Here is a 122,049-nt window from a genome sequence, read left to right as displayed (position 1 = left end):
ACCGTTTCAGGTTAAGAACGGACCTCCAGAACGAATTCATTTCTTAACCCAAGGTACCACTGTACTTGGTGAGGCCCATTATTTTAATACTTTACCTTCAGAACAGTAACTTGGAAATAGGCCTTTGTGTAACTTGCGACTAGAAATTGTTACATTTTGTGCCATTTTGTTACAGTTGAAGGTACAAGACTTTAGACTATCCTTTTAGCTACAATTTTGGTTCAGTGTCCTGTGTTCAACTATAGGTCAGTGATAAACATCAAGAGCACAGCAGCTTCAATGCTCAACATGTGTTGGTGGTCCTACTCAACATTTTATGAAGAAATATGTGAAATCTTGTCTTAGGGATGAATAATAATAATAATAATAATAATAATAATAATAATAATAATAATAATAATAATAATTTATTATTTACCGTATTTTTCGCACTATAGGACGCACTTTTTCCCCTCCAAAAATGAAGGGGAAATGTGTGTGCGTCCTATGGTGCGAATGCAGGCTTTTGCTGAAGCCTGGAGAGCGAGAGGGGTCCGTGCGCACTGACCCCTCTCGCTCTCCAGGCTTCAGGAAGCTATCCCAAGTCTTGCAAGCCTGGCGGGATGTCCCGCGGGCTCGCAAGGCTTGCGGGCAGCAGCCTGCACCCAAAAGCTGGGGACAGCGGGGAGGTGCAGAGCCGCCACCCCGCTATTCCCCGACCTGATCTGGAGGCTGGCGGGGGGAGAAGCAAGCCTGCTTCTCCCCCCCCCCCAGCCCCACAAGCTCGGGGGATAGGGGGATGGCGAAGCGCCGCCATCCCGCTATTCCCCGACCTGATCTGGAGGCTGGCGGGGGGAGAAGCAAGCCTGCTTCTCTCCCCCCCCCCCACCATCCCCACAACCTCCAGATCAGGTCGGGGAATAGCGGGATGGCAGCGCTCCGCCATCCCGCTATTCCACGACCTGATCTGGAGGCTGGGGGTGGGAGAAGCAAGCCTGCTTCTCCCCCCCACCATTCCCACAACCTCCAGATCAGGTCGGGGAATCGCGGGATGGCAGCGCTCCGCCATCCCGCTATTCCACGACCTGATCTGGAGGCTGGGGGTGGGAGAAGCAAGCCTGCTTCTCGCCCCCACCATCCCCACAACCTCCAGATCAGGTCGGGGAATCGCGGGATGGCAGCGCTCCGCCATCCCGCTATTCCACGACCTGATCTGGAGGCTGGGGGTGGGAGAAGCAAGCCTGCTTCTCCCCCCCACCATCCCCACAACCTCCAGATCAGGTCGGGGAATCGCGGGATGGCAGCGCTCTGCCATCCCGCAATTCCACGACCTGATCTGGAGGCTGGGGGTGGGAGAAGCAAGCCTGCTTCTCCCCCCCACCAGCCCCACAACCTCCAGATCAGGTCGGGGAATCGCGGGATGGCAGCGCTCCGCCATCCCGCGATTCCGCGACCTGATCTGGAGGCTGGGGGTGGGAGAAGCAAGCCTGCTTCTCCCCCCCACCATCCCCACAACCTCCAGATCAGGTCGGGGAATCGCGGGATAGCAGCGCTCCGCCATCCCGCTATTCCGCGACCTGATCTGGAGGCTGGGGGTGGGAGAAGCAAGCCTGCTTCTCCCCCCCACCAGCCCCACAACCTCCAGGCTTCAGGAGAGCCCCACCGCCAGCCCCACAAGCTCGGGGGACAGCGGGAGAGGCGCAGCGCGCCCTTCCCGCTGTCCCCCAACTTGGTTAGAAGGCTGGCGGGGGGAGAAGCCTGCTCCTCCCCGTCGCCAGCCCCGCAAACTCGGGGGACAGCGGGAGAGGCGCAGCGCGCCATTCCCGCTGTCCCCCGACTTGGTTTGGAGGCTGGCGGAAGGCTTCCTCCTCCCCCAGCCCCGCAAGCTCCCAGAGCGATGCCAAAGCTGCGCGCAGCTTCGGCATGGCTCTGAGTCCCGTTCTGGGGGAGGGGGGAAGCTCGGGCTTCCCCGCCCCAGCCCCGCGCCTGGCGGGGGGGGGGATAAATTTTTTCCCCTTTATTTCCCCCCCCCCAAATCTAGGTGCGTCCTATGGACCGGTGCGTCCAATAGTCCGAAAAATACGGTATACCCTGCCCATCTGGCTGGGCTTCCAAAAGAATATTAAAATACTATAATACATCAAACATTAAAAGCTTCCCGAAACAGGGCTGCCTTCAGATGTCTTCTAAAAGCCTGGTAGTTGTTGTTCTCTTTGACATCTGGTGGGAGGGCGTTCCACAGGGAAGGCGCCACTACCGAGAAGGCCCTCTGCCTGGTTCCCTGTAACTTGGCTTCTCGCAGTGAGGGAACTGCCAGAAGGCCCTCGGTGCTGGACCTCAGTGTCCGGGTAGAACGATGGGGGGGGGGGGAGACGCTCCTTCAGATATACTGGACCAAGGCCGTTTAGGGCTTTAAAGGTCAGCACCAACACTTTGAATTGTGTTCGGAAAGGATCAAAAGCACAGTAGCAGCACCATCACAACTTAATGGGAGTAATGGGGATTAAGACGGAAGTACTGTTTTGGGGGGACAGGAGGCGGGCAGGTGTGGAGGATTCCCTGGTCTGAATGGGGTAACTCTGCCCCTGAAGGACCAGGTGCGCAGCCTGGGAGTCATTTTGGACTTACAGCTGTCCATGGAGGCACAGGTCAAATCTGTGTCCAGGGCAGCTGTTTACCAGCTCCATCTGGTACGCAGGCTGAGACCCTATCTGCCTGCAGACTGTCTTGCCAGAGTGGTGCATGCTCTGGTTATCTCCCGCTTGGACTGCTGCAGTGCGCTCTACGTGGGGCTACCTTTGAAGGTGACCCGGAAACTACAACTAATCCAGAATGCGGCAGCTAGACTGGTGACTGGGGGCGGCTGCCGAGACCATATAACACCGGTCTTGAAAGACCTACATTGGCTCCCAGTACGTTTCCGAGCACAATTCAAAGTGTTGGTGCTGACCTTTAAAGCCCTAAACGGCCTCGGTCCAGTATACCTGAAGGAGCGTCTCCACCCCCATCGTTCTGCCCGGACGCTGAGGTCCAGCGCCGAGGGCCTTCTGGTGGTTCCCTCATTGCGAGAAGCAAAGCTACAGGGAACCAGGCAGAGGGCCTTCTCGATAGTGGCGCCCGCCCTGTGGAACGCCCTTCCAGCAGATGTCAAAGCGATAAACAACTACCTGACATTCAGAAGACATCTTAAGGCAGCCCTGTTCAGGGAAGTTTTTAACGTGTGATATTTTAGTGTATTTTTGGTTTCTATGGAAGCCGCCCAGAGTGGCTGGGGAGGCCCAGCCAGATGGGCGGGGTATAAATAATAATAATAATAATAATAATAATAATAATAATAATAATAGCTTTATTGTCATAAATTATTATTATTATTATTATTATTATTATTATTATTATTATTATTATTATTATTATTATAAAAGCAAAGTATTAGCATACTTCATATGTCAACCCCCTGAGCAGTTTCTTTCCAAACTGAATGATTTGAGTCTCTTCCACTGCAGCTACTAAGAATTTCTAACCCTTGTGTACTTACTGTTAGTTCTCCTTTGTCTTTTTCCTCGGCTCTGGAAAGGTGCCCGCTATTCTGCAATAAAAGTACAAATTGAGCGGTACAGAAGTGCAGAGTTGAAAATAAGAGCTTTAAGAGCTCTTCCCTCAGGACATCAAAAAATACTTTTATGAGTAGTCTTTAGGGAAAGGCCACACACTAAATGGATATGGAAATTAAATTTCCATTATATCCTAAAAGTGAAGGCTGACTATAGTGCTCTCATCGCTGAGTGAAAATGAGTATCATGGTGACAAGATCTTTATCTGGGCTTCAAAGGAATCTCTTTGCGAATGCCATTATGGAACTGAATAGGCAATTATGAGGGGAGGGGAATGTTCCAAACAGTGCTTTTTAAAATGGGTACTAATTTGTGAATAAAGTGATAACCCATCTCGCCAAATATGACAGCAAGTAGTATCTTTGTTAAAATAGCAGGGTCATGTGCTGAATTTGAAGTTGGTTGCATTTGGTATCCAAGTAGCTCTCCTTGAAAGCGGTTGCTAGGGCCAGGTGCGTTCCACAGTAATGTGGTTGGACCATGAAAGCACAGAAGGGGTGTCTGGCACTCTTGGAATCAGTCCTTTAACAAAACCAAACAAAAACTTGAAAGGTGTGGTCAGGACCTGATGAATCAGAAGGAAGGAGGGATGAACAGGCTGTCCATTCATTGCTCAAGAGAGTGTAGCCAGTGGGCAAATGCAAAAAGGGCACAATTTGTTTAAATGAGTTGAGATGTATGTTCTTAAGGCATGTGGTACACACAGACCCAATCTTCCATTTTGACTTGATTCCGTAAATTGACTTTGTTCCCATTCCCAGTTGATTGAGCAAGGTAGGGGTTGATTCACATCCTTTACTGCATGGGCGTAACCAGGATTTGGGGGGGGCAGAACCAACATGATTGGTTAGTTAGTTAAGTACAGTGGTACCTCGGGTTACATACGCTTCAGGTTACAGACTCCGCTAACCTAGAAATAGTGCTTCAGGTTAAGAACTTTGCTTCAGGATGAGAACAGAAATCGTGCTCCGGCGGCGCGGCGGCCCCATTAGCTAAAGTAGTGCTTCAGGTTAAGAACAGTTTCAGGTTAAGAACGGACCTCCTGAACGAATTAAGCATTTAACCCGAGGTACTACTGTACAGACGTACCTCAGAAGTTGAACAGAATCCGTTCCGGAAGTCCATTCGTCTTCTGAAAAGTTCAGAAACCAAGGCACAGCTTCCAATTGCGCAGGCGTGCCGGAAACAATAGCGGAAGCCGTGTTGGACATTCGGCTTCCAAAAAAAGTTCGGAAACCGGAACACTCACTTCCCGTTTCCAATTGTTTGGGAGCCGAAATGTTCGACTTCCAAGGCGTTCGGGAGCCGAGCTATGACTATTACTATTGTTTATTTGACTGCATCTTTTATGGATTTCGTTCTTCCTGCTGACACAATGTGAGAGTGCCAGTCAAGATGTCAAAATGAAAACAAACATGAAAGGAACATAGATTGAAATAGGCTTTTAACATATTTTCATTAAACACCGTGGTCCGCATTTCTATGATGTGCTAAAACCATAGTTTAGTGCTACAGGAATGGACCTGGTTGAGCCTCTGGCTTGTACACTCCTTTTTCCAGTGTAGTGGGCAGGAGGAAATCAGGAGGCCAGAATGATAATAATTTACCAAAAGGTTTAATCGCAACATACTCGGTCCCTGCTCCTGCCAACCTAGCAGTCTGAAAGCACGTCAAAGTGCAAGTAGATAAATAGGTACCGATCTGGCAGGAAGATAAACAGCATTTCCATGTGCTGCTCTGGTTCGCCAGAAGCAGCTTAGTCATGCTGGCCACATGAACCAGAAGCTGTATGCCGGCTCCCTTGGCCAATAAAGAGAGATGAGTGCCGCAACCCCAGAGTCGGTCACAACTGGACCTAATGGTCAGGGGTCCCTTTACCTTTTTATAGAATATTACTGTGCAAATTAATATGGAGCTGTTATGTGAATAGCAGTATTTTTTTTTCATTCCCACCATTTCTGACTTTGAAATATTTTTGGTTACCACTTGTACATACATTGATAATACATTCCCCACTATTACATAGCTCTCCCCTCTTTAATAATCAGTATCAATAACTCAATTTCAGGAGCCTGAAAATGACTTTTTAATGGAAAAGCCAGATCTGCCTGTACTTCAAATATTTGAACTATTCTTGCTTCTTCATATATGTATTTAATTTATTAGGTTTGACCTGAATGAATAAATCTTGTTCGGGAGACGGCCTAGCAAGCAAACAACCCAGCGGTTAGTAAATGCTGTTCTTGGATTCTCCCCTATTCTCTATTTACTCTCTGTCCAAGCCAAGATTTTAAAACCCAGCGATTATTAATATGTGTGGTTCAGAAAGGCAGAACATGCAGGGCTTAGCCAAACGAGGGTTCTGCCAAAGCTAGTTGTTCAAGAAAAGAGAATATTCTTCTGATTTTAGTTTTAAATAAAGATGATTCTGACTTGGAAAGGCTGTTTTGCAATAAATTTGAAACAGAAATGTGCAGCTATTCATTTAAAAAGAAAAAATCAAATGAAACAGGACAGATGGGGAAATTGGCTAGAAATCTTGAGTTGTTGAAGTTCGGGTCAGTTTTCCTTGGCGTTCCTTCGACTGGAATGAGGTGTTCATTCAGCAAAATAGTTAAGCTCGCCACTGCTCAACAACAACATAACCAACTCTTCCTTTGCTGCCATCAGCTGACTTCCCCCCACCCCATGCCTTTCCCCAACGTTTTTTGTCATACCCTTCTCCCTAAAGTCATATTTGCTAGATCATGGCCTGTGTTGTTATCCTCAACCCTATCTGGCGACTGAATTGCTGTTGCTCCACATATGCCATTGCAAGGTAAAAGTAAAGGGACCCCTGACCATTAGGTCCAGTCGTGGCCGACTCTGGGGTTGCGGTGCTCATCTCGCTTTATTGGCTGAGGGAGCCGGTGTACAGCTTCCAGGTCATGTGGCCAGCAGGACTAAGCCGCTTCTGGCGAACCAGAGCAGCACACGGAAACACCGTCTACCTTCCCACCGGAGCAGTACCTACTTATCTACTTGCACTTTGAGGTGCTTTCGAACTGCTAGGTTGGCAGGAGCAGGGACCGAGCAACGGGAGCTCACCCCGTTGCGGGAATTTGAACTGCCGACCTTCTGATCGGCAAGTCCTAGGTTTAACCCACAGCACCACCCGCCTCCCTATATGTCATTGTAGTAGCATGCAAAACAGTGCTCACAGCTGTGTGTTCTGACCATGTGATACAAGCACTGAAACTAAGGATTCAGTTCACCTTCTTCTTCTTCTTCTTCTTCTTCTTCTTCTTCTTCTTCTTCTTCTTCTTCTTCTTCTAAAAGTTAATTTTATATGTGCACTAGAAAGGAAGATAAGAAGCAAACCATACACCACTGCCCCCAAGTGGGAGCCGGCGTACAGCTTCCGGGTCATGTGGCCAGCATGACTAAGCTGCTTCTGGCGAACCAAAGCAGCGCACAGAAACGGCGTTTACCTTCCTGACGGAGCGGTACCTATTTATCTACTTGCACTTTGACGTGCAAGTCCTGCTAGGTTGGCAGGAGCAGGGACCGAGCAACGGGAGCTCACCCCGTCGCAAGGATTCGAACCGCTGACCTTCTGATCGGCAAGCCCTAGGCTCTGTGGTTTAACCCACAGCACCACCCGTGTCCCTTTCCTCAAAACATACAAACAATTATCTCATGCAACAAAATAACTAATTCTTTGGGGGGGTGCACATATGAGATTTGTATTTTGTTGTTGTACACCACCCTGATATGTTATCATGTGACTGTATAGAAATATTTTTATCAATTAACCCCCCCCCTTTATAAAAATAGATTCCTTTAAAACTGAAGAAAGACAGGGAAGAAATGGAAGAAATAAATATTGGCTTGATGTAATATATATTTAAGTGGCTTTTAGCAATGGTTTTCGATGCATTACACAAATACAATTAAAGTCATTTACCAAAATCATTAGAAGCCAACACTAAAAATTGCAGTATTTTTATCTGTTCTCTGCCATTATGCAAAATAAGCCCAGGAAAAGATACTGCATATTTTATAAGCTCTGGTTTTGAAAAAGAAATAATTTGCATTTAAATTATTTAAAAGTAGTCTATTTTGAAAATAAATGGGTGGGTTTTGTTTCACTGATAAGCCAGAAAAAAAATTTCCCCCATCTTTTCAGTAGTGCAAGATCACAAGAATGATGAGGATTTTAAAAGGAAGAAAGTATGGATAATTGTATATTCTCCCCAAAGGGGAAATCAGGACTTTCAACAGGAAAATAACAGGGCAGGTGCAAGATGGAAGTGGTTTACCTCTTGATCTACAGTCAGTTGTTAAGCTATTGGCGCAAGAACCAAACATGACTTCTGCATAAATCAACGGAAGTGGTGATTATTCTTTGTAGCCCAAGCTACGAAAGGGTGAAAGCTGCAACTCTAAGCTGACCAAGCTGCAAGCTTCATTGTACACAGTGGGACTGACTTCTGGGTAAATGAGCCCAGGATTGTGTGGCCTGAAGCTCTTCTGCCCTGTGCCAGTCTTGTCCTTTCAAAAATCTCTATGAATAACTGCTGAACGACATGCATTGAGGATTCCCCGGATGGATAAGCCAATAGTCTTCCATCCTGCTTGAGGAATTGCTTTAGATCACTGTACTGGCTTAGGTTCTGAAAGGATCGATGAGCTATGGGTATTTAGCCAAGGTAGCGCCATTCTGAGGTTTCCATACAGGACGAAACATTTCATTTTCCTTTCCAGGCACAAATGCATTGTTTTATTTGTTTAGGCCATTTCTACACCATATCTCTCAGCAGTGTACATAAAATTAGAACAGCAGCAAATATCACAAAAATGGACAATAAATCCATTAATACAAATTACTAATAAATGTATACATATAGTATTTCCTTCTCCGTCTAACATACGTCCCACAAAAAAAAAACTTATCCAGAGGTTTTTCTTCTCTGCAGCAGAGTTTGAGGACTGAAAGGGAAAGAAAAGGAAAATTTGGTTCTATTAGCCCGTGTGTCTTGCACTAGCAGAATGGGAGTATTGGTTGCAGCCCATTACTTGGAAGTTTGTCCCAATGAAACTCATGCTTCCAAGTTATATATTTCAGTTTGCAATGCAAGGCAATGAATAATAATAAAAAAATGAGTAGGGTCACAGGCAATGGGGGAGAAAATTCAGACAAATAGTTGCTGTGCATGAAGACACGGTAATAGTTTCTTTAGCTTTGCTGTGCTTGAAAATTCAACTGGAATGAGACATTTGCCTTTTGCGAATGATGATTTTATGTCTGTATCAGCATGGGGAAGATAGCCTTCCTGCTAATGTGTTTGACACCTCTGCTTTATATAATTTCTAAAGAGCTGAAGTATCTATTAGCTACTGCATGCTTATATTCCAGCTTGACCTCAATGTGTCAAAACACAAACAATACCATTTCATGGTTTATAAAAGCAGTTTGTTATTTGTCCCTTACACACCAGGCTAGCTACAACTGATAGCATACTCCATTTGCCAGTATTTAAGCCATTGGTGTGATGCTATTACCAGGAAATGTTCAATCTCTTTTAATCGCTCTAATTCCTTTGTTATGATTGTGATTATATAGGAAATAAACATTGGACCTTTGAGAAAGCTGGTCTCCTCACAGCTTTATTTCATACTGCCTTCAGTTCTGGGACATTATAGTGCAGAACAAGGCCATTCTGTTGCTGGCGGTGAATAGGTGATGCAGTTTATAGATGGCAAATTTGGGAAAACTTTTGTCCAAAGTTCACTGCTCCTGGGTAATCATACAGAGAAGACAGGTGACAATGGCTGCTACTGCTTGGGGGTGAGTGGTAGGCTCTCGCATAGCCATTAAGCCTACAGTGTTGCCACCATAGGGAGTCGTTCAAGGACCAATGGCCTCTGCATGAGACTCTTAAATCTCAGGGTTGTGGGTTCAAGCCCCACGTTGAGCAAAAGATTCCTGCATTGCAGGAGGTTGGAACAGACGACCCGTGTGGTCCACTTCCAACTCTACAATTCTGTTATTTCAGGTAACAGAACCAACCATTTCCTAGAATGCCTTTTGTTTTGCCACTGCCTCCTTCATCCCATCAACTTCACATTTGTTTCATTTGGGGGTTTTTGTTGTCGTTGTTGTTAGTATCAGTTTGATTACTGTAGACCTGTGCTTGGTTTAATACACCAGCAGTAGCCGTGAGCAGAGTCAGAAGACAGTGAGCTATGGTCCCTTGCCCCAACTTTGCTTGTTCCTCATGGCAAAGCCATGGGCAACATGCAGACGTCAAGCTCTGATGGGTTATTGTGGCAGCGACACAGGACCGAGTGTGAGAAGAATGGAAAATAAAGAGTTGCGATTGGGTGCTTATTCACTATGTGAATAGGTGCCACCATCCATATACTCCTCCATTCTGTATGCCTTTGTCAGTTCTCCACTCTCTTAAAAATACTCCACGTGGGCTATTGGAGATTCACCTGCAACGCTCCCACTGCTCACTTCTTACTGATTGTGCTGATATTGCTGCACCAGTGATAGGTAAGTACTGGTGGCACTGCCAGTTCAGCAGCACGGGTTTCTTCTGGTGGTGTATCTTTGTCTTCTTATTCCTATCCAGTGTGCGTAACGCGGATTAGTATCACTGAACCAGCCCCGCTGTTTGTTGTTGTTCTGTGGTTTTAAAGTGTGAACTCATAAGAGGGATTTGGAGCGGGTTAGAAATAATTTGTTTTTTTAAAAAAATGAAATGAAAATAGAATCCGAGGCAATTCCCTCTGCACCCTCCAGGACCACTTCTTACGGGTGTCTTGGAGATTCACCAGAGCAGCTTTTCGGGTGGAACAATCGGCTATGGGGTGGAGAAGCAATTGGCAAAGCTCTCCTGCTTCTCTTCAGCCAGCATATGGAAGTGTCTCACTCCAAACAAACTACAAGCTGTAATGTGGTTTGTGCTTATTGCTTGTGGTTTGTCTGGGAATGCAAAAACACGAATCCAGATTCAGGTGATATAGTAAGGCAAACTATGTCTCAGCTCAGTGCAGTAGGAAAAGTGGCCATAATCTGTCCAGAAGCCCACATTTCCTCACACTTACTAAACTAAGTTTTGGCTTAGTTTTGGCTTAGCAAACCAGACTTAATATGCCACTTTTAAACCTGAAAGCTTTTTTTTCTGCAGTTTTGGTTTGAAAGTTGGAGGAAGCATGGAGGAACTCAGGTTCATGATCTGCGATTGCCCATTTACCGGTATATATATGATGGATTTGTCAGCACTGTGGTCACTGTTGCCTTTAATCTCACAGCAGATTGTGGGCACCATTTAAATTCAGAACCCTCTCCCTATTTGATTTTGTGACACGTGGCTCTGTATGTCTACGACGTACAAGGTGACAGCACCTCACACAGGGGATGACAGCTGACCTCTCCAACATGTCTCACCATATCTGGAATTCTGGGGCTATAACGATAAATCGCCTCATCAATACAAAGGAATGCCTAAATACTAGTAACGGAATATTAATGTTGCCTTGCTGAAACTATGCTGGGGTTTTTTATTTATTTATAGAGTATGCAGTTTGCTAATGCATTGCAGTCATTGGCGACTGTTTGATATTTCTTTATCTCTGCTCTCACAAAATAACCACGTGTCACAAAATCAAGTAGATGTCACCTAGCAACAGGAAGTGCAGTGCAGGAGCCAAGAAAAGTTCCAGGCTGGGCAGAAAGAAACAGCAAGCGGGGCATCAAGGAGGAGGCATGCATGCGTAAACTGGGTGTCTTAAGAGAACAAAGGCCTCGCAATCCAACAACACCGATGAAAACAACACTGTGGTGAGTATAGCAGGAAACTTTTAACAAGTGATGGGTGAGCTTTCCCAGGCTTGCTTAAAATTAGGACTTGGTTTAGACCGAGCCCAAATTAGCTCATTTTAAGAGCAAGTCCATTTGGAACTCTCTTAAGCCACCCCCTTCTCATCCTCCCCATAAACCTATGCTACTGACCGTGAAAAATGAAGGTTAGCGGTAGCAACATCGACTAAGACCTAGGACAGGTATGAGAAACCTGTCGCCCTCCAGATATTGTTGGATTCCAACCATCAGCCCCAAGCCAATGTTTCTGGGGTGATAGAATTTGTAATCCAACAGCATTGGGAGAGCTGCAGGTTCCCCCATCCCTTACCCTAGAATGTTGGAGGAACAGTGGATTGGACACCAGGATCCATGAGAATTATTATTTCCCAGGGCTTATTGCCCCTTTGTAAGGTCTTGGTGCTCAAATGCTGCTGAAGTGATGGAAGAAAGCCACAGCTGCAGCCTATTCCATTCTTGCTGCCTTCACCAGGTACCTTTCAGCAGGAAAGAAAGGGAGTTGGCTCTGGCAGCAGGGATGGAACAGATCACAGCTAAGCAATTTGGCCTTTGGGCTAAAAAAATGTCCCGCATGGCACGTGTAATGCCCCAATTAAAGTTATACTAGACCTGCAGCAGAACTACACACATTTGGCATACAAGATTGCAGTTAATGCTTTGGGGTAATGTCAGATACAATCTTCACTGACTATAGAGAGAGCTTGATAATCTGTTCAAATCCTTAAAAAGCAAGGAACCCTCTGTGGTGTGGCCAGCAAACCTGTATTATTTAAACCTGCACCACCTTATTCTACTCCCTCCCTCCAGATTTTTACACTATAATTTCAATAGTTCATAATTGTGGATATCATTCTACAGATAATTTCTGAGTACAGCAGTTCCATGCCACCAATAGAATGCATCACTTCTCAGGTGTTTGACATCATGTTTTACCCTTTTATTTCCAACCTACCTTACTCCAAAGGTCACCTGGGCATTACACTCTTCTTCACTTAAATTTCATTATTTCTAATGCTTACTGGCAATGTATTACCGGTAATCTATGTAAGAACCCTATATATGGTTTATATGTTTTAATTGTACACCTAAATATGTCAAAGTGTACTTACCTTCCAAGTATTTTCATCATGCAGCTTTCTACATAGGACCATCAGGTCAGTTGCTGTGCAAACAAATAGATGGACACATGTCTAGTATCAGAAATGGCAACATTAAGAAACCAAAGGAAGATAATTTTGATCTCCCGGGATATTCCACTGTTCTCCAACTAAGTGATTTCAAAGGGGACTGCAGCATGAAATTGCTGAACTGGAACTCATCAGGAAATACTGAATATATCAAGTTCATTATCTTGAACTAGGATAATGGTTTCCTGTCCCACCAGAGGTGTCAATTCATCCATCAATCCAAGGGATGACAGTCTCACCAGCCCGTTCTCATGCATGGTCACTTTGTATGAATTTTACTTACAATTGCCATATCCTGTATTATTTACATTTCATTGTCCTTAGACCCCACTGTTTCCATCCCTACTTCTCTACACTTGTGTAGACATGTATATACACATACATGTATTAGAGGTGACGTGAGTTCAACAGCTAAGGTGTGTAACAACTGGTAATTCATTATAAGCATGGTCAGACTGTGTGCACATAATCCACAAGGCACAGTAAATGGGTGCAATGGCTGGTTGTTATGCACATGAGCCATTCAGCTCATATTACCCCTGATATATATGTCTGCACGTTCTCCAATGGAGGATAACACTCCTTGCATGTGAAGCAGACTCTAGCGTAGGAAAGCTTTGCTTTGCTTTGAATATGATAGGACAAATGCACATTTGCAAATATGTGCATCATATCACATGGCACACTCCTTAGGGAGTTGTGATGGGTTGCGTGGAAGTTTTGTGGGCAACCTGGGTTGGCCTTTGCCTAGTGTGTGAAACCGCCCATGCTGAACCTCGCGAAAGCATGCGATACTCGACCAATGGGGTTGATTGATACTTAGGTCCAGAACCCCAAATCATCCTCTTGTATCATAGGAGCCAACTCCTAGGGGCCAAGATCCCTTCGCCTCCCCCTCAATAAAATATTTGAGGGGGCCCGCGCCCCATTTTTATGGGCATCGCCATTCAAAAGCGGTGTGACTGTGTGTGTGTGCGTGCTGGATCTTGTGATCGATTATGCAGGGCGGAGCTTCCTTGACACACACACACCCCAATATTTCGTTCAAGTTGGCACCCCTGTTTCGAATCCAAAGGAAACCGCCTTTTGCGCGTGACTGGTGGCTTTGCAACCTGACCCTCGTAGAGAAAGGAGTTACGAGGATGGCGAGGGGTCTCTCTCTAATTTGCTTCCATTGCTGAAGCGCACAAGAGTGGAGCGGAGTGTGGAGCGCGAGCCGCCTCCCACCACCGGGGCGAGGAAGGCATTAGGGCCCTGCGGGAAAGCGCCCCAAGCGGGGTCCCTCTGCCCGGCTTGTCTGGGTCTCGCATACACACCCCGCCCGCCCGCGCGCGCCGAGAGTGGCTGGCAGGCAGGCAGAGCAGTGGCTGCGCTGAGCCGAGCCCAGGACGGCTTCCAGCCGCTGCTGCCTTCGTGTGTTGCGATGGCAGCGGCGGCAACCCCCTCATTCGACGAAAGGAACCTCTGAAGCCCGCCCGGCTCCCTCCACCATCCGTCCACTTGGCACACACGCGCGCGCGCATTCACTCATACACGCAGAGGTAGAGAGAGAGAGAGGCGCGCGCGCCCTCTCGCCTTCCCTCACGTTACGCGCTGCGCCCAACCTCAACTTGCCCTCCTCGTCAGGCAGCTGCCAAGAAGACGCGAAGGGTGGGCTTCTGCTCGGCCAGAGCCGCTTCTCTTCGGGGCGACGCCCCCCCCCCTCTACACACACACACACATTTTCGGTGTGTCCGGGCGCGCGCGCTAGAGGTGGCGCGCGCGCGCTCCTCCCGCAGCCTCCTCCCCAGCTCCCTTTCCGTTCCGCCAGTCTCCGAGCGCCTCTGTTGCTGCTGCGCCCGCCTCGAAGTTTGGCCGGCAGCTCCGGCTCCTCAGGCAGCCGCCGCCGGCAGCGCCAGCAAGCAGCGCCGCTCTCTCGGAGCCGCCGCTGCACCGCCGAGCCCGCCTCTCTCGCTTAGCCGCCGCTTTGTTCTTCTCGCTCCCCCTCAGCCCCTGAAGAGCCGAACGCCCGCGCCGTTGCCGCGCGCCGCAGCATGCTGAAAGTCACCATGCCCTCGTCGTCGTCGTCTTCGTCGTCGCCCTCCTCCGCCCCTACCTCGTCCACCGCCGCCCCCGCCGGCTCTGCCCCGACCTCGGGCCGGCCCGGGGGCGCCCCTGCTGCCGCCGCCGGCCCCACCGTCGTCCCGGACTACTGGATCGACGGCTCCAACAGAGACACCTTGGCCGACTATTACGACCTGGAGTCGGAGCTGGGACGGTGAGGAGGCGGGAGATTTGCGCGGGCGCCGCCGGGGAAGAGGAGGTGGCGGGGCGTGAGGGGAGGAAAGCTATGCAGGGCTCTCGGGAGGGCAACATCCTGGGTGCTGCTGCTGCTGCTTGCTGGCGCGTCAGGGTGGCGGCAGCGGCGGCTGCCCCCTTATCAATAGGCAGGGTGGCGCTGGGGTGCCCAGGCTGAGGGAGGCGTTCCTGGACAAAGCGGGGCGGCCAAGGGAGGGGAGGGGGAGCTGGTGGTGCAGCAGCCGGGGCGCTTGTCGCCAGGCGAGGCAATGCAGGGGGCACAGCAGGGCCGGCGAAGTCCTGCGCGGTGCAAGGGATTGTGGGGGTGCGCGGAGCGGTCCAGGCAGAGACCGAGAGATCGTGGTTCCGCAGAGAGGAGACATTCCTAGACAGCCGTGTGGGCGGCCAGCAGTCTCGCTTTAGAGCGGGGGTGGGGAGGGGAAAGACGGCCAGGTGGCGCTGGCGACTGGAGAGTTGGGACCACAGGAGCCAACTCCTAGGGGCCGAGGATCCCTTCGCTCCTCCCAATAAATGGTCCGCGCACCCTCCCCCCAGTTGATGAGCATTGCTATTCAAATGGTATGTGTCTTGTGATCAGTTATGCAGGGTGGGGTTTATCTCTCCCCCACCCCAGTTTTTTTATTCAAGTTGGCACACCCCTGGTTAGGACACCCCTGGCTAGGAAGGAGAAAGTGGTGTGGCAGTTTCAGGGCTTGATCCTGGAAGGCAGAGGGGTATCCCGTCCCTCTGCGGGAGAAGTGGCAAATTGGAGTTGGAGAGAGTGGCCACTTATGGAAGAGGGGCAACTGCTTGGCGTCTTTCTCTTGCTGGTGTTGGGGAGCAGGGGTCAGACTGGGGCGAGTGTGCTGGGTTGGTGTCTCAGCGCTTCTGCTCAGCAGCCACACACCGCCAAAGATTTCTTCCTCTTCCCCACAAGTCTCCCCTCCTTCCTTCCTTCCCTCCCGCCCACCAACTCTCTTATATTGAGGGAAGAAAGCTGTAAACGGATCGAGCTGTTGCCCCTTGTTTCACATGTGTAGGAGGCAGTATTGAAAGATGCGCCATCTGTAGTGCTCTAATAGGAGATGGAAAATCTATTCTCTCTTTTTTTTAACCCACATACAGATTTGGGTAATCAGCATCGTTATTTTATCCATGTTAAACTTATTGTTATCGTATGGAGGCAAGTGACACTGAAAATGGAATTTAAATACTGGTTTGGATTTGCGGTTCTGTCAGTAGGTGCTAGAGAGTGGGAATGAATCATTTAAAGCAGTTGAAAGGAAGAATAATAAAGTGATGCCTTGGTTCAAAGAAATGAACAGCCTAGCACTAATTATCTGGGAAGAGGCTAAGCTTGCAGCGTCGTCTTCTGAAACATGAAGAAATGTTTTGCAAATACCATCTCAAGAGCATTATTATTCTGGATAATTATTTAATGGTAACAGCTGTTGCATACTTATGACTTGACAGAACATTTGTGTTTGCGTGGATAAAGCATTTCCAAAAATTCTGTGTTCCTCGTGAATTGAGGGGGTATGCGTGTCAACCTGCAATCTAAACAGGATGGGAGAAAGGTAGAAACCCACAGGGTTTTCTTTTGGAAAACAGTATTCATTTTAAGTAGAAAGATTCAAGTTTAATTTTTTTACAGGAGAAAAATGTTTAGAACATTTATCTAACCTTCTCCATCTCATCTCATCTGAAAGTAGCTTCCTCCTGAAGCAATATTTTATTTAATTGTGGAGAGTTTGTGAAAACACTGGTGGGCCAGTATTTTAGTTGGCTAATGGTGGGGCGATAAGTGAGTGCAGCAGCTTCCCACTCAGAACTATGAGGAAGACGGTGCTGTCATGTGACATCCCTTTCCACACACATTGATACAAGTGTAAAAGGAGTTTTCAGCGCCTTGTCTGTAAAGGCCTAATAAGGTGGGGTAAGAACATCAGGGAAGTCAATGAAGGGAAAAAGAAAAAATATCAATTAATAGCCTGTTCCAGTGCTATTAGGGGGTCGCTTTAGTAATATGCAACTGGAAATCTCAGCTGAAAACATTTATGTATTTTACTATTAAAATATTTTAAAACTACCCACCATCTTTTCAGACCCCAGGGTGGTATACAATCGGCATTGTTATAATACAGCTGTATGCCATTGGTACCTGACACTTCACAATCATCACGAAATCAAGTTGCCAAAACTCCATTAACCCTGTGTATGTTTACTCAGAAATAAGTTCCACTGTGTGCAGTGAAACTTACTTCCTGATAAGTTTATACAGTCATACCTCGGGTTACAGATGCTTCGGGTTGCGCGTTTTTGGGTTGCGCACCGCGTTTTCGGGTTGTGCACCGCGCCGAACCCGGAAGTACCGGAATAGGTTACTTCTGGGTTTTGGCACCCGTGCATGCACAGGAGCACTAAATCGAATCACAACGTGCGCAGAAGCGGTGCTGCGGGTTGCGAACGCTGCGGGTTGCGAATGTGCCTCCTGCACAGATCACGTTCACAACCTGAGCATCCACTGTATAGGATTGCAGCTTAAGTCATTCATGCAATTTCTAACTTTCTTATTCAATATGGGATGAAGAGCAAAGACCCTCCAGTGAGTTGCCATTTGACAAACTGCACCTATATCCATAGCTGTCAACTTACAGATTTGAAAATAAGGGACCAGTAGCCTCAAAAATAAGGGATCAGCAGCCAAAATAAGGGATTTTAGTCAACCAGCAGCCAAATGAAGCCTCAAGCAGTGGTTCCCACAGCGCAGCAACCCGACAAAGGGGATGCAGCAGGGAAAACCACTGTCACCTCTCCGCTGGGAAGCGCTGAGCAAAGGCGAGTCCCCAGGCAACGTGGCCAATTTGATTGGCACAAGGCATGCAAGCTCCACCCCCAGTCATTCTTAGACTCCTTATTGGGTGAGCAACGCAGCCAAGCAACACAGTTGGAGCCTCCCTCCTCCCTGGCCGGCAGGGAGGGAGGGAGAGGAGCTGCTTCCTTTGAAACCCGGGAAATTTAAGGGACATCATCAATAAGGGACAGCAACGGGACACAGCGCTGGGATAAGGGACTGTCCCACCAAATAAGGGATGCTTAACAGCTATGCCTATATCCCATTCCATTCGTACTCCTGAAATGTGTCTCATGGCATTTCAGTGCTATGAAACACTGCCTTCCTCTTTTTGCTGCAGAATTAGATTGTAATGAAAGTAGCACTATGATGGCTGCCTGGCATCTGCAGAGACAGGGAAGTAGGAGCAATGGCAGAAGCAGAGCTGGGAGAACAGAAGTCACTGGGTAGGAGCCAGTGGAGTTGAACTAGGTAGAAAAAGCCTGAATGAGCAGAGTGTGTGTGTGTGTGGGGGGGGGAATAGCTAAGCATCCACAAATATATATATATATTAACTAGACTTTGTTAAAGCATAAAGTCAATCATATCTAAATACAAAACCACGTCATGGGGCAATTCCCATTCTCAGTGGCTTATATTGACAGGTGCCTTTTTATAACCTATTTTAGAAGTGCATGAAATAGTTACATTATGATATTGGGACCATGTGTAGGTTAAAATACACTTTAAGCATCCCTTCTTATGTGGGAGAGAGGACATACCTGCAAACATGCATCATTTTATTTAAAACCATGTTCTAGGAGGCTTACAAGATAAAAACAAAACAATTCAAACACAACAAAAGTAGTCGTAAACAATAAATAAAACATCAAAAAAGCACACAGCCAAACTGAACACTTTCCACATGAATCATAATAAAGATACGAAATAAACACACAAAGTTAATATCAATAGCAGCAATAAAATCCTCTAAACAATACCCCCAACCTGAATCTGTTCAGCAGCCTCAGCGTTTGTAGCTGGAGTCAGTCACAGTCCCACCCTCCCAGGCCAGGAATCACAGCCAAGATGGAGAACAAGAGCAGAAACACACTTTGATTCCATATAAACTGTTAAAAACAGTAATATGGGAAACTCATTATAAATTGTTGCTATGGTAGTATCTAACACCAGATAGACTTAATAAAATCTATTCCAACATACAGTTTGAATGTTGAAAGTTTTCTGGCACCAGTGCGCACTAACCTCATTTGTGGCAGAAGTTTAAGAAGGCATATGATTTTTGGAGGCAAATAATATGTACCATGAAATAAGTGGTGTGGATTGCACTGGGACTTAGTCCAATGTTGCTTTTGTTTAAATACATTTTCCCACTGTCTGGGTGATAATGAAAGTTCTAACTCTTTATTCCAATCATCTCTTACTGTCTGTGTATTGAACTTTTGTATTGTTAATATATATCTATAAAAAGCAATTGCTGGCTTTTTTTTTTGAATGAGTTGTCCAATTGCTCCAATATCTCAGGTATCTTGGAAGCTGAAAGGGCTGATAGACCAAACACACTTGGTTAGGAGATGTTGTAATTTAAGATATTGCCATTGGGCTGCATCTGATAGATGATATATTTGTCTTAAAATAGCAAAAGTATAAAATTCATCTTCCCCATCTAACAGTTGGTCCAATGTCAAAACACCTGCTTTCATCCAATTTTTCCATATCATCATCTTTTTTTGCAATTCTTAGTGTGGGGTTTCCCAACAGAGTAAGTTTAACATGTGAAAATGAGTCAAATTTGTTTTTATTAGCCAATATTAAATTTTTTCCAGAGTCACTTGAGACTTCAAATTTTTCAATCCTAGTATTGTCCAACCAACCAAAGGTGCTATGTACATATATTGTAGGGTTGTCCGCATCAGAAAATTAGGGCCAACAGTGGGATTCCAATATTTAGTACTTGACTGTATGTAAGCTTAGTGATATAATTCCAAATTTGGGATTCCAAAACCACCTTTTTAAATTTGTAGCTGCATTCTCTGCAAGGATATTCTTGGTGTTGCTGAGCCCCAAAGGCATTTCCTAAACAATGAGTTTATCTTTTGAAAATATGATTCAGATATAAAAACTGGAAGTCCTTTCAGGATGTAAATGAATCTGGGAATAATATTCATTTTGAGAGCATTCACTCTTCTCTTCCCCAAAGGGAATTTGTTTTTGTAAATAATGAATTATCCCCTTCTTGATTTGTAATTAACGTAATCATTCTCTTAAAATAATAAGAAAAAATAAAAAATGCCTACGTATGAAAATATAAAAGTGTTCCATATCAAGGAGCGTGCTTATAAAACAGTTCTACTCTTTCTCCCTATAAACAATTTGACAGTAAAATTTTTGTGCCATACTAAATCTGAACTGGCACAGTTACTTGACTTATTCCAGAAGGTATTAAACTTTCATGGGTGAAGTTTCAAAGCTCTATAGCTCATATTTTAATGTTTTACATGGATTCATAATTTAGTCGTATATATCTGTAATATGGTGTTAATATTTAAAGCACACAGAGTTCTGGGAATAGTGGCGAAGACATTAGAGTGTACATCTATCTTACACAGTTATGATGAAGTTATTTCTTGCTAGCAAAATCTCCTTTTGCAAAACACTTTAGCAATATATTCTAGAAATGCCAGATACATAAAAAGTTCTGATTTATTTTGCTTTGGAGCTTATAGTTAAGCCAGTCATATCAGTTGAACAATCCAAGCAAGGTTTCGTTGAAATGTAAGTTGTTTTATACATGAGAATGCAATTTGCTTCTAAAGAAACCTACATTTCTGGAATGCCCATTTGTTTTTCCTTCTGTTTTTCCCCCTCCCATTTTAACCCTACTGACTGAGAGTGAGTGTTGTATTTGAGTCCTGTTTCTTGTGGATATTTGGGTGGTTACTATGAGAATAGGGTGCTGGCCTGATGCAGCTATTCTCATGATCTTAGTAGAAGCTCAAGTATGGTTTATTATTGGTGTCACCAGTTGTGTTTGAAGGACCAAAATGCTATCCCGCCCCCCCCCCCAAACTCTGGTCACAAAACATGACCATCAACACATCAATGCTGCACACATCAGATCACAAAGTAGCAAAATAGGCAATAACAACAACATTGTGTTCTCCTGTAAGAATATTTGCCTGAAAACAAATTTTAAAAAGCTGCAATTGACTCAGGAAGTAATTTAGAAATCTTATTCACATGTAAGGATGCATAACGTTTACCTGGGATGAAGTGAGGATTGCCTCTGACATGTACAAGATTGCACTATAATTCACTTTCATCCTACCATTGTGATCTCTGATGCCCCAGAAAGATAAGAGCATATGTGAGAGAGTGAAAGAGATAATGAGAACTTTCCCAGGATCTCAGCCAGGCAAAAGCTTTCATTTACTAGATATTCAGCTGGAGTTAAGCTAGAAGGTATGTGAGTTATCTGGGTAGATTTTGTTCTCTTTCATGGATAAAGCAAGATATAATGGATCAGGTGGCACTGTGGGTTAAACCACAGAGCCTAGGACTTGCTGATCAGAAGGTCGGCAGTTCGAATCCCCGCGACAGGGTGAGCTCCCGTTGCTCGGTCCCTGCTCCTGCCAACCTAGCAGTTCGAAAGCACGTCAAAGTGCAAGTAGATAAATAGGTACCGCTCTGGTGGGAAGGTAAACGGTGTTTCCGTGCGCTGCTCTGGTTTGCCAGAAGCGGCTTAGTCATGCTGGCCACATGACCCGGAAGCTGTACGCCGGCTCCCTCGGGCCAATAAAGCAAGATGAGCGCCACAACCCCAGAGTCGGCCACGACTGGAGCTAGACTAGGTATAGCAAATGTGCCTGCCACATGTTGTTGCAGTCCAACTCCCATGAACCCAAGCCAGTATGGACAATGGCCAGGGATGATGGGAGTTGTAGTCCCACAACAACTGGCGCTATGTTGTGGAATCCCTTTCCTGCTGAATTATGAGAGGCTCCCCTTAGTACTGGCATTCTGCCAGCTCTCAAAGACACCCTTGTTTGGACAAGCATTCCCCTGAACTCGGAACTTCCTAATCTAATTGCTTTAATTGATTTTTAAACTGTTTTGCTTTTTAAGAGGCTTGTTTTGTTGTATATGTTATTTATGCATATTTTTAATGTTCTCCTGAACTGATAATAATGGCCAAACACAAGTTGAATTGTTTCTCTTGTATCTGCCTCAGCCAGCTATGGCCATGCGTGCTATCCCCTTTTTGGGGTAGTCTAACATCACGGGACAATGAAAATATCAGATTCTATCTGTCTGACATTAAACTGGAAGTAACTGCAAAAGTGGCTGAGTTTTTATCAATAGTATCTCTTAAGAGTGGTGAATGACACTATTTAGTGGGAAGAAACTCCAATGAAAACCCTCGTTATTACATATTTTTACATGGCTGTTTATTTGTATATATTTTAAAAATTTATACATCTGTGTTTTGTGATGGCCTATATTTGTAATGCCTAATAAAGGTTTGGTGTAGTAAGTATAATTATAGGGCAAGTCTGGTTTGTTCTTTTTCATGGCAACGGAAGTGTCCCAGCTATGTTTCCCCACCCCCTTATAGCTTAATTTGGAATTTAAACTCTTTTGCTTGACGATAGCCAGTCACTAGAATATAAAAGATATATACACAACCTGGCTGGATAGGTAATTATTGTTCATTTTTCAGGACTAGCCTTCTGACAAATTGAGACCGTTTTCTATCATTATTATTTTGCAAACAATTATCCATGACCCTATATTACAGCACTCTTTGCATACATCCGTGTTTGGGGAAAACACAAAGCTCTAATTTGAGAGCAGCAACACAATGCAATATAGTGTTTTGTTCAGGAGCAATATCTTTTTCTACACAATTCCTGTTCTAACCAGCTCCCTGTATTGCAGTGTCTCATTTCATTCATTCATCTCATGCCCACACAGATGCATGCACTTGACCTGATTCGTTACACGTGTGTTAAAAACAAAGGCAACTTGGCATCAGCTTGTGCGTGGTTATTTGGTTTGAATGAGTTCGTACAAGTTAAGTGAAGCTTGTATGCTTGGAAGTCTTGTCATAATGCTTACTATACATGTAGCAAATATTATGTGAATTAGCCTCAAGTGCAGCAGAATGAGGTGGGGGGAGAGAATTGTATCAGGTGTGGAGGTAGGGGGTACCAAATACAATTTTTAATGATCTCAAATGTTAAAAATGAACCACATGAGAAGGCTGGGTTACAATATCTAATGTAGAGCCTACCACTTTAGGATTCCACAACTTCATTCTGCTACTTGTGTAGATCCAGGCTCAGTCTTGTCTTAATATAAGCAATAGCAATGGACAGTAGTCTACAGTTTAGGAAAACCACGGTGCTTCTGCAGTTGATTATGAAATGGCAAAGAGCTGCTTTCAAATGGCACATGTAAATCATCATTCAAACACTCAGTCTTTTGGATCATGGCCAAAGCTAACACCATCCACTTCAAAGAAGGTCTCTACCTTTTTCTAGACATAATGCAAATTCTCAGGATTAGAAGTTTTCCCTGTAAACTAGGATACCTCCGGTGCCATCATTGCAGCAATTCAACAACTAATTAATTTCCTTTTAGTTATCAGGTATTCATTCCCTTTCGTGTGTTACCTCTGAGTATTTGGGTCTCTAATCTGGGTTTCTAAAAATGAAGCAGCACTGAACAGTTTGTAAAAAGTATTAGCAGGAAAATGGAAGGCGGAGTACCATTGTTCCAAGACACCATTAGTATATCAGAGGCGGTTCTCTCACTTCCATGTGAGTTACTGCCTGTTTTTCTGCTGAGTTCAACTTAGATATCTTCCATGCATATCTTTCAATACCTTGGTGGGTGTCATAGTTAAAAATTTCTTGATTTTTCCTACCCATGGTGCACAGTACAGCTATAAAAGAAAGAATTTGAATGGCCATAAGATAAGAATAGCTGTAGTCATTGTTGCTGTTTTATCATACTGTGCTTCCAGCTTGTACAAGATCTCCAGTACCTCTTGAAGGAGACTGTGAAACTGGGCCAGTGCTATCTGGGGAACCATAAATCTTGCAATATATTAAAAAGTGAATGAACAAGCCCTTAGAGATTGATCAGCATGAAATGCAATGCTAAATGGATGTTAATGGGCTATCCTTAACTCTCATTAGATTGAGCAACAATCTGCAGTGCAACAATTTAGTCTTTATGGTGCCACAAGACTCTTATTTGCTCAGCCTAAATGTGCATTGTGTACCTTTGTGCATATGGTTCAGAACTTTGCTACCTGCTGAGAAAACCTTTCTTTTGAAGTGGAGAGGGACCATAGAAGTTGAGCATATGCTGTACATGCAGTAGGGGCCTGTTTGCACATCACCCCCAATCTCTGAGCAGTGTGAGATTCCAGGGGGTTCCAGGTGCTTTACGCAAGGTTCATGCTCTCTTTTGGAAATGAGGCAAGGTGGAGATTGTGGTGTATTTATGACCTATGGTTTATGCCTTGTGTGCCTCTTTCTGGCAACTCCTGGCCACTAAGCTGGTGCCAAACGTATTGTTCTGCTCTCCTTTGGACCACATCAGCGAGGCCAAGAGGGGGGTCTTGTCATCTGGGCAGCACAGGATCTCCATACACGCTGCTCAGACTTGTGCCCCAGGGAAGTCATTTTGGTGCTGCTAACACAGTGGTTTGACTTTACCACTGGAGGAGGTGCACTCCATTGTCTCTCGAGACAGATGGAAGCCAACAACAGCAACACACATATATAATCTGAGCCTATAGTGTAGTTCACAGCATTGGCACCCCAAGAGGGACTTGTTTCTCCCATAGCCACAGCCTTGGATCCAAACAGACCTCAACCATTGCTCTCAAACATCTCTCTGACTCTCCGGCTTGCTGCTTTGCTTCTCCTAGTCACATAACTTCCAACTCTAAAACCCTTCTTCCAACTCTGCCTTTGTCTTTAAAAAACTAACCATGAGTTGAGGGGGCAATTGCTGACTGGCACAGAGCCCCTCCCCACCTTCACCCCAGGTCATTTCCTCATCAGGAAACTGGCCTGGCTTATGTTTTAACATTTGCTGAATCCAGGGGTTCAGTGTGTGGCACCCAGAAACTCATGACACGGGGGAGACTGGCACCCACAAACTCAGCCCCAAGTTCAGTCCCTCTCCTCCCCAATTAAAAGGATTAGGTAACAAAAAGACAGGAAAGACTCAAATGAACGTACCATATTTTCCCGTCTATAAGACTCCCCCTATTTGGGGGGGTCTCAGATTTAAGAAGATGGCCTCGGCACTATCCGTGTATAAGAAGCCCCCTAATTTTTGACATTATTTATTAGGGGGGAAACCTAGTCTTATACACAGAAAAATACACTACTTTCAGTCATTATGTTATTTGTTTAAATATTTATAGACTACACTTTCATATGAAACATTGCAAGGTAGTATACTACCTAAATATGCAATACTACAGTAAACATAATAAAAATGTCAAACACACCAGTAAAAGCTGGATAGCAAAACAAAACTAAGCAAAACTCTCAGGTTTGAACGGTCAGTCTGATTAATACAGTTTTTAAAAGACGTCTGAAAGAGAGCGGGGATGACTCTTGCCAAACCTCCGTTGGCAAGGAGCTCCACAGAGCAGGGCTTGTCAGTCCCTGGTCAAGGCCAGCCAGACTTCAGGAGTATGTGGGACTGCTGAAAATGCCCCATTGGAAGACCTCAGCAATACAGGTGAAACATAAGAAGTCAGGTGGTCCTTAGACAATACTAGGCCGGGCTAGATCAACATGTAGCATAAGGCAGCTTCTTCTGAACTGACTTCCCCTCTGAATCCTTGCAGTGCATGATAAAACATAATTGACTCAAAGCACATATGTTATTGAAGAGTCCTGCTGAAGTTCTGAGGTTCTAAACAATTACTCAAGGAAACCCACATTCCAGCACAATGCTCTCCACCAGATGTCCAGCTCTACAATTAATGCACTTCGTTTTTCTTACGCACATGCTCATTTATAAAGCACGAACCTTCAGCCCAGCTTTCCATAGGAAAGAGGTCTTTCTTAACAGCAGCTGTAACTAGAAAGGATACTACCAAGTCTTCTTCTGCTCTGTTGATCAAGGAGAAAGCCACATGCTATCAAAGGCTGCGTAGATGATGCAGACACCAAGTGATCCTGTGGCTTCTGACTGTGCCCACTCATTAAAGCCAGTGTCTGGACTCTCTGAAAGGGAAACTCCTATGTGAGCAATGTTAAGGAATTGCTCATGTGGAAGGAAGCCCTTTCAAATGGGATGGCAACCTGAAAACACAGGTGTTTTGTTGGAAGGATTTTAGTTCAAGTGCAGTGAAATCTCTGAGAGTTTTCCCCCCTAACACCCCCTTCCCCATTGAATGGCAGTCTTCATTCCCAAATCGGGGGTGGGGGCTGTGAAGGCAAGTGTGCATAGCTATTAGTATCGTGAAAGAAAGCTACATAAGCAAAAGGTAAATGTAGCACGATTTGTCCCAGTTGTGGGGAATAAAATCTTGGAATGTTTGAATATTTAAATATTGAAGAAGCTGGGTATGTGCAATCTGGAGAAGAGATGATTAAGAGGTGATATGATGACCATTTTTCAAATACAGTCATACCTTGGAAGTTGAACGGAATCTGTTCTGGAAGCCAGTTTGACTTTCAAAATGTTCGGAAACCAAAGCATGGCTTCTGATTGGCTACAGGAAGCTGTGGAAGCCCAGTCTGACATTCGGGTTACAAAGAACATTCCCAAACCGGAACACTCACTTCTGGGTTTGCGGCGTTCGGAAGCCAAAACGTCCAAGTACCAAGGCGTTCGGGATCCAAGGTACAACTGCATTTGAAGAACTGTCACATAGATGTTGGAACACATTTGCTTTCTGCTGCCCCAGTGGGTTGAGCTATAACTCAACACTCTTACCCAACTCTTGAACTCAGCACACTTACCCCCCAAAATACTTTTTTGGTGATACACACGTAGCCACCTTATGATACACAGCAATATTTTGTTGCAAGTGATATTGTAACAATATAATTGTGAAATGTCTAAAGAATCTGGGCCTGATGCAGTGCGTATAAATAGACAGACCTTGTCCATTGGGCTTGCATTCTAATTAGGCAAAACTAAAACTATAAGTATAACCAGGAGACTGAAAACTGGAGGAGGAACAGATGAACAGAAATAATTAGGCATAAGCTAGCTGACATAAAGATATTTTTTCCATTAAGGAATGATAAGGAACATTTAAAGAAATGTTAAGAGACTAATTAAGTGAGGAAATTAGCTGGTAAAAGCGTTCCATAGATGTGAGGAAGGAAGAAGCATGAAGTGGTGGGAAGGATACAGCATTTAGCAAAGTGAAACTAAAAATAAAAGTTAAGTCAGAACTAGAGAATGAAAGTGAATACATGATCATTATATAAAAAAGGGTAGGTAATGGAATGCAAAACACAAACAAAAAGCTTAAGGTGCGCATAAGGAAAAAGCAACTAAAAGAGCATAACAATTATCCAATCAGGATAAAATAAGAGAATGAGCCAAAGTGTGGACAGAATAAACAGGAAAAAAAGAGCAAATGTTAGCAATATTTGACAAGTGAACACAGTGAAAGTTAGGAAATGATGAAATCTGAGAAGAAGAAAATATAACAAAATAAGACGAAGTTCTCTTGGTTGAAGAAAATAAAATAAAAGGGGAGGTAGACTTCGGAAATACAGCCAAAACTAGAAAAAATACAAATGAACAGACAGTGGAAAAGGAATGCAAACAAGCAGCAAGTGTGAGTGGGGGATACCGCTAGATTCAAAGCACGGCGTGCAAAAGTGAATAAAAGACAGGAAAGTTTAAAAGAATCAAGAAGAGCAAGAAAATATTGAAGTGACAAACGTGAGATTGGTTGACGTGGATGTTTTTGTTTTTCAAGAATTGATTTTTCCTTTTTCCATATAATATGCAACTAGGAGAATAAGTTAGGTTTCCAAAGTCATTCATAAGATTTAATGACAGTTCGGTCTTACTGTTTTATTGCACTCATGGTTAAAAAACATATACACTTGTTGTATCTGTGAGGATGAAGGGCAGCCTAAAAGCAATGAATAAATGAAATAAAAATGTGTCTAAGCCATTGTACTATGTGGCCTAAAAATTATCGCAATAAACAGTAGAAAACATAGGAAAATGCCTTGTGCTGAGGAGGAGCATTGGTCTAGTCTAGCTCATTATTGTGTACACTGACTGGCAGCAACTGCCCAGGGTTTCATGAAGGAGTCTTTTCTGACTGGGGATTGAACTGGGAACCTTCTGCATGCAAGGCAGATGTTGTGTCTTTGAGCTATGGGCCTTCCTACCATGCACCTTGACTTGCAAAGGGAGTCTTCATCTGTTGCTCTGCCTCAGTCAGACATGATAGTACCAAAACCTAGACGGGCATTTGTGCACCATAAGGTCCTACTGAAGCAAATGGGTCTTCAAGAGATGCTGAAAGCTTATCACCATGCCAGTGGTAAATTATGGGAGAGGACATTCACATACCCCCGCAGAATAGGCCTTTTGGTTGCTGAATTTCAGATTTCCCTATGTTGTGGGACAACCAGAATTCAGTGCATCAGCCGCTGAACTTAGCACATGGACAGATTCATGCTGGAGGAATGTTCCTTCAAAAATGCAGGTGACAAGTTGTTTAGGGCTTTGTAAGTCATTACTGGTGTACCCTGAGTATACTTGAAGGATGTTACATGTACTGAAATCAGAAGGTTCAAAACACCATACAACCACATCCAAAATATGGCACAATTCAAGAACCCAGTTAAATGGATTGATTCTATGGTATGAAGTTGATTTTTGACGATGACATGAACTATGGTAAGTCTCTGTCAGTACCTATCTACTAAGAAGTCAATCCCAATTGGACTTCCGGGTAAGTCTGTATAAGATTGCAAATGCAGCCTATTTTTCCTGCATTATTTAAGATTTAAGATTTTGTATGTAGTCTTTGATACCTGATAAACTCATTTAAAAATGTTTCTACTTTCCCCCTATCTTTTATATTTAACTTATAACTAAAATAAGAGAGAGAGAATAGTGGATGTGTCTAACATGGTGTACTTTTTCAAGGCACATTCCAATAACCCTTGTAGCACACTATGGTCCATGAGACTATCTCTATTGTGCAATCTTTGTAAGCTTCCCTGGGGCATCTCAATGGCCATGTGAGATATTTAGTGCTGGCTCACATTATCCTTTTTTGTGTGGTCCAGCATGATACTTAGAATCATAGAGCTGGAAGGGACCACAAGGGTCATCTAGTCCAACCTCCTGCAATGCAGGGATCTTTTGCCCAACATGGGCAATGGGCAACCCTCAAACCCATGACTCTGAGATTAAGAATCTCATGCTCTACTGACTGGCCTATCCCACTTCTTCTAGTGTCTTTTTGTTTTAACTTCTATTTCTATGTGTGTTTTCAAAAAACTGAAAATACACTTTTGTTAGCATCCTCTTTTATGCTGGTGAGTTAAACGGGTATCTCTTGTAATTGCTACTGTTGGTATTATTATTATTTGTATATAACATGCTATATTTAAATCAGAACAAACCCTTCTGTGCCCAGCATTGCAACTGTTAGGTAGACCATATGTTAATAAGAACATTTCATTGTAAGTAAACAGTTTATTGCATTTGAAAATAACCAGTCAGGCTCAAAAAGACTTTCACCAACAGCACAGGCTTGTATGATGCGTAGAAATTATTATCACCACTCAATTACATTTATTTTGTGTATTATATTTTTTAAGTAATTGACACAATGGCCACATTCACACATAAAGCTAAGCAAAGTTGTGTGGTTTGTTTAACCCACAATGTGCACAATCACACAGCTCAAATGCTCTTATTTTGCTCTTTCTTTTGTCTTGCAAGGAGCAACAAACCATGAGCCTTGACGTAGTGTGATGTCCAAACCATTGCACTTTGTTTTTTATTAATCACTGCCCATCTCAAAACCACATGTCATTAAAAATATAGTAGTGCTAACAGCATTTATACCAATGGAGACTGCAAAACTCTTCCATCCTTCTAAAAAAAATGTCAGAGTTTCTGTGGTCTGAGAGAAGTAATTGAACCACAGAGGAAATTCAGAAAGGCTGTAATTGCATGATGGTGTTGTATGGATGTCTTGCAAAAAGTGAGTGAACAAACCACAGCAATTTCTCGGTGAGCTTCTATTGTGGAAGCACCGTTTCAGCCTTGAAAGTAACGTGTACTAAGAAAACGATATTATACTAATGGATGGTTTTGATTTCTGAATATGCACAAGCCTCACGTGAAAAGAGAGCCAACTGCAATTTTCAGTAGTGTTTATCAGTGCTTTTGCTGATTTTAAAGTTCTGCTGTGTGCTTCTGCTTTTATTTTTCTAAGATGAAAGATAAATCGGTAAGAATTGCTATTTAAACACAAGCATTTTTAAATAGGCAGTGAAGTTAGAGGACCTGCAGGTGTGTGGTGCAGAAAGCAGATAAATTCTTTAAAATAGTTTCATGGAGGTGGTTTTGAGTAGGCTGGGTAGCAATAAAGGTCTAGGAATTGTATACTGTGAAGTGTAGCAGTACTTATTTACCTGTCATTCAAAACCCTCATCCTTCTGCTATACTTAGAAACATGCCCATGTAGCCCACTGGTGGGCATGCCCACATCTTTCTTTTAATAAAGAATGACTACATAAGGTGTTTGAACTTTTAAATCTTCTCATTCCTGAGATAATCTTCAAAACACATCTCCAATTGCCAATGCAGATTACATAAACCTGGTACAGGAGCCTTGCAGTACTGTTTAGGGCTCATGAGATGGTGGGAACAGGGAGGTTATAGGATGGGGTAGGTAAGAGAATATATTTTTTCCTCTTTCCCACTAGCCTTGAAACCTTCGTCAGCCAAGCAGATGTTTATGAAGTGATGCTAACGTGGGATAGATATGTCAGTTTGCATTTTTTAGTGCAGAAAATACACATCCGATATGTAGAGATCTTTCCTATTCTAATTAATTCAAGAGGGTTCTGGAAGCTTCTCTTGGTGAAAGAAACAAGCAGAAGGTTCATGGTGTTTGGGTTATTCCTTCAGAGAAGCTGAGTACAGCTGGCTTAAACTGGCTCTCTTATCTCTTTCTGTCAAGGCCATGCCGACTATAAAAGTAGGGCCAGAAGGAGCCTGGGTTTCAGTTTCTTTTTCTATCTCTTTTCCTTCTGGTGTGGTGTTTTGTACATAGTATGCTTAGTGTTAAGGTTTGGACTTATTATAAGTTATTGTAAGTTTAAGTTAAGTCTGCTGCAACTGCATTTTTTTTGGGACTGTGCCAGTTGTGAATGTACAGTGGTACCTCGTATTAAGAACTTAATTTGTTCTGGAGGTCCGTTCTTAACCTGAAACTGTTCTTAACCCGAGGTACCACTTTAGCTAATGGGGCCTCCCACCACCATGCAATTTCTGTTCTCATCCTGAAGCAAAATTCTTAACCCGAGGTAGTATTTCTGGGTTAGCGGAGTATGTAACCTGAAGCGTCTGTAACCTGAAGTGTCTGTAACTCGAGGTACCATTGTATTGGATTTGTGACCATTTGCCTCTGTAGCAGTAAAGCTCTGCTGGATGAAATATAATTGCCCCTGGTCTATTTTTTGGGAATCCCGCAACACATTTAAGTTGTTACCCTGCTAACTATATGTTGGAATCTACTCTGGATCAACACTGAGTAGAATGTCAATGACAGGATAAGCACCAGGGCAACAGTTCTTGATAAAGTAGAGGCTAGGTGATGAAATGTAAAAGTTTAAGCCACCTAGCTCTCTACAACGTCACTAGCCAATTTAATTTGAGGAAGATGAACTGCCTAGGAGTATATTCACATAACCGTGGACTATGCTTCCAGTGCACTCGCACATGACATTAGCCAAATTCCATATTGGTTCTCCCATTTCTTGACCAGCACTGCTTCAGTCCAACTAGAAAACTGGATTTGAAGTTAGAGGTAATGTGAACATATCTTAACAGCCGCTGTGCATGTGCAGATGAGCACCCATGCCCAGTGGCGAAGCTGCATGCTCTGGCACCAGGGGTGGAGAGCAGGCGTGGGCATGAGTGGTGCGCATCCTGGGGCTATGGTGCGCATCCTGGGGGCATGGCACGTCGCCCCGTGGGGTGTGGCATGCATCCTGCGGGCCTGGCTCCCGGCATGGTGAGGGCGTGTGCGGTGCCTGTCCGGTGGCAGCTGCGATGGTACCCCCCTCCCCGATGGTGCCGGGGGCGGTGTGCTCTCCCCATTCCTCCGCCAGTGGCCGTGCACAGATGACAGCTTCATGAATAGAACTTCTAAGGGGGTTGCATGATTGGGAAGCCCAAAGCATCCTGTGCTTCAGGTGAAGGCCTCCTCACCCCTTATCTGATGTGAGCACCGTGCAAATGGGGTTCAAAATATGGGGGTGACCATGCCGCATTTTAAGCTGCTAATGTGAACAAATGCTAAGCAGGAGTTAAACCCATCCCAAGTTATGCAAGAACCTTTTATCTTCAAGTCAGGATGTGACCATTTTAAAGTTTAAAAAGGTTTCTGTTCTTGAAGGAGTGGCAGTGTATATACATCACTACAGTGGTACCTCGGGTTACATACGCTTCAGGTTACATACGCTTCAGGTTACAGACTCCGCTAACCCTAAAATATTACCTCGGCTTAAGAACTTTGCTTCAGGATGAGAACAGAAATCTCGCAGCGGCGGCACAGCGGCAGTGGGAGGCCCCATTAGCTAAAGTGGTGCTTCAGGTTAAGAGCAGTTTCAGGTTAAGAACGGACCTCTGGAATGAATTAAGTACTTAACCCGAGGTACCAGCGTAGTGCTTTAGAACTTGAGCTCCAAAAAGAAGAAAAAGAAAAAACGACCATCTGTCCCAGTATTACACCACCACCCCTTGTAAAACCTGGCAATAATTCTTGGCAAAGGGATATTGTTTAAAATATTTTATTTTCCAGGAGGAATAACAAGCATTAGGGAACATTCAGAACTGTGGAAGGAACAGTGGTTTGTAGCAGGTAGCCACTCAGTTTTGCCATTTAGCATTTTAGTTTCTGGTTTGATTAATTATTTACTCATTTGTTTTATCTCTATGGCACTTCATATTCATGTGAGTCCCCAAAGGGTTTACAACCAATCAGAAGCAACAGCATAAAACATACTGGAACATCATTGTTACAGCACGCATGCACACACACACACACACAATTACAATGCCTGGGTCAATTAAAGCTGACCAAACAAATCATATACTGTAATATTAATAAAGTGATGCAATGGGAATTTATGCCTGTAAACATGACATGGTAAGAATTTCATTGAACATGCACGTGGCACAGAGACTAAAATTTAATATGCAAGGAAATCCATTTTGATCATGAAACACAAGCAGAAAGGGGTACCAGGAAATCACATGCATTAAATAAAGGCCATGGTAACCATCTGTTCATAATAATTGAATTGCTACTGAATATAAAACTAAAAAGGAAGGGAAGAAATTGAGTATAATAGACAGCATTTCCAGTTAAACAAATACCTGTTTCAGAAATACAAACGGAATCTTCTCCAGATTTAATCCTTTTGTCTTTTATGTCTAAAGAGTATAAATCATTTGTTGTGCATATTTTTTATTACATTTTCTGTTTTACAGTTTAGAATATTCATTTAAACAACCTTAAAATGTCAGTGACTTTCCTTCTTCTCTTTCCATGGTTCATTTTGCATATATAAATCCCAGCATATTTTACATAAACTAAACCATTCAGTAATCCATTATTGCATCCGTCAAAACTTGTTTACACTGCTGAATTTATCTTAATGCTTCCAACGTTAAGAGCATAAGTCATTTTTCTTCCTCAAAGATTTTGCTTAAGACCAAGAACAAAAGCTGTGAAGAAGATACACTTCTTGACAGAAAGTCATCTGATGTAATCCCAGACTATTTGTATTAAAGTGGATTTTCATGGAACGTTTAAATGTTACAAAACCAAAAAAAAGATATTTATTTAAAAAATAATGCTAATAATGTTGGAAGGCTATGTGAGTTTACTCACCTAACCTTTTAATACTTCTTACAGTATAGTTATTAAGATTCTAACATACAAATTAGGGAGAATGTGATGAACCCTAAAACCCACAAAACATCATTGATGTGGCTCCACAATGAGATATGCGCAATTCTTACCACATGGCTAATTCTAGTCACTAACAGGCATAGTCCTATGCAAACTTACCTAAGATTGAATTCCACATAATAAAATGGAACTGACTTCTGAGTAGACACACATAGGATTTTGCTGCAAGCTGATATGTCAAAAGCTGACCCATATAATACCACTAATTACCTTAAATCTCAGCTCTTTGAGTCATAGTAAGATTCATAACCTCACTTTTCAAAGTAATATATGAATTGCACACTGGAATCAATAGATAAAGCATGCGTGAGTTCTTGAAAATTATAATCTAGGTCATGGTACTATGAGCACAACTCTGCTCTCACTTTAGCATATTTTGAAATGCTTGGGGTCAAAAGTCTGTGGCGGGTGGTGGTGGGGGAACTAGAGTGCTTTAATATTTGATTGAGTTAAATAAGAACGGGCACTGCTCCACTGCAGCACTTTGCACTAATGTAGCTCTGGCATAAAGATGGGCAGTTAAACAAGCCATATTTATTGGCTGCTGGCTTTATTTGAAGCTTCGGAGGAATATATAGGAAAGAGAGCATTACAGTGGTACCTCGGGTTAAGTACTTAATTCGTTCCGGAGGTCCGTACTTAACCAGAAACTGTTCTTAACCTGAAGCACCACTTTAGCTCATGGGGCCTCCTGCTGCTGCCGCACTGCCGGAGCACGATTTCTGTTCTCATCCTGAAGCAAAGTTCTTAACCTGAAGCACTATTTCTGGGTTAGCGGAGTCTGTAACCTGAAGCGTATGTAACCTGAAGCGTATGTAACCTGAGGTACCACTGTAGTATCTTGATATGTGAATCTATGAGGAAGCGACTGATTACCCTTGCATGCTGATATGTGTGTGGGGGTGTTAATAAAAAAAGAATAGCAGCAGGCGTGTAGAGTTCTGCCCCCCCCCCATTGGGGGTGCCCAGTACATGTGTGTGATACCTGACATGGTGAGCACATGACATTACATGGCATGAAGGGGCCCGATGGGGCCCTCTGCGCCCTGCGAAAGCTGCCCCCCCCCGAATGTCCTCTCCCTAGAGGCACAACTGGCTACAACACTTTTGTCATTTGACACCATATGAAAACTCTTGTGTTCACCTCGGCTTTTTATAACTAATTAGGAGTTTTGACACTGCTGCAAGCTAGGAGTTTGGTTTGTGGCTCCTTGTATGCTTTTAAGAACATGTAGGATTTTATCTGCTTTTATAAATGGTACTAAATTCAGTTTTATTGCAACACTGTTCTACTGTTTTACGGTATTGCAACCTGCTGTGGAATCTTATGGTGAAAGGTGAGCTAGAAATTGCCTTATGAGTATATTGAATATTATTTACTAGCAGTAAATATTACTATTATTAAAAATTAAATACTATTTTAAAAATATAAATAAATAATTTATGGGACAAGCGTTTGACACCTAAAAAGCGGCTGTGTGTGTGTGTATGTGTGTGTATAATGCAGAACATGCTAATTATCTCTTGTTTGATCTCCCCCGTTACTGAAAGTCAATACAACAATAGCTTTCCTAACCTTTCTATGGCAATTCAAAGCAAAATTATTAACTTTGACCATCCCTCGCTCTCTTGGGCTATTCCTTTCCATGTGCAGATGCATCATACCTGCCATTCACACCTGCTTGCCCACTGAGAGCTATCAAACAATACAAGCCAGCAGCTGTTTTATGACCCAGATAAATCAGATGGAGACACGCCGCTGTTCTGTGTCAAAGTAACCTTTTGGGATGTCGTCTTCCAACTTTTTCCTCTATGGAGACTGCTTCCATATGGCCAGGTCACTTCACTCCCCCGCCCCCGCCCCCGCATGTGGCCTTCTCCATATGCCCAGGTTACTTATGAAAAAGCTATTGGGCAGTCAATGGCGAAAGCTTTTTTCTTGGCGCAACCTTGACTCCTCTACAGTAATTTGTTTCTTTTCAGAGAGTTCTCCTTCTCTCCCATCCGAGAGAAAATAACACTCGGGAGTCACTCTTCTCCTTGCTAATCATATCACTTGTCTAAGGGAAGCTACTGCTGTCACAAAAATCGTATTTGCAACACGGAATGGGTTTCTCACGGCTGGCAATTATCCGGGTTAAGTCATTCATTTTTGACAATTTCTGTTACTTGAATCAGTCTGAAAAACACACACAAAAATTATGTTATCTCCAAATATGTTTTAATTAAAATCCTTTGCATAAGATTTTTCCTAAATAGAGAAGGAAAAAAGATATACAGCTCATTATGATGTGTGAAAATCATGCCATAGTTTATTTTGTTATGTGTACATGGGATTAAGAAACCAGTACATGAAGTTCCTTCTAGGTGTTTGTGTGCATCAAAATATAACAGCCTGCAGTTTTCACACATCTTGTTGTATACATTTTTTCCTACATGGAAATTAATGCAGCGCAGTGTTGTATTAAACAGCCTTAATATTTATTCAATTCATGCTGGGGGGAAAAGTGTTTATACCTTAATAATGAATATTTTCTCTTTCCCAATGGTTTTACTGTTAGAACTAACATCTGTTATGTGAAGGATGCCTAACAAGACACTCCTTTGCATGTTTACTCAGACGTAAGTCCCACTGTGTTCAGTGGGACTTATTCATTGTGAACATGTCTGAGGACGTGGCACAACACAATGAAAGGATAGTCAAATTAATTATCAGTACACGCATTGTGACAAAAACGGGAGCAAAGTAATTCAGTGATAAAGATGAAAAACTTTGTACTAGACATGAGATAGATGTGACTGATGCCAATCTTTTCGTACTTCTGTTTCGCCATTGCCATGGTTTTTGTAACATGCTTCCATAATCTGATTTTTTTTAAAAGAAAAAAATTTGATTATAGGACTGTGTGTTAAGACACAGTTGTGCAGAATGAGAGGCAAAAGTGTCCTTTGAACAATCCAAACCACCCAGTTATATGCATATTCCATAGTACAGTGGTACCTCGGGTTACATACGCTTCAGGTTACAGACTCTGCTAACCCAGAAATAGTACCTCGGGTTAAGAACTTTGCTTCAGGATGAGAACAGAAATTGCGCGGCGGCTGCACAGCGGCAGCGGGAGGCCCCATTAGCTAAAGTGGTGCTTCAGGTTAAGAACGGACCTCCGGAACGAATTAAGTACTTAACCCGAGGTACCACTGTATATCTGTCAGTGCACAAAAGCCCCATGCAGTGATGGTTTTGCCCCCTTCTCTCATAGGATATGAGCAGTAGCATCATTTCAGGACAAGGGAGCAAATATGCTTTAAACTTCTCTGACATTGTCTTTGCTGCAGCCAACAGGCATAGGGAAATCACAGAAGTACCACCATTGATCAGAAAGCACTGCCGCATCCCTAAGCCATGACTTGACAGGACAAAGGGATGGGCAACAGATGCTGGGAGGCAGTGTTATCACAGATATTCCACGCAGCTGTAGGGTGCTTCCTCATTCTTCTGGAAGCTGGTAGAGGAGAACACAACCTTTTCGATACAAAGTTGAAGTACGCAGGAGAAACAAGCCTGTACTCTAGACATCAAAAGATGGGGGAAACTGTTCTGTTTGTCTGTGTCTATCCTTTTGTAGCTTTTGGAAAGCTTCCTGACAGACAAATCAAATTGTTGCAGGCTTTGGCAATTTTTGCAACTATCTTCCACCAGTCATTTTGGTTTTGTATCACCCCCCCCTTTTTATATACAAAAAAGCGAGTGTGTTCCATTTCTGTAATGAAGGATGTAAAATCATGAGATTGTAGCATAAATATTATGAATGCTGTGGAATATCTGTCTGCCTGCGATCAAACAGAAGCTGAAGTTTGTTACTACCTTAAGAAATGAAACTGACTACACTAGTTTGATTACAGATCTGTTTCTCAGTTGTTACACATTTACAGCATTTGTCACTGCCACCACCCTGGAATTGGATCAAGTTTTGTTCCTCGCTTTCAGTCAAATGCAGATATACAGCTGATACAGATATAGATACACATATTCATATACAGAGAGACATAGGGACCTTGTACAGTCCTCATTATTTAATTAGGCTTTTAACCCCTAATTAAACATTTGGCTGGCAGTGAACGGGAAAGTAGAAGGCAGAGGGCCTTTTTGGGGGTGGTGGCCTTCCTGTGAAATGCGCACCCCCCCTTCAGATGGCAAGGAGATAAAGAACTACACACTTTTAGAAGACATCTGAAGGCAGCCCTGTATTGGGACGTTTTTTAACGTTTGATGTGTCCATCTCCTTCTCCCTGCACCTGATTACATGTTTAATCAAGGATTTAAACCCTAATTAAACATCCAGTTGGCAGTGAAGAGGGGAAGAAGGAAGGAGGGACAAGAGAGAGTGTTTGCCTATGTCATCTTCCCCCCTCCGCCAACCCTATTTTTAATTAGTGTTTAAAATCCTGATTAAACATGTGGTTGCCTGAGCACCCTGCTTTTAGCAGTCCTGTACTGCTCTGTGTGGACCCAACAAGAAGCAGACCTGGAGCTACCTTGACGTGCTCTGGGCAAATCCCAGGTTGACCCAAATTGCCTGGTTTGGATTGACAATGAGTTTTTAGAAATGAAAACGTCTCCACATCATGGAATGCAAGAATATGATATGGTCGAAGAGATCCCAAACTCAGATGTGTGAGAGGTTTTATGGGGCTTGGGGGGGGGGGGGCTGGCAGCTTTGCCAATTTTCTGCACAATCCAAATCTCAGCTCCACCTGAGTGGAGAAGTTTGTATGCAGCAGATCTTGGGCTGTGCCAGCTGAGCTGGGGCAAAGAGGAAGAGGAGGAAGAAGAAGAGGAGGAGGAGGAGGAGGAGGAGTTTGGATTTGATATCCCACTTTATCACTATCCTAAAGAGTCTCAAAGTGACTAACAATCTCCTTTCCCTTCGTCCCCCACAACAAACAGGTGAGGTGAGTGAGGCTGAGAGACTTCAGAGAAGTGTGACTAGCCCAAGGTCACCCAGCAGCTGCATGTGGAGGAGCGGGGAAGCGAACCTGGTTCACCAGATTACGAGTCCACCGCTCTTAACCACTACACCACACTGGATCTCCGGTACTAAGCCAGTATAAATCCCCCCTCCTGGCTCAGCTGGCATAAATCCCAGCCCTGACTCTAGCATAAGTTCTGCTGGCTTCCTATTGTTTGAATTGCTCTATTTTGCCAAATCTCTGACTTTATCTGTAGGGGTGCGTGTGTGTGCGTGCATGCGTATGCTCACTTTATGTTACTCATGTTTACTATAGCCCCGCTTTGTCCTTTGTCACAAAATCTACTAGGCTTTCTGCTGCTGATGTAGATTCAATAATCCACAGTAAGTGTTGCTACTTGTGTAGTTCTACGGAACATCCCCCCACCCCCCGCTGGTGAAATATGATTCATTGGAAGATTGTGGAAGTGTGATTTAGAATACAGCGCTTACATCTATAGCCAGAGGCCCATATTCATAACTATCATAATTTGCATATGTAGACTTGACATTCCCCTTCTGTTCAATGCTTGCTCCGTTATTATCTGAGAATTGTGCAGATGACCTCTGTTCATTTTTACAAATGACCACATCTGCCTGATCTGCACCTTTATTATTCCACCATGTGATTTTTTTTCAATTAAATATTATTAATTAGATGCTATTGTTCCATACCTAGTTTTTTCAATATGTTAAAGATTCTGCAGAAAAGTGGGAGGGGGAGAGTAAAAGGAAGCAAGCCACCCAACAGGAATAGCTTTTCGTTTTCCTTGTGATTATATATTCGCAGCCATGTATATACTTCTATATCTATATTGACCCATGTGAATTGCTAAGCAGCTGGCTCTCATTTCGTATGCAGCACCACAGCCTTATGCACAATGATTGTCATATAGACTCCCTTGCCACAAGGAATTGAAAGCCCAACTGGATCAGAATGTGCCACAGGGAGAGAGGGTCACAAAGTGAGGAAGGGATATTGATAAAGTGCCCCTTTTAAAGCTGTACTACCAAAATGATTAAGGTTTTAAATGACAATTTTAGTTTATATTTTAGTGATCAAGATTTAATATATATTTTTAACTGCCACTATATCTGAACTGTCTCTGTTGTGTTTTATGATTTTCCTGATATTGTAAGTGAGCTGGAACTGCTCTGTGACCGTAATAATAAAATTCATTCATTCAAGTGCCCCTTTCTCATCCCCCCCCCCCGCATTGCCTCAATTTTCAAACAGCAAGTGTCTGCTTTCCTCATTTGCGGTACAGTGGTGCCTCGGGTTATGAATTTAATGCATTCCAGAAGTCAGTTCTTAACCCGAAGTGTTCTTAACATAAGGTACGTGTTCCCTACATAGGCCTCCACAGCCCTGGAAGCAGATTATGTTCGTATCCCAGGGCAAAGTTCGCAACCCAGAGCACCTACTTCCGGGTTTGTGGAGTTCATAACGCGAAGTGTTCGTAAGTAGGACGGTTTGTAACCCGAGGTACCACTGTAGTGGGCTTCTTGGCAATATGTGCATATGTAGAAATAAATGCATTTGTCAGCATTTCCATGTGAATTTTTCCTAATGCATGCAAATTTACCTAATATACACATTTTTAAAAAAAACATTTGCAAAAACAATTTTTCAAAAAACAAAAATAATATTTTTGTATGTTGTTCTCAGTAAAATATCATTTAATAATAATAATAATAATAATAATAATAATAATAATAATAATAATAATTAATAATAATACCCTGCCCATCTGGGCGGCTTCCAACAAAATATTAAAATACAATGGTCTGTTAAACATTAAAAGCTTTCCTAAACAGGGCTGCCTTCAGATGGCTTATGCACACTTTACCCTAGTCTGTGCATTATTATTATTATTATTATTATTATTATTATTATTATTATTATTATTATTTACATATTTCTTGTCTGGAGAACTGCACTGCAAAATTTGGAGAAGTGCAAATTTTGAGGGATGATTGTCAGGGACTGGTGGGGCTCTGATGAGTGAGTTGTGGAGGCAGGGGGTGGGGGGCTGTTGACACAGGAGAGCCGACCAATGATTTATGGGGTTTGGTGTCCGAGTGAGGCAAGAGTCAGGGAGGGGGAAAGAAGACAGGTCAGAGCAGTCCAAGGCAGAGGGGTGAGTGCAGGATATGTCAGAAGCAGAGGAAGAGGCTGTCCTGGCGAGAGACTACCTATGCTGTATGGCAAACAAATACTGAAACAGCATTTCCAAAGCAGTTCACAATGTGGCACAGTGGCAGCAAGTAGGGTAGGAAGCTATTCAAGGCAGAAAAATAAACAAACTTTCCACTGGGCTGGGAAAAGCCTGGATACTCTTTAGAGCCTGGCAATAAATTTGCTGTCATTAGGCTAATGGTGAAATAACTGGCTTGGTGAAGTATTTGATTTGCAGAAGTAAAGAAAAAATGAACTATGCCAATTTGGTTCTATTTTGTGACATGTTTTAGAGATGATGCTGTCTTAATTGCAAGGAGATAGACAGGAGAAGTGGGAAGTGAGTGTTTTGCTCAACAGTTTTGTATGTTTTGTTTACCAGCCATGGTTTCTTTGATGTGCAGACAATTCAGAACATTTTCCCCTTATTGTTTGTAAGCCTACACAGATTTTAATTATGGTGAGCTCATTTGGGCATGGCTTATGATGGAAAAGTAGTGCACAATAAACCAGTGTTGATGATAGGTTCACTTGTCAGACCCAATAGTAAAACAAGCCAACAAACAAAAATCAATTTGGGAGCTAAAAGACATAGATCCAAAATCTAGAAGTGCACAGATGTTCTTTCTTGGCAAAATGAAAGCAGAAAAAAAAACCGCTAGCAAAATTTTATTTGCAGGGTTTTGCAGATGTTAGCAGGGTGTGTGATTTCAATCAGCCAAATGGCATGTGGGAAAGGTTAACTCCTCCCTCCCTCCTGCATTCACATTCTTTATTCTCTGCCATCCTTTTGGGGGAGACACTATCTTGTCCTTTGCTTCAGTCAGCCAAATGTCTTGGGTTGGCCCTGTTCCTGCACAGCTGCTATCAACAGAACAAACACGCAGGAGATAATTTTCCTGGATCTTTCATGTCATTGAGCTGATGTGGTATAGCGGCCAGTGTGTTGGGCTAGGACCTATGAGATGGGTTCAAATCCCCCCCCCAAAGTCATGAAGTTCACTAGGTGACTTTGGGCTACTAACCTACCTCAGAGCTTTGTTGTTGGGATCAAACAGGAGGCGGAGAACTATGCAGGTGCCAGTACTCACCACAAAGTTATTACAGTGAGTGCCACACTTTTAACATCTGAAAAAAGGTGTCAGTACTGTGTACAGTGGTACCTTGGGTTACATACACTTCAGGTTACATATGCTTCAGGTTACAGACTCAGCTAACCCAGAAATAGTACCTCAGGATGAGAACAGAAATTGTACTCCAGTGGTGCAGCGGCAGCAGAAGGCCCCATTAGCTAAAGTTTCAGGTTAAGAACGGACCTCCGGAATGAATTAAGTACTTAACCCGAGGTACCACTGTACCCTTGGGTACCCCCAGGAAAAAAGCACTGGAACTATGCCACCTTGGAGGAAATGTGAGATATGGATGTAATATTAAATGATAAAATAAATCATCTACTTTTTCCTGAGAAGAAATAGGGGAAATGGAACGTATAATAATTAAAGGCAGGGAAGGGGATGGATCAAAAAGGGGAAAGGAGCAGAGTCAAATTCTGAAACAATAACTAGAAATAAGTGTGCCCAAAGCCAGATTTTCCAACTTGCCAAGGATTCTTAAGTGGTGGGGGACCTTGCTGCCTTCCCCACAAATTATTTCTGGACAGGGACATTAAATAAATGGAAGGGGGAGTTGCACGTGCACACACAAGGTTTCTGAGACTACAACATTCTCTGTATCGCTACCTATACAAAATTTTGACTACTGTGGAGTGTAGACTACCACTTTTGTATGGTCCTACAAAGTTACACACCTAATCTCTTATGCATGTAGAAAAAGTTAGCTTTTATAGTATCGGATCCAGTACCTTATTAGGACCGTTTCATGCAAAGCATTTACCCGTGTTCATTTCATCATTTTACATCCTTTTATTTTGATTTGGGTAGCAATTCTCCAATTAGATAAAATAGAAATTGGATTTTGAAAATATACTCGCACAAATCTGTTTAAGACTTGAATAATTTATCCAGTTGAAATTTAGGCAGGATTGGATTTGTGGTGGTGGTGATTATTGTATTTGAAATGCCGTACAGGGTTGATCTGATTCTTTTTTAAAAGGTGCATAGTGCAATTGTAGCTTTATTAAGCAAAACACTTCTTTTCCTTCTGAATGTGCTGCAGCTGCTTTCTGAAACATAGAGCAAAGACAAATGTGACATTTTGGAACAGTGGAGCAACTCTGGAAACTCCTTTACTACATTTGATCCACATTTCCCTTCCGTTGTTGAACTGGAACAAAAGAGGTTCTGCAAATCTTTGCAAATCTTTCATTGACTGGCTTCATACCAAGAAGAACAACTTCTCTGGTTCCTCAAACTTTGGAGCAGTCTTGCACTTAAATAAATAAATAAAAAGTGTATAAAATATTAATAACGAATGAGCACAGAAATGCATCATGTGGTGCTTTTAAAAATAAAAATGTATACAGCCTGACTGAAGGATGGAGAGGGGGAAATGATGGGCAGCCGAGTTGCCATTTTATTTAGCATTATGCATGCATGCATGCATTGTGGTTGCATACTGTTTTGCAAATGGTTCATGCAGGCCAGGGGTCAGCAAACCTTTTCAGCAGAGGGCCGGTCCACTGTCCCTCAGACTAAGGAGTGGGTGGACAGACTATATTTTGAAGAAAAAATAAATGAATGAATTCCTATGCCCCGCAAATAACCCAGAGATGCATTATAAATAAAAGCACACATTCTGCTCATGTAAAAACAAGCTGATTCCCAGACCATCCGAGGGCCGGATTTAGAAGGTGATTGGGCTGGATCCAGCCCCCGAGCCTTAGCTGGCCTACCCATGATGTAGACCTTGCATGTACTATAGTTTCCAAATCCATTCCATTTTTAAATCTGGCACCACCTGACTCCACTCCCTGCTCACCCTTCTCAGAGAATCTGAAAAAAAGTGAACAAAGAGACAGTTATGACCCATGGAAACATTTGAGGCAAGAATTTTGTCTGCCAAGCAATGCCCAGAAGAAGGAAGGGTTGCTGATGGGAATGGAAGAAAGTTCAGCCATAATAACAGGATTCTTCTCAACTGCAATTCTGACAGTTTCTTGAGCGGCCCCAGAATTATTGGCTCTTTCATCTTTATTGAAAGGTCCGTTACTCAGAGATCCTTTTTTCTTTCTCGTTTTGTGTCTTCCACATCTGCCTTGTGCCACAAGTTCCTTTAAAATGTTCTGAGTATGCTGCTGGGTCAGGTCTACTTGACATTAATTGCATTTTCTATTATTTTAACTTCCCTTCTCTAGAATATATACTACAAATATATTAATTAGAAATGGATGCTCTTCATTCAGTGAAGATGTGCTCAGGATAGATGCAAATTCACACATCACTTCCCCTCACTTCTTAACATGTAGATAAGAAGTTTGTGTGAACACACAAATGGCAACTGGAAGGTCTTGCTAATATATTTTTCAAAGTAACACATTTTGCATTAGGGAAATGGTGGGTGCATCTGGTTTTTTAAAATTAATGTTCAAAGAGTTCTACCAAACAACACTTCTAGAATTGCAGTATAAATATTCCATATAAGAAAACACATCACCTAATTCTGTCGTTGTTGGTTTTTTTTTTTTTTAAAAAAAAGGAATTGGGGATGTATGAAAAGTTGAATACAGTACTGAAAAGAGCAAAGAAATTTTCGAGACTGACAGCTGAAGATTGCATTTTCCAATGTGCCAAAGTCATTCCAGCAGTGAAATAACAACTCTCCCGTGGAACAGAAAGAGCTACAAATGAAACAGTTTTCTGTTCTGCAGGAGTGTTACAATGTCGGTAGCACTGGATTTTATTTATTTGTTTATTCTTCACGATTCCCTAGTACTGTACTGTAGTTAAATATCCCTGGGCAATGGGAATGGAATAATGAACAGAATTACTTTGTTGTAGGTGTTACATTGCTGAGGAATATAGCCAAAATAAATTCCGAGCAAGTACTTGATCAAAACTGAAAATCAAAACCGTACAGTGAAAAATCATAACTTATTTTAATTTCCAAGAATTAAATTTCAAATTTTAAAGCAAGCTCAGTTTTCAGAGAAATTATGTTTTATAGAATAGAATAGAATAGAATAGAATATATTCTACATATCTGAACGTAACTTTATATTCTGTTTTTTTCAGGGGTGCAACATCTATTGTCTACAGATGCAGGCAGAAAGGAACACAAAAGCCATTTGCTGTCAAAATCTTGAAGAAAACTGTAAGTTTCATTCCACCACCACCACCCTTTCTCAAATTTTTCTTACAGAGGTTTTCTTCAGAGGATCCATTGCAAATGCCTTTAGGCTTTAATTGCACAGTCTGACCATTGAGGACGTTCCAGCTTTGTTTGATTTAAATTCACGATGTGCACACCAGCAGCCTTTGGAGGAAATTATTCCCGAAGACATGCTATGCATTTACTCATCTTTTTGTATATTACTATTCTATCTGCATATTGTAAAATGGTTAGTAGAAAATGTATACTTAGAAAACACCAAGTGCATGAATTCCTGATGAGAACAAAGCAGCAGGAAGCCATGGAAAGGACATAAAAAAATACAAGAGGTTCTGCAAACTAACCCATATATCTTGTATGACTTCGTGATTTGAACTCAGCCTTCTATCGAAAGCAGAATCTTCTGCACAGGCGCAAGGGTGTGGGAAGAAGAAAGAGATTATCACCCCCAAGACTACATGCCAGAAAGAATACAACAGTTCTTGTTTTTGCAAAGGAAGCAACCTTACCTTTTGTTTCATGCTGCAGTTGTACCTGAGCAATAGTTCTGACTCAGGGGGTGGCCAGTCCTCAATGCAGCCCTCAGAAGAGGGATGGGGGGGGGGAGAGAGAAAGGTTTAAAACAAGAGTAAAGCTGTTTATGTGTTCCTAGAGAATTGCTAATTTCTTCTGTAAGTAGGTTAATGGCAGGTGCTGCTTCAACTTTGCTAGCATGCCGTACTTTGAGAACTCTGCATTGTGGCATGTTCTCTGAGTGCTGAAGGTTTCATGGTATTATAAAAATAGCATTAGGATTAAAAAATTCAAAAGAGAAGTGCAGTCAGGAGATTCATCTAAGAGCTGGTTATTACATAAGCACCTGCAACTCTCTCAAAAGAGTTGCTATTATTCGAGCATCATATTTATCTTTGAGGCCGAAATTCATATAAGTTATGGATTTTTCAAATTTGTAAGCAGAATGGTGGGGTGAGGGGAGAGTATTTGGATACAGGAGTGCGGGGGATGGTGGGGACGGCCAAGCTAGATGCATTTCCTTTACAACATCAGTTTTATGATCCAGCCATATTCAATGGCGGAGCTTCATGCTCTGGCACCGGGGGCGCCGCCCAAGGGGGCGGGGTGTGCATCCTGGGGGCGGGGCATGTCACCCACAGGGGCGTGGTGTGCGTTCTGGGGGTGTGGTGTGCCGCCTGCGGGAGCAGGGCACCCAGCACGAACGGGGGGGGGAGCAGCTGTGATGGAACCCCACGGGATTGTGCTGCCGGGGCGGCACGCTCCCCACTTCCTCCTCCAGTGGCCATATTGACCGTGAAAACCTTTTCAGGTTTCAGTAGGTAAGTGAGGGGAGGCATTCAGTAGAGAAGAATGAGATTTGTATCAGTGGAGATCCAACTCACTTCTGCAAATGGAAAGAGCTCTTCTGTAGGTGGAATAGCACGTTTGTACCAACTGTATCACTGTAGGTCGCTTATTCCACCAAATAAGAGGACTGTTCTTTCTGTTCCTCTTATTTCACCAGGGCAGGTTCAAGCACTGCTTATGCACCATCTTCCATGGAGTTTAGACTTACCTTCAACAGTAGCTCCTCCACATTTTAAAATGTTCTGACAATAATTTTAATGAGTCCTACTTTAAGATAGTTTTATTGTTTTCTCGCTGAAGGGGCTTGAAATACTAGAGTTGCAAGCTGAAAATTTAGTACAGTGCAGATGTTCTTATCTGAGACCTAATTCTCATTTTCAGCCCCAGATGTAGCTCGTCGCTCTACAGTTGTTGAAAGAGTAAACACCACTGTTGAAAGAGTAAACACAGTGCAATGGAGCTATGTGACCATGTTGCAACTATCTGTCTGTCTGGAGTGAATATGCATAATTCTAGCCCCCTCATCTTTAAAAGATGGGCAAATTGGTTAATATGCAAAAAAGCAGCAAATTAATAGTCAGGGATATGGGACGTTTTCTATATGGAAAAAATCCAGATTAAGGCCCATCATCTTGGGAAAGAAGTCAGTAAGTGCTTTCGGATGGGTGCTTTCTTGAATGCCAGGCATGGTCATTCAGCATATCCAACCAACAGCTACAGGAAACATTGGTTAAATCAATTTATAATGGTCTCTTCCATTTTGAGAGTTTAGTTTAAGGGGACCAAGTAGAACATTATGAAAGAAATAGATTAATGCAAAATTTGGCATACGCGGCTCTGTAGGCCCATTTATGTTAACAATTATTTTTCAGTGGATCCTGTGGAATTTCACTGATGATCAAGGTATACACAGGTCGCGAAGCTTGCTTACCCTTCTGAAAAAGGGAGTTCATTGATAGGTGACTTTTATTTGAGAACAGCTTGTCCTTAATCCCCATGTTTTGTTTAGAGTCCTCAATAAGCTAAAGAAATGAAGATGGGGCTGCTAAGATGGACCCTCTGGAAGGAAATAGATTAAAGGTGTCTTGTTATCAAAAACTTAAAAAGGGCAATATAAAAAACGGCTCCCCTCCCCTCCCCTAGTTGTTGGTTGACTCCAACTTCCTCTCTTGAAACTCGAATGAAAAGTGTGTTGTGATAGAGAGCACCTTTGGGATAAACTGATGACATTTATAAATTAAAACAGATCCCCTGAGGGACATGGAAGCATTCTAGTCATGTTAAAGGGAGTCCCTCAGGGATGATTTTTGAGAAAATCATTGTACTAATCTTCCCAGAGAAGAGGAAAAAGATATGTTTTATTTCTGATCACGACCCAAACTGGCAACAGTTTTTACAGCAACTGTTATTGTGGGACTTGAGGCAATTTTAGGTTACATCCCAGCAGATAAAATATCCAGAGATGGAGCCAAGTCTACTTGTCTCTCAAAAATAAATCTTCCCTACCAACAGCAGTTGAGGTTACGTGAGGCACTTTTAACTGAATGTCTTTAAAGACTGAGGGATCTGCTCAGGCTTTAGAGACACTAAAGTGAAATTGCACTGGGCTGCAGTCCTGCACCCATTTACCTGAAAGTAAGCACAATAGAACTAAATAGGAAAAAGCAAGTCCTCCTCAAAAGTGAGTGGACATACATAGGATTGTGTGCTGTCACAAATCTGAGCCCCCAGGAAGAACCATTTAACTGTCATGTCAACTTTCATTCCAATTCTGCCAACTTGTTCACCCCTCTTTGATCAAATCTTCTGCTCGTTTACAGTCAACTGCTGCTTCCATGTGCATACCAGCAAACTTATAGCTAGTCCAGCCATCAGTCTTGCTCTCCACATTCTGTTTGGCCTTTGTTGCTCAAACTTGAAATGCAAGAACGTTTCTGCATTTATCTGTTCATTCACCACCTAATTAATTACACAACAGAGCTTTTTTAAGTGTAAAACCGCTTCAAAGATCAGGGAGGGAGCATTACTGGGTTGTTTCTACAGTCAAGCCCTTTAGTAGTGCTGAGGCATTGCTTTCCCACTGTCCACTGTAAGCAAAATCAAAGCAGTAATTCCATGCAGTGCTGCATATATCATAACCATTCCCGCAATGTTCATCACAATGGGCAACAGCCTATGCTTTCTTGGAAGTCCCAAGTGATTCTGCAGGATTTGTTTAAAAGAATAGGTGCATGAGAATGCAGCCTCTGCCTGGGAGCAGGAGGAGGAGCGGAAAGATAAAGAAGAGAAATTCAGATGTCAGAAGTTCTCGCACCACGCAAGAGGCAGAGTTGAACTGGGCCCTGAAATTAATATAATTCATTGACCTAATGATTACAGAAAATCCAGATGACAAAGCTGCTAAAACATTTGCATTCCTATGTTTTCATGTTGTCATACTTTTGAACGCTGAATTACACTGGCTTATTTCACTTCCTGTGAAACTTCAGCATAATGTTGTTGAATTTGGGCTGGCATAGCAGGTTGAGGGAGAGGGAGATAACATTTTCAGTGGTTGCCTGTCTGGATGGCTACTTCAGTGCTTTTCACTGTCCATTCTTTGTCCTTCAAAGGAGAAGGCTTGGCTGAAAGGGGGTTCTTTACATGAAAGTGACTGTGAGGCATTCATTACACACATTTGAATGTAATATGGAGTCAGGCTCTGATAAAGTGATAACCTGAAGCTTGAATGTCAAACGTAGCATAGTTTAACTATGAGAACTTTTTAAAAAATCATTTAAAAACTTGTTCGCTTCTGTAAAGAAGAGCCGTCTTCATTATTACTCTAGTTTCTAGACTTGGCATGATTATTTTTCGGCTAAGTAAATCTGGCAGTGCTGTGATTCCATTTTTCCAGTTAGCTGCTGTTCTACAGCCAGATGTTTAATTTACGGTAAGTAAGGTAAAGGTAAAAGTCCCTGGATGGTTAAATCCAGTCAAAGGTGACTATGGGGTTGCAGTGCTCAAATTGCTTTCAGGCTGAGGGAACCGGCGTTAGTCCACAGACAGCTTTCTAGGTCATGTGGCCAGCATGACCAAACCGCATCTGATGCAACGGGACACTGTGACAAGTGCAGAGCGCACGAAAACACCATTTACCTTCCCACCGCAGTGGTACCTATTTATCTACTTGTACTGGCATGCTTTCGAACTGCTAGGTTGGCAGGAGCTGGGACAGAGCAACAAGAGCTCACCCCGTCATGGGGATTCGAACCGCCGACCTTCCGATCGGCAAGCCCAAGAGGCTCAGTGGTTTTGACCACAGCAACTTAGCATTGACCCTTTGGACTGGAGATGATGGGGTCTGAACCAGAGACCTTCTGTATGCCAAGCAGCGGCTGAACTACTGAGATGCAGACCCTTTATTTTTGGCAGGGCTAACTACCCATCTTGCAAAAATGCATGCAAAGAAGCTGTTACACCAGCTCTCTTTCTAAATAACAGCAGTTTTAGTGGAGAGCAGAGTTATTTAACCCTTTCCTGTGCTGCAAATTGCTACTTCCCTCATATATAAGCTGCACTCACTCCGTAGGGTTCCAAACACAGCTTGAATCCTGAAGCTCAAGGTTAGTAAAGCAAGAAACAGCCAGCAGTATTTCGCTGCACCATCTGTTGACCAGACTGTTGGAACTAAGCCAGGTAATGTGCAGCTGAGTCTTGTTTCTATGAACACCAAACTAGTGCCAGAGCAGGGCTTGGTAATAGGTTTGTAAACAGTAGAATGGATTTCACTTTATCCAGATTATTGGTTTGCCCCCCCCCCGCAAGGTTTTATCCTAAACATTTGGACTGTTAATGATGATGCATACTTTATCATTTATAAATTATATAACAAATGATAAGTATCAAATAAATGTGGTCTTCAGTGTTGAGACACAGAAACTCTGCAGTGCGAGATACCAGTGAGCATCCTCATAAACATTTACCTGTTGTTGTCATGACATGAAAAGCTCACTAATGCCATGGTAGTGGCTGCTAAAACATTTTGATGGTAAGCATAGGTAGTATGTTTCACAAACATTAATTCACACATGTATTCAGAGCAAAGTTTAGAGATTGGGTACATTTTTAGCAAGACCTAGGGAAGACAGGGTTTTTTCCCCAGCTAGAACTCGGCAGAACACAGTTCTGGCAACTCTCAGCTGGGCGCCATTGCTGTTATAAGAGAACAAGGGAGGCGTTCATGGTGAGTTCCGGCACCTCTTTTTCTAGAAAAATAGCACTGTATAAGGATATACTATTTTTTGTACCATGAGCTCCAATGTATCCATTGGGCCAAGGCTAAACTGGGCGTAAAGCTGTTATAGTAATCTGTAAACAAACATGTTATTTCAGATGTTGCCTGCTGAAGAGCTCTGTGCAACTCTAAAGAAGTTGTTTCAAGAAAAGGTATTGCGATATTTATATATATATATATATGATAATAGGAAGAGTATTAAGTGGCTTCAGAAAAACTAGAACTGCAAAAATATACCCGCCCAGTTTAGTAATCCCATGCAGCAAAAGATCTGCTTGCAGAGGAAATTCTCTAAGTATTTTTCCATTCTTTTCATTGATGTTGGGCTGCCTGCTCCATGGGAAGTGAAAGGCTAATTCACGCAGGAATTCAATGTCTGTACACACACTGAGTCGCACATTCGAAGCCTTGTGTTTAAAGCAGCCTTAGGTAAATGCCATTCATGTAAATAAATTATTACTAATCAGTCAGTAGCCTTATTACTTTGACTACAAAGCAGGGAGGAGCAGTAAGAAGAACATTGTGCCTTGAACCTGGACGGAAGCCTGTTTGTTGTAATGGTAAAGAGTGTGTTTCGCCTAGTATTTATGCTACACATTCAGCTAAATGCGCAGCATTCATTCTGCAAGGAAATAAGTAACATGTGTGCAGCAGCTGTTGCTTGGTAGATGGCATTTACTGCAACTATTTGTCATGAATTCTATGCAACGATTTTGAACAAACATTAAGGACGGGATTCACCTAATGAACCCTGCCAGCAGAAGCTTTGTGCAAGGGTTTCCACTTGTGCAAGGGAACTTCCTCATTTCTTCCCTCCCCCTCCCCGCCCCAAACATGCCCCCTGCCCTGAAATTGCATCTGAGGGGGTCAGGAAAAACCCCAGAACAGCACATACAGAGTGTGGAATGTTCCATCTGGCAAGCAAATATGCTTGCAGATGGAACCTTGTAATTCCATCCTGAGACTTCAAAATGTTAAAGTAGGACAATAATAAATGCCAACTATTACTCTGTGGTATGAACATGTGTAGATATCATACTGGCAAATCAGGGATGGAAACTGCCAAATGGAATTTCTGAGCATTGTATGAACTGGAAACTGGAAACAAACAAAAACAAAACTCTGCTGGGTGCGCAGAGTGCACTGAAGGACTGAGTAATTAATGTTTTATTTTATAAAACTGAGTGATGAGTTCTGCTGAAACATGCAACATTCATCTTAAGTGGAGAGGCAGTCAGAAAAACTACTGGAGCTTACAAAACAGTAAGATTCCCCCCCCCCTTGTTCCTTTCTTCCGTTCTTGTTTACCCTCTAGGCACTTATTCCTTACCCTCTTGTTTCAGCTAGCTTGCTGGGTCTTTTCAGAGCACAGAGGAAACCTTTCCCCTCTCCCAAATGTGTAAACAAGTGATATAAAATTCTGTCTTTGAGCACATTTCTAAAATTAACTTTGTAGTGTTGTAAAAAGAGAGTCCTCTGTGACATGTTGGCACTAGAGGGTCACTGCTGCCTCACACAGAAGTAGCTTGGGGGCACAGATATTCGCCAGCAGGGAGTGCTTACTAACCTAATAAAACAAAGGGAAGTCTTGCTTCATGTACACCTTGCTTCTGTTTCTTCCCCGCCTCAGACTTAGTGTAAACTTACTTCTCTTGTCTCCTCAGTATCTTGAGATATTCTCAAATCTGTCTAAAACAGCTGATCATCTTTGTTTCAGACTTCAGACCTCTTTGTGCCCCTGATCACATCTACTATTAATTTTATTTTTATGATTTCTTTTCATTATATAGGTTTCAGTGATGTTGACCTCGGTGCCTGGAGCATTTTCTCCTCTCACTGGTATTAGCAAGATTCCCTCCACCATCCCCTCCACCCCCTGAGACTTCTTGCCTTCCACTTCGCAGAATTATAGAGTTGGGACACTAAGGGTCATTTAGCCCAACCCCCCCGCAATGCAGGCATCTCAACACATGGTCTCCCATCCACTTTGAAACCATGCCAGACCCTGCTTAGCTTTGCAAATGTGCTAGCAGTTTTATTGCTACACCTCTAGTCTTTGAACAACATACTCTCTTTTTATGTAGACATTAAACTCAAGAAAGGAAGGCATATTTTCTTATATTGGTTTTTGCAATCACACTGATGTCATTGGAACTGTGCTCAGAAGGTAATTGGGCACAAGGCAGCTTTCAGAATAATAATGTGTTTCTAATATATTGTGTAAATATATAGGATGTTTGAATGGTAATGCAAGATTTTAAAAAGTAGCCTTGCTGAATGAGACAGGTGGTTGTAGCAGGTTGTGCTGCCTGTAGATAGAAAACTTTTTGATTCAGTGGAACTTCCTGTCAGCTGAAACAATGGGTACTGACCAAATTTCCATCATAATTTTGTATGAAACGTCACTGAAATCTTTGAAATTTCTTTAAGAATGCTGGTATATTTGCTCAAATATCTATTTCTTAACCTGCAGCCTTATCCTAAATATATTAGCATGCAAGTAAGTCCCAGTGACTTCAATAGGACTCACTTCCTAGGACATGTGTTTAGGATTGCACAGTAATAGTTAAAAATGTCTGATGAATACCAACAACTTATTATGAATCCCCCCCCTTTAACTAGGTAGACAAGAAGATTGTCCGAACAGAAATAGGCGTTCTACTTCGACTTTCACATCCAAATATTGTAAGTTGGCTATTTTTTACAACACAAATTTTTTTTGCTTGTTTGCTTGCGATACAGATGTTTTATTGTGGAACCTTTAGGCAGAATGAAAAGCAGAGGAAAGTAATAAGAAGTAATTAAAAACAAGAATAAGTTCAAACAAACCCCAAGACCAAGTTAATGGGATAAATGAGACATTCATCCTTCACTGTAACTTCCTTGCTGTTGACCTTCAAAATATATACATACTTTCTCTGAAATTTAAAAATTCCTTATTTTGTGCCTTTCTCAGATAAGACTGAAGGAGATATTTGAAACCCCCACAGAAATCAGCCTTGTCTTGGAGCTGGTCACGGGAGGAGAACTGTTTGACAGGTAGGAAATGTGTGAAAGTTATTCTATATCTCTTGCAGGAAAGTTGTTATAATGAAGAGTTACTATTGAATGGGGACTAGTTTTCCACTGTCCTGCCCTGAAAACTGCTGTGATCTTGCTCTCCTCTGGCTCACAGGGCAGACTTCAAAGTGAATGTCTTTCTCAAGAACCTCCCTGTTAGGCTGTAAGAGGAACAGGCCTCAGGCCCCTTCTCAGCTAAGCCCCTAAGGCAGCCTTTCTCAACCCTGGATCTCCAGATGTTGGTAGACTCCCATCGTCCCTGACCACTGGTCCTGCTAGCTAGGGATGATGGGAGCTGTAGTCCACCAGCATCTGGGGATCTAAGCTAGAGAAAGGTTGCTGGCAGTACTTTAAATGCCTCAGGGCACAAATGCATCATAGCCAGTACTGCAGTCACAAAAGAAGCCATGACCTCAGGCAGAAGCAACTGGAAGCAGCCTGTTTCTAATGTTTTCCCTCCTAGGCTTCTTAGCAAGAACTGTGACTGCATTACACATCACATGGTGTCCCTGCTGACATTTCTGGTACCTGGTCAATATGAATAAGGTTGAAGCCTGTTTTTGTCACAGCAATGGTGTGGTTCACACATCATGTTTCCGAGCACAATTCAAAGTGTTAGTGCTGACCTTTAAAGCCCTAAATGGCCTCGGTCCAGTATACCTGAAGGAGCGTCTCCACCCCCATTGTTCTGCCCGGACACTGAGGTACAGCTCTGAGGGCCTTCTGGCGGTTCCCTCGCTGCGAGAAGCGAAGCTACACGGAACCAGGCAGAGGGCCTTCTTGGTAGTGGCACCCACCCTGTGGAACGCCCTCCCACCAGATGTCAAAGAGAACAACAACTACCAGACTTTTAGAAGACATCTGAAGGCAGCCCTGTTTAGGGACGCTTTTAATGTTTGACGTACTGTATTTTAATATTTTGTTGGAAGCCGCCCTGAGTGGCTGGGGAAGCCCAGCCAGATGAGCAGGGTATAAATAATAAATTATTATTATTATTATCACATTAAACCATTCTTAAACAGTGGTTTATTTAAACAAGCCAACGAACCTTGTTTAAACCAAAGGATGAACTGCAAATTATCGAAGTAATTCTGGTTTGTTTCACCCTTTTATCCCATTTGGCTTCTAACTCTCTTCTGCCCCTCCTTCTGACATCACTTAAATGTTTGCAGCACCTAGTTACTGGCATTGCCTCACCATGCCACCATTTCCCTTTCCACTGGTCGGCTGTGAGAGTGAGAGCTGTCATCAAACAACTGCTCCCTCTTTCCATTCTGCCAGGAAAGAAACACTCACACTATTTTGCAGCTTGTTGTTTCTTAAAGTGTACTCCTTTCCTCTGCAACCATGCCTTTTATTTTTCTTTCCCCAACCTGCAATTGGTTTAAGTAAGCATTCCTTACATTGGACCCCTCTCTACGCTCTTCTTCTGCTAGGTGGGTATTGAAAGACTCATTTGACTAATGCACACTTAAGTAGTTTCATATGTTAATTGTAATGACTGCCAGGAACAGAATCTCGTTTCGAACTCATTCATAATGAGTTTTTTCCTTCAAAAGCTGCCCAAATTGAAAGGAGACACATTCCCAGAAATCATTCCACTCACTAACCAAAACCACTCCAGTGCCCAACAGTGGAAACATTTGCAAAGCAAAAATTCATCAGTGTTTCCTTTAAGTTTTCAAATCCAGCTTGAGCTGCAACTTTGAATAGAAGGGGAAAGGATTCTGTTACCAGGCAAAGTTGGCGGCAGTGTCAACTACAAGAAAAGTGCCAATGAGAGGAATTGAGCACTAAAAGCGGATTCATTTTTCAGCTACTCTTGTTTGGTGTCTGTTTCTTGGTGGACAATTTGGGAAGGGTGACATTACAAGGGTCACATAAACTATATACAGTGGTACCTCGGGTTACAGACGCTTCAGGTTACAGACGCTTCAGGTTACAGACTCCGTTAACCCAGAAATAGTACCTCGGGTTAAGAACTTTGCTTCAGGATGAGAACAGAAATCACGCAGCGGCAGCAGCAGGAGGCTCCATTAGCTAAAGTGGTACCTCAGGTTAAGAACAGTTTCAGGTTAAGAACAGACCTCTAGAATGAATTAAGTTCTTAACTCGAGGTACCACTGTAGTTAGGGAAGTGCTCATGTTTACACATAACACTTGGCCACTTGGTCACTGAGCCAACAACAAATCATGGCTTTAAAAGTTAAACTATAGTTAAGGCACTCTGCTGGGTTCAGATGTAACACTAAACCACGTTTTATGTACCAATATTTATCAGGAGTGACTAGCCTTGCAGGGCAGAGGGCCTGAGGGCTGCATTCACCATTGGCCAATCATAGAAATAATAGAATCATAGAGTTGAAAGGGACCACGAGGGTCATCTAGTCCAACCCCCTGCAATGCAGCAATCTTTTGCCCAAAGTAGGCCTCAAACCCACGACCCTGAGATTCAGAGTTTCATGCTCTACCAGCTGAGCTATCAGGGGATGCATGCCAGTGCCATATGTTGCCAAAAATAAGTGCAGCCACCCCACACTCCTGCAAGCACAGATATACGCAGGCAGACATATACGCAGCAGAACTGTGTACATACATCTACCACCCCCACCCTCCACAGCCGCTGGACAGACACAGCAGCACAAAAACACTCATTCGGCAGCATTTATGCTCTCTGAATGCTCCAGTATTACCCTGGGGAGCAAAAGCAAAGCCCCCTTTTAAGTTTGCAAAACGACCTATTCTCCCTCTGGTGTGGTGCCATTGTTAGAAGGTCTCACAGAGGAAACAGGTAGGGATGCTTATTCCTGTTTCCTAAGCATCTCTGAGACCTGGGTTGAAATCCCAACTCTGCCATGATGCTGAGTTTGCTGGGGACAATCATTCTCTCTCAGCCTAACCTATCTCACAGAGTTGTTAAGGGTATAGAATAGGGCAGGGGTCTGCAACCTGCGGGTCCGGAGTCGCATGTGGCTCTTTTACACCTTTGCCGCGGCTCCGGGGCAGATACTAGCGAGGGGAGGAGGCGCATTGTGCGCCCCAACACTCCCCACTGTGGCGGGCGCTGTACTGGCTGTGACGTCGCATGGGGGCGGTGCATGCGTTAGTCACGCACCGTCCCGACGTCACCTTCCCGCCCACCCGCTACATGGTAAGGGGCATGTACGCTGGTCACTGCATTGAAAGGGGGCATGTACGCTGGTCACTGTTTTGAAGGGGAGTGAAGAACACACACACACACAAAGGTAACTTGTTAATTTAACATTTATTTCTATGAGGAGGAGTAATTCTGAGGCGTCAAACGAAGAAATAATAAAAAAGTGACAAAAAAGTTATTTTTATAATGACGAGTTTTGCGGCTCCCAGTTTTTTTTCCTTCGGAAACGGGTCCAAGTGGCTCTTTTTGTCTTAAAGGTTGCAGACCCCTGGAATAGGGTGTGAGGAACCATGTGTGCTGCCTTGAGTTCCTTGGATAAAAGCTGAGATAAAAATGCCATACATACATACATACATACATACATACATACATACATACATAAACACAGGGATATTCTCACCCAGGCAGCCTTTCAAAGACAACATTTTATACCACAAATATGGATCACAGAGGAGAAGTTTCATACCTCATATGCTCCAATACCCTGACAAAAGTAAACAGTGTGTATCATGACCATGTTGGTCACATCAGTATGTCAAACAGGTTTATTATTTATGGAAGCTCAACGGAGCAGAAGGGAGTAATGAACAGTGAGAGTTTCAGAAGGCGAATGTGGGCAAATTGCCAGCGAATGTATGTGGTCAGATCTGCAGGTGAGGCAAAAGTATACAAGAAACAGATGGGCATTTAATAGGATAAGGAAGTGGAGGATAAAATAACCAATCATCAAGATTTGTATCATCATAATGAGTTGTAAAAATCAGACCACTTTGAACGCTTTCCCATTCTTGCGTTTTCCCTTCTGGCGGCAGTGCTGCATGATTCTAGAGGTAAGACAGACTCATAGTAATTAGGTCCATTTTTCTGTGCTAAACATTATTTAACCAAGGAGGCCCTGTTTTTCTTATTTGCTTATATCTGCGAACTTTGAGAATTTCCTAATGCAGATTCCTATGGGTGACTGGCTGTAGAGAGCACATTACATGGATTCTTTCATATGGCTTTCATATCACCTGGGCCAGGGTGGTCTGACACACATCCCGTGGGCCACATGTGGCCCTTGCAGCTGTTTTTGTGGCCCTCCAGCTCCTCACCCGGGGCAGCACAATCAGGCTGGAGAAGACAGTGGCTGCAGCCAGAGGCAGGCTACTGCTGCCGTTCCTCCTCCTCCTGCTGCTGCAGGAGTTCTGTGCAGCCAACAGGTTGCACTCTATGGCACACTTAGAGTGTGGTTGCATCCCCCAGGCTGCCAGAGCTCCAGAGCCACCAGGGGGGGAGAAGAAGAAGAGGAGACCACCTGGTGCAGAGAAGCAGCATGGTGTGTGTGTGTGTGAGAGAGAGAGAGAGGCTTTGCTTTCTTCCTTTTTTGCAATGCAGAGAAGTTTGAGCTTTGGGGTGCACCAGTTGGTGGGGGAGAGAAGGGAACTTTGGTGCCAGAGTGGGTGGGTGGGTGAACTGTGAACAATCATTTTCAAACATGAACTTCATAAAGTCCCAAACTCAAAACAACCTAGTAGATAATTCACTTGAGAGTTGCCTGCAAATGTCAACAACCAACCTTAAGGCGGACATTGGTCAACTGGTGAAGAATTGTCTAACTCAGACATCCCACTGCTTGTCTGCATTGTTAACGAAAGCACGCATTGAGTTCCTGTCAGGATAAAAGGCGGGGGAATAATAATAATAATAATAATAATAATAATAATAATAATAATAATAAAAAATCAGAATATTCAAAACCAGTTGAGTCTCTTGCGAAGTCTGTAAATAAACACAGCCTGCGAAGAAGAAGAGTGCATGATTTTGGACCACCCTGCCTTAAAAACCCTCCTTCCGAATGGTCCTGGAATGGAGTTATCTTGGTTTAGTCTGCAGCTGACTCCCCACCCCAAATAAATTAATAAACTGGGGCAGGAAGGAGTCGTGAGGGGTGCAGAGGAATGACAGGCTGTTTCTTAAGTGTGGAGCCATAAACTGGATTAAGAATAAAATAAAAAGATCTGTTTTCAAGGCCCACACTCGAACAGTTTCTAATCAAGAATATTGAGGAGGAAAACACGCTGAATAAGGCAGAAAGGGCAATCAGTGAAGTCCAGAGACAAAGCCTGAGTGCATTTTTGCAGACTTTTCAGTCTGAAGGGCTGGGGTGGTGGTGGTTGTATGTCTGGTAAGCAACGCCAATCTAGGGCTGACAGAGGTTCCCCATACCTGCTGTAAACTGCTATGCACATGATGACGGTGAGGTATACAGAAAACATAACACTGTTTCCAGGCCTTTGGGGTTATATAACTTCAACATAAGTTCATGTTCGTCTGTGCTATATGGCCGGATCCCGAGACAGCGTCATGCTGTGTAGGCAGTGTCAGAAGCAGGAGAAAGCACCATTGCCAAGCACAGTTCCTTCATGACAGCTAGACAAGTCAGAATATGATCTCTTACAAGGCTAGCTAGCTGACATTTGCTAAAAATTCTGAAGTAAGTGCAAAACTAGCATACTGGATTCATTTTCAAAGACACATCACTTTGTAACTATCTAAAGATACCTTGGCAACAAGAAACTGGAACTGCATCAATGCTGATGGCAGGCACTGGGGAAAGCCTTCCATATGCTGTCAGATTTCTTAGCGGAATAAAGAGATCCCATTTTGTTTTAAATATTTTACAAACTTTTCAACAGTTTCAGTCCGCAAAAGGGGAAAAAAATCCCAAAATACCTGTAATTTTAAAAGCATTGCTTTGTAGCAAGTTTAATCTGTGCATCAGTCTCTGCTTTAGACAATCATCTAGCTATTATACAATGTTAGAAAAATGAAACAATATAAGCAATTTAAAATAGGAGAGTAGAAGAAATATTTATTCAGTGAAGTGCCGAATTCTTCACATTTGTTGTTTAGTTGTTTAGTTATGTCCGACTCTTCGTGACCCCATGGACTAGAGCATGCCAGGCACTCCTGTCTTCCACTGCCTCCCGCAGTTTGGTCAAACTCAAGTTGGTAGCTTCGAGAACACTGTTCAATCATCTCATCCTCTGTTGTCTCCTTCTGCTTTCCCAACATCAGGGTCTTTTCCAGGAAGTCTTCTCTTCTCAGGAGGTAGCCAAAGTATTGGAGCCTCAGCTTCAGGATCTGTCCTTCCAGTGAGCACTCAGGGCTGATTTCCTTCAGAATGGATAGGTTTGATCTTCTTGCAGTCCACAAGACTCTCAAGAGTTTGTGTTTCCCCATCCCTCAGTGTTTCTGATATGGGATACCATCTCTCCTAGGGACGGTGGTGGCACTGTGGTCTAAACCACTGAGCCTCTTGGGCTTGCCCATCAGAAGGTCAACGGTTCGAATCCCTGCGACGGGGTGAGCTCCTGTTACTCTATTGCAGCCCCTGCCAACCTAGCAGTTTTGAAAGCACGCCAGTGCAAGTAGATAAATAGGTACCACTGTGGCGGGAAGGTAAATGGCATTTCTGTACGCTCTGGCACTCGTCCCATTACGCTGAAGCAGTTTAGTCATGCTGGCCACATGACCCGGAAAGCTGTCTATGAACAAATGGTGGCTCCCTCAGCCTGAAAGCAAGATGAGCGTCGCAACGCTGTAGTCACCTTTGATTGGACTTAACTTTCCAGGGGTCCTTTACCTTCACCTTTTTTACCATCTCTCCTAACAAGTCCTTCAAGATCCTTGAAGTTATCCACCAGCATCACCTCCATCTTCTCTGGATTAAACACCTGGGGTTTTCTTTTTTCCTTGCTTCTTACCACATCCATTGCTTCCAGATATTGGTTCCAAGCTGAGATAGCTGTTCTGGATGTTACGTTAAATAAATATAAATTTAGTGTCCTAGGTGTATTGATAACAACAAACTCCACAGCTCTAAATGATGCCTCTATGGAATTTTGAAATACCATGGAAGCTGCAAAAGTTTAAAGAAAGCAAAAGCTGTCATTCAGTGTGTTCCGTGGTGATTCGCATAGCTGTCAGCTCTAAATCATAATGTATTTTATTATTAAAATTTGATCCAGAAACGTAATGTTTGATTTCTGTCCCTGGGAAATCAGTTTTTTGGTTTTTTTAAGTTCATATAACCCAGGCTGGATCTAGACACATCAAAGAAGCGTTTCAGTTAAACGCGTTGTAAGCTTTATAAAGGAAAATCATGTTGACGAAAGATGGGACTCCACGGCGCCATCTGGTGTCATAGTGTTATAACGCATATAAAATGGTTTTTCTTTACTAATGTAGCTGAATCCTAAGTGATTTTGGACCGGTCATTTAGCAATCTAAAATGCTGCATTGAATCCAAATGTGATTTTGCCTTAGTGGAAATGTTTCCTTTCATGCATGTTGTGACATCATGCTTTCCCTTTTACCTACTGCAGCTCTCTGAACCATATCCCATTATGTGTTTATTTTTTGTGGGGGTGTCCCACTGGTTCTCAGAACCAGTTTCCAGGGTGATTGGGGGACTTAAGTGGGTATGGCAGATTGGCAAAAATCGAATGCCCTGACTTGTGTAAGGCAAAGCCACCACTGGATGCAACCCACTGAGTTGTCTGCTTCCCCATGAAAAATTATTCTGAGAGTAGGCGGTTAAAAGGCAAAGTGATAATTACCAGGTCTTCATATGAGCAGAAAGAAATAAGTTTTGGGGGTTTTTTTTGGGGGGGGTTGCATTGGGCATGTCTCAATGGAAGAAGAGGTAGAACCCTTGCTGAACATACAGAGAAGTTATATTTGCCTTCTTAGTTCATTAAAACTGAGGAGTAGGGGATGAGTAATAGCATAAACTTTTGCATTGTTGAGATATTTTTTGACATCAATAAATCAGATAATTTAGCACTTTGAAAAGCATGAGCTGACAATTGAAGGTGAGAGCACTGATAAATGATCTAGACGTGTTCTTTTGTGTGTGGGGTGTGTGTGTGTGTGTGTGTGTGTGTAGCCTCTGACAAGATAGTGTACTTCTTCTGTGTCCCATATACTCACATGTGTCTCAGTTGTCTAATGAACTGCTGAAGCAGCATTGCCAAACTATCCATTATTATTAGTAAAACAATGTTCTGGGAAGTAACTAGAATCAATATCTTTAAAAACCCAGTAAATATCAGAGAAAGCCCAGGCAATGATATTTTACCTCATACCCTTGACCTGCCAAGCGCCATTTCGGGCCTCCTCTGATTCTCCCCATGGACTCAGGTGGCCAATATTTCTTAAATTTAAAGCTGCAAACCCTGTACAAAACAATGTTTCTGAGGTGATTTTTTCCCCTGAGCTGAGCTAGATTAATCTTTCTCCCTCTCTTTTGGATCAATAGAGTAATAAAAGTGAGTCTGTGGGAAAGGTTGGCTGTCGAATGCCTCAGTGCCTCAGAATATACCAACTTTCTTTCTATTTCCAACTCAGAAGCACTTTGCAATAATTGATTGTTCAAGGTTATTTTGCTGTATTATTTTCATTGTACTGTGGTTATTACTATAGCATGGAAGCAATCTTCTTTTCTAAGGAGCTGTGCTGTGATCACATTTTAGTTCACGGAGCCTTCAGTCAGTGAACAGCCTGAAAACAAAATGCTGCTTCTGTACAGGAGACAACAGATTATTTCTGCAGTCTTCAAATCATTTATTCTGGAGTAGATCCATTGATTTCACTGCAACTGCCACAGAGTAAAAGGTATGAGGATTATTCCTCTAAAACAGGGGTCAGCAACCTTTTTCAGCTGTGGGCCGGTCCACCGTCCCTCAGACCATTTGGTGGGCCGGACTATATTTTGAAAAATAATAATGAACGAATTCCTATGTCCCAGAAATAACCCAGAGATGCATTTTAATTAAAGCACACTTTCTACTCATGTAAAAACACGCTGATTCCCAGACTGTTCGCGGGCCGGATTGAGAAGGCGATTGGGCCGCATCCAGCCCCCGGGCCTTAGGCTGCCTACCCCTGCTCTAAAATGACCTTCTGTGCAATGGAGCTATGGCAATTTGAGTGCTTGGTCCTATGCTGCAACTTTTAGCAGTTGCAGTGCAATCAAAAGCTCCTAAAAAGTTATGAATGCAAGTAGCACCCTGTACAACCTCTAGGAAACCCTGATGCTTTGTTAGCCTTAGTATGCAGTTGCCTCACCTGCCCTAGGGCTATATGGTTTACTTAAGGCTAAATCATAAAATCACTGTTACCACCTACATGCCAGGAGTATGGCTGGTCTCTCAGCCATATGCATGTCCAGCCAACACAACCATGGGAATAGCTTCATCTATATCCATAGAGCCTGGTTCATGGTTTCCTTGTTTGGGAAGCCAACTGTGTGGCCCAGCTTTTCAGTAGTTATCAATGGCAACACTGAGATTCCCATTCTGTAAAAATAAGGCACTATGGAACAGCACTTAGACCTGAAAGCTGTATCACAGAATGAATGAAACTAGTGTATATATACACAAAATAGAAGGCATATTATGGCCTTACCTATTCCTGCCTTTTCCTATATATCACTTTTATTTCATTATAGATTGGTTAAGCTTGCAAGCCATGACTTTAGTCCTTTACACAGTGTCAGAAATAAACAGCATTGGACTCAGAAGGGCTTATTCCTGACTAAGAGTATGGAGTTTGTGTATCTGCCCTTTAATTCTGGAGTTCATAAGTATGAACATTTTTTTTTATAACGGTAGCCTTTTAAGGATACTGCATTTATTAGCACAAATTCATTTCATTCCCATAGCACCTAAGCCGATGTCTTGAAAAACAATCTTTTTGTTATTAGCTGAGAATCAGAGTTGCTGTATATTTGGTAAATCTATTTTTAGCCATGAGCAAGTGGCTTTTTTTATTCTGCGGGAGACTTCCTAGACTATAAGATGTGTCTGCTCTGATTACTGTGTGATTAATTTTTAATAGCACATTTACCTAGGACTGTGCTTTCCTTGTAACCATTGAGTCTGAAGTGAAATTTCATGCCAAGTGAAAACATTCCTCTTCAGCCAGGCCTTGGGCTGATTTGCAATCTTTGTCATTTTAAATGTGTTGGGGGGAGGAGTTATGGGTGTGTTTCATTTTTGTTCTTGCTTTTATTATGTGTTTTGTATGTTTATGCTGTGTTTTGTGTGGTTTGTATGTTTATGCTAAGGGCAGTATACAAATTTATTATGAATAAATAAATCTTCTGTTTCTTTATAGGATTGTGGAAAAAGGATATTACAGTGAACGAGATGCTGCTGATGCTGTCAAACAAATCCTGGAGGCAGTTGCTGTAAGCATTACTACTCTTGCAGAATAATCTTTCACTTACCTGGAGCAATTTATGTGATCAGTATACATATAGGTGTGACAGCTCTTGCCTACAGTTCTTGGGTTGGTTTTCTGCTTACCTGTCTAAATCAGCGGCATCTTTGAGACAAAAGTGATCTTGCGACAGCGTCATCTTTCATGCTGCATACCTGAATGATTGTTATGACAGCTCACTTTCTGTGAAACCTATTTATTTTCACTCTTGGTCATTTATATCAAGAATGAGGAGGCAGCTTTGACAGCGACACTTTCTGTGTCAATATTCTGTGTGCCAATAGCTATCCGTTTGTTCTGGTAAAGCATCTTCAGTATATTGCTTTTATAGTTAGGCAGTTTGGGGTGTATGTTTCTTACTGTATAGAGAGTTAACAAAATAGCACCAGATGTTCAAGGGCAGCATTGAGTTTTGTATTCAGATGAAGAATGTGAGGCCAGATAGCATTCTGCACACCAACTTCCCTCGTTACCATTTGATGGACAATGTTTTAAAATCCACACGATTCATTTTGCTCATGATGAGTGGCTAGGCATGTGGTGACGCAGTTAAAGATTGCTTCATCCCAAACTGAAAGCTTAGCCTGTGTTCATACCTGAGCCATCGCCAGTGTGGGCTTGAGAAGTAATTATACAATCCAAGCAATCTGCAGGCCAGGACCTTGCATTCATTGGGTTGTGATCCAATGCTCTCTGTGCATGAGTGGAACAGACTTCTGCTTGTGCAACAGGACATCACCTCTATCTGTCCCTCTTGCAGCCCACTGTGCACCCTCAAAATCTGCTCCAGAGGGTTGGGTTAAGCTTGGAGCAGATCATTGCATTGCGGAAACTAAACCAGCACATTGGGGCTGCTTTGCTCACCTGACCTCCCTCTAGCGCCATTGCTTCTGGAGGGGGGCAGGCAATACATCAATAACATAAGGGTAACACAGGCACTACTTCCAATGTGTTTGCACTGCGCTGACCTCTCTGCTGCCTCCCCTCCCCTTTCCTTCCCAGTATGCAGCAGCAACACAGCTGGAAGGAGGTCTGGTGAGCAGCTTTTCCTTATTCTGTGACATTTATTCTAACAAAATACAAATTAATTTTTTGCTAACTTTTTCATACATTGCTACAAACATGAAGCAAAGGAAGTCAGAAACCATCAAGTATCAGTTCAGTAGTCCTGTGTGAGTCATCATATTTAAACAGGTCCACTGCACTCCACTGCTGCTCCAAACCATGAGCAAATGGGGTTTTTTTAGCAGCTATCATATTGCCTAGTAATATAAGTATCAGGTTCTATGTTATCTTCTAAATGATTGGGGCAATAACTAGGAAGGCTCTGCTTCATCCCCATACCAATTTCAGCTTGGAGTTGGAGGGATCTTTCAAACAGTGTTGGCCTTCTCAGATATTTGTAAAGGAGATTGCTGTGTGTACAGATCTTAAACACAGTCAGAAAGTGGATGAAGGCTGCTGCCACCCAGTTGAATGAGTCACATAATCAAACACAAAGGAAAGATGCAGGAAACAACCAGATTTCTTCTGTGGCTGTAAACTACAACTTTCAACAAAAGCGTGACATTTTAAAGTGCCCACGGAGGAGCTGCTGCTGCAGTGGAGAGTACCTTCAGTTTAATCTCACCTAGGAAGTAGTCACACTGAGGTTTCTGCAGTAGAAAGCAGGATCTGAGTAAACACCAGTTCAGTGGTCAGAATTATAGGTGAGGCATGGAGTTCTTGGGCAGAGGACAGGAGAGCACGGTGCAGGGGTAAATCTGAAAAGACCTTTAATTGTTTCTCCAGCTCAGAGATTATTAGGGGCTACTGTGCTCTGAAATACTGCTAAAGGGAGCCATGGCTCAAGCCAAGCTCTCTTTAAATGGTCACCTCTCCATCAAAGCAACATCAGCCCAGACCACACACTGCAGTGGCAAGAGGTGTGAAGAGCTGGCCTTGGGATTGAAGATAGGATGGGGGCTGTAGAGGATGCACCTGAGGACGCCAGAAGAAACACCTGGACATTCATAAATAGGGGGTGAGGTGTCCTTTATTGATACCTGAAGGAGCATCTACATCCCCTTCGTTCTGTCCACACATTGAGGTCCAGCGCCGAGGGCCTGCTGGTGGTTCCCTCACTGCGAGAAGTGAAATTACAGGGGATCAGGCAGAGGGCCTTCTCGGTGGTGATGCCCACCCTGTGGAATGCCCTCCCATCAGATGTCAAAGGAATAAACAACTATCTGACTTTTAGAAGACATCTGAAGGCAGCCCTGTTTAGGGAAGTTTTTAATGACTGATGTTTTAATTTATTTTTAATCTTTTGTTGGAAGCCACCCAGAGTGGCTGGGGAAACCCAGCCAGATGGGCAGGGAATAAATATATTATTATTATTATTATTATTATTATTATTATTATTATTATTATTATTATTATTATTATTATTATTATTATTTCTCCTCTTTGGTAAGCAAGGAGTGCTACCCAGTAACAAGAAGAGTTTGTCATGAGTTCCTCCTGTGTGTTCACCCCACCAGCATGGCTTCTTCAAGCTTCTCCTCATCTATAAGAGTTTTTCCAAGTCTGTTTCTGTATAAAGGGTCATGACATGCTTCCCCATTCATTGTCACGCCAGCATCATCTCTGCACATACATTGGCTGCATGCAGGATGCTAAAGAGAATGAGAAATCCTTGCACGTTAAAGAAACTATTTCAATCACCACAGTGGTTTGCACCTCAGAAGTATTCCACCACTACTCCCTTTGCCTTTATTGTGCAGTGAATTCAAGTCTTATTATCCATGTGCCTCAGCATGTACAATTCTATTTTAAAAGCATTAACTTGGAAACACATGAAATTAAAAATGTCCAGAGGGATAAGAGGCTGTTACAGGAAGACTTTGAAACAAATTGCCCCAAAATGTGTGTGTGTGTGTGTGTGTGTGTGTGTGTGTGTGGAGTGTGTGGGAATTCGCCAAAGATTATGTTTCATTTAACTAAAGAGAAAAAAAGTGATGCATTGTGTCTCATTTTAATTCCATTGCCTTGGTTATATGGCTCTTTATACTACAAATGTCAGGTCATGAAGTGCCAGAATATTCTGTTCCATTCTGTAAGAACTGAGGAATTTCAGAACTAATTGATCTTCTGTTGCTCTTTCAATGAAGTTCATTAGAATCCTGTTCATGATATGCTAGTTTAAATACAATGACTCACACAGGACTACTGAACTGATACTTGATGGCTTCTGACTGACTTCCTTTACTTCGTGTTTGTAGCCACATAAGAAAAAGTTAACGAAAGGTTAATTTGTATTTTGTTATAATAAATGTCACGGTACAAGGAAAAGCTAGGATGCAAGACTAAGACTGAGGAGGCAGAAGTTCAAATTCTCACTCAACATGAAGTTTGCTGGGTGTTTTTGTCTGACCTTAAACCAAGGAACCAATGCAGTATGGTGGAACAAGGCATGCTGGTAGTTGCAGCCCCTGGGAGTGCTATAAGTGAGCAAGTGGCTCCAACAAAGAGAGGATTTAAGGTTTTTGTTCTACCAGGCTTGGAGCCTAGAAGTTCCCTCAAGATGTGTTACCACATACATTGGTAGATCAGCCTATGTGTCCATGTGGAGGTGATTGGTTCATCAGGAGTGCAGGCTCTGAAAGATCTGACTTAGGGTTCTTGGACCCCAGAGCCCCCACTGTGGCTTAGGCAATGGGGAACCAACATCCCACAGGCCAGTCCTGGCCCACCAGGAGTCTCAGTTTAGCCCTTGAGGGTACACACCCCAAAAAACCACGCCTACCTGTCAATCAGCTGAAATTCTTCCAATGGGTGGGTGACAGCTGACGGGGAGGAGGTGAAGTTCAATTCTGCTTTGGCTGCATGCCCCAGTTCCCTGTAGCTCATCATGCTTATGTGCATGTCTTTTATGTCCGAAAGAATTATTCTCATTCCCATTTTCTGCCAGTGCACCTGACTCCCAAGTTGAACATCCAGGTTATAGAATATCCAGGAGTCTCCTTGGCAGGTAATTCCACACAGTGAGCTTTTCTAGATGTATCGCACAGCTGGCAGGAATGGATTAGCATGTCACCCTCCCTAAACCCTAGTTAAAATGATTTGTGGGACATACTTTTCTACAGTAGATAGATCCAGGATGTTGATTGACCTTGGGATTCATATAACAATTCATACAATTAGAAGTTCTAGGGTACAATAAGCCCCAGTCACAATGCTATGTTATGTGCATTGTGCTTTTATGTGGAAATGATCAAAGCGCTGTGGGTTAAACCACAGAGCCTAGGACTTGCAGATCAGAAGGTCGGCGGTTCAAATCCCTGCAATGGGGTGAGCTCCTGTTGCTTGGTCCCTGCTCCTGCCAACCTAGCAGTTCGAAAGCACGTTAAAGTGCAAGTAGATAAATAGGTACCGCTCTGGCGGGAAGGTAAACAGCGTTTCTGTGCGCTGCTCTGGTTCGCCAGAAGCGGCTTAGTCATGCTGGCCACATGACCCAGAAGCTGTACGCCAGCTCCCTCAGCCAATAAAGCGAGATGAGCGCCACAACCCCAGAGTCGGCCGTGACTGGACCTAATGGTCAGGGGTCCCTTTACCCTTTTAAACAAAGCCTACCTGTGTTAAACGAACCATGCTTTCTTCTTCTAACCACTTTTTAAAAGGCTCTGGATGATTATTTCATTTCCTTTAGCAAATGTATAGGAAAACAGTACATGCCATCCCCCGTAAAATCATTACTCAAAAGTTTACCTTTAGGACAAAGTTTAAATAATAGTAGAAGGGCTTTTATTTTTCTGTTGTTTGTGTCTATTAAGAACCCCTTTCAAAAACTGATAAATGAAGTAAACTATAAAAGGAGAACTCACATTCATCAACCTGGGGAACTGAAGTAGGGTTCCTAGAACTCTGCCTTCTTCCAGTGGTTTTAAATTCATGAGAAAAATTGGGCAATTATTCAGTGTCCATTCAGAAATTGAACTTTTGGCAGTGTTTGTTTCATGAAATATTGAGTGCTCTGGTCATTAATTTATTGTCAGGAGTCAATTTTGATTTGTTTTGCCTTTGCTTTTATTCTATAATGAAGTATGGACATAAATATTAGTATGGACGATTAGCACATAAACATTGCAGTATGTAGTCTTAATTTGTTTTTCCTGAACTGTAATAGAATCATAGAGTTGGTCACCTATATCATATGAATACTTTAAACACACACATCTTAGCTTGCTTTTTAAAAATAATAATAATGAAATAGACAAATAGTTTTTTGTGCTAACTATACACTAGAGCAGGGAGGAGGCAAATTTTTGTGGTAGTGCACATGTATAAGGTCCCAGGTTCATGACTAGTTTCTCCAGCTGAAGTAGCTCAGCCCTTTAAAAGATACTGCCAGTTAGGATAAATATTACTGGATTGTAGACCCTAAGTCCAGCTCAAATAAAGGCAGCTCCTCAAATATATCACCTGTTAAAATTAGGTCTGAACCAAACATTAAAATTAATTTTAGGATTTTAAAAAAACGAACTTTCCAATATATCTATCCAGATTTTGAATGGAGAATCCAGATTCATTTTTGAATGTGAAACACTTACCTCAGCAATTTGAATCAAAATGCTTTTAGCCTTAACAGATTTTCCTGACTGAAACCTGTCAAAATCAAAACATGCGAAATCTCATGAAGCCGTCAACTACTAATTATCATTGCATGTTGTCTATCAAATGCTGTCAGACATGAAATACAGTTGAATGACAACCAACTTACTGTCGAATATGAAACTTTATTTCATTGCAACTTCCAAATATCCATTTATTTTTCCCCTCCATAAAACAAAGGTCAGCTGCAAAACTTTGCAACTGTGTTTAAGGAAATTGGAAAATCAGTTTGGCACAGAGGAAAAGCAGAACTCAAGACCTAAGGTTGGAGGAACTGGGTGCTATAAAAAATTCTGGAGAATCAGGAAGTTGGGAAGAACTGCACTGAGAAACCAAGGGTCTTCACAGAGAGCCCTATTACCAGAGATGGTCATTCTCTTCTGGCAAGCTATAATTAGACATGATGGACAAAGTTTTAGAGTTTGTAGGTCATCAACCTAATACCTTCCGGAATGTGTCCATAGCAAACAAAACATATCAAAGCAATTGTGCTAATACAAGGCCCATGACACTTCACTAAACTGCTCTGCAACCAGCAGGCCGTTCAAAGCAGGATGCAATAAATTTTATTCACAAAGTGTTTTGTTAACATGTCACAACAGATCACTGAGTGATCGCTCAGCTGAGTAGTCCATAAGAACCTAAGAAGAGCCCTGCTGGACGTGGGCGCAGGACGTGGGTGCAATAGTACTCTCCCAGCTGCAATCCCCAGCAAATACAGGGTGAGTCTTTTAAAAGAGGCCCCATGGAACATGTGTACTCTGAAACCACAGGGCTTCTTTTAAAGGACTCGCCCGTAGTATTCAGAGGCAGTACACAGCCAGCATTAGTAGCCATTGACCATGATGGCTATGTACTAGTTCCATTGTCCCCAGATATCCTAAGACTCAGAATTACCCAGAAAAGCTCCAGTGTCCAACATTTCATTGATGCAACAGTGAAGAACCATAATCATTTCATTGATCACACCACCATGGCTGCTCAGTATGCTCAAAAGCCGAATCTAGACCTGCTTAGTTATTTTTGCCCAATTATTTCTCTACCTGCACCTTAGTTGTCATCCTTGATGTTTCAGCTTATGGAGCTCTCTGTGGTGCCCAGGGATTACTTGAGCTCTAGTCAGCGGGAACAGCTAGTAGTAATGTCATTGCTGCTCTGCCCAGCTGATAATTTCCTGGCTGAATTTGACAACAGTTGATAGGCACTAAAATACACAAAACATGTGGAATTGTTAACAGCATTAGAACCATTTCTGTTTTTTAAGGAAATTATACGGGTATTTTCTGCAGGTCCACTTGAAAATGAAGCACACCTACACAGTAATGAAAACTAACCTTGCCAACATACAAATATACCAAAAAGGGTACCTCTATGCAGCTGAAAATTCAGTAATGCTGATTTAGCCAGCATTCTTGAATAAGCTAGGACTTCGTGCTCTAACTATAGACATGCAAGGTTAAATCTCAAGTTCTGTTGACTCTACATCCTGCTTCAGACAGCATTGTGCCAGCTCTGTTGTGGTCTGCCTTTAGATATGAGCCAGCATCAAATCGATTTTAAATGAACATCCTTTGTAACACTGCAGATACTGTCATATCCTCAGGAAGCCTTTCATCTGTGAAAGCAAAGACTGCAGTTCTGAAACCCTTTGAGTTCAGTGCACTTGACTTGGTATTCCAAAAAAGCTGCTTTATATTTATGAGTTATTCAACTCAGATACAATGTTTTATTAATGGTTATATATTTTAAATTACTCTTTCCTTTCTTTCGGCCATTTTCTTTTGTACTAGTACTTTTGGTAATTTGGAGCCATTGTGTACAAGCTAAATTAAAGCCTGCCATTCTCATAAAGAGCAAGAAACCACTGGCAATTTCAGAGAAATATTGGTGCCTTATTGCTTTCTATAACAAGTTCCTTTGCTCTCCAGCTTTGTATATTAATCTGCAAAAATACAAATGCAACAGGGTAGAGGAAAATGCATCAATGTATTTTTATGCATGTGTAGAGGTGTACCTAGGCTCCCTTGCGCCCCTGAGAAGGAGCTACATTGACCCTCCCCTCCATCCCTTACACCCATGGACTTGAAAGTCTAAAAGGGAGTGCACAGACTGGTGGGCAGGTTCCTAGCCACTTCAAATCAGAGTGGAAAGGCATGATTTTTGTGCCTGCCCTCCCAGGTCTGCACCCAACCCACCTGCCAAATCCTCACCCAGCCTAGCACACCTGCCAAATGTGGCCACAAGGCTGGTCCTGATAAGAATCTTGTTTGTGGAGCCGAAAGGATTCCCCGTCCCAGGCTGGGGAAGGAAATAATCTGATCTGAAATAAGGAAACTTTGTTTTTAGAGTAGAAAATACATCCAGGGCAATGGAGGGTCTGTCAAACTACCTTCACCTCTTCTCACAGCTATTGCTAACATACAGACCAAAATGTACGAAGCTTTCATTGTTTACAAGTGGGACACTAATCTTAAAGGATTCTTGACTCCTGCAGAGGAAGAAGCAGAATGAAAGCTGTTTGGACAACCCAGTCCTGTCAGATTAGGTTTCAGGACTATTTGCCTACGATCATTTTAAATTCCCAGCGAAGCTCATCCTCTCACTTGTTTCTGTGCATGAAATGAATGACAAATGAGGATTGCAACTGTGCAGCAGTCCATGTAATACAGCACTAACACTAATTTTACATGTCCAGGCCTGGATATTTTGCCATGAGAAAGTGACTTGTATCACAAGCGCTGGAATATATAGAGGTGAAATTTGTGAAGAGGACAGCTGACTGTAGCCATAACGTTCTGATTCAACAGCAGAGCAGAGATACAGCAGATGTAAAAGCCTACTAGGAGAAAGTTGCAGTGGTCTAGAACACAAATTCCAAAATATAAATACGCAGCTTATGTTAAAAGCCATACCCTGATGGTGCTTTGGCTCCCTGACTGGTTACTTGCTTATTTTGATGTTCCCTGAATCCAGCCCTTTATTCCTACCATTGATTCAAGGTTGGGTTATACCTCTTGTAGTTTCATAGGACAAGACCTACAGTAGCTCATCAAATATGTTAAATAAACAATCTTAGGGCCAGTGGCGTAGCGTGGGGGGTGCAGGGGGGCTGGCCGCACCGGGCGCAACATCTGGGGGTTAGGGTTAGGGTGCGCAAATCCACGGGTTAGGGGGCGCAAATCCACGGGTTAGGGGGCGCAAATTACTTGCCTTGCCCCGGGTGCTGACAACCCACGCTACGCCACTGCTTAGGGTTGCCATATTTCAAAAAGTAAAAACCAGGAGCTTGCACTCATGTCCTGTTGAGCTTTTTTTTTTAAGGAAACCACCAAAACGTTTGAACTTTTTAAAGAAACCCCCCAAGTTTTTCAGATTTTTTTTAGACAAACCCCAAAGTGGTTTTTTTTTTTTCTTTTCAAAAATGCCAAACAACCCACAATTTCTCGCTTAACTTGCCTGAGATCCAGGACAAAGCGCTGCCTTTCAGAAATTCCCCATGGATATCAATTCTGCCTTTGAATATCTGGGAAAATCCGGATGTACGGCAGCTCTAAACAAACTGTTAAAAAATGTAACTGAAGAAGAAGAAGAAGAAGAGTTTTGGATTTGATATCCCGCCTTTCACTCCTCTTCAGGAGTCTCAAAGCGGCTAACATTCTCCTTTCCCTTCCTCCCCCACAACAAACACTCTGTGAGGTGAGTGGAGCTGAGAGACTTCACAGAAGTGTGACTGGCCCAAGGTCACCCAGCAGCTGCATGTGGAGGAGCGGAGACACGAACCCGGTTTCCCAGATTACGTGACTACCGCTCTTAACCACTACACCACAACTGAAGCCCAATACTTGACTTTGACAACTAGACATTTATTGTAAAGCTCCATTGAGGTGCATGTGTGTTATATTTTATCCATGTTGCATGCACCTCTCTCATTTTATTGTTGCCAGAGTGATATGAGATTCCAGGCACACTTGCCCAGGGTCCCTGTTTCCTTTTGGAAATGAGGCATAGCAGAGACAGTGGTGTCTTTATGATATATGGCTTATGTACACATATATACTGCCTGAACCTACGATATATACTGCCTGAACCTACTATGGAGGAGGTTCATAGTATTAGCACTCCAAGAGCGTCTTGCTTCCTCCATAGATGTAGCCTAGGATCCAACGAGAGATCCAACATTGTGCTCTGCTTGCTGCTTTGTGTCACCCAGTCACATAACACCTCCTTCTAACTTCTCTAAGCTTTGGCTTTGAGGGAGAGAGGAGGCCCATCCATTTGCCATCTCAGACAGAGTCCCTTGATCATTTGTTGTTAATAGCCCATCCCTAGGCTATCACTTCAACACAAGAAGCTTAGCCTAGCTTAATTAGCTTTTAACACTTGGCTTGATTATAGCAGTGTTTCCCAACCTTTTTTGGGCAAAGGCACACTTGTTTGATGAAAAAAATCTCGAGGCACACCACCATTACAGCCCCGTGACGTCAGCGCGCAGCGTCACGCCGGGAGGGACGCACGAAAGTGTAAGTTTCAATTTTTTCCCCTCCCCCTTGCCGGGGAACCTCCAAGCTTTGGGGGTGGGGGGGGGAGGAGGCAGCAAAGCGAGGCAGGAAGGAGAGCGCGGCTTGGCTGGGTGAGCTTTGGCAGGGAATGAGAGCCGCGAGGCGGGCGCTGCGGACGGAGGCGCTGCCCGCCGAGCTCGCAGGCAGGCAGACGGCGAGAGCCCCGCGCTGGGCGGCCTCTCCTCGCCGCCGCCGCCCCGCCTCTCGCTGCCCGACTCGCCCGCCTCCCTCCAGGCAACATCTCGCGGCACACCAGGCAACATCTCGCGGCACACTAGTGTGCCGCGGAACAGTGGTTGGGAAACACTGGATTATAGGATTAGACATGTCCAGCACACAGCCTAATACACACAGGTCTGACACCCAGAGTTTTAACACACTGAACCTTGATTAAATTCTATCACTTACTGCTTGCAGGAATTTATAAATATCTAGCGCCCACAAACCCATAAGAATATACTGCATATTCTCCCATCATTTAGAGTGGTATTCAAGTAAGTTTTACTGAGAGTAGACCCACTCAAATTATGGACCTAACTTAGCTGTGTTTACTAATCTCAATGGGTCTACTCTAAGTAATACTTACTTGAATACAATCCTTGGTTTTCAGCAAGCTGCCATGCTGTGCAGCTCCGCAGGACAAGTGTGTGTGTATTGTGTGTCTAATAGTACAGAGTAATTAGATTTCTAGCTGCTGTTTTTGAAATGACGCAGTCATAGTAGGTTCTGTTTTGAAAAACGAGGGCTACTTTTGACAGCCGTGTTTTCATCCAGAGGCATATTCCCCATGGATACAAGGTGTACTCCTTACATAATTTATTAGTGGATTCATTTTCCACAATTAGCAGTCCACAATCTGCTGCTTTTCAAATATTCTTGCAAGATTCTTCCTTGAAAATAGGCATCTCAGAATTAAAATATCATTTTAACCTTAGCCCCGTTAACTTCCCAAAGGCTAGCTTCTGCTTCTAGGTAACCTGCACTCTAATTGTGATTATAATGATTTAATAATGCTGTTCTAATGTATATTTCAAATCTGCCTTCCACCTTAGGGGAATATATCTGTAATTCAAAAGTATGGTTTGATGAATGGAATCCTATTATGAAATCAAATAACCAATGTTATATTAGAATGAAGACAGCCATTCTGACTGCCCTGGAAACAAAGTCAGAATGCAACATTTTCGCCATACTTTATAATGTCTGCCTTCTTCACCCTTATTTTGGATCCTCTGATTTAATTCACTCACTGCACTATAAAATGTAGTGTTTGAAAGCTGCATGATGACATTGGTGAATTGATAAAGATTTTTTTAAAAAATTGTACCCTTGTTGTAAATAAAAATATGCCCTTTTCCCTTATGGGGTATCCAAGAGCCCATATAGAGTCCTTATATAGGTTCCCTATTGGTAGGAGAGAATAACAGAGGCCAACCAGAGAATACTGAGAAGCAAAGCAGCTAGTAAGCTTGATCTTTATTGATCTGTTGCAACAGGGTGCTCCCCTCACACGCAGGAAAGGAGGAGGACCCACAAAAATGCTGTGCAAGGGCTTATAAAGACTTTTGAAATTCCCATCCTGTAGATCAAGACCACCCCCAGAAAGATTATACATACATCACAGAAGGGGTGTAACCTAAGACTACCCCTCAGATACATCATGCATACATCACAAAAAAGGCGGTCTAATAGGCGGTGTAAACAGAAATTTAAATGTTGTTTATCTCTTGTCCTTGTTTACCTCCTGTCTAGCAGGTTACTTGATTGGATTTCCTGGGTAGCCTGGCCAGTCTTTTGTAATGATAAATACTTAGTTCCTGGCCAGGTCACAGGCTCACACCTTATTCAAACACAGACATACCCTTAAGACAGGATTTGTGAGGAAAGAGACAATGGGGAGGCTTTTCCAGTTTGACCTTGCAGAGAAAACATTTGCTCAGTTTAGGAATCAAAATGGTTCCAGGTTGGCCTTCCTGTGCTGATCTATGTACGTGCGGTTATGAACATTGCCATATATCTAAGACCATAAAATTCCTATTACACCCTCTAAGAAATCTTTCACTAACATGAGAGAAGTGAGGCAAAACTGAGATTTCCACCAACCCTGCCAGATTACTATTGCAGTGATTTGTACAGTGGTGCCCCGCAAGACAAATGCCTCGCAAGATGAAAAACTCGCTAGACGAAAGGGTTTTCTGTTTTTGCGTTGCTTCGCTACATGAATTTCCCTATGGGCTTGCCTCGCAAGACGAAAACGTCTTGCGCTTTTTAAAAAAAAAAGCCCTTGAAGAGGCGCAGTTGCGACAGACAGTGCTTTGCAAGACGAAAAACATCGCAAGACGAAAAGACTCGCGGAACGAATTCTTTTTGTCTTGCGAGGCACCACTGTAAGTGGAAAATGGGATGTTTGCTTGCCTAGTTGATTACATTAAGCTAGTGACAAGGGAATTAAAGGGCCATGAAGTCTCAAGCATTCTGCCCTGACAGTACCTTTGGAAAAACTGCAAGAAATGGAAATGTGATACTTTTCATTCTTAAGAAGCATTTGCAGTTCAACCATCATGCTGCATCAAGAAATCAGAGAAGATGCAACTGTCGAAAGCAGAGAGGACTCTCTACAGATTTATAAAAGTAGCTCTTTGCAGTAGCGAAAAGGAAAAGCTTTGTGTGGTGAAGTGCTCAGCAAGTCATTAGTTTCCTTTGGGTACATCAGTCACGTTTCGTGAAGAAAATTCATTTGCCCAATGGAAACTCAGATGCACCTTAGTGACAGAAGAAAGAGATTATAGATAGAAGAGATGAATGGTGGGAGCAGTGGGTTTTAGCGGAGGGGAAAGGGACAGAGACAAGAAGTGTGTCATGTTGTAGGTTAAAATGAAAGTAAAAGAGAGAAAAGAGCAGACAACAGGAAAAGCAAGACAGGGTGGAAATTAGGGGCAGGGCTAGCTCAAGTAAATGCGGAGATTTGACCAAAGAACGGTACACTCCTTCTATCTGGGATGGTCATCCTCTTCCAGTAAGCGCGCAGCTTCGGGAGGGGCGCACATGAACTGGTGAGAGAAGGAGGGAACACCCGCCTAGCCAGCCAGATCAGTTGAATCAACCCTGGCAATCAATGGGGTGACAGATTGGGGTTGGCCTCCACCTCTTTCCCCCTTTTCTTCCTAATGTCTCAACAAATGAAACTGATTTGTAAAAATGTTACATGGGGAAAAAACCACAAGAGACATTGCACACTTTTGTAAATCAACAAAATCTTTAATAAAAAAACAAACAACAAAAAAGGGGTGACAGATGTTGCAGTCAGATCATCCTCACATCCAAATGCAGAGACTAAGCAAGAGGTCAGAAGAAGCAAGAAACAGTATTAACAGAAGCTATGTTAAAAATGGGGTGGAAATAGAATGGCATCCTGTTTCTTTTAGGCAGATATTTCACCTTCCCACTTCTTTTCAGGTGGACATAACTGAATCTAACCTGACCCCTTTCATTCCTTTTGTCTCCCCCACAAGAATAATGGGCATTGTAGTTTGTTAAGCGTTGCTGGGAGTTGTGATCCTGTGAGGTTTGAGCTACAGTACCCAGAATTTTTTGAGGGAAACAATGTGCTTCAAATGTGCTTTAAAGGTATAGTGTGTACACAGCCTAAGTTAGGTCTGCTATTTTCAATAGGTTTACCGTATTTTTCCATGTATAAGACTACAGGTTTTTTAACCAAAAAATTAGGTTTAAAATTGGGGTTTGTCTTATACATGGGTAGTGCTGAGGGGTGTTTTCTTAATTCGGAGCCCCCCAAAATAGGAGGCGCCTTATACACGCAAAAATACGGTACTTTGATTAAAGCTCAGTTGAATACCATGCTTCCCCCCCTTTATATACATTTTATTGATGCTTATTAAGTCTTTTAAATGTGAACTGCTTTGTGAGGTTCAACAGAGAAAAACATTAATGCATGCATACGCTTGCCTTGAATAAATAAACATAGGTGTTTTATTAAATTATCTTGATCAACATGCCATGTGACATGTTCATAGGTCCAGCAGAAATCCACATCCAAAAAAGTCAACATCTTCTTATAGTTAGTATTCTAGGCTCACAACTACTTAAAATTCTAACCTTGTAGCATTAGTCATCCAAAAAAACCAGAGGACTTTAATAAGGCTGTCAAATTTGCTAACACTTGGTGTGATGTGAATTATTCCCTTGCATTCAGAAGCAGTCAGAAATCACCTAGCATTCACTAGCAGAAAACACATCATTTTCTTCATGTGTCATTTTAGATTCCACTTCCCCCTTCCCTTCCAAAGCAGGTTACATCTATTATAGAGAGACTAAACCTGTAGCTTCTGTTTTTTTGACCTCATTTTCATAATGGAAGCAATTCTTAACTTGCATTGTATTACTTCAATGTAACCTATGCTGAAAATGTGTGCAACTTAATTCCAAGTAATATATTTAGGACTTGATGTAAGTCTGGTAAATTAATTTCTTTTCCAGCTGAAGATTTTGCTTTATTCCAATCATTCATATGTATGGCATGCACACATTTTTAAAAGTTCATATTACAGAATAAACTAGTTTTTAAAAAAATGTAATGCAGTTAACTACCATGGAAAGGTACCATTCATGGAATACTAGATTAGACAAATCTGCCATGCTTAAATGTTTTTAGAGTCGTGGAGTAAAGACAGTGATTTAGAGTGTTAACAGTGCAATCAGATTCTTTACTTATTATTTATTCATTTAATTTTCAAAAAAGGGGAAAAAGATCGATTTTAATTATTTATTCAATCCTCCTGAAGAAGCCCAAGGTGGCACATCAATAATAAGTAAAATAAGGCACTAAAAAACACACCACAATTTAAAACATAAAAACAGTTCGTTCTAAAAACAGTTAGAACATTTTCTCAGCTGGCGATCTGAGTTTTGCCAAGAACAATGACTTTCAGCCATCAAATGCCTAAGTATAACAGGAATGTTTTGAAGGTCTTCCTGAAAAATCAACAATGAGAAAGATAGACACACGTCAGAAAGAAAGGCATTCCACAGTCAGTATCTGCCACTGAAAAGGCGTGGCAAAGAAATTGTCATGAGTCACCAACAAGGCTTCACCTGCTGATCATAATGGTCTGAGATAGTTGATATTGGGGAATGTGCTCTTTTAGAAACACCACAGAGAACAGAAGGATGGAAAAATTGACAAGTCACTTTCCAAAATATATAGCAGATGACAGAGGAATGGTTAGAAAGCAAGATCAGTGTAATAAATCTCCTCAAGCCTGACCTTTGTAGTAATAAAATAATTACACTAAAATATATCTTGGTTTTTTATAACAGAATATATTTTGATCTACTTTCTTGTTATCTCCTTAAAGTTCTTTTTTATAATGTTACTGCATTCATTTTGGTTGCAGTTCATGAAGCCATTACATCAAAACTCCCTATGAAACACATAGTTATTACAGCCACGTTATTGCTAGAATTTATTAACAGGTAATAGGGTCTGTGACTGCAGCTTAAATAAACAATGCTTGTAAATCACCAGGCGCTTCTGAAATGAGAAAATCTAATTGTATTTTTGCACAGAGCCATCATGCTTATTCAAATGTCAATAAACCACAGGAACAAGCAGCAACATGTCTGAGGTTTGCATGTTTCAAACTTCCCTGCCCCCGCCAACGCCTCTCCTTTTTTGGTGTGGAGATTGGAATTTTTCATTTCTGGTTGTTGTTTTTTACTAATCACAGTTCAGCATTATTGTGAAACCCTGAACTACAGTTAATCCTAACCATCATTTCTTGAAACGATCCAAGATTTGAAACAACCCATGATTTGAAGTTTCAAACAAACCACATTAAAATTAACCCCAGTTTGTTGGGTTCCGACAAAATGATGAGCTGCAGTTAATTAAAAAATGGAAACAAAAGCTTCTGAAGCCTTTCTTGCACCCATGGCGGAGAAGGGTGAAGCACATGGCCCCAAGACTCAGTACATCTCATTCCCATAGTGATAAATCATGATTTATCATGAGATCTGAATGCAGGAATAGGCTAGATATTTCTTCACTTTATTTTGATCGAACCATCTTGCTCCAGTGAGTAACCTGACCACTGAATTCTGCACCAGCTAAAGTTTCTGAACCGTCCTCAGAGGCAGCCCAACATATAATATGTTGCAGTAATCTAACCTAGAGGTTACCAGAGCATAGTTAGCAGAAGTTAGACCATCCTTGTTCTGATAGGCATGCAACTGGGTCATCAGCCGAAGTTCATGGAAGGCAATCCACTTGAGCCTGAAGCAACAGCAATGGACGCAGGAGTACCCACAATCTATGTACCCGCTCCTTCAGAGGGAGTGTAACTCCATCAAGAGCAGGCCATCTCCCATCCATCCTGTATAGGGAACCACCTCCTAACACTGCTTCAGCCTTATCTGGATTGAGCTTCAGTTCGTTGGCTCTCATCTAGTCCATTACTAAGGCTAGAAATGTACACTAGTGGCCAAAATTGTGGAAACCTTTTGGAAAAAGTGTATTTCTGAAGTTTGATGGCTCATAACACCACTTTTGGGGGGAGTAATACCATAAAATTATATATCAATGGAAAGATAATGTAATGAAGAATGTAAAGCAACAAAGTTTGTTCAATTATCTGTATTCTATCAAAAGTTATAGCCAAATAACCAGAAAAAGGAAGCACAACTTGCTTAGGTCGATATGCAGCAACTTTCCTTCACTTGAATGTAGCCAATGAGCATGAGTGTTTAGAGAGCCAATCAGGTGTTATGAGCCATCAAACCTCGGAAATACACTTTCCCCCAAAAGTTTCCACAATTACGGCCGCTACTGTAGCTACATCTTGTGCAGACACAGAAAACTATGGCTACCATTTACCATTGTAATTTCCAAAATAACTTTTTTAAAAAACAACAACAACACCTGATACATTTATGCTGTATAAAAAATGATTATTTTCCGTTTCCTCTTGAGGTTACAATTTGCATTCAAATGTCCTGAGATAGAATTTTCTTTTTCAAATACCGTATTTTTCGCTCTATAGGACGCACTTTTTCCCCTTCAAAAATGAAGGGGAAATGTGTGTGCGTCCTATGGCGCGAAGACACCATAGCCCCGCGACCCTCTCCCAGCTGGAGAGGTGATGCGCGGCTATGGCAGGAACCTCTACAGCCCTGTGTCACCTCTCCAGCCGGGAGAGCGCGCGCGGGGCTAAAGCAGCCTCCCGCGACCCTCTCCCAGCTGGAGAGGTGACACGCAGCTATGGCAGGAGCCTCTATAGCCGCGTGTCACCTCCCCAGCCGGGAGAGCGCGCGCGGGGCTAAAGCAGCCCCCCGCGACTCTCTCCCGGCTGGAGAGGTGACGCGCGGCTATGGCAGGAGCCTCTCCGCTGCGCCTTTCCGTGGCTCCCTGACCTGCTCTTTGGGGCTGGTGGTGGGCTTCCCCCCCCCCCGCCAGCCCCAAAGAACAGGTCGAAAGGAACCTGAAGCCTGGAGAGCGAGAGGGGTCAGTGCACACCGACCCCTCTCGCTCTCCAGGCTTCCAAGGTAGCCGCCTGAACGCACCTTAAACGGCACCTTGTTTTAGAGCGGGAAAACAAGAGGGGGAAAGTTCTCCCCCTCTCTGTGCAGCGCCTCCTGCCGCTTCACTGAAGGGGCGCTGGGCAGAGAGGGGGAGAATTTTTTTTTTCTTGTTCTCCCCCCTCTAAAACAAAGTGCGTCCTATTGTCCGGTGCGTCCTATGGTGCGAAAAATACGGTAATTGGTTCGTTTGCTGTTGGAATTGTAGTACTCTAAATGCACAGTGTTATGGAGGGTGGGGGAGAAATACTCATCACAAATGCAAGTTTAAAATTGTGCGTTTCCACTTATTCCTTCCAAGTATCTACATGCCAATGGAATTGTTCACCGTGATTTGAAACCAGAAAATCTACTGTATGCAACGCCAGCTCCAGATGCGTCTTTAAAAATAGGTAAATACTGTTCTTCTGTACCAGTTTTGGTTTGCGTGTTGGTGTTCTAGTGCAACAACTTTACATTCCATGAATTTAGGATTGGATGTATTCACCCACCAGAAAGTTTCACTCCTGTACCTTACATGAGGAGTAATTTGATTAGTGTTTGATTGTTAGTTGATTAGTATAACATTTCCAAATGATGAAATATTATGTTCATTTCATTCCACGGTATCGCACAAGAAATATAAAATAATGATAATAACAAATAATGAATCCTTTCTGGTTTATATGTAACAGCTGATTTTGGACTTTCCAAGATTGTTGCAGATCAAGTCACCATGAAAACAGTCTGTGGGACTCCAGGGTACTGTGGTATGTTCCTTTATTGCTTACAGTATGTTAGATATCTATTTATTTGTATTCAGTTGCCTTAAATGCTTAGGGTGGTAGTCACCTAAGTTTTATTCAGATTAGACCCACTGAAATAACTTGTAGCTTCACTTTAAAAAGGCACAGTTGACAGGGGGCTCTGTAAAGGGTTTTGGATATTTCCCTCCATTTGGGGCGTCATTTATGACTGATACACATTATGACTGATAAACAAGAATATTACTGTTCTTTACTGCATTTTCTTTATCACGACTTCTGTCAACATAAATCACAAAATGAATATTACTAACATGGAATGAACAGTGTTAAAGGCACATTTAAGGGTGTTAAATGCACAAATGGTAAAGTGTAGAAGGTGGTGTTAAGTACAAAGGACAAGGCATTTTAGGAAAATTAATGGTATTTCTGTTTGAGGTAACATTAGGTGAGCATTCCTAAAGTCCCAACTGAAGGCCACTGGAAGCTGTGGCCTTACTGACGGGCAGGGTGAGGCAGCCAAGTCAGGCAGCTGGTACTGAGTGTCATGAAATGACAGCAAATGACAGCAAATGACTAGTTAATTCATTTCTTATTGCTGTTATTTTTCTGCAAAGGAGATTAAGAGGTGCCTGTGGTATACAGTGGTGCCCTGCAAGACGAATGCCTCGCAAGACGGAAAACTCGCTAGACGAAAGAGTTTTCCGTTTTGGAGGTGCTTCGCAAAACGAATTTCCTATGGGCTTGCTTCGCAAGACGACAATGTCTTGCGAGTTCCTGCTGGTTTTTTCCCTCCCCCCCTTTTTCTAAGCTGCTAAGCCGCTTATCAGCTGATCCGATCAGCAGATAAGCCGCTAAAAGCCGCTAAAAGCCGCTAATAGCGCTAATCCGCTAATCCGTGAATGGGCTTGCTTCGCAAGACGAGAAAACCACTAGACGGAGAGAATCACAGAACGGATTCTTTTCGTCTTGCGAGGCACCACTGTACATGCCAACTCTATGAGGCTGAGGACAGCTCAGTCCCCACAAAGTATATGGGGCTGGGGCTGAGCTCCCCCCCCCCAGTCTTGAGGGGCTGGGCCCTGCTGGGCCTCCCCTCCACATGACAAGACACCCCCCCCCCATGTTGAGCAGAATTCAGCACCTCTGCCCTGTGGTATTTTCTGCCTCAAGATGCGAAAATATCTTGACTGGCTTTTAAGTAGTATGCACCTTGACTGAAGGGGGTGCCGTTTTCTGCTCTGCCTCAGGCAGCAAACTGTCTTGAGCCCTGGGTGGAGGCCCTTTAGCAGTGGCAGTGGCAGTGTTCTGTAGGTGGTGGCCCCAAAACAGAATGTTCTGGAAGGGTATCAGAAGAGCTTTGTATCCACAGGATCCAAAGTCTCTTTGTTCCTTTGACACCCCAGAAAATCTGAAAGATGTACACCAGCCCTGGAGCTAGTTATTTCCCCTGCCATCTGTATCAGTGAGAAGAGGAATTTAAAAAGTCAAAATGGGGCGGATGTCTGCAGAAAATTCATCCACACTTTCTGCCCTGGCCACTGCCAGCTTAGGAAGTGGTAGTTTTTTCACCATGGAGTCATCCTCCTCCCTTCCCAATCTTAAGATTGCCCTGTAAATATTTAAAGCATTAGCTTAGATTATGTTGCATTTTGATAGGAAGAAATAAATCTGTTTGTTTCAACACACCACCAGCCTTGGGCTTTTAATAATAGATGTAAATAAAGGGTAAGGGATTCAGAAATTATAAACGCAGCAAAACAATGTCCAGACAAAAGCAGGATTCCAAATGGGAAAATTTGAAACAACCACATGCAATGAGAAATGGTGGTGTTACTTGTCCATGAATAATTAACTTCCGAGAATAGTCATGCATTGCCTGAGGGTAGCAAGGCAAGTCAACCACAAAATGGAAATAATAGATTATCACTTTTTGAGCACATTATGTGTAACGAGCCAAGGTCTGACATCTCAGATAATGCACTGATTAAGACATGCAAGGAATACAAACCCACTTTTCAAAATCTGAAAGGAAATTAAAAGTATGAATAATTAACAGTGGGATCCTATGCATCCCTACTCAAAACTAAGTCCCATTGAGCTTCCTGGCACTTACTTACCAGCAAGAGTGTGTAGGACTGCATCCTGAATGAGGGGGAAAGAAAAAGGGGTTGCTTCTAGTTTTTTAAAAAAGCAGTCTTATCCCTTGACTAAAATAGATTGAACCTATTTTGGGGGACATTCCATTAGAGTCTGGAACCAAATGTTTTTCGCTCTTTCCCTTTTGCCAAACATGGAACTAGACAATTGAACAGGACATTGTAATTACAAAGAGTTATAGTTCTCAGCAACCCTTACCAAACAACAGTACCTAGAGGGAAAGGATGTGCTTTGAATGTGCTTTAAATATAAAGTATATACAGTACACAGCTGTAGAGTCAGATTTCATGGTCCAGATTTCTTTTTTCTTCTTTTTTTATTAAAAATAAACAAATTCCTTCCAGTAGCACCTTAAAGACCAACTAAGTTAGTTCTTGGTATGAGCTTTCGTGTGCATGCACACTTCTTCAGATACACTGAAACAGAAGTTGCCAGATCCTTCTATATAGTGAGAAGGTGGGGAGGGGTGTTACTCAGAAGGGTGGTGGGAATGGGAGATTGGCAGATAGCTGAGAGAGCCTGTTGATGACTCTTAACGACTGTAATAGGTCTTACAGGAAAAGGCAAGGGGTGAGAAGGTGAGAAATGGCTTAGTCATGTATAATCACTATATAGAAGTCACTATATAGAAGGATCTGGCAACTTCTGTTTCAGTGTATCTGAAGAAGTGTGCATGCACACGAAAGCTCATACCAAGAACTAACTTAGTTGGTCTTTAAGGTGCTACTGGAAGGAATTTGTTTATTTTGACTATGGCAGACCAACACGGCTACCTACCTGTAACTTTTTTTATTAAGGGTTGTAACAAAAGGTCTCACAATATAAGCAATTGAAGTGCAGGAGACAATTGCTTGAGAGGGGGCTGTGCTTTCTTCTGTGCTTCTAGAGAGGCTTCACTTCATATGATAATAATATTACCTAAGAATAATAGTTTAATAATATTCATTCTGAATAGCTTCACTATATCTCTTTCCTAAAACACATTCTCCTAGCACATATGAATGCACAATTAATGCGCTTATTTCAGTAAAGAAATTGGTCTACCTTTGCTGAGCTTAAGCTGCTTTATTTATTTTCTTTCTTTTTCTCTCTCTCACATAGGAATTCTAGGTTTCTAGAATTTTGCTTTTTCTTACCACTGCCTCTGCATTGGGCCCACCCCTGCTGGCCACTGCTTTGTTTCACTGTTATTTCTTTCTACATTAAAATTTTGTTTTATTGACAAGTTTTTTATAATCTGCAGCACCGGAAATACTGCGAGGCTGTGCCTATGGCCCAGAAGTGGACATGTGGTCCTTGGGAATAATCACTTACATCCTGTGAGTTTGGCTAAAAATTACCCTATATATATAAGCAAATGCGATTCATTTATTAGTCTGCTTGCTTTCTCTTCAGATTGTATAAATCTTTCGCCTTACTGAAGTAGTTTGTTTTCTAGCCACCAGATTTTGTATTCGGAAATGTGTTTGGAAGATGGTTCAAACCGTACATTAAAAAATTTCTACTGCCCCTCATTTGTTGAAAATTGAAGTCTTTTGGCACGCTTCTCCTTCTAATTACTCTTTTTTTTCATGGATAGCTGTTATGTTTAACTGGAATAGCCACTGATCTTTAACTGGAAACAGCGGCTTCCCTCACACTGATCATGAGTCAATTGGGATTTAATTTTTGGCTGCAGTTTATGCACTTTACATAGGAGGAAGCCTTATTAAACACAGTAAAAACTTACTTCCAAATTAACATGGGTACGATTGCAGTACACGCCACTCTTGTCCACTCTTATGATACTCTGCTCTGGTATCAACATTGTCCTTTAGCCAATACAGGCAGCCATGAAGGTGTAGTATCAAAGATTGTCACTCCCTTGGGTTGGAAGTAGGGTGAGAGTGTCATCCAATTTGCCTCATGTTTGCGGGAGAAGTTGAGAAGTAAGTTCCCAGTGCTCTCCCAGGAGAATAGGGAACCTATTGAAAGGAATGCCCCCTCAGAAAGACCTAGGAGTTTAGGTCACCAGAGTGAGAGGGGGGCTGTTCTTCAAGATAGCTTAAAAAAAATTGGAAACCCCTTTTTGCATTGGGTCTTTAATTGTAGTGGAGATGATATATGTATTGTGGCTGCTTTTGTTAAATCTGAGTAATAATAATAATAATAATTTATTGTTTATACCCCGCCCATTTGGCTGGGTTCCCCCGGCCACTCTGGGTGGCTTTCCAGCAAATTATAAAAAATAATAAAAAGTCAGGCATTAATAACTTCCCTGAACAGGGCTGCCTTCAAATGTTTTCTAAAAGTTGTGCAATTCTTTATCTCCCTGACATCTGGTGATGGGAGGGTGTTTCACAGGGAGGGTGCCACTGCCTTGTTTACTATGATAGAACCAGGACTTTTTTTCCAGCCAGAATTTGATGGAACTCAGTCTCAATGCCATTGCCATTCCAAGAGAACGAGGGAGGTGTTCCTGGTGAGTTCCGGCACCTCTTTTTCTAGAAAAATAGCACCGGATAGAGCCAATTTTTATCTACAGAGAAGGCAACCCCCATTGCAGCAATGGTGCTCCTTCTTTTAGTGTTCGTGGCTGCAATTTTGTAAACCTAGATGTGCCATTAGAACAGCAATGGGGAAACTGTCACCCTCCAGATCTATCCAACTATTTATCTATCTATTAAGACTGTTTATATCCTACACTTCAACTGAACTATTTAGACCCAAGTGTTGCTACATCCTTTTCTTCTCATAGAAACCAATAGATGGCAGCCTTGATACCTACCAGGTTTTCTGCTGTGTCAGCCTCAGAATAGAATATTTCTAATGCTACTTTGCTTCCACCTACAGCCCAGTATGAGATATGCTTAGGTTTCAAATTGCCTAGATACTTTTTAATCCTCCCAAATGTTGTGAAGAAAAATAGATTTAAAATCCTTCATACCTGTTGCAAAATCCTAGGTGCTCTGTTAATCTCTTATGGCCTGATCTTGTGAGCCATTGGCTGAATAGAGTAGCGCATAAGAACATATGTGGAAAGCTGCTGTAGCAGGAAGAAGCTTGTCTAGGATTTATTCCTCTATTCTTTTAGGTAAAGGTAAAGGGACCCCTGACCATTAGGTCCAGTCGTGGCCAACTCTGGGGTTGCGGCGCTCATCTCGCTTTATTGGCCGAGGGAGCCGGCGTACAGCTTCCGGGTCATGTGGCCAGCATGACTAAGCCGCTTCTGGCGAACCAGAGCAGTGCACAGAAATGCCGTTTACCTTCCCGCCAGAGCGGTATCTATTGATCTACTTGCACTTTGACGTGCTTTCGAACTGCTAGGTTGGCAGGAGCAGGGACTGAGCAACGGGAGCTCACCCCGTCACGGGGGTTCGAACCGCCGGCCTTCTGATCGGCAAGTCCTAGGCTCTGTGGTTTAACCCACAGGCATGGGGAAATTTTATGGGGAGATGAACATGTGACTACTGCCCCTACAGTCTGAGAAGGGCCATTCTATCTGATGTTCCTTACAGTACACACTTGCATTTGACTCTTGGTACTGAAGACTTTTAAATATGATATGAATTCCACGTCCAATATTATTTATTTCTAAAAACTAATACACCCCTTGACTGTAAAAACAAACAAACCCTCAGAGCAGTTTACAAAGCATAGAACAGTAAAATCAAGAGAAATTTACAAGCCTACTTTAAAACATACAAAAGTTAAAATGCTAAAACAGTTTAAAATTACCTCAACTTCCTAAGCATCTGGGTGGGCTTGTCTAAGCAGGAATGTTTTCAGCAGGTGCCAGCAAGAGTACAGCGAAGCTGCCTGCGTGATCTCAATAGGCGAGGAGTTCCAAAGTGTAGATGCTGCCATACTAAACGACTGAGTTCTTACAAACGCTGAACAAATATTATGTGGCATGATGTGTAGCAGTACCAATTTCGCTGATTGAAGCGGTCAAGTGGGCACATGCAGGGCAAGGTAGATTACTACAGAGGTTACACATTCCTCTGTATTTTGCAGACATAACATGCACTTTGTGTCAAGGAAGTGAAAGCTGATCTACGTGGTTGAGCTATCTCACTGATAATGATGTAACAAGTTTGTTTATTGCTTGTCCCTAGACTCTGTGGTTTTGAGCCATTCTACGATGAGAGAGGAGACCAGTACATGTTCAAAAGGATCCTGAACTGTGAATATGATTTCGTTTCCCCCTGGTGGGATGATGTGTCTCTAAATGCCAAGGATTTGGTATGTTCAGCTAATTCTGCCATTTACCATCAGCATAATTTTATCAGGATAATCAGCATTGTACTATACATGTGATGTGAAATCTACTTTATGTATATTCATTATAGGTTATATCCCCACAGTGTCTGTGCATGAGAAGAATAGACTTCCACCAATGCAATGGCACTTCTACTTCCTATCCTTACCTCTGCAGCCCCCACGTACCGTCAAAATCTGTGGAGGGTTGGTGGACCCTATGGAACAGATTCGGAGGTGGGATTCATGGGGCTGCAGGAGACAGAAGAGCAAGGAGAAGTCTCGTTGCATCAGCAGAAATCTGCTTGTGTGACATTGGATTTCACCCAGTAAAATTATAGCCTGAAAGTTTTGAATCTTGATACAGTGGTGCCTCGCAAGACGAAATTAATTCGTTCCGCAAGTCTCTTCGTCTTGCGGTTTTTTCGTCTTGCGATGCACGGTTTCCCATAGGAATGCATTGAAAATCAATTAATGCGTTCCTAGGGAAACCGCCTTCAGACCAGGTCCGGGGACAGTCTGTCCCCGGACCTCTTCTGAAGGCTGGGGGGGGGGGGACAAGGGCTTTTCTTCTCACCCCCAGCATTTTAAAAAACCCTGGGACAGTGGAGGACTTCTCCGCTGTCCGGGCGATCTTAAAATGCTGGCGGGCGGCATTTTAAAATCGCCCCGGACAGCGGAGGACTTCTCCGCTGTCCGGGGCGATTTAAAAGCCCCTGGGAAGGCAGGCAGGGGGGGACAAAGACTTTCGCCCCCCGCCCGCCTTCAGAAGGTGTTCCCACCCCCCCGCCCGGCTTCGCAGCAGCGCTACGAAGCCCGGCGGCTGGGGCAGGTGCTCCCGCCCCCCCACCCCGCTTCGGAGCAGCGTTCTGAAGCGGGATGGCTGGGGCAGGTGTTCCCACCCCCCGCCCGGCTTCGCAGCAGCGCTACGAAGCCCGGCGGCTGGGGCAGGTGCTCCCGCCCCCCCCACCCCGCTTCGGAGCAGCGTTCCGAAGCGGGGTGGCTGGGGCAGGTGTTCCCACCCCCCGCCCGGCTTCGCAGCAGCGCTACGAAGCCCGGCGGCTGGGGCAGGTGCTCCCACCCCCCCACCCCGCTTCGGAGCAGCGTTCCGAAGCGGGGTGGCTGGGTCAGGTGTTCCCACCCCCCGCCCAGCTTCGCAGCAGCGCTACGAAGCCCGGCGGCTGGGGCAGGTGCTCCCGCCCCCCCACCCCGCTTCGGAGCAGCGTTCCGAAGCGGGGTGGCTGGGTCAGGTGTTCCCACCCCCCGCCCGGCTTCGCAGCAGCGCTACGAAGCCCGGCGGCTGGGGCAGGTGCTCCCGCCCCCCCACCCCGCTTCGGAGCAGCGTTCCGAAGCGGGGTGGCTGGGGCAGGTGTTCCCACCCCCCCGCCCGGCTTTGGAGCACGGGGAGATCGCTTCTCCCCACCGCCCCTTGCTTCAAAAGAGGTCCGGGGACAGCGGGAAGCGCTCCCGCTGCCCCCGGACCTCTTTTGAAGCAAGCGGCTGCGGAGAGAAGCGATCTCCCCGCAGCCGCTTGCTTCAAAAGAGGTCCGGGGGCAGCGGGAGCGCTTCCCGGGGAGATTTTAAAATGCTGGGGGTCGGGAGCGAAGCGTTCGCTGCCGACCCCCAGCATTTTAAAATCTCCCCCTGTCCCGGGGAGATTTTAAAATGCTGGGGGTCGGGAGCGAAGCGTTCATTGCCGACCCCCAGCATTTTAAAATCTCCCTGGGACAGGGGGAGATTTTAAAATGCTGGGGGTCAGGAGCGAAGCGACCCCCAGCATTTTAAAATCTCCCTGGGACACGGGGAGATTTTAAAATGCAGGGGGTCGGCAGCGAACGCTTCGCTCCCGACCCCCAGCATTTTAAAATCTCCCCAGGACACGGGGAGATTTTAAAATGCTGGGGGTTGGCAGCGAACGCTTTGCTCCCGACCCCCAGCATTTTAAAATCTCCCCGGGACAGGGGGAGATTTTAAAATGCTGGGGGTCGGCAGCGAACGCTTTGCTCCCGACCCCCAGCATTTTAAAATCTCCCCGGGACAGGGGAGATTTTAAAATGCTGGGGGTCGGGAGCAAAGCGTTCGCTGCCAACCCCCAGCATTTTAAAATCTCCCGGGGCAGGCGGGGGGAAGGCAGGCGGGGGGGGGGGGAGCAAAGACTTTTGCCCTTCGCCGGCCTTCAGAAGAGGTCCTCTTCTGAAGGCCGGCTGTGGGCGAAAGTCTTTGCTCCCGACCGCCAGCATTTCCCTATGGGCTTTCATCTTGCGATGCAAGCCCATAGGGAAATTCGTCTTGCGAAGCGCCTCCAAAACAGAAAACCCTTTCGTCTTGCGGGTTTTCCGTCTTGCGAGGCATTCGTCTTGCGGGGTACCACTGTATTGTTCAGATGCACTTTTAGCACGTTACTGGCCCAGTTCATATGCTGATTCAGCTGGCAACAGTCTTTGGATGCTAGAGGCACAAGCTGACTCCTTCCCATATCCTTTTTTGAGGGGGAGGGATAATGTGCATTGAGAATTTCTATCCATGCGTTCACTGGATGTTTCTACCCAGTGGTTAGAGTGTTGGACTAGGACCTGGAAGACCAGAATTCAATTCCCACTCAGCTACCTTGGGTGACTTTGGGCCAGTCACTGCCTCTTAGCCTAACCTACCTTATAGGGTTGCTGTGGAATTTGAAAGAGGAGCAGAAGAATATATACACCACCTTGAGCTCCTTGGAGAAATAGAAGTGGGATATAAATGCAATAATTAATCATAAATAATATGTGCGGAGCACTCACACCAGGTTTACTCTAACGTTGCTTCTAAGCAGTTGTTTGATGCTAGAAGTGGATATTGGTTGGGTAGCAAGTTGCTAGGATATGAAATTGTGCATATATCCTTAGGTTGGAGCCTACAAGGTTTCCGAGGAATGCGTTTTTTCCCTTACTTTTAAATCATCTTATTATGCAGGTTAAGAAGTTAATTGTGCTTGACCCCAAGAAACGTCTCACCACATTTCAAGCCTTACAACACCCTTGGGTCACAGGCAAGGCAGCCAATTTCGCTCATATGGACACAGCCCAAAAGAAACTCCAAGAATTCAATGCTCGACGTAAACTTAAGGTACATTTCAGGGGGGTGGGGTGTTATTGTTTACTTTTGGATGGATTCAAGTAACTCGCTTTGTTAACGGAAGACAGCACAAGGGCTCCACTATGTAACACCATACTTGCATGCTGTTTTCACTGATGTGTGTATTTTTATGCATGTGTCACCAAAGTGCATGGATTTTTGTGCACATCACCTGGCCAGAGAACTTCAGAGAAGTGTGGCTATCTTTTGGTTTGTGTATTACTTTGGAGAGTGAGAAGTAGGTTTGCCCTTTAAATGTACAGTGGTACCTCGGGTTACAGACACTACAGGTTACAGACACTTCAGGTTACAGACTCCACTAACCCAGAAATAGTACCTTGGGTTAAGAACTTTGTTTCATGATGAGAACAGAAATCGTGCAGTGGTGGGGCAGCGGCAGCAGGAGACCCCCATTAGCTAAAGTGGTGCTTCAGGTTAAGAACAGTTTCAGGTAAGAACGGACCTCCAGAACAAATTAAGTTCTTAACCCAAGGTACCACTATAAAGTGAACTGAATTTCTCCCCCATCCCTCATAGTGACACACTTAGAAAAAAGTAAGGAGGGGCTGCTATAAAGAATACCTAAAAAGGTGGAAATGTGTGGATAAAACATGTTTATTCCCTTAAAACCTACTCTATATGTGCACAGCTGCATATCACCCAGTCTTAGCAGAAACAGCTGGTGTCTCGGTAACTTTGGCTTTTGTTCAGTTTGGAGACACATTCTGTCTGAACCCCTGCAAGTCTAAATAGAGTTAATTCATACATTATGTAGGAGAGAATCTACTAGGAAGTGATTATAGCCTTGCCTGGGTTGGTACACAGTGGAGACAGATGGGATCGGTGCCACGAAACCACAGCATAGGTGCCAAGAAATCTAACCACTCTTGTTTGTTTTTATTGAAACCCAGGCTGCAGTGAAAGCTGTTGTTGCATCAACTCGTCTTGGGAGTGCAAGCTGCCACAGCACCCACGACAGCAATAAGCCCAGCCAAAGGCAGTCTCTGCGCCCAGAAAGAGAGGACAGCGTGGAGGAAAAAGAAGAAGTAGTAGTAGCAGAAGAAGAAGAAGAAGCAAATTTCACTGAATCTCATGAAGAGGACGCTCACGAAGAAGCAACTGAAGGAGAGTCTTAAATCTTGGGGTATCTTATTCCAGCCAAGTTCTGTCATTCCGTGCACCAGCCAAGATACCATTCAGAAACAAATTACAAGCATGGCTACTCTGAGTGGCTTTGCCTTGGGATGGAAAATGCTCTAGCTGGTGACCTGAACTTCAAAATGCATGTGACTGCTTCTGAAAAAAAATAAATCGTTCACAGTCTTTTAATGGCATGCCATGGATAAAGTGATATTTACAGTAATACCAACGAATGAAGTGGAGAGCAGGGAACACTCCTTATTACCAACATGTATATCTCATGTAGAGTGTTGATAGATAACCTCTGAAGTGAATGATGATTATGGCTTATTATACAAGATTTTCTAGAGAGATCTTGACATTTCTTCAATCTGCTTCTTTTCAAACTCATAATCACCCAGTAGATCAATGGGCGCTAAGACCTGCCAAGTGTTTTTTAAATGGCATATGAAATATTTTGCATTCATCCGTGATAGTTTACAAATGGTTACAATTGAGAACTTAAATATTTATATGCAAAAAAACATTCCACTGATTCCTGTGAAAGATTTATTCGAATGGCTATGAAACTATGTTCCTTAAGAATGCCTTACCTCTATAAGTAACCATTTCTGTACAGTATTTTGATGATAACTAGAATATCTTCAGACTTCTGTCACATTACTATCTAGTATTACTTTTACAAAACAATGTTAAGGATAGCACTCAAACAGAGCAGGTATGTGTGCCATTGTTAAGGTACAATTGGAATTAGTCATGACTATGAAACTGTGCACCTGTTTATACAGAGGGGGATTCTGCAATTAATGTCCTGCAAGAAGAATATTCAACAGCATGATACTTTTGCTTTAGGATACCAGTCAAGGTACTTGCCATGGGCAGCAATAGAAATGCTTGCATGATTAGAGATACATGAGAATTGTGTAGCCAGTTGTTGTTCCTTTTTGTTTGATCTGTCAGCATAGACTTGATCAGTATAAGTGTGCCAGTAAAGAACAGGTTAAGGTTAGGATAGGACACTGTCACTGCAAAAAAGAAAGAAAATGTTCTATTCAGGCACTTGTGTATAATAGGTGTTACAATCTTTACTCTGCCAGGTGTAACCTATGCGAGTTGAAAAATAAGCAGAATGGATAGCATTTGTAATACATTTTGTATCACCCGAATTTCTTAACGTATAGATAAAAACGATCCAAAGAAATTAGCATGCAACAATTAACTTTTAGTGCAATCCTATACTCAGAAGTACGTATGCCCCACAGAGTTCAGTGGAGCTTACTCACAGGTAAGTGGGTGTAGTACTGTAGTCTCTGTTGCTTTTCAGGAACACAGCTAATACCCCAATACGTTAGTTATTTCTAGCATTCTTTTTTATTTGCCTTTGAAATAGTATTATCTTGCAGAAAAACAAGAATCAGTTTAACTACAGAAACCAAGAGGAGGCAAATGTTTTGTGTCTTCTGTTCTATTGTAGTTAGAAAAGTAATTAAATAATATTTCTACGAGACTTGGTAAATTAAAACTCTGATAACGACAGAACAGAATACTAAGTTAGTTTTTTGCAGTGAAAGTGTCCTATATGACTTTTGAAAGCTGCCATGATATTTTAACTCATTTATAAATGGATAAATAAGTAGATCTTACATGAAAAATATTTGTTTTGCACATGGAATCATTGTGCCCAAGTACACGAACTGATTCCAAGATGTTGTTCTTGGAAAGGGTTTGCTTGTCTGGCAAAAGGAAGAATTCGAAGTGCTTAGCTAGAAAAGCACAGCACAATCCAAAGCAGTTTGCAGGTGGGGCTAGTTCTTTTTCTTCTGTGAAGAGGAATGCTCTGGACTTGCATGGAGATTGCCCACTGCATGCAATATGAGTTGATATAGAAGAGGGCTGGCGACCCCTTTGCATGTGAAGTTCTGTGCACACATCAGAAGTGCCAGATCACAGCTTCTGGGTACAATCAGCTGCATATCTGCTTGAAATGAATCAAGGGCTGCTTTCTCAGCTGCACACTGTGACTTGCATTATGTGTTCTGGGTACTGAGCCTGAAGTTGGAAGCTGGTTATTGCTGCCAGGAAAACAGAATTGTTTTTAAATCCAGCCATTCGGGAAACACAGGGTACATGCAGTGATTTCCTAGCTTCTTATACAACTGCTTCAGAAATCCTTCCAGAAAACTAGTTTCCATCTCCATCTCTCTCTCTCTCTCCTCTGGTAGCATATTATCAGAAGTCTGGAAGCTACTCGTGCTGCGAACCACACAAAATATATTTTTAAAAATCAGCATCTTGGTAGCAGTGAGGTCTGGGGACAATCAAAACACCTGAAGGTTCAAAATTTGGTCCAGAACCTTCAGCTATACTTATTCTAGATACATTTGATTTGGTGTGTAAATCTGATCATGACAAGCACTTGATCAAGTATGTCAAAATGATCTGTGCTCTTGGGAAACCAAGATTCCACACTGCATTGGTGCTACCCGTTTTCTGTGGCAATGAAACTGTTAGAGCAGGGATAGTCCACACGGCACCTTTCCAATCTTGTTGGACCATGGACGCCCATCATCCCTGGCCTTGACCAGTGGTCATGCTGGCTGAGCTGATGCAAGTTGTAGCCCCCACATCTGAACGGCACCAGGCTGGGCACCCCGGACACAAACATCACACCCTTGCTTGTTAAGGAGGATTTATTACTGCTGCTTGTTATGTCATAGGAATAGTTCTATGGTTGTGATCTGTAATCAAATGTTTGAAAGACACCCAGAATACGAAACCCATGGAAGGTTATGGGGTATGGCTAACAGATGACAGTGCAGTTCAGAAGCTGTTGGTGTTCACCAGATCCGATTGCTAAATCCTTGTTATGATTTCTGCTCAGGGTGTTAGAAATAATTCCCCTTCTGCAAGTCTCAGTATTAAATGTGCACACAGAGGCAGATAGCTCAGTTTGCAAGGGGCCGATAATGCCAAGGCTGCAGGTTTAATCCCTGCATGGGATAGCTGCATATTCTCGCATTGCAAGGAGTTGGAGTAGATGATCTTCAGCGTCCCTTCCAACTCTATGATTCTCTGATCTCTGCCATGCTGGACCATATGCTCTAATAATAAGCATCAGGGCAAATTAAGGGAGTGTGTTATATCTGATTCTGTATGGGTCATGGAAATTCCAGTTTATAAGAGTCTTTCAGCTCAGTCTTACATATACTTACTCAAAAGTAAGCTCTGTGGAATGCAGCGGGACATTCTCCCCAGATCAGTGTGCATAAGGTTGCAGCCTTAAAATGCAACTTTGATTCTGTGGTTGCCTAAGGAATAGCATTACCATTTCACATAATGGTATGAAAGCAGCTTCCTGTGACAGGGGAAGAAAATGAGGTGTAGACTAACATTGAATGCATGCTATTGGTAAAGTTAATTAGACACTGGTATTTTTATTATTCTGATAGGTGAGATAAGATTAGGGTCTCGTATAGCAGGTACTATTATAAAATTATTTAACAGAATATGTTTCTCGTGAGTGCTAACTTATTTTGCCTTGTCAACTGTTCCTGGTTGCAGAACAGCAACAAATCCATCAAATGACTTACTGTAAGTTGATTTTAAGTCTCTGCTCAGCCAGTCTACACCCATGGTTAATGCATAATGTCAAGGCTAATAATAGGGGATGAAGGGGATCTGCAATTAAATGTTGCAGTGTGGCTTGCCCCTGCTCAAGTTTCCAGCCACTTCATTCTATTCCCCCTTCCCACCTGGTTTCCCATTTTTTCCCTAACAGCCAGAGAGCATCCCATGCCTACTGAGCAAACTCAGCCCTCCATGGGCTTGGGGGGGTTTTTTGCCCTAAATATTTTTGTACTCCTGCAGACCTTGAGGACATAGGGTTCCCTCAAGCAGAGCAACTGATCCTGCTGCTCCTACTGCTGCATTTTCATGTGAGTAGCTGTACATAATTTCCACTGCTCTTTCACTGTGTTGTCTCTTTTGCATTATCAGTAGAGAACCTGGCAGAAAGGATTTCGGGGGTCAGCATGCATCGTGACCATTGAGAACGGCAGGTAAAGAGACTGCACAGACTTGGAAGCAGATTAGGAGTGCCTAAGGTTGACTCTTACAACGGGGATCAAGGAATATGGCAGAAACCCAACCATGACCATGTATCTGCAGACCACTTGCCGCTTAATAATCTCAAGTGTGCAATATGGAATACATGTCTAGTATAAGAGAACTAGGTTGTTAATAACCAATTTGTAATGCAGCTAGAGCATTATTAGCATGTCTGAAAAGCATGGATATGGAAGGTCTCAATTGCACCATTAAACTTTCAAAAACTTCAGGATTCTCATTGCAAAAATTGAATGGCCTGCTGCACAGCTGCAATCCCTTGCACAACCATGAAGTAGTTTATGGATTCTCATCTAATATTGGCTCGTATTGGAGAAGCCTGGCACTGTTAGTGTAGTGGCTAAGTGAAGAGAGGTTGCCTCAAACTCCCTAGGTGGCCTTTGGCACCCTTGGCATCTCTGAACCTCAACTTTCCAGCACCATGTGCAATATAGGCTCATGATATAGGCCTACCTTACAGGACTGTTGTAAAAGTTACTGTGCTAATTATATATCAGTGTATAGAAAGCAGTCTATAAATGCTAATATTACTTCTGACTTAAGAAGGAAGAGGAATTCTCTCCTGCTCAGGATTTTGGTGGGCACAATATTGGGATGTGTACTTCTAGGCTCTTAAAAGGAGACACCGTCCAACACAACCCTATGCATGTCTCCTCAGAAGTAAACACTGTTAATAGAACTGAGGCAAAGGTATATAGAAATTTCAGCCTTAAACCTATAAAATGAATGAGATTAAGCACACTTAACTGTGTTAGATTGTGGCCTAAGGCACTTGACTTAAGTATAAAAACCTTCCTTTCCTCCCATTAATGAAATATGTGCACTTTTTGTGGGACTGTCACCTAGGACCACTTTCAGGTAAAGCACTGAATGATTATGGTTAACCCAAGATATGCTGCACAAAAGTAGCACTAGCAAAGGACCCTTAGAGTTGGTTTGGGCAACACTTGTGTATGTGTGATTGCTATGTATGCATTCCCTGTACTGTATATTTTCCCCACCTTTGTTATATTTGCTCCAAACATCTAGCACATTTTTTGTTGCTTAGTGTATAAAAAAAAAAAAACCATTTGCAATGTTACTAAAGAACAAGAAATAGTTGTGTGTGGAAATGCCTGAAAACTATAACCAAGAATCTGATGGATCAAGATTGCAAAACCTTTCTATCACATGATAAAGTCAGTACTGTTGAAGTCTCAGAATTAGGCATGTTTGCAGCTTTAATAAGTGCAACTCACCTAGCCTTTCATATGCCCATATGGAAACGAATTATCTGGAGAATGAAGAGAATGCACTTTGATGCTGAAAAGTTTAAGAAGTACTTTGCATGTACCATAAAAATAAACACATATGTCTAGAAAAGTCTGTTTGTCATTCTGTGGTATCAGAGTTTTATATAGAGACCACGGGCGGGGGGGGGGGGGGCAGGTACTTAAACCACCATATATTTGTGAAAATGGAAAATGCAGTGACAACCCAAGAGTCAGCCTCAATTTTGTGCCTTTCAGAGTTTCTGATTTGGATGGGTGATGCTGGAGTGACAGAGCACTGGATAGGATCTGGAAGAATTTCCAGCTGTCCGAGTGTGTCCAGGTTCTGTGCTTTATGTTATGTTTACATTAGATGAGCTGACAGGAAAGACATCTGTGCAGGTCCCCAAAATCTGCGTAGTAACTCCTGAAATCCAACACCAGCTTTTAAGTTGGTGCGTTATGATACGATGGCTCACAATAGGCACATGTGAACTTGTGGTTAGGAAGGAAAGCTCAAAAATATGCTCATGGACTTTTGCACTTCGTTGTCACAATAAAAATACACCAAGTGTCGAAAGTCCACAGCCCCAACAAGATGTTTCCTCCAGATCACCCACACCTGTCACAAAGATGCTATGGGGTGTCAGGCATGGGGCAGGTAGAGAGATGCAGCAGCCAGTGCACAACTGGTAATCTTAAGGTGCGTTCCTGATAGGCAAGTCTTTCTAGTCAATGAACAAACAGCTGATAAGTGCTGGCGTCGAGCCTGCTGGGATTGGCTGTAGGGCTTGAAGTCAGCGCCAAGCAGCTGATTGGCAGCAAGCTCAAGCCCTGTTTGGGTCACCTGATGTCCTAGTGACATCAGGCAATTGACAGGTGGGTGGGACTAGCTGGCCAGAACCAGTTCCCCTAGGCACATGCTTTGCTTTAACCACAGCTAAAAGGCTGGGAAAGATGTTTGTCCAAGACATTGAAGACTCAGTGCTGGCTGAAGCAGACAATGCTGGACTAGGCAGACTAATAATAATAATAATTTATTTCTACCCCACCCATCTGGCTGCACTTCCCCAGCTACTCTGTATAAAGCAGGTTCGTGTGACTGGCAGCGTCATCTTATTTTTTTTTCTTTTTTAAAAAAACCACCACCACCAATATTTTGAACTGAATACTTTAATATACATCTTAAGCATCTTATATAAATAATCTCTCACCAGTTGTAATACAGAACTGCAGCACTATTCCTATATATTATTCCAGCACTAGCACCATCTCAATGACTAGTAGTCATTTCAGTAGAACTGTGGGTCACTTGTACCAGCAAGTGAATTTAAAAAACATCTGTTTAAATAATTGAAGCATATTAACAATTTAAAAAAATAAACATCATCGTGAAGCCTTAAGAAGATTATGCTCGACCAAAGTCTCAAATGAATTCTTTCCTGGCAAGTTAACATAAGAGCAATCTTAAGAAAACAATGTCCTGGAGTATAGGCCTTAGATATTATTAAACTGTTTTTATGGAAAATCTTGATTCAATTCTTAGGTGAACCCAGTCAAAGTTAAGCACTGTTAAGTCCCTCCAATCTCCTATTGAAGGATAATACATTTTACAGATGTTACTAATTGAAACTTGTCACCATGTACTAGTAATAATCAGAGCAGTTTTGCAAATAACCACATGCTTTACTATTTTGTTATCAGTAACAACTACTGCAAACTTTTTGGCTAAAATGGGTGGTATGCAAGTAAGTTTTATACAGAGTAGGTCCATTGAAATTAAAGCTTAAGCAAGGTCCATTAATTTCAGTGGCTCTACTCTGAGTAAGACTCAGTTGCATGCCACCCCAAATAACCAATGACAAAATTACTCTATAAAGCAGTAAAGTATGGAAACAGGAGCACAGAATTCTCTACAGTGCATCAAGCTTTTTAGTTTAAAGATAAAAGATTCTGAACCATCTTTTAGATCAGGATTAGCAAGCAACATAAAGTACATGAAAGCATTAGTATTTCGCATTCATACATTTAGCCCTTGAAAAGAAAAGATGCCAGTGTATTGCTGTTCCCACTCTTACAGGCCGCCGCCTTCAATGTTTACTCAGAAGCAAGTCCTACTGTGCTCAATGAGGCTTCTCCCTAGTAATAACGTTTAGTAAAGCAGTCTTAGTAAATAAAGGGGTTGCTGGATGGCAGAGCTTTCCTATTATTGCCTAGTTTCCTTTAGGGGTGAAATTAGCTAGAGCAGAACATGTTTTCACCCTCCAGTTCTACAGCTTCCCTTTGTGAAAACCAGCATCTTCCATGGGGGTGCTACAAATGTGAGCACTGTGATTTGCATGCTTTGGAGCTACAACCATTCTGGAAATTATGTTGTGTAGGCCAGCCCACAGACTGTATTCCTGCAGGGAAGAGATCCTTTCCCTCAACTTGCTAGAACACTCTGATTTAGAGTTCTGTCCAGAATGTGGTTGTGCGAGTGTCATGGGCTTCTATGTCCACGGCTTGGCTAAGAAGCAACGATGTGCCGAAAGCTTGCCAAGTGAGTTTCATTGAGCTCAGTGGATCTTACTTCAGAGTAAACATGTTTTCAGTTCTTCTGTGCAAATGGGACTACCAGCACCTATAAGGAAAATACTACAGGCCTTCATGCAGGAAGCTTCCAACCTATCCTAAGGTTTTGAGAATTGACTATGAGGTGCAGAATATGATTGCAAGGAACACACAGAGCTTGAGGTCAGCGCAGATTATGCTTTCAGGGTTTTTCTGAGATCAGAATAAAAGTTAGTCAGAGTACTGGCCATAGCCGTGTCCACCGCCGACTGGGGGATCATCCCACGCAAATCTGTCTGGATGAAGCCTATCAACAGGCTGTGTCTAGGATTGTCCTTGAGAGGGAAACAGAACCAGCCACAGGGGTGGTTAAAACCTCGAACATAACCCGGTTTTACTTCACCATAGTCCAGGCTGACACCTGTTTTAAAATAAAACACAGTTGTGGGTTGAACCTCTCAAGTAAAGAGAAGGCACCTAGTTTTATTCCTGAGAAATCTTTTTAAGAATTTTATTACAGCCAGGATCCCAAGGATCCTGTGGGAGAGGTAAGCTTCCTTCTAACAACCCCAAACTCCAGACTCAGGGGATCTAGAGTTTCAGCAGTTTGCTGACAAACCTGAAGAAGATATATGCAGATTTTTTTCAAAAAAGGGAAGTTCCAATATGTAGTCCTTTGTCTTGCCTCTGTTCAAGTTGTGCTTGTGAAGCTGAGGGATTTCTGTCCAAGGCAGTACCTTATAATCATGTGGGGAACGTGTCCATTTCTTGGAACAAGAAATGGTGGGGTCTAGAAGAAGCTACCCAAACCAACCTTCCCCCATCCAGAGAGGGGCAGGATTTGGGGACAAAGTTACCCAAGAACACCTTTTTAAGTTAATGTGCAATATTTACAATATTCTGAATCTGGTCTGAACATGGTAATCTCCCAAGCAAAATCTAGGTCTGGTTCTTTGCTCCCCAAAACAGTTACATAGAAGAGAGAACTGGATTTGGGAGGTTGTGGACAGTGGTGGAGCTTCATGCTCTGGCACTGGGGGGCGGAGAGCAGGCGGGGGCAGGGCTGGTGCGCGTCCTAGGGGTGTGGCGCCCAGCATGGGGGGGGGGGCGCAGCCGCGATGGCACCCCACTGGGATCGCGCGGCCGAGGGCGGTGCGCTCTCCCCGCACTCCTCTTCCTCCGCCAGTGTTTGTGGACTCTTCTTCCTTGGAGGTTTTAAAGCAGAGGTTGGATGGCCATCTGTCATGGATGCTTTAGCTGAGATTCCTGCTTTGCAGGGGGTTGGACTAGATGACCCTTGGGATCTCTTCCAACTCCACGATTCTATGATTTCAGGGCAAGCCAAGCAGCGCCTGCTCAAATTCCGCATTTTAGGCAGTCAGGAATGGCCCAGGGTTCGGGTTCAACCTGTCAATCCTCATCTCAGGCCAAGTGCAGCTGACTCACCAGGAAATGCAAGTTAGCAATCGTATTCATTCTACTTTCCTTTGCACTAAGTGACTTTTGTATAGTACTTTTGATCTGCCAAGCGACAGACAGGATGTCCTCCTTCGTGGCGCTAGTTTATTTCTAATTTTAGCTTTGAGGAAGTGGGTGTCAAACCAATAATCTGTTGCAAACAGCAGCACGAATGTACACAGATTTGATTTCTACAGGTTTCGGTGTGCTTTAGACAGCAAGATTAGAAGATAGAAGAGGTTTAATTAGAATTACCGCATGACAGAATCCCGTCTTCGTAGTCTGCTGTGCAGGAGAAGTCAACAAACTCTCTGGGAGAAATGATGTTCCACAACTGGCCAGCTGTGGTGTACCGCATAATACAACAGTTCTGCAGTGCAATTACAAAATGCCCATTTAGGTAGTATTCATTTGTAGAAACTTAGTGTTTCTAGCTATGCCAAGCAATATGGAGACTGTGTTGAAGGGTCAAACTAGATGAGACCAGAAATAAATCACGACATTTCCATCTTTTTAAGCTCTCCAGCAGCAGCTCCACTCCCTACTCCAATTTGGATCAGGCCTGTGACATTGCGGGTTGTGGTTAGAGGGCTGTCTCTTGAATGTGAAGAGATGCAGCTGCCATCTCTTGATATGACTCAGGACTCTATGTAGCTGAATTCTTTTAAGTTTAAAGAGACAAGAGACTTAACCAGTGTACCCCCACTTTAAAAAAATCCATCTACAGGCCTAATATGGATTTAATTGACTGCCTGACTCAAATAATGAACTATACAGATATCTCTTACTTGAAGAAACAATCAGGTTTTCCTACAAGTGCTCCTGATTATTCCAACACGCTGAGATGAATCATCAGTCTTGTCTTAAATTATAAACATCTTTAAGAAAGCTAGGAACAGATTCTTAATAGGAGTTAAATTCACTAGAAACAGTAAGCTTAAAGCTACACACATCAGAATGAAAGGTGCCTGGCAAAATGTAAATAGCCAGAACTGGTGTAGAATCTACAGGCTTTTTTTAAAAAAAAAAAGGTGTTTGCCTGTGTTTCAGGATTCATTAAGATGCTGTGCTGAAACCAGGACAGTTGTGCTGAAGGTCACTTCTTGGCCAAGAAAAGAGACTTTGGACATCAAAAGAAAATAGGTTTTAAATTAAAGACTGAGAGCATGATGCAGCCAAAGGTTAAGAGTTTAAATCTATCACAATGGGATTAACTTTCCCACTGAAGCCAACTGTTTCTGGATAGTTCAAATTTAGTTGGAAGTTATATCGGAATTAATGCTCAAAACAGCTTGGATATGGTTGTATTTGTACGTCCTAGTTTTCAGCTACTCAAAATGAGGCGCTTTCTTGAAAACTGCAAAAGCTATTTTGTTCACTTCGGATTTTTTATACATCACAGGTTCTACCACTGCCAACAAGAAGGTTAAAGTGTCACTCAAAGCACAAGGTATGAAGTGTGGATATATGCAAGTAGAGAAGCTCCCTTCATGCTGACTGTAAAACTTTAACTTGCATTGCAACTGCTGTGCCAAATGAAAAGCATGCAAGTAGAACTTCTGGTTGTGTGATAAATGGGTGACGCATTACCTCTTCAAACTCATCAACAATATCCATCGAGGTCATCAGACTATCCCAGTAGAGTCGATAGGGTCCAGGGCGTATGTGATCTACTATTCTGTTGGCAACATCCTCCACAATCCCTTGTGCTTTGTAGCTACAGAATCAGATTTAATACAATGATGCTTAGAAAATGTCAAAGCGCCTAGCAACTTTCCACCAGTTTAAAGTAACTATATATGGGTCATGCACGTGCCAATATCTCTTTTATTTTCCATCAGGATCTAGGGGTCTTAGGAATGTTAAATTTCATCCATTATGCCTCAGATTACGCAATCCCCTTGTGCCAAAGCAAAAAGTTATTTTCTATGATCTTTGAAGGTGGGGATGGAGGCACACCATGTTGGATTTCATTCAGTCAGTCTGAGGCGGAAGAAAGAGGAGATCTGCCAAAGGTTTTTTAATGAGAACTCCCTAAAAGGAAAGCTACAACAGGACCTACTCAGCCTCAGAGAACAGCAAGAACTGTCTACAAATGAAATAACCATTTTTATAACAAACAAAATGCAATTGAGAGGAGGATGCTTAGCACCAGAGGCATTATGTACACAAATGCATAGGTGACGGTTTCACGTTTATATTCCACAAAGCACTCAAAGCCACCCACACCCACTGTGCATTTTTTTCTTTTACTGTATGTCCATGGTAGATGCAGAGAAACTATCCTGAAATGAAGTATGATACAGCAACGATGGCTGGAGGGCACAATGTATTGGGGAGTGGCCCACTTCTGCTCTAATATGGCCAGATTCTTCCTCTCAGAAACAGTCCCCTCCCTTGCTACTGGAAATTATATTTATGAAAGAATTCATCTCCTCTGTAAGTTAACTTACAGGTATCCATTGAATTCTTCAGATGGCTTACGCCAAACTGTCGTATCTTTCTGCAGAAAAAAAAGATCACAATATTTGTACTTTATTAAAAATGACTCAATCACTTCACACCTCTGAATGTACAAATATAATGACAGAATCGAGAACTACACAGACCACCGAGGGAACTTTTCAAATATAGTGCATCTTTTACCAACCTGTTCATCAGTACACACATTTTAATTCAACTGTAGTTTTTTAAAATATATATATATGCATGCAATAAATTGTCATGTAAATTCTTCTGGTGAATGAGGAGAAAAACCAACACCCAAATATAGCATTAAATCAATAAATGTGAGAACACATCCTCTATGAACTACGGCCATTCATATCATCCCATGCCTCTTTAAAAAAATGTTTCAAAAGAAAAACTCTGAGAACTAAATTTGACAAATCACACATCAAAAAGACTCCCTATCACAACATCAAATTTTAACTGGGTTGCCTTGGCATTGTGTAGGCATCACAACTGACACAATTGCTGAAAATTTTAAGTTAATTTTGTGTTAATCTGATAGTATAAAAAAACTGATTTAGTGTCAATCTAGATATGATGAGCTTTGATGAGTATCACTATAGCCTTGGGCGAAAGTATATTATGCTTGTGCCAGCATTTGCACATGCAGTTAAGTAATGAGACAGCACTGTCAGATGGAAATAAGAACAAGCTTTCCCCAAACCATACACAGTAAATAAACACATGAGGGAAAAGGGGGACAGGTTGCCATGTCCCACCTGCTTTAATGAACCAGCACTACACACTTCCAAAAGTTTTGAGAGCCAAAGTCTGAAGCAGGGAGCCTCTTCTACTGATGGAGGTTCATGGGTGTAGCCAGAGGGGGCAGCTGCCCCCTCCAAATCAATAAAAATTGATAAAAACACATAGATAACTGAGGTTCTGTCTCCCTGTAACAAAAGGACTGCCCTCCCACCAACCAAAATCCTGTGTGACCTCTAGCTTGTGGAAAGGTAGAAAAAAGAGGAAAGTGACCTTAATCTCCTTGTGTGATTTTCATCACTCAAAGAAACAAAACACCGAATCAGGGCTCTGAAATCTACCCACTCAAATGTACGGTACTTCACATTATCATCGCACCATATAGGCCCACCTAAAACACAAAAGTAGAATATAAATCACCCTACTCATTTATTAACAAAAGAAAAGAATTTGGAAAGGCAACGACTTGGTAACGTACTGTTTTCTTAATAAGTCTCCATTCATCATCTTCAACATTGTAGTACCGGATGACCTCATTTTTTAGCTTTGTAGCCACAGAAACTACATCAGGAAAGTCTGCCATTCTCTTCTGTCTTCTGCAGAAAATCAGGATGTAAAAAAACAAAAGGCGGTGATTTACTGTTCCTTCTCAGTTTCCTGTTTGCCGTTAACACTATAATAATCATACAAGTCTCAATTTCTCTCTAAATTGCACAGCTGTATGATTCAGGATCATCTGGAGTAAGCAGCAAGTGTTTTTCTCAACAAAGCAGAAGCAATATATTATTGCAGTGCCCAACAATTAAAATGCACACATTCCAAGATGTGTTGCAAGTACTGCCAATCTCCTTCTTGGAAGAAGCTCTGAATACCAAACAATCTTAACAAGTGAGAAAGTGACCTTTGAAAGGCTGTGGTGGTTAAGGATCACACAGGTTGAACATGGAGCTTGGGACTCTGGTGCTAAGATTTCTAGAGAATACGCATAGCTGTCAACCGTCCCTTATTTGGCGGGAAACTCCCTTATCCCAGCACCGTGTCCCGCTGCTGTCCCATATTGATGATGTCCCTTAAATTTCCTGGGTTTCAAAGGAAGCAGCTCCTCTCCCTCCCTGCTGGCCAGGGAGGAGGGACGCTCCAACTGTGTTGCTTGACTGCGTTGCTCACCCAATAAGGAGTCTAAGAACGACTGGGGGGTGGAGCTTGCATGCCTTGTGCCAATCAAATCGGCCGCGTTGCCTAGGGACTCGCTTTTGCTCAGCGCTTCCCAGCGGAGAGGTGACTGTGGTTTTCCTTGCTGCTTCCCCTTTGCTGGGTTGCTGCGCTGTGGGAACCACCGCTTGAGGCTTTGTTTGGCTGCTGGCTGGGCTTTCTGCCTTTGGCTCGGAGGGGCTCAGAAGTTGAACATACCTGTGCCCGGAAAATCCCTTATTTTGGCTGCTGATCCATTATTTTCGAGGCTGCCGGTCCCTTATTTTCAAATCTGTAAGTTGACAGCTATGAGTATATGCTTAAACTGCTCCATGGCTCCAGGTTGGCATGAGCCTCTGTGACATCAGGGAAGGTAAGCAAATGACATTCAGAGGGGTTGTGTGGCTCATGCCAGCACAGGCCACCTACAAGATCAGATATTAGTGCCAAAAACACAAAGAAGCTCAAGAGAAGACTATGAAAAGAGGCACAGGAGGACTGGCAAATGAGAGAGTCAGTTGGACAAAAACAGAACCTAACATTACCCCACAGATGTCTCCATTAACATAACAACCTGTTAAAATGGAGACTGAAGTGTCTCCTATTATACCATTGAGTAAAACTGCTTCACATACAATTATTCCAGTGATGGGTTTCACTTCTGTGTGTACAACCACTATCTATATGTCACACTCATGATAAGCACCCATCTGTTTCGCCATGTGCATGCTCATCATATATGACTGCACACATTTTCCTACATGGATTTATTTCTCTGCAGGAAACCACTGTGGGTGAAGGGGTTGTTACTTTCACAACAAGTGGCAGATTGCTTAAATTAAACGCTTGTTCTCAAAAGAGAAATGAAACCTTCACTGAAAGGAGAAGCAGTACAAATATAGACTGAATATTTTAAAAGTACAGTGGTACCTCAGGTTACATACGCTTCAGGTTACAGACTCCGCTAACCCAGAAATAGTACCTCGGGTTAAGAACTTTGCTTCAGGATGAGAACAGAAATCATGCAGCAGTGGGAGCTTCAGGTGGTGCTTCAGGTTAAGAACAGTTTCAGGTTAAGAACAGGCCTCAAGAACGAATTAAGCTCTTAACCTAAGGTACCACTGTATACATTTTTAAGGATGGCCATTAAGATGCCATTTTCAGTTTCAATAAGTGCATGCATTAAAATATTGTTTTTATAATATCTGATGCCTGATTAACTGAGAGGCACATTTGTAGTTGACTGAACCTTTAAAATAAAATAAACTAGCATGCCAAAAGCATCTGGAGCACCACAGGTTTCCTATCCCAGCTCTAATGACTCATCCAGCTGGTAACTTCTAGTAGCCAGGATTTATGTTCCAGGGGGCAGAACCCAGCTATCTGCAATGCAATTGGTTGGTTAGTTAGTTATTTTTTATTTATTTGCTTGATTGGGGAAGGGGCAGCTGCCTCCCCCCTCCCTTTGGCTAAACTATGGCAGGTGACCAACAGGGCCAAAGAGGCATTTATGCACAATGTGTAGCTGCCAAAAAACAAGTCCGAATGTTTATTATTTAGAAGCACCTGTGACCTACTTTTATACGACTATGCAAATGGGTCTTAATTAAATGTGCTGTTTGTTCCCATCCCATTATCTCTCTCACAGACAGATAATAAGGTGCTTGGCCAACCATAACAGCTGAGGCTTCTGTGCCAGCTCCCTAACAGACATCCACTTATGAAAGCAGGTGCCGCGCTCAGAGCAAAGAGATGAAACTATTTGCTCCTGCCCTGCCTCTCCTTGGCAAGTGGGTAAAAAACCCACAACAGACTCATCTGAGATGAGTAATGCCCCATTATCCTTTTAATCCAGAATACTGAGTAATGCCCCACATTCTTCTACTCCAGAATAAAAAGTAAGGCGGCATATCCTTTCACTCCAGAATAACCTGAATGCCACTGTGATGATATGTATGCATCAGCCAAGATCTGCAGAGTAAGGTAAAGGTAAAGGTACCCCTGCCCGTACGGGCCAGTCGTGTCCGACTCTAGGGTTGCGCGCCCATCTCACTTAAGAGGCCGGGGGCCAGTGCTGTCCGGAGACACTTCCGGGTCACGTGGCCAGCGTGACAAAGCTGCTCTGGCGAGCCAGCACCAGCGCAACGCACGGAAACACTGTTTACCTTGCCGCTATAAAGCGGTACCTATTTATCTACTTGCACTTAGGCATGCTTTCCAACTGCTAGGTGGGCAGGAGCTGGGACCGAAAGACGGGAGCTCACCCCGCCGCAGGGATTCGAACCGCCGACCATGCGATCGGCAAGTCCTAGGCACTGAGGTTTTACCCACAGCGCCACCCGCGTCCTGCAGAGACCTGGGTTCAAATCCCTACGCCTCCATCTATAATCACTGGGCCAGTCACTGTCTATCAACTTCACACCAGATATTCTCCTCCTGAGGATAAAACGGGGAGTGGGGAGGAGCACATACGCCACCAGTGAGCTCGTTGGAGGCAGGCTGAGATATAAATGCAGTAGGATACCAATGAATTCGATACATAAACAAACATGCTGCCTGTCCTCGGGTTCATGGGGGGGGGGATTTCAATCGGCCCACTGCTTTCAAATCTGAACATCCAATGTTATAGGTTTGCGCGGGGCGAACGGTTTTCTTCGCGTTCCCCGTTTCCACAAGCCCGGGCTCGTTTCCACACGTGAGGCTCAGAATGCGGGCACGTGAAAACGTAACGTGTGAAAACGGCACACTTTTTCGGGTACCGAGAATTAGCCGCCCGTGGGCGAAGCGAGAGATGCTCACGGGCGAGAGGCTCACGCGCGGAAAGTCAGGGATGCATCTCCACGGGTGACCCAAGCAAGAGAGCATCTCTCGGTGCGTCCGGCCCGCTTCCCCTGGCGGGCAAAAGGGTCGCGTACGCTTACCAGGATCCCGGGCTGCGAGGAGCGACGGTTCGGCGCCCCGTCGAAGGTCCCCCGGACTCCGGCCACGCGCGACCCGCTCCTTCTTCCCCCAGCTCTGCTTCTGTTCCTTCTGCTGCGCTCACCCGGTCCAGCAGCTCATGCCGCTGGGCCAATCAGCGCTCAGCCGGCATCCCCGTCGCAGCCAATCGCAGCGCGCCCGTCTTTTCTCACCTCTCCTTCCCCCGCCCACCGTTTCGCCTCCCAACCCGCCGTCGGTATCGATCTCCCTATGCAAAATTCATAGCCCTTAAACCACGCCCCCAACTGTCCGCCCCTCTCTCTCTTCCCAAAACGGATGACAGGCGGACCGTGCTCATTGGGCACATGGCTGGAGGGAGGCGGGGTGAAGCGCGGGGATTGGCTGACGTGCATGTGGAGTGACAAAACGGCGGGGGCGCGGAGAGAGAGATCAGCAAAGAGAATTTTGCTGCGCCTGAGAGAGGCTTTTGCCGCGTTTGTTGTGGCAGGAATTTTTCTGGACCGAAGTCCGGCTCATCTGGTGCAAAAACAGCACCTGAGTGTGCGGTCCAGGAAAGCTGCCTTGTTGTGGCATAATAATAAGTTGGTTGGTCTTAATGGTGCCACCAGATTCTTTGATGTTTTGGTTGCAACAGACTAACAGGACCCATCCCAGTCTTAGGAGTGTGAATGTAAAAGTGGAGTGACAGGAAAGAATTAAGAGGGTGGAAGGCTTTCCAGAAAACGTCTGGCCATTTGACATATAGGAATACTAAACACTCAAGCACTTAATATAATACATTCTGCTATGATGTAATCACATATTTCATACCCTCCAACATTTTTCCAATGAAAATAGGGATTTCCTATTCAACAACAACAACAACAACAACAATTTTATTATTTATAACCTGCCCATCTGACTGGGTCGCCCCAGCCACTCCAGGCTGCTTCCAACATACATATATAAAATGATCACCATTCTCAATTTATTATTTATACTCCTCCCATGAACTGCAAGAAGATTAAACCTATCCATTCTGAAGGAAATGAGAACAGAAGACTCCCTGGAAAAGACCCTGATGCTGGGAAAGATTGAGGGCACAAGGAGAAGGGGACGACAGAGGACGAGATGGTTGGACAGTGTTCTTGAAACTACAAACATGAGTTTGACCAAACTGCGGGTGGTAGTGGAAGACAGGAGTGCTTGGCGTGCTCTGGTCCATGGGGTCACAAAGAGTCAGACATGACTAAACGACTAAACAACAACACCACACCCTTCAGGCTGAGTTTCTCCAATCAATCTGGGTAGCTCCCAATAGAACATTAAAAACACGATAAAACATTAAACATTAAAACACTTCCCTATACAGGGCTGCCTTCAGATGTCTTCTAAAGTTTGTATAGTTACTTAAGGATGTCCTAAGGAAAAGCGGGACATTCCGGGATTAAATCAGAAACTGGGCCAGCTTCTGTAAATCTGGGACTGTCCATGGAAAAGAGGGACACTTGGAAGGTCTGATACCTGGCTTTCTTAAAACGATGGAATCTCATAGAGCTTTGATAATATTTATTATCAGAGTTTCTATCATGCCTAAAATAATAAGCATTTCAAGAAGAGTGAAGTTTATGTCGCATCTATAACACAAACGGAGAAAACACTGTAAAATCAGACCATACTTTAAACTCTCTTGGATTTCAGCTGCAATTAAAAGAAACACTTTAAAAAAGATCAAAAACTTAAGTTGCAATCCTATGCATACTTATATAGAAGTAAATCTCACTGAACACAGTAGATCTTACTTTTGAGTCAACAGGCTTGTCCTCTGAGGTTGCCGCTTACTGGCCTGGCATCTGCCCCTAATGGGCATATTTAACAGGTGATACTTATCTTAGAATGAAGACAGTGATCAGGAAAGCTTCAAAAATTGAATTTGGGCTGCCGGGCAATGTTAAGAACACCAAATTAAAAATATGGTTACTTTAATTTGTCTCTTCTCAAAATGTCCTTAAGAATAGCTTTTCTAAACCAAGAATCATTTTGTAAGTCTAAAGATTTACTGAAGGTCAGGTTTCTTAAGCTCTCTGCCTTGCAAACTGATCAATAATGATGAACAATTAGAAAGATGGCTGCCACATTTTTCTTTTCTCCCGCTCTGCAATTTTCTGTACTGTTAACCAAGCTATCCATCTTCATGTAAAAATCAATAAGGTTTTAAAAGAAAATAAGATAATTAAACCCATATACATGCACTGTGCAAGATGAAGTTGCCTTTGGCAAGCTGACATCAGAAAGCCCTCAGACTATACAGCTGCAGAAACAACAAGTGTGGCATAGTCAATAGTGTTGGAGAAGCGCTGAGGATGTTGGGGAAAAGCACCAAGGCAAAAGCCAGCTCCAGATGGCTGGAATGCAAAACAGGATGTTGTGTTTTGCAGATGTACTGTTGGAGAAAAGGTGGAGCCTATTCTCTGTACTGAGCACCGGATGTTAGCCCAGAGTGTCATGTGACCTGTGCTGGAAGTACAGGGGAGGAGTCGAGTCTTCTTCTGATGGAGTCTGAAGGGAACAGTCACATTTCTATGTACTGCTGAGTGACAGGAATAAACATGTAGAAAGGACTCCTGTCTGTCTCATTTCTCCTCCCTGGGAGAATGCAGGGAGAGAGGAGAGAGAAGCAGAGAAGCAGAGGGTGTGTTCTATCTCACGTCTAATGAGAAGAATTGCCGGGTTTGTTTACCTAGCCTGCCGGGAGGTCGCAGACGGAAGGTAGACACAGTATCTCGCTCAATTACCTCGGGGGAGGCCAGGTACCTCTGCCTGTGAGCCAAGATACTAACATATGGTAGCAGAGGATGGTTGCGATTCATCGACCTCTGCATGAGAGGCTGGTGGAATGTCCTCCTCTGCTCCAAGGGAGAAGGCAAGCGTCTGACAGAAGCCAGAAGCTGAACAGACCCAGAGGAAAGTGTTTCCAAGCAACGGAGATCAAGGTATGCTGCTGCATTTCGGGCTAAAAGTGTGAACGCAGGTTGATTAATTCCCTGGTTCATGGGAGCTCTGCGTTTGAAAAACAAAAGCTCCGGAAGGAAAGGCCTGCAGCTCAGAGGCTGAAGCCTGCATTCCACAAATTCCTGTGGTTTAAGATAAGAAGTCCTGAATGCACTCTTGCTAAGTAACGATAGTGGAAAGTTACTGGCATAAGAGGCTGGATTGTGAGCCTGGGAAAGCGAAACAAAGCCATAGAGTGTTTTGGCTACAAAGTTTACGTGCTCTTGGAGAAGGGACTTTCCATAGCAGCCAGCGTTTAGCCGCCAGGTGCAAAGAGCGTAAACAGATTGCAGTCTGAATGAGAAAGGAAAAAACAACTGTTGGATTTTACAGCTTGAGTGACAGTGTGAGCCAGAGGCTTGGCTTCAAGATGGATGCCAAGAAAGGGGGAGCTCTGCCTTGCCCACCTCCCTTAACCAATGACAATTATTCATCTTGGTCTGTGAAGATGAAGGCCCTGCTGCAGAATCAGAGGCTTTTTGATGTAATTGAAAACCCCATCCCTGCAGCACCAACCAGAGGTTGGGAATCACAGAACGTGAGGGCCCGGACTGCTATAATACTGTGTGTCTCAGATGAGCAGTTGGTGCATATCCAGCATTTAGAAAATGCGAAAGAGGTTTGGGACACGCTGCGTACAACGCATCAGAGAGATGCTGGTTCTTCAGCGTTGTTGTATTTTGAGAAGTTGACCAATCTGAGACTAGCGCCTGGTGGTGATGTTCAAGCGCACCTGACAGAGATGAAGTTTCTGCGTCAACAGATGGTGGAACGCAATTTCCGTCTTCAGGAGGAAGTGTTTTGCTTCATGATGATAAACAGCCTTAATCGCACCTACAAGGTTGTTGCCAGTCAGCTTGGTTCCCTACCGGCCGCGCAGCTAACCGCGGAAAGAGTGTGTGCTGTGGTCCTGAACGAACACGACAGACTTGCTGCACTGGAAGTGAAGGACAGGGGGAGGATAGAACAGAGTTCGAATCTTCCCACTGCTGAATCTACTGGAGAGCGTGGAGTAGCATTGAGTGCTGTCCGATGCCACAATTGTGGACAGACTGGGCATCTACAGCGAAGCTGTAGAAAGCCACACCAGTCAAAAGGAGCGAAGAGCAGCTCTACGAAGCCTGAGGCGTCAGGCAAAAGCCGTACCAAGTGCCAGGTGAAACCTGCAAAGGCTATGATGGCGAAAGGAACCACACCAGATGTTGGGAACGCTTTTATAATCGACACTGGATGTACAAAACATTTATGCCCGCACAGACAACTGTTTTCGACGTTGAAGAAGCAAAGCTTCGCTGTGAAACAAGCCAACGGTCAGGAGTTGGAAGCGACCGGAATTGGGACTGTGTATCTTGAGAGTCTGAACTTGACTATAAGCGATGTTTACCTGGTTCCAGAACTGAAATTTAATCTGCTGAGCGTGTCGCAGATTGCAAAGAAAGGACTGAAACTGTCCTATGATGCTAAAAGCTGCAAGATCTACAAAGATGGAGAACTGTTTCTTACTGCCAAAGAGAAAGATGGACTGTATTTGTTGACTTTTGATCAAAGTGATTACATGAAATGTAATTCTTCTGATTCTAACGAAATCTCTTTTGCAGGTGTGATCAGTGTGAGCGCCCGGAAGGTGCCGAAGGTCGACAGAGCATTTCAGCGGGTGTATGCTGATGTGATTGGTCCTCTAGAACCATCTAGGGGCAGTGCAAAATATTACCTTTTGTGTGTGGATTGTTTCACTAATTATTCTTGGGTTTATATGATGGAGAAACCACAAGAAACTTTAGAAAAGTTTCAGGAGTTTTGTGACAAGGTTAAAAATATGCATGATGCTAACATTGATTGTCTTTTCACAGATGAGAAGCAAGTTTTTCTGTTACAGAAGTTTCAGAAGTTCCTGGATGGAAGAGGGATAGACCACAAAGTTGCTGTTTCGACCGAAGCGTGGAACAGGGGGGTCTGTGTGAGGGTGAACAAAGAATTGCAAAAGGGGATGCATGCGCAATTGCTGAGTTCACATTTGCCACATGAATATTGGGCCGAATCGCTAGCGTCCTATCTTCATGTGTGATTGAGAAAAGTCTCAACAGAGTTGGGGTGTTCTCCTTTTGAGAAGCTGTTCAATAGAAAACCTTCTGTTGCCTATTTTAAGGTTTTCGGGTCTCATGTGAGAACAGAAGCTCCAGGTGGAGTAAAGAATGCCAGAGGCATTTTTGTGGGTTATGAAAAGGGTCTCTACAGAGTAATTTTGTCTGAATCTGGTCAGGTGATTCTCACAAAGTTTTTAGAGAGTGCTCCAGAACAAGAGCGGGTTGTAGAACACACATTTCCCACAGGAAACAATTCAACTGATGATGATGACACTGATAGCTCAGAGAGTTCAGTTGTAACAGTCATTGAGAGAAAATCTCACACAATGGATAGACCTTCACAGATGAAGGAAGAACCACTGTTAGCCATTGCATCTGGTTCCAGAGGTTGAACCAGTGAGTACAGAGGATCAGAACCTCATACGCAGGTCTGAGAGAGTTACAAAGGGTGTACCACCAAAGAGGTACTCAAAAGAGTTTGCTAACTTAGCTGTTGCATGTGTTGCTATTGTTAACAACTCAAAGCAGGTTCAAGCAGTGTCTAAGTCAGAGACAAAGACACAACAGAGAGTAGCAAGCCAAGGTAATGCAGAAGCACTCATTCCTTGGAAGCCAAACAACCAGAGAGGTACACTGGTGAAACCAGTGGTGGGGAGTTCCAAGGGTGGAACTGAAACAACAGGGGACTGTTATATGTATAACAACTGTTTGTTCTCTTCTCTGGATCATGTTTTGCCAATTGATGCTTTTGGGGGAGGATGTTGGGGAAAAGCACCAAGGCAAAAGCCAGCTCCAGATGGCTGGAATGCAAAACAGGATGTTGTGTTTTGCAGATGTACTGTTGGAGAAAAGGTGGAGCCTATTCTCTGTACTGAGCACCGGATGTTAGCTCAGTGTGTCATGTGACCTGTGCTGAAAGTACAGGGGAGGAGTTGTGACTCTTCTGATGGAGTCTGAAGGGAACAGTTGCATTTCTATGTACTGATGAGTGACAGGAATAAACATGTAGAAAGGACTCCTGTCTGTCTCATTTCTCCTCCCTGGGAGAATGCAGGGAGAGAGGAGAGAGAAGCAGAGAAGCAGAGGGTGTGTTCTATCTCACGTCTAATGAGAAGAATCGCCGGGTTTGTTTACCTAGCCTGCCGGGAGGTCGCAGACGGAAGGTAGACACAGTATCTCGCTCAATTGCCTCGGGGGAGGCCAGGTACCTCTGACTGTGAGCCAAGATACTAACAGAGGATACCTGGATTCAAATCCTTAGAAAAGGACAAAAGGGACATGAATTTGCATAAAATTTGCATGGTAAAATTATACATATAGATGGACATTTAGAATTAAGTACTAAGGAAGGCAAATAATAATAGTGATTTTATTATTTATATGCCGCCCATCTGAATGTGTCAGTATTAATTTTTCTCCGTTTCTCATTTTCCCAATCTTACATTCAGTTCTTCATGTTTTCACATCAGAATGCCATTTTTTTTAAACAAGGTCCTTCATTCATTAGCATGTTACAGTGGTACCTTGGGTTAAGTACTTAATTCGTTCCGGAGGTCCGTTCTTAACCTGAAACTGTTCTTAACCTAAAGCACTACTTTAGCTAATGGGGCCTTCTGCTGCTGCCGTGCCACCGCCAGAGCACGATTTCTGTTCTCATCCTGAAGCAAAGTTCTTAACCCAAGGTAATATTTCTGGGTTAGCGGAGTCTGTAACCTGAAGCATATGTAACCTGCAGCGTATGTAACCCGAGGTACCACTGTAGTGTGAATTTCTCCTTATAGACACATTTTTGTAGGCAGTTTTGCCAAATCTACACATTTTTGCTAAGTCATTTTCCCTAACATAATGCAATATTTGTATGTCATTTGATTAGAACAAACGGGAGTGGAAATTGCCAGAATTTGTTTATTTGTCTAATGCCTAGAATGGACATCAATCCAGTAAACCTGTTCAGTATTTGCTGTTGTTGCTTTCAGTTCACACTGCATTTCCTTTGCGTTGAAATGAATGGTGTGGAATAACGTAATTATTAAGTAGTGGGTGGACATAGCAGACGACACAGAGATTTCTCCAAGTAGTTCTTTATAAGTAAGCTGGAACTGAACTGAACAGCAAACAGCTCAGCCAGCCTGCTTTTATAGGCAGCTGACTGTCAACACTGTAACAACAACAGCTCAGGGGTTCCTGCCTAAATTAACTTATGTGGACCTGAGTGAAAACTATATACACAATACCCCTGGTGGCCAGGGGTACTTCAATACATAACAGTAATGACAACATAATTTACACAATTAATTGCAGAAAATATGTAAAATATGCAATTTTGCCATGGTAGACAGTGTGACGAATGGCATAGTCTAGGGTGGAAGACAAACCGCAGTGGAACAGAAGCAGTGCTGCATGCAAGGACTACAGGACAGAATGGAGAATGGGGCGCAGGCCTGGCCAGGATGCAGTCTTGTATGTTCACGGCAGCATCTGGGCTTGACAAGGCATGTGACAAGGCATGTAAGCCTACTCCAGCTGAGGAATCACACACCTCCTCCCTGAGCTAGTGAGCCTCACCTGGGCTGTGGGTCCTTGCCTGCCTTAGCCTCCTAGAGTGTACCTCCTGCAATCAGAATAATTCAACCAAAATAACCAAAATTCCAAGCCCACCTCCCAACCCAAAAGAATTAGTGCAAAATCCCTCTCTATGTATAATTCCCTTCTAATTCCTTTGGGGACCTGAAGAACAGTGCCTGTCCTCTGAGGCAAACAAAGTTTTAATTTTTTTCCAAAAGACAGTTCATCAAGATCAACACATTTGGCTTTAAAGCAACTATGCCCAGAATGCCTAATTGCATGCTTTACATGTGATCTAAGCAATGAACTAATTAACTGCTTAAGGCCGCCCCAAAATAATGAATCAACGAACAAGAAGAAGTTGTTATCACAGCAGACTATGTCTTTAGCATGGCAACAAAAGTACGTTTCAAAATCCTCAAGTCACTTCCTGTGACTGAGCAAGAACCTATGGCTCAGGGTAGAAATAACCAAAGTCAAACTAGAAGAACAATTTGCAGTTTTGTGGCTTTCCAGAAAGAGAAGTTGAGACTTTCCTTTTTTTCAGCGGCAGTGCTTGGCCAAATCTTTTCCTTCAGGAACTCCGAGGCACCATCTTCCTAGAATGAGTTCACAGATTTACAGTACTTTCCCACTCAAAAGTACTTTCCCCAGAAGCAATACCTTTCATTTTGGGTGCCAAAACTTACAGATCCATTTTCTTTGTGCTAGATCAGATTCACGATTTGACTTCTTTTAATGTCCGTGAAATCTCCACATTCCAAGATCTCTATTCTTTTTGTGTGTTTTTTTAAAAAAATAAAAGAAAGTAAAATAATTCCCTCTTAATCCTATTATAACAGTCCTCCAACAAGTCGAAATCAGCGTATTTCTAAGAGGAACCACCACTGCTTATCTGAGTTAGGGCTGAGAGCTGTTGATAAGAATCTAAACTCACTACTGTATACAAAATCAACAAACCCAATTACATGAGCTGAAGTGCAGTAAAATGGAAAAGAGGGGTAAAGGGAAGAAGCATCTTTATTTAAGCCTTCGAGCATCTGTTCCACAGCATCAGTTGAGATCAATCTAAGCAAATGGTTTATGGACAAAAGAAGTTCTATTCTTGATCTTGATGACTCCTGGAACTCTTAGAACTGCGATATCTGTACGTACTCTGCTATTTCCAGTTACCTACATGGTGGTTGATGGACGTGGGTGGCGCTGTGGGTTAAACCACAGAGCCTAAGACTTGCCGATCAGAAGGTTGGCGGTTCGAATCCCCGTGACGGGGTGAGCTCCCGTTGCCCGGTCCCTGCTCCTGCCAACCTAGCAGTTCGAAAGCACAAAGTGCAAGTAGATAAATAGGTACCGCTCTGGCGGGAAGGTAAACGGCGTTTCCTTCTGCTCTGGTTTGCCAGAAGCGGCTTAGTCATGCTGGCCACATGACCCGGAAGCTGTACACCGGCTCCCTCGGCCAATAAAGCGAGATGAGTGCCACAACCCCAGAGTCGGCCACAACTGGACCTAATAGTCAGGGGTCCCTTTACCTTTACCTTTACCTTAACATGGTGGTTGAACTGACTGCACATGAAACAAATCCACAGGACTTGGAAACAAAAGCTGCCTTGCTACACTTGAAGAAATTAAACACACACACACCACCACATAATGTTATTAATCTAAATTTTCAAGTTAGCCTACAAAAGAGAATCACAAAACAAATATAAAACAGATCAGAAACATCAGAAACAAAAGCAATTATCGTAGCAACAGTAAAAATACAAAAAAAACCCAACCCAGTAGATATAGACACATATATATTGCACCAAGTATACCAGAAACATTCCTCCTGAGAGCAGATTTGTTGTAATTTAACCCCAGTGTACTTGTTTTGCACAGTCAACTCTAGATAACATTGGAAAGAACGCAGTTGAAGACTGAACACATCAAAATACTGAGTTATCAGATGAGTTGCAGTAGGTGGTGTAAATCTAAGTGAATGCCACAAGGTGGCACAAGGGTATAGAATATGTTGTACACAGTGATGGGGAGTGGTGGAATCTATGCCATAGCAACAAAGAAAACCTCCAATTAAGTTTGAGAAACGCACCCAGAATAGGGAGTGCTGAAACATTATTCATTCAGAGTACAAGGGTAGCTCTAAGCATTTGTAAACTTCCTGTGACTGAAGGGTCTATTGTTTTCCTATGCAGGAATGACCCACCCAGTTCTTCCCATGCAGCTGACTCACTGAGCAACCTGTTTTAACTTTAGACTGATTTGAGTTCATTACCAAAAACAGGGAAAGGTCTGCAACTTTTATAGGGTGACTGTGTGCCCTAATGTACAGAAGGCAGTTCAGTATTGGACGGGCTGTTCAGTCAAACTCCAGAACATGGTTTCTCAAACTCGGGTCTCCAGCTGTTTTTGGACTACAACTCCCATCATCCCTAGCTAGCAGGACCAGTGGTCAGGGAAGATGGGAATTGTAGTCCACAAACAGCTGGAGACCCAAATTTGGGAATCCCAGACTCTCCAAGTGTCCCTTTTTCCCAGAGTCAGTTCTGGATTTGCAGAAGCTGTCCCAGTTTCTGATTTAATCCCCGAATATCCTGCTTTTCTTTTTCATCAGAGAAATGTTGGAGGGTGTGGAGTTATCTGACTGCCAAGACATCTGAAGACAACCCTGTATAGGGAAGTTCGTAAATGTTTAATGTTTTATTATGCCTTTATATACATTGCAAGCTGCCCAGAGCAGCTTGGGCAACCTAAATAAAAAAAAAAATCATTAATAATATTATTATGGAATAGAACATCCCTATTTTAATCGGAGAAATGTTGGAGGGTATGAAAACCCTGCTCTAGAAGAACCATTAGTAGGGAGAGCAGGGACCTTGAAATTGCCCATTAAAGTTAACACCCCTGGACTGAGCAGGTATGGAGATTTATTCACTATGGTGTTGCATTTCTCTTTAAATTGTGGTAATAATTTCTAAATTTACTAGTTTTCCTCAGGTAGCAAAATATTTTGGACCAGCTCTGTTCCATTAAATTGAAAGCAATAGGAATTCTACTTTTGTGACTCTTTTTCCTGATGCATCCACTTGTACCAGACACCATACAAATTTGCTCTATCTTGCTATTTGATGCAAGTAATGATTATGACCATAATCTGAAATATTTTGCATTTCTGATTATTTGCTCAAGTTACTGATCAGGCAAGATGTCACATTGGACACATCATCTGGCTCTGCAATAATGCAGACCAAGTTTTAAGGATCTCAGTAGAAATCTGTTTGTTTGAGGTGTTTATATTTCCTAAGGAAAGATAAAAGTAAAGGACCCCTGGATGGTTAAGCCCAGTCAAAGGTGACTTATGGGGTTGCAGCACTCATCTTGCTTTCAGACCGAGGGAGCTGGCATTTGGCCACAGACAGCTTTTCTGGGTCATGTGGCCAGCATGACTAAACCACTATTGGCACAACGGTACACCGTGACAGAAACCAGAGTGCACGGAAATGTCATTTGCCTTCCTGCCACAGCAGTACCTATTTATCTACTTGCACTGGTGTGCTTTCAAACTGCTAGGTTGGCAGGAGCTGGGGCAGTGCAATGGGAACTCACCCCGTTGTGCAGATTCGAACTGCCGACCTTCTGATTGGCAAACCCAAGATGCTCAGTGGTTTAGACCACAGTGCCACCTGAATCCTTTACGTTTGCTTACTAAGTATACTTAGTCAGAGCTATTTTTCTAGAAAAAGAGGTGCCAGAAAGCACCATGAATGCCTCCCTTGTTCTCTTACAATGGCAATGGCGCACAACTGAGAGGTGCCGGAAT

At 43.1% G+C, this 122,049-nt stretch overlaps 2 protein-coding genes across 3 annotated transcripts; one reads left to right on the top strand and one right to left on the bottom strand.

Annotated features, from left to right (window-relative positions):
* The first annotated feature begins 11,279 nt into the window (after positions 1–11,279).
* Positions 11,280–99,307, top strand: CAMK4 (calcium/calmodulin dependent protein kinase IV). Of its 2 annotated transcripts, XM_081213791.1 has the most exons (13): positions 11,280–11,421; positions 14,637–14,904; positions 45,400–45,478; positions 51,233–51,286; positions 53,757–53,819; positions 54,091–54,173; positions 64,516–64,588; positions 82,726–82,816; positions 83,099–83,173; positions 86,571–86,646; positions 89,425–89,551; positions 92,519–92,671; positions 93,592–99,307. In XM_081213791.1, exons 2-13 carry the CDS (start codon positions 14,681–14,683, stop codon positions 93,814–93,816), a joined length of 1,323 nt encoding a protein of 440 aa, XP_081069917.1. In that variant the 5' UTR covers positions 11,280–11,421; positions 14,637–14,680; the 3' UTR covers positions 93,817–99,307. The 2 variants fall into 2 exon arrangements, with proteins under 2 accessions (XP_081069917.1, XP_081069918.1); XM_081213792.1 differs by lacking the exon at positions 51,233–51,286.
* A 1,043-nt stretch (positions 99,308–100,350) lies between these two features.
* On the bottom strand, positions 100,351–110,679 carry STARD4 (StAR related lipid transfer domain containing 4). Its single transcript, XM_081213383.1, has 6 exons — positions 110,532–110,679; positions 106,898–107,015; positions 105,660–105,709; positions 104,797–104,923; positions 103,462–103,576; positions 100,351–102,169 (listed from the first exon to the last, which is right to left on the bottom strand). The coding sequence occupies exons 2-6, from the start codon at positions 107,000–107,002 to the stop codon at positions 101,943–101,945; spliced, it is 624 nt and encodes a 207-aa protein (XP_081069509.1). The 5' UTR covers positions 107,003–107,015; positions 110,532–110,679; the 3' UTR covers positions 100,351–101,942.
* Positions 110,680–122,049: the final 11,370 nt, after the last annotated feature.

The sequence above is a fragment of the Podarcis bocagei genome, assembly GCF_964188305.1.
Source record: "Podarcis bocagei genome assembly, chromosome: 11".
Classification (NCBI taxonomy): Eukaryota; Metazoa; Chordata; class Lepidosauria; order Squamata; family Lacertidae; genus Podarcis; species Podarcis bocagei.
Note: the sequence above shows the minus strand (reverse complement) of the source record. Positions and strands in the feature narration are given on the sequence as shown.

What these genes read in the sequence shown, in the direction of transcription:
- CAMK4 (XM_081213791.1), top strand. Translation starts at nt 14,681, where the DNA reads ATGCTGAAAGTCACCATGCCCTCGTCGTCGTCGTCTTCGTCGTCGCCC. An exon ending in AGATGCGTCTTTAAAAATAG is followed by an intron (nt 82,817 to 83,098) that starts GTAAATACTGTT and finishes TATATGTAACAG; the next exon opens with CTGATTTTGGACTTTCCAAG. An exon ending in ATGCTCGACGTAAACTTAAG is followed by an intron (nt 92,672 to 93,591) that starts GTACATTTCAGG and finishes ATTGAAACCCAG; the next exon opens with GCTGCAGTGAAAGCTGTTGT.
- STARD4 (XM_081213383.1), bottom strand. Translation starts at nt 107,002, where the DNA reads ATGGCAGACTTTCCTGATGTAGTTTCTGTGGCTACAAAGCTAAAAAAT. An exon ending in GGAGACTTATTAAGAAAACA is followed by an intron (nt 105,710 to 106,897) that starts GTACGTTACCAA and finishes TTTTTTCTGCAG; the next exon opens with AAAGATACGACAGTTTGGCG. An exon ending in GAAGAATTCAATGGATACCT is followed by an intron (nt 104,924 to 105,659) that starts GTAAGTTAACTT and finishes CTGATTCTGTAG; the next exon opens with CTACAAAGCACAAGGGATTG.